Raw genomic sequence first — 144,179 nt, forward strand, 5'->3', positions numbered from 1 at the left:
TACGTTGAATCTACATCTTCATACCACAGCAGTTCTCTTAAATGAGGCCATTCGGTCTCTTTCTCTGCACATTTCATAATTTCTCCAAAATAAACTAAAAAAAGTAGTGTTCATGTTAAACATTTAAACATTTTATGTGTTATGATACTATTCTCAAGGGAGGATGTATGAATTTGTTATCTATCACTGGTATTTTATGAGTTCATCTTTTTCTATATCTCAAACATAGTTCCAGTTTTAAACATTTGCAATTTGTGACCTTTAAATATTTGTCAGAGTGTTCCATGGGAGGTCGTGTTTGTTCTCCAATCCTGGCATAAAACAACTACAAAGAATCCAGGTTCGGCACATCCCAGTGCAGGAAGGCAGAAGGGCAATGCATCAAGTATCTGAGACCTACAGAGCATATGTAGGGCTTGCGGGTAGTGGGGGCCTTGCCTTTCTAGTTTTGACTGATTACTTTATTTCTGGGTTCATGTCTCTCTCATCTTCAGAGCTGGCACTGTGACATTTTCAAATTTCTAGATATGATCCTCTGTCTTCTTCCATTTATAAGAGCCCTTGGAATTACATACTTATTATCCAAATAATCCCAGATCATCTCCTTATCCAAAGGGCAGCTGAGTTCCACTTGTGTCCTTAATTCCTCCGTGCACTGTAACCTCACGTATGTGCAAATCCTGACCACAACTTTTAAGAGTGATTGCATTGCTTGTCATTAGGTTGAGTTTCATGTTGTCCTGCTTAAAATTGAGGCTATTTTTTAAATGTTTATTCACACTTTGGATTTTGCTTATAGAACTCCACATTTTTAGTATTGAGTTTTCCTTTTCTACAAAATTTAAGTAACTCCTTTGTATTTTTAGGATTCTAATTCATTGTGGATTGCATACCTTTTGAATAAAATCCTCAAGCCAGTGAATAAGTCCTTCCTTTAGCTATCTAGAAATGAGAAGCACCATTGACAGTAATGTTGGTGTGGAAGAACCATTAAATTTACCCCCTCTTGAGTTACATTTTGGTAGCTCGTGGAATCTTCTTATCTGGAAGCTGTCATCATTACTTTCAGTTGTTATATAAGTGTAGATCATTCTTGTATGATTCAGAAAGTTCTTGTTCTCTTTCCTCAATCCCAGTAGTTCTACATACATATCCTTTGATTCCCAGGGTAGACACTTACAGTATCTTCAGATAAAGAAAGGTTTTATTTCTTTCTCCGGTTCTCGCATGTTTTTACTCTTTATTGTGTGGCCTGGAATCTCAAGTGCATCACTGACTAAAATTGTCAATAACAGCATTTTATATTGTTGCTTTGACTTGCAGTAATTATTTCTAAAACTGTATTATTGAGAATATATCTTCCTAAGCTTCTAGTAAAAGACTTTAGGAAAGCTTACAAGGTTAAATATCCTCTTCCTAATCTAATTTAGTAAGAGTTTTGCTACAAGTAAATACTGAATTTTAGTAAATGATCAATCAGATTTCTATTATAAAATTATAATCAAAGACAAATGTAGATTAATTATTCTTTTCAGTGGTCAGCATAGTTTTATTTAAGCTCACATCTATTTTATTTTTAAGCACCAAATAATAAAAATCTATAGAATCATGCAATTACTGCATAAAATATTTCACAAACCTAGACCTACACTGGGAAAAAATAAGAAGAAAATTGGTCGATTTGGAAATACCCATTTCAAGCACAAGATAATCCAGTATGCTTCCAGAGTAAGAGAACCATCACTAAGATATCTAAATGCCCCAATAAGAACTACCATTGCTCATGATGCACCTGCTTAGAGTGGGGATACACCAGACATAAAAGGTCACCTAAATAGTCTTCAAAAATAATTAGCTACATGTCTTTTCCCCCACAGATCTTCACTTAACTGTTAGGGAAGCTTTCTCGAACAGTCTGAGTTCTTGCCAGTCTACACACACACACACACACACAGTTTTTGCTGTATAACCAGCTGAAGCAGGGTTGAGGAGCCCTGGCTAGGAAACACAGTTTAGATCCTCCTGATGACCACATGTGCTCTTCCTCCTGAAGAGACTCTCATCATTCACATTCTGAAAAGAATATATTTTACAGAATCAGACCTCTAAAAATACAAGATGTTTTTGAAGATTTTCAAATTTGCTAAAAATCTATTTTGAAATTACGTTTAAAACAGAACTTGAACTTTTTTTTAAAAAAAAATGAGATGTGTATTGCTCTTGAACATCAACTGAAAGCAGAAATCAGACTCATTCAAAGTTATTCACTGCCTTCAAACTGCCTCAGTGGTTACTGCACTGTGGTACACTTGTATTTCTTGTACATTAATGTCTTGAGGTTTCAAAAACAAATTGCCTAATAAATTCTTGCATGTCTTTATATGTCTATATCATAAGAAAACGGACAAATTACATACTGGGATGATTAGAACTAGCAAGGAAAGAAAGATTGGAGGAAGGAAAGGATGAAGGGAGAGAGAGAGAGAGAGAGAGAGAGAGAGAGAGAGAGAGAGAGAGAGAAAAGAGAATGGTTCTTCTTTACAGACTCCTGATGTTTTAAATAGTAGGCAGCAAGCCCTCGATCCGAAGGCCTGGAAGAGATCTTGCTAGTCTCAAACATTTTTCATACAAAATCAGACAAGACTCAGGGTGTCTATTAAATGTGGTGTGTGAGCAGCTAGTTAGCAGTCTCAGAGGTGTCCCGCCCTACTTTTTGTAGCATCTGCTTTTGGAGCTATCACTGTTACTGACAAGAGCCTTGTACTCCCTTGCCAGGAGGCAGATGAGTCAGGGAGAAGCACTCAAAATGATTGCACATTCTTTCTCACCGGCTATGACAAGAGCTGATCAGTGCTGCCAGGGAGCTTATGCAGACCATCACTGCCCCCTTGTTTCCGAAAGAATGCTAGATGCCTTGACTTCTCAGAAGAGTGTTAAAATAAATCAACTGCATTAAATAAGAATGAGTGCATGTCTATCCATTTCATTTTAAAAGTTCAATGCATTCATATCTCTGACTATGGCTAACAGTTATTGATTAAGTGAATAAACTCCTCCCCTAGGGAAAAAATAAGGCACTATGCAAGGTTAATCAACCTAATTGTGTAAATGAAACAACTCTTATCCTATCTTAATCTAATATTTCAAGTCATTCTAATAATACCAGCTCTAGATTTTGCTTCCATTTTTACTGATTGTATACAGTTGAAGGTACATTAGCAAATGTTCGTCTTCTGTGAATTAAGGAACAACAGATACAGCAAGGCAATCCAGAAGATCACTGTAAGGCTATCTTTTCTTAATGTTAAAATGTCACCTGCTAATCACAGCATAAAGAAAAGATGTGGAGTAAGGCACTAATGATTGTACAGCCTTCTTGCCTGACACAAAGAAATAGTATTTAAATGTACACTGTGCCTGAGGAAACACTGCATTTCTAGTATTTCACTAAATGGGAAATTTAACTGAAAGTTAGCTCAAATCTCTCTTCTCTCCTGCTTTAAATATCATTTTCAGCCTTTGTAGAATAATGCTTTTGTCTGCTTAAGATGCTATAACAAAGAACCGTAGAGTGGGTAGATTAAACAAAATAAATTTCCCACAATTCCAAAGCAGTAAAGCTGAAAAATCAAAGTATCAGCAATCTGGTAAATATATTTCTTTTAGCTTGCTGACAACTACACAACACAGAATGAAGACAGAAATGCTCTCTTGTCTCTATTATTAATGACAAGGGCACTAATCCAATTCATTAGTCTTTCTCTCCCATGATCTACTTGTCCTCCCACAACCCCATGTCAAAATACTATTATATCAAGGATTAGAGTTCCAACTCGTATATTTTGCAGATACACAAAACATAAAGTCATAGTGTTGACAAATAACAGAATAATCAGCCATTGCAGTCAAACTCATTAATAGAAATTTAGTTTCTCAGTATCTATTTCATTCAGTTTGACTTACAGTCATGGAAAGGTCTGTGGAACCTTATACAAAATATATACTTATATCCAACAGTGCAAGACACACCATGTGGCTATGTGAAGTTCTGCAATTTTCTATTTTGATGTATCTTCAGGCATCAGTTTCGTTTTTCAGGGAAAAGGATGAGGTTGAAGTTCACTGATTTACCTGGAAGAAAATACATTCTGTGTCCATGAATTAGAAGAAAAGCCCTCCATTCCTGATCCACTGCCCATTATTCACACCATCCATGAGCGGAGCAAAAAGCTAATTAGACAACTTAAGAAAGAAAGGTTAATGTCAGTTTGGGAAGAAATGTTTTAAAATGCCGTGCAGTCATTTAGCTTAAGTTTAAAATGTGAATAAAATGTCTGGACTTGATCTTTTTCCCACTGCTACAACAAAGTATTTGGAAAAAAAAACAACTTGAGGATTGAAAGCCTTATTTTGATTCCTAACAGGAGGAAGCAATGCAGTGAGGGAGGGTCTAGTGGGAACCACTGGAGAGTGGTGTCCACATCAGGAACTATAGACTCTACTTGCCTTCCACTTTGTACTTAGTCCAAAAGCCCAGCACGTTACACGGTACCACCAAATTCAGGGTGAATCCTCACCATAATCAAACCTTTCTGAAAAATGGCCCTCAAAGACAGGTCCAGTGGTATTTCCCTTAGCTCATTTCAAACACCTCACATTGGCAAATCAAGATTACCCGTTGCAATAGTAAAAATTATAGATATTTGATTGCAGTACATTAATCATGCATAGCAGCGAGTACCATAAAGAAATTTCACATGGGTTTGTCATTCTTTCATCATATACATCCTATGCACACCGCTCCCACTCTAGCCTTCTTCCCACGACTCCTTTTTATTCTGTTAGTCTCATTTCTACTTCACAATAGTATATAGATGATTTCATGGATTTCTATAAAATCTAAGATTCACAGATGATGGAACCATCTCAGGCCAGTGAGATAGCCCAGATAACAATCTGAGTTACATCACTGAAAACTGTCTGTTCAAAGTGGTCTTCTGACCTAAGCTCACAGGCAAACCTCCCCACAACAATAATAAAATTGCAAGAAAGTGCCTATGTGAGGTGTGATGATTTTTGAATGAGGATGGCTCCCATAAGCTCATGTGTTTAAAGTATAGGAAGCATTAGAAGGATGTGTGGCCTAATTGGAATGGTTTTGCTTGAGGAGGTATGTTATTGGGAGTAAGCTTTTAGATTTCAAAAACCCATGCCTAATCTCTCTCCTGGCAAACAGCTTGAATATCAGTTGAAGCTTTCAGCTGCTGTCCCAGCGTCCTGTCTACTTGACTGCCACCACACTCCATGTCAGGATGATAATGGAGTAACCATATCTATAAGCAAACTATAAGCAAACGATCAATAAGTTCTTTATGATCACTAGGTCACAGTGAAACTTCACAGCAGTAAAACAGTACCTAACACAAGAAATCATGAATGTGCCATGCTTAGTTGCAAGTGACATTTCATAATGCTGTGTACAGAAGACTATCTCACTGCACATCTTGAACATTTATGTTTTGCTAATTAGAGCTCAATAAAACCAAAAGACACTAAATTTAAATGCAGAAGTTAAACAAACTTTAAGTTGACACCAATAAAATGTTAGCCATGGATTCTGCATGTCACCTATAATTTCAGTAAAAGTCGCTGCTTAAATCTGGAAGAATTTGAGAGATGTATGACTACATTGTGGTTGTGCACAATTTACAATGTCTTGAAGGTTGCCTCACAAAACATTTTATTATTATGAAAGTATATTACATAGCTTTTTAAAAAAAATTTTGTTAAATTCCCCTTTAAGATGTGGAATGAAAAAATTTTAAATTAATTTTATTTTGGAAATATGCACACCTCATTTATGTCATAACCAATAAAAACAAATATACTATTTGACTATTTGTACCAATAGCCTTTCCACTTCAACAGATCTAGAGAAATACTGAACAGTAAGCTTTACAAGAAAGTGTAGAACTTGTCTTTTGAAATGATATCTGCAATGAATTCTAAGTTAAAATACTCTACGCATAAAAGTGATGCTGAGTTCGTAATTTGTTCATGTGAAATTAAGCCCATGAGGGCGATTTAAGAAATTCAGCCACTCAATGAAATGTGCTTTCTCATTTGAATAATTCACCTTTATATCTTGCTGCAGTTATCTGCCAGATTTTCATTATCCTGTCCCCATGATGACTATTATCAGAACTTATTTACCTTTAAAACTTATATCATTAGAATGCAGAACATCTATATTGAAAAAAGAAATCCTGATCAGTCAAATTGATTCCATTCCTTTTACTTACTCTTTTAATATTTTTATTTTGTGAAATTGAAATATAGTTATACCATTTTCCCTTTCTTTTCCTCCTTTCAATCCTTCCCATGAACATAACTCGCTTTCTCTCTCTCAAATCATAGCCTTCATTTTTTTGTTGTGATATACATATACATCATATTATATACTATATATCCCAAGTTTTTAAATATAACCTTTTTGATCCATATAACATTACATGTATGCATACATTATTTCAGGGATGAACACTTGGTATTAAATAACCAATTGGGGGGGCTCTTCCCCATGGAAGATTCTTTCTCCTATTTTCCCTTTTTGGTGTTAGTATGTATGCTGAGGTCCTTGTTCAAGTCTTGTTTAGGTAGCATAGCAGTTATACTGTAGATGCATCAGTTGGGAATAAGTATCGCATGATAACCTTTTCTCTACATTTTAACTATTTTATGTTTTCTATGATAATTGTAGTCTGTTGATGAGTAGTGAGGCTTATATTTATCTTCTGGTATAAGTTCAAATATTTAGAATGTAGTTAGGGATTGTGCTGGTTTAGTAAAGTGACAGTTGTAGGTTTTCCTCCAGGACACATGACTCCATTAGCCTGTGGTATTTGGCTATATTTCCAATACCAGGTATAATTTCTCTCTTGTTGAGTAGGCCTTAAGTCCAAGTAAAATAATACTGGTTACTATCAAGGTATAAGTATTGCATCCTTAGAGATATCCTAGCACAATGATTATGATTTCAGTTCATTAGCATCACAAATGGGTAAGAAAATCACTTTTTCTCTTGTGGAAACTTGCATGTTGTCTTCTGTTGCCATGAAGTTTTTTCTCAGGGCAAGGCTTTCAGGTCAGAATCAGTTCAAAACCTCTGGATCCTGTGTTCAAAGGACATGATTCTTCAGCAATAGGCACTTAATTTTCACTTCCTGGAAGCAACTAGGGACAATAGGAGCAGCATGTGTTTTGGGAGTCTCTTGGGCAACCTTGACAAATATCTCAAGGTGTGCTTCTCATGCTTCACATTGGTGTTTTGATAGATAGTCTACAGATCTTAGGAGGAGGGTTGTCAGCCTAGAAAGGAAAGTTTCGTTTAAACCAGTGTGTGTGTGTGTGTGTGTGTGTGTGTGTGTGTGTTATCTGTAATTTTCAGCATAAATTTTTCAGACATCTTTACTGTTATTTTACCCTCCGACTTAATCTCCTCCCCTTTCTAATTATAGCTTCCCGCCCCATAGTTCCCTTTCTCCTTTCAAGTCTGTTGCACCCTCCAACCCCTCCTCTGTACTTCTCAGCACCCACCCAACATCTGCTTTAGTTTCTCATTTCTGAAGCTACTCCAGGTTATAAACTCATATCTGAAGACGTGGAACGAGGAGCCACACATGAGAAAAAAAAACCTGTTCCTTTGAAAAATAATTATAGTCCTAAATATAAAATTTAATACTTAAAATTACACATTGTTATAGAATTCACTTAAAAGTCCATACATATTAAGAGTACCTAAGATCATTTTATTCAGCAAACAAACATCTTTTTACCCAATAATCTAAAGTAAACAGTTTCTAGGCTAAAATAAAAATTCTATTTTGAAAAGTTTTGGTCCCAAACGATACCTCTGATTTTCTTCTCTGTTTTTGTCAAATTTTCCAGTTTCATATTGTTCATTTTCTTCCTAGTTTTGTTTTTGTTTTATCGTTGACTTGGGGGTAGGCATCTGTTTTGTGTTGCATTGTCTTTGTTTTGCTTTGTTTTGTTACTTCCTACTAAGTCATTCTGACCGACCTGAAATTTTCTATGGAAAATAAACTGGTCTTGAACTCACAGAGGTCTGTCTGCCTACTGAGAAGAAAGGTGTGATCAGCATATCTGTTGTATCTTCACATTTTGATACTATTATTTTTTCTCTAACAGCATTGTATACATATATAATACCTTCTGGATGATCATAATTATTTTCCTACCTTCTCTTATATTTCTCCAATCTCCAAAACTTCCTACCTCACACTAAGGCCTTATTCCACTCTTTACTTCATTTTGTTTTACTTGTATTTTGCTTTGTGTTTTATTAGGTTTAACTAGGACCACTCTAAGGGGCATGTGTATATAGTGAAGCAAGAGTAACTCATCAGTGTCTATTTCACTAAAGTCACTGGCCTTCATCTCTCCAGCGTTGCCACACTGACACTAGTTGTCATAAGGTACTGGGTATCCACAGCTAACAATCATCCTGGATTGGATTCATTAGTTCCCACAATCCACCAGCAAAAAACAAAAAAACAAAAACAGAAAACCACTCATATACATATGCATATAAAAACCTATCTTAATAAATTTTAAATAGATTCAAAATGTTCTTCAGGGTTTAATTCTTTTTTGCTTTGTATTCATTAGGAAGAGTAATTTTTAAAACACTGGTAACCTGTGACAGTTTGAATGGCAATGGCCATCATAGGCTGGTGTATTTGCATTTTAAGTCAACAGCTGATGAATTGCCAGGAAAGGGTTAGAAAGTGTGTTTTGTTAGAGAAGTTGTTCCCCTAGGGTTGGGTTTCAAGGTTTAAAAGCACATGCCAGTGTTTCTCTCTTTTTCAGTCTGCTACTGTACATCAGGGCATAGTTCTCAGACATTTCCCCAGCACCTTGACTGTCTGTGGGCCTCCTTGCACCACCACAATGATAACAAAGTACTTCTCTGAAAGTGAAAACAGGCCCCAACTAAATCACTGCTTTTATAAGAGTTGTCTTTATCATGGTGTCTCTTAACAGCACTAGAACAATGAATAAAGACATTTTCTTATAGGTTCCAAATAACTTTAGAAAAATAAAATAAAATAAATCAGTATAATATTGCCAGATCTGAAGCTATACATCTGTCTGTTATAGTTTAAATGCTAAACATTCCTCCAAAGCTTGCTCTCTAATTTAGTGTCATTTTGGAAGTAATAGAACCTTTAAGAAATGGTTCCTGGTGGCAGGAGATTATGGGACATAGTTCATTTTCTCTGTCTCTGGCTTCCCAATCATGGTGAGCTTCTTTTGCCATACTTCCCCTCCCATGATGCATTGCACTGACACAGGACAAGTAATGGAACTACTATGAGCTGAAAACTCAAAAACTATTAGTAAATTCTTTTTCTTTTACCTGATTTCCAATTGTTTCAGATATTTCATCACAGTCATGAAAAAGGGCATACTTCAGCCAGCTTATCACTCCTTCCTTACTCCTACTAAATACATTTTCTCATATTCCGTATACCAAATACTTCTCTCTGACACTTCCAAATACTGCTCCCTTTACCAGGATTATTCTTCCTCTTTTCTCAGCTTATCAAGTACTTTCTCATTGTTCACATCAGAGCCTTCTCCTAAGACAAACCTCAAGTTATTTATTTATTTTTGCTGTGATAATGTTTCCAGGGGGAAAAAAAGCTTATGGGAAGAGCATTTTAGTTTGAACTCTTAGAGGATACAGGCCAACACCGTAGGGGAAGCATGGCAGTCAGAGCCTGAAACCAACTGGCTGCATTGCATGTACGGTCATAAAGATGAAGTAACGAATAGATAGTACTATAAAACCTCATGTCCCGCCCTCAGGACCAACTTCCACAGCAAGCTTTCACCTCCTAAAAGCTCATGACCTTCCCAAACTGTGCGATCAGCTAGGGTACAGTATTCAGACATATGAGTCTACAGAGGATCATAATCAAACCATAACCCTTGCCTTTAATCTTGTCAGATGCCTGGAATCCAATTCACCACATTGCTGTGATTTTTCAACTGAGTAACCAGTTAGTTCAGGAGATTAATTTATACATACAGTAGTTCTTTGTTTAATCATTTATCTGTTGCGGATTAGACTTTCTATCCATCTTGACTATAAAATCTTTGATGGCAGCAGTCATGTTTCCCTGAATTCACAAAAGTATTTTCAATATGTAACTAATTTAACTGGTCAATGTGAGATTAATAAATGAGTAATTGGGAAAGATGTGAACAAAGGCTTGAATCCCTATAGTACTTTATAATGCATGGAGCTTAGAAAAATAACAAAGAAATGCCAACAATATCAAGATAAGGAGAGAGAGGAGTTCTGAAAAAATGATGCCATAGAGAATATACTAGGTATTTCCTCTACCTGGTGGAAACCCGAGGTATTTTTAAAAGTTAGATTTTTCGAAAGTGTTTAAAGTTGCACAGTACTCAAGTAAAGCATTCCTACGGTGCTGCACATCTATGTGTAGTTAGATATTGTTAGGGATGTTCAAGTATTTTCAAGTCAAATAATTTTATAGAGTCACTCTTGGTAATTATTTATAACTTTGATGGGTATTTGCTGATAATGAAATGCTCTATTGCCCTTTATAATTTGCATGCATTGATAATACAACTGGCAAGAGTTAGACAGTATCTCGGGATCCAGAACAGAGACTTTCCTCAGTATGAAGTTAATTAAGCCACACAGGGGCTCCAATCCCTGAACTCGCCCTCATTAACACCACGCTGTAACCAACCACGCCAAATAGCCAGAGAGTCTGAAGGCCAAATTACTCCTACTGGTGTTCTAATTCTGATTTTCAATCAGAGAAGAATCAGTTTTTGATATTTATCAAATTTTTAGTGGTAAAAACCACAGTTTAATTACATAGATATTTCAATGTCAAGGTCATAACTAAACCATATTTAGACCTTATAGATAAGGCCTGTTGATTATTCTTTGAATTATTTCATTTCCCAAAGCATTATAAGTTTTGGAATTAGTAAATCATGGCAGTGATCTTTGAGCACATGAAGTCCATAGAATAAAAAAAATTATAATATATATAAAAATTATATTTAAAAAAATATATTATAAAAAATTATATTATAAAATATATTATTAAAATATATTATAAAAATATATTTAAAAATTATATATAAAATTATAATTATATAAAATTATATAATATATAAATATTATATATTTATATATTATATAAATATATATCCATTTGCATATGAAGTTATTGTCACTTTATGGCACACAGTTCAAATATTTTCTTCATACTCTGAACATCATTTATGCTCCAAATCAACTAGTGAAAACGCTCAGATTGATTACTTTTAGTAATTTTGGGACCCTGAAATACATATTTGCCATTTTTCTGCTATAAATTTTGTATGTCGGGGAAAGGAAAAATACTAACCTGTGAATATTGCTAAGTGAAGAATAGCTCATAACATTGAAGCCGTCATTGAGAATAAAATGTTGCTAGGTGTATTACTCATCTTTCTGATACTGTAATCAAACACCAAGACTAAAAGCAACTCAGGGAAGGAAGGTTTACTTGGATTTACGGTGCCAGAGGATTTACAAAGAGATTCCAACATAGTGGGCAAGACACATTAACAAAGAAGGAACTGTGATGGCAATAGATTACTTTCATCTGCACAGGAAGCTTAGAGAGCAAGAAGCAAGAAGTGGGAAAAGAGTGAAAATCTTCAAAATCCATCCCCTGTGAAATGTTTCCTCCCAGAAGGCTCTACCTCCTAATGGCTCCATATTCTCTTTAGAGAGCAACACCAACCAGGGACCAAGTGCCAAATATATGATCTTATGGTGGATATTCCTCATTTAATCCATATATCCTGGCCCTGGGCCCCATAGGATCATGACCATTTTATAATGAAAATTAGTAAGTTCAATTTCAAAAGTGTGCACAGTATTTAACAGAATCAACACTGTTCAAAAGTCTAAGGTTTTTCTGACTATCAAAGTAATTTCTTAACTGTGATCCTTTTGAGAAATCAAAAAATAAGGAATATTTTTCTATAACACAATGGCATAACCTATAATTTTTTATACAAAATGAAGGAATGATGAAATAGTGAGGAAATGAGATGGAAGCACACTAGGAAAATATCAAATTCTGTGACTCTAGTTGGGAATGTGTTGTCTTGGTTGCAAGAAGTTTAAATCTAAGCAGAAAAGCTGGTATAAAATTTTGCAATGAATTAAGGAAAATATATAAAGAGAAAAGTAGAATATTAAAAAATAAGGAAATGACATAAGTCTTTGATATTGTAAAAGAAATAGTAAAAAGCATTGCTTACTAAGACAAAATGAGGGGCTGAACAGTAAGGAAATAGTTACATTTTGGGATGAAATCTTAGCTAATATTATATCACAATTTGGCAGGCACCAAAGAAAAATTGAAAAGTGCTAGAAATAGCATTTTATTTGGGATTGTGCTGCATTGATTGTGAATAGCTACCTCATTTCTAAAATGTATTTCCTATGTTCAAGAAAACGTATTTATGTGTGTAGTCTTAGAGTCAAACAAGGGCTTTGACTGATATGCAAATGATCTGAAAAGTTTTACTGAATAATCAAGAAATTAAATAATATATTGCTTCACCAAGCTTATGGTCTGATACTTATTTAAAGAATTGTTTTGATTTAATTTGAGGCTGTAGTCAGACAGAGCAGCTGGCATTATGGCCCTCCGAAATATTAAGTTGCACTAAGTACATGAGGTTACTTATTGATAGAGGTTTCTATCCCACCCGGTCCCACTGACATTCAGTCCCAAAGAAACACACAGAGGCCTACATTAATTATAAACTGGTTGGCCTGTTAGCTCAGGCTTTCTTATTAACTAATTCTTACATCTTACATTAATCCATAATTTCTGTCTATATTAGTCACGTGGCTTGGTACCTTTTATCAGTGAGGCATTCTCATCTAGTTTCTTCTGGGTCTGGGTGACAACTGCAGACTGAGCCTTCCCTCTTCCCAGAGTTTTCCTGTTTTGTTCACCCCAGCTATACTTCATACCTGGCTCCTGGCCAATCAGCATTTTATTAAACCAGTACAAGTGACAAATCTTTACAGTGTACAAGACTATTGTCCCACAGCAGGGACGACTTTCGATCTTCTAGCATTAGACATCATAGGATGGTGATCCTTGTAGAAATGAAAATATAGTAAGTGACTAATGGCTTTACACCACAGTGCTGAGAGACACACAAAATAATGACTCAGAAAAGGGAACCCGAAGCAGAACATAGAAATTCCAGTACAATTTGGAAGTGGAGATCACGTGGAGGAATTGCTTTGGCATCTGAATGTGTTGAGGACCTGGAGTCAAAAAGGAGAAAATTATTCAGCAAAGCAATCTCCAAAGTTACTCTAGGCATCTCTCTAATTCTTTTGTTAAATATTATCTTTCGCATAAAGAAGACAAGAGCTTAGAGGAGAGAAATTGTGAATGAGTGAACTAAATGCAAAAAAAAAATATTAAAAAGAGCCACGATATTTAAGAGCTCTAACTAGACAGCTAGAAGCAAAGTTCTCAAACACTTACAATAAATTTCAAAGCATTGAAGTTTTAATAAATATAATAAATATTATAATATAATACAGGAAGAGTGAGAGAATAGAAATTTCCAGTGTAATAAAAATATTTGAGAGGAGCACCTCTGACCAGCGAGGGGCTCTGATCCTGTGGAGGGGTAAGTGTATTATTCCTGACCGCCACACAAGGCCGGTTAGGGAACACACAATACTCCCGCCACCCTTTTCTCCCTGACTACTCCAAAGGGGCAGCTTCCCCAGCTAATCCCTCTCTCCTGCAATGCCATCCCAGCTTTCTACCTGGAACCCATACCCTCCCCTCTCCTTTTTTCGGGGCTTAAATTCCTCCATCTCAGCCGGGGTGGGCACCGCGGGACGTACAGGCGGTGAGTGCAAAGGGACTGGAGTCCCTTTGTTCCGATAGCTGGCCTGCAGCAAGCCAAGACTGCAGCCAGGGGCACCTCTGACCAGCGAGGGGCTCTGATCCTGTGGAGGGGTAAGTGTATTGTTCCTGACCGCCACACAAGGCCGGTTAGGGAACACACAATACTCCCGCCACCCTTATCTCCCTGACTACTCCAAAGGGGCAGCTTCCCCAGCTATTCCCTCTCTCCTGCAACGCCATCCCAGCTTTCTTCCTGGAACCCATACCCTCCCCTCTCCTTTTTTCGGGGCTTAAATTCCTCCATCTCAGCCGGGGTGGGCACCGCGGGCCAGGTTAGGCGGTGAGTGCAAAGGGACTGGAGTCCCTTTGTTCCAAAAGCCGGCCTGCAGCAAGCCAAGACTGCAGGCAGGGGCACCTCTGACCAGCGAGGGGCTCTGATCCTGTGGAGGGGTAAGTGTATTGTTCCTGACCGCCACACAAGGCCGGTTAGGGAACACACAATACTCCCGCCACCCTTATCTCCCGGACTACTCCGAAGGGGCAGCTTCCCCAGCTATTCCCTCTCTCCTGCAACGCCATCCCAGCTTTCTGCCTGGAACCCATACCCTCCCCTCTCCTTTTTTCGGGGCTTAAATTCCCCCATCTCAGCCGGGGTGGGCACCGCGGGCCAGGTTAGGCGGTGAGTGCAAAGGGACTGGAGTCCCTTTGTTCCAAAAGCCGGCCTGCAGCAAGCCAAGACTGCAGCCAGGGGCACCTCTGACCAGCGAGGGGCTCTGATCCTGTGGAGGGGTAAGAGTATTATTCCTGACCGCCACACAAGGCCGGTTAGGGAACACACAATACTCCCGCCACCCTTATCTCCCTGACTACTCCAAAGGGGCAGCTTCCCCAGCTAATCCCTCTCTCCTGCAATGCCATCCCAGCTTTCTGCCTGGAACCCATACCCTCCCCTCTCCTTTTTTCGGGGCTTAAATTCCTCCATCTCAGCCAGGGTGGGCACCGCGGGACGTACAGGCAGTGAGTGCAAAGGGACGGAAATCACTTTGTTCTAATTGCCTGCCTGCAGCAACCTAAGGCTGCAGGCAAAGTCATTCCTGGATAGCAAGGGGCATTAATCCAGTAGCAAAAGACCCAGCGGAGGGAAGAGCCATTGGAGAGCATCTGAAGGAAGAGATGGGCAGGCGCCAAGGCAAGAATTCCTCCAACAATCTGAAAAACAACACGAAAACACCAGATCCCAGCGATCTTATGACAGAAGGACTTGAACACCCTATACCGGAAGAAGTGGAAAACAGTGTCATTATAAAAGCAATAGAGTCTCTTAAACAGGGTATGAATAACTCACTTAAAGAAATAGAAGAGAAATATAACAAAAAGATGGAAGAAATGAGTAAAGAAATGGAAGACAAATATAACAAAAAGTTTGAAGAAATAAGTAAATTCGTAAATGATACCCTGGGAAACCAAGAAAAAACAATCAAACAGGTAATGGAATCAGTTCAAGAATTGAAAACTGAAATGGAGGCAGTGAAGAAAACACAAACCGAGGACCGGCTGGATATGGAAAATCTAGGTAAACAAACAGAGACTTCAGGAACAAGCATAACCAATAGAATACAAGAGATAGAAGAACGAATCTCAGATTATGAAGACACCATAGAGAAAATAAATGCCCTGACCAAAGAAAACAGAAAATCCAACAAATTCTCATCACAAAACATTCAGGAAATATGGGACATAATAAAAAAACCAAATCTAAGAATAATAGGAGTAGAAGAAGGAGAAGAATTGCAGACCAAAGGTCCAGAAAATATATTCAACAAAATTATAGAAGAAAACTTTCCCATCCTAAAGAGTGATATTCCTATGAAGGTGCAAGAAGCATACAGAACACCGAATAGACTGGATCAGAAAAAAACATCCCATTGCCATATAATAATCAAAACACAAAGCATTCAGATTAAAGAAAGGATATTAAGAGCTGCAAAGGAAAAAGGTCAAGTAACCTATAAAGGTAAACCTATCAGACTTACACCAGACTTCTCTATAGAAACCATGAAAGCCAGAAGGTCCTGGATAGAGGTACTGCAGAAACTAAGGGACCATGGATGCAAGCCCAGATTAATATACCCAGCCAAGCTTTCATTCACTATCAACGGAGAAAACAAAATATTCAAGGATAAAAACAAATTTAAACAATACGTAACTACTAATCCAGTCTTACAGAGAATATTAGAAGGAAAATTACATCCCAAGGAATCCAACATTGCCAACACTGCCTACAATAACTCAGACATCTAGCGACCCTTCACTAGCACAACCCAAAGAAGGAAAACACATACACTCTACTACCCAAAAAAAAAAAATGACTCGAGTCAACAACCACTGGTCATTAATATCTCTTAATATCAATGGACTCAATTCACCTATAAAGAGGCACAGACTTAGAGATTGGATACGAAAACAGGATCCAACATTCTGCTGTTTACAAGAAACACACCTCAACCACAAAGACAGACACCTACTCAGAGTAAAGGGTTGGGAAAAGGTTTTCCAAGCAAATGGACCTAAGAAACAAGCGGGTGTGGCCATTCTAATATCTAACAAAATTGACTTCAAACTAAAATCAATCAGAAGAGATGGAGATGGACATTTCATACTCATAACAGGAACAACTCATCAGGAAGAAGTCTCAATCCTGAATATCTATGCCCCTAATATAAAGGCACCCACTTATGTAAAAGAAACTCTTCTAGAACTCAAGGCAGTCATCAAACCACACACGCTAATAGTAGGAGACTTCAACACTCCTCTCTCACCAATGGACAGGTCAATCAGACAGAAACCAAACAGAGAATTAAGAGATTTATTGGAGGTATTGAATCAAATGGACTTAACAGACATCTATAGAACACTCCACCCAAATAGGAAAGAATATACCTTCTTCTCTGCAGTTCATGGAACCTTCTCGAAGATTGACCACATACTCGGTAACAAAGCAAACTTCCACAGATACAAAAAAATATTAGTAACCACCTGTGTCTTGTCAGATCACCATGGATTAAAATTAGAATTCAACAACAATGCTAACCCCAGGAAGTCAACAAACTCATGGAAGTTGAACAGTCAACTACTAAATCACCCCTGGGTTAAGGACGAAATTAAGAAAGAAATTAAAGACTTCCTTGAATTTAATGAAAACAAAGACACAACATACTCAAACCTATGGGACACTATGAAAGCAGTGCTAAGAGGAAAGTTCATAGCAATAGGCGCCCAAATAAAGAAAACGGAGAAAGCACACATTGGAGACCTAACAGCACACTTGAAAGCTCTAGAAAAAAAAGAAGCTGATTCACCCAGGAGGAGTAGAAGACTGGAAATAATCAAACTGAGGGCTGAAATCAACAAAATAGAAACAGAGAAAACAATCCAAAGAATCAATGAATCAAAAAGCTGGTTCTTGGAGAAAATCAACAAGATTGACAAACCCCTATACAAACTAATCAAACGGCAGAGAGAGAACGTGAAAATTAATAGGATCAGAAATGAAAAGGGGGACATAACCACAGACACAGAGGAAATTCAGAGAATCATTAGATCTTACTACGAAAGTTTATATGCCACAAAGTTGGAAAATGTAAAAGAAATGGACATTTTTTTAGATAAGTACCATATACCAAAGTTGAACCAAGAACAGGTGAACAATCTAAATAGACCTGTTAGTCGCGAAGAATTAGAAGCTGTTATCAAAAATCTCCCTACCAAAAAAAGCCCAGGACCAGATGGTTTCAATGCAGAATTCTACCAGAACTTCCAGGAAGAGCTAATACCTATACTCCTTAACGTATTCCACAATATAGAAACAGAAGAGTCATTGCCTAACTCCTTTTATGAAGCTACAGTTACCCTAATACCAAAACCACACAAAGACACAACCAAGAAAGAGAATTACAGGCCAATCTCACTCATGAACATTGACGCGAAAATTCTCAATAAAATACTGGCAAACCGTATCCAAGAGCACATTAGAAAAATTATCCATTATGATCAAGTCGGCTTCATTCCAGAGATGCAGGGCTGGTTCAACATTCGCAAATCTATCAATGTAATCCATCATATAAATAAACTGAAAGAAAAAAACCATATGATCATCTCACTAGATGCTGAAAAAGCATTTGACAAAATTCAACACCCATTTATGATAAAGGTGTTGGAGAGACTGGGGATACAAGGATCATACCTAAATATAATAAAAGCAATATACAGCAAGCCGACAGCTAACATCAAACTGAATGGAGAGAAACTCAAAGCCTTTCCACTAAAATCAGGAACGCGACAAGGCTGTCCACTCTCTCCATACCTCTTCAATATAGTGCTTGAAGTTCTAGCAATAGCAATAAGACAATATAAGGAGATCAAGGGGATTCGTATTGGAAAGGATGAAGTCAAACTTTCGTTATTTGCTGACGATATGATAGTTTACATAAGTGACCCCAAAAACTCTACCAAAGAACTCCTACAGCTGATAAACACCTTTAGTAACGTGGCAGGATACAAGATCAACTCCAAAAAATCAATGGCCTTCCTATACACAAAGGATAAAGAAGCAGAGAGGGAAATCAGAGAAACATCACCTTTCATGATAGCCACAAATAGCATAAAATATCTTGGGGTTACTCTAACCAAGGAAGTGAAAGACCTATTTGACAAAAACTTTAAGTCTTTGAAGAAAGAAATTGAGGAGGATACCAGAAAATGGAAAGACCTCCCCTGCTCTTGGATTGGGAGAATCAACATAGTAAAAATGGCAATTCTACCAAAAGCAATCTATAGATTCAATGCAATCCCCATCAAAATCCCATCAAACTTCTTCACAGACCTTGAGAGAACAATAATCAAGTTTATATGGCAAAACAAAAAACCCAGGATAGCCAAAACAATCTTATACAATAAAGGAACTTCAGGAGGCATTACCATCCCTGACTTCAAACTCTATTATAGAGCTACAGTATTGAAAACAGCTTGGTATTGGCATAAGAACAGAGAAATCGACCTTTGGAATCGAATAGAAGACCCGGATATTAACCCACAAACCTATGAGCACCTAATTTTTGACAAGGGAGCTAAAGGTATACAATGGAAGAAGGAAAGCATCTTTAACAAATGGTGCTGGCATAACTGGATGTCATCCTGTAAAAAAATGAAAGTAGATCCATATCTATCACCATGCACAAAAATCAAGTCCAAATGGATTAAAGACATCAACATTAATCCGTCCACTTTGAACCTGATAGAAGAGAAAGTGGGAAGTAGTCTACAAGATATAGGCACAGGAGCCCTCTTCCTAAGTAGGACCCCAGCAGCACAGACAATAAGAGAAACAATGAATAAATGGGATCTACTGAAACTGAGAAGCTTCTGTAAAGCAAAGGACACTGTCAGTAAGACAAAAAGGCTGCCTTCTGACTGGGAGAAGATCTTCACCAACCCCTCATCAGACAAAGGTCTGATCTCCAGAATATACAAAGAACTCAAGAAACTAGACACTAAAACTCTAATTAACCCAATTAAAAAATGGGGTACTGATCTGAACAGAGAATTCACAACAGATGAACTTCGAATGGCCAGAAGACACTTAAGGTCATGCTCAACCTCCTTAGCAATCAGGGAAATGCAAATCAAAACCACTTTGAGATACCATCTTACACCTGTCAGAATAGCTAAAGTTAAAAACACCAATGATAGCCTATGCTGGAGGGGATGTGGAATGAGGGGAACACTCATCCATTGTTGGTGGGAATGCAAACTTGTGCAGCCACTTTGGAAATCAGTGTGGCGGTTTCTCAGGAAACTGGGAGTCAACCTCCCTCAGGACCCAGCAATTCCTCTCTTGGGAATATACCCTAGAGATGCCCAAACATACTACAAAAGCGTTTGTTCAACTATGTTCATAGCAGCACTATTTGTAATAGCCAGAACCTGGAAACAGCCTAGGTGCCCCTCAATAGAAGAATGGTTAAAAAAGGTGTGGAACATATACACATTAGAGTTTTACTCAGCGGTAAAAAATAATGACATCTTGAATTTTGCATGCAAATGGATGGACATAGAAAACGCTTTACTGAGTGAGGCAAGCCAGACCCAAAAAGAGGAACACGGTATGTATTCACTCATAAGTGGATTCTAACCATAATTAAAGGTCTTTGAGCCTATTATTCGTGATCCTAGAGAAGCTAAATAAGAAGACGAACCTGATGAAGATTATTTACCTATCCGCCAGGAGGTAGGAAATAGTCAAGAGTCCCAGGTAATCTTGGGTGCATGGAGGGGGGGGGGTGGGAGGGTTGTTGGAAGGGGAGAGGGTTAGAGAGAAGGGAGTAGGGGAGGAATGGAGAAAGCTCGGTTGACCGGGATGGGGGGAAGGGAGGAAGGATGAATGTGGGATCAGGGAAGAATATATTTCAACTAGGGAGTCATATTAGAGTTTACAGGAAACTTGATTATATATGGGATCCCAGGTCCAAGGAGAGATCCCCAGATTGTTCTCTGGACAGAGGTGGGGGTGCCTGAACCGGCCTTGGCCCGTGACCATACTGATGAATATTTTGCTTATCACCATAGATCCCTCATCTGGCGTTGGATGACGAAACAGATGGAGGCCCGCGTTGGAGCACCGAACTGAGCCCCCCAAGATCCAAACGAGGAGCAAAAGGAGGAAGAAAATGACGAAGGACTGCGAGGGATACTATCACCCACTGATACAAGGGGTCGGATCTAATGAGAGTTTACCAAGGCCAGATGGACCGTGACTGAACGAGCATGTGATCCAACCAGATTCTCTGAATGTGGCTGGTTTTTCTGAATGTGGCTGGCCTGCAGTCTTTCCGAGAAGCCATTGACAATGACACTGGGACTGGTTTCCTCTGCATATACTGGATTTTTGGGATCCAGTCTGTTTGGATGCTCACCTTCCTGGACCTGGAGTGAGGGGGGAGGAACTTGGACTTCCCACAGGGCAGGAGACCCTGACTTCCCTTGGGGACAAAGAGGGAGGAGGAGAGGGAGTGGGGGAGTGGGAGGGCGTTGGGAGGAGGGGCGTAAATGGAAACTTTTTATAATTTAATAAAATTACTAAAAACAAAAAAAAACAAAAAAAACAAAAAAAAACAAAAAAAAACAAAAAAAAGAAAAAAAAATATTTGAAAAATCATATCCATGACAAAACAATTAGTCAAAGAAATGATCAGTCATAAGCAAAAAATTATATATATATATATATATACATATGAGTGTATATATATGTATATGATTTCTATAATAATAACATGAACTTTTAAAATCTGAAAAACTTGCCTGTAAGAAAATTCATGGTTCCCATTGTCTGCTGTAACATAGAAAAGGGAAACACTGACAAGACTGAAACATCACAGACAAGCTTTTGACTAGTCTTAGCATTCTCCTGGTACAATGCTGAGTCTTGTTCTGAAAGAGCACAAATATCTTCTTATTACAAAGTTGTGAATGTAAAGATTGTATCTCAAAGGGAATAATTGGGTAAATATTTGAAAATTAAAGGTATATGTACCATATTAGAGAATTCACAAAATAATCATATAATAGCAAATCACTTACAATTATTTAACAACAATTCATCAATTCCCGTGAGCATGGAATAGAAGATTACCTTCACAGATAGTAGTCACTCTTTTTGAAAGCTACAAATTGTACTCTGATCATTGAAGGGAAACACTTCTTTCCAGCATCAGGAAAGGAGTCAACTTCCTCTATCTCCTAGGAGTTTAAGCCTGTATTTATCTTGTTTGGCCAGATACTGCCTATATAGTACATCTGGCCTCAAATTTAAAATGATTCTTCTACCTCAGCCTCCCAAGTGTGGGTATTGCAGGATTGTTCTAAATTGCTTTATTTTATTTAACACTTTGAGAGTTATGACATTTTCTGGGTGGGATATAGTAGTATTAAAATAGAATTTTCCCAAACTGATAAATAAATTCAGTGTTTCCCATCAGATTCTATAGAAATTATCAAGCTTATTTTAAAACTTATATGACAAAGCAGAAAATTCACAGCAATAATAATTAATCTTAGAATAAAAATTTTTGGAAGTTCCAAAACTTCTGACTCTGAGGTAAAATAGCAAAGCTCTAACACAAAGGAAAGAAAACTACCTGACAACACCCTGTGCTCTTCAATATTGTCTTGACATTAGGCTGAAAGACTGCAAATAAAACAGAAGGAAGCATGGAATTGAAGGCTTTTCAATTTGAGTTTCTCATGGATCAACTGTAGAGAAAAATGATAATAATTAGCAAGGAGAATTTTGAGAAATTTATGAGATTATGTAAGATGAAATTTTAATATAATAATTTAGGACATCTGTAGTCTTGATAAAATATATACCATTATTATTATTTTACAAGATATGGTCATTGAAGAAATATACATATACACTTAAAAATACATATGAATATGGGTTAAACTAGGTACTCAGGATTATAATAATAGTTTTGGGTGCTTGCAGGAATTATGGCTAACTTTCAAGCATGCCTTTTCTGCATTTCTTTAATAAGTATATTAATTTTAATTCTTAAAATATTCATCTTCCCAATATCAAGCAAATATTAAGATGCCCTCCAGTACATTTGCCCTTGAAATATTCAAGACACCATCCTTAGTGAATTGTGTGCTGTAACCCTGTGAAAATATCTCCTCAATAATTAAAGCATTAGCCAGTTGGCTTTTTCCATAAAATCATAACAGAAATAGTTGATCACCACATTATGATGGAATCTCTATCCCATGGCTGGATATTAATAGAATGACAAATTCCACTGACATTGTTATAGTCAGCAACAGTGTTCTTTCAACACAGCCACAGAAGTGGGTACGCTGTTCTGAGCCAATCTAAGGTGATTACCACAGAAACAGCCCTCATTTTACTAACAGCAAGGCACATTATCCTTCATGCATGGTCTGGCATCGAAGTTTAATAAGATTTTGAAAGTGAAACTGGGGACATCTGGAATAAGGACCCTCAATTCTCTGGAAAATATTTTGTTGTAACTTATCTGTTTATAACCTGTCTGTCAAATTGCCACCTCTATTATATCAACAAATCAGATTGCTAAAGTCAAAGTAGATACACATCCCATAATAGAAATGAGGAAACCATGATCTATACATGAAAGTCTGAATCAAATAGTGATGGTGTTTTACCTGCTGTAGTCATTCCATGAAATTCTGGAAAACAATTTCAAATTGGGGTGCCAGAAATATCACAGCCTTCTAAATGCTTTATGAGGAAACCACAGTTATATAACAGCCTTCTAAGTCATAGCTTTTGATGATGCTAAGATATTAGTACAGATCAATACTGCCTTAACAGGAAAACACCACCAGAAGATGCCCTATCAAACCAGGACAAAGTTAAAATGGCCTTGGGAATATCTACCTCTATCATTCCTCACTCTCACTTCCACTGTATCACTGAGGTTTCAGCACCGCTATGGTAATTAGCCATCTCTTAACCCTGTACTCTTCTACATAAGATGTGTTAGAACATACTATGTGCCTTACGCAAAATGAACTGTCCTTTATCTGGTTTATTATTCACATCCAATATGATAAGCTTATTTAATGTACAAATATCGAACTTTGTTATCCCTCCTTTGAGCTGTTCATACTTTGTACATACTTAGTACATCAAAGCTGAGATTGTTGATGTGTGCATGTTTCCATAATAGACTCCATGATTTATGGAGGTGGAAAGTTGTTGTATTTTTATAAAAGATGTTTTATTAAAATATGTTAAATGTTAATGACTGATTAAATGGAATTAATTAGGATAAAGGCAAGCTTTAAAAAGCAATCATTACAGAATATACTCAAGGTAATCTACTCAATAATGAAGGGAGAAATCAAGCTCAGATCCCTCAGTGATTATGAGTTGTATTTGGTTCATGCTTTTTCCAATTTCTTTATGTACACTAAATAAAATTCTGCTTATACTCTTTCAGATTCTTTGAGTATGAATCATATTAGTGTCTCATCTGATATTAAAAAGTTTAAGAGATTGATGGATATTTTCATTGTTATCTAGAACATTCATCCAGCAACTAATGGAAGCAGATGCAGAGATTTACAGTTAAATTCTGGCCAACCTTCCAGAGAACAGTCGAAGAGAGAGGGGAGCAATAATATGAGCAAAAGGGTCAAGACCATGATAGCAATACCCACTGAAAGAACTGACCTGAGCTAGTGAGAGCTCACTGACTCTGGATTGGGAAACCTGAATAGGACCATACTAAGGCCACTGAATATGGGTGACAGTTGTGTGCCTGGGGCAGTATGTGGGACCAAGATTTATCTCCTAGAGCTTGCACTGGCTTCTTGGAGTTCATTCTCTTTGGAGGGATACCTTGCTAAGCCTAGATATAAGTGGGAGAGCTTTGGTTCTGCCTCAAAGTGATGTGCCAAACTTTGCGACTCGCCATGGGAAGCCTTACCCTCTCTGAAGAGTGGATGGGGGCTAAGAAGGGGGTGGGAGTGGGGAGAGGGGAGGGGATGGGAACTGGATTGGTATGTAAAATGAGGAAAGAGTGTTTAAGAAATATAAAAATACAGGTTATCAAGTTTTAAAAAAAAAGCTCCAGAGAATTGTAACATCCCAACAAAAGTTGATTGCCAAGCTTAAATATCACTCTTTCTCATCTAAATGGATAGAACAAATGTATGGTAGGAACAATGTCCCTGGTCCTGAGCACTTTTCTACAAACATTGCTTAGACTAGAGACTGTAAGGTATTGTGGCAGTATATGAATATCCAGTGAAAATTAGAAAATTAGGAGAAGATTATTGGTTAAATTTAGGTAAGAAACATTTCTTGTTCCTTATAAGACTGATTTTAGAATTCCTTGTTAAATGATAACTTATGTATCAATAGAGATTATGTTTAACTTTTCATTTCAAATATAAACAAAATCACAGGTATATCTAATGAATGAAATAAATATCACAAGTCTATCTATAAGATTTATATATGGAAGGCTAAATAAATTATTTAATACAACTGACACACTCTAGGCTCTTAAATCTATGTCCCCATAGATATATAAATGTGACTTCAGCAGTAAATTTTAGGTAAGGGTGGCATCTTTAAGACAGATTTCAAGTCTAAGTTGAGGTGACAAATGAAAAGCATGTTTAGAAAATAGCTAATTTTTTAATCCCAGAAAAATTATTGACCCAAGTATATTGATGGCAACTAAAGAATATTTATGTGTTGTAGGACAAGTGGCGGGCTGTGTCCTGTTGCCCGGCTAACTTAACCCCCAAAATAATCACACAGAAATTGTATTAATTTCTCTATTAATTAAGTTACTGCCTGGCCTATTATCTCTAGCCTCTTATTTGCTAAATCTCACATCTTGATCTAAACCATTTTTAATAATCTGTGTATCACCATGAGGTAATGGCTTACCAGGAAAGATTCTAACATACGTTCTTCTCAGGCTGGAGCTTCATGGCATCTGTCACATTGCCCTTCTTCCCAGAATTCTGTTCTGTCTTCCATGTCTACCTGAGATCCGGCCTATCAACTAGGCCAAGGTAGTTTATAAATAACCAATGAAAGCAACACAAATATAGAAGGACCTCCTACACCATTTCCCCTTTTCTGTTTAAATAAAAAGGAAGGCTTTAACATAGTAAAGTTACATATAACAGGTATCAAGCAAGAATTCCAGTTACAGTATATAGATCTATTTTATCTTTTATCATAACAAAGGAAAATTATAACTATCTATCTATTCAACTCCATCAGAGACTCCAGAAGGATATACTATTACCTAAGTAAACAAGAAGTAAGCAACTTCTAAAACTCTAGAATTGACAGAGACATCTGGCTGCCTGTATAGTCACCCAAAGTTCTTCTGTAACATTGGGGCATTCATTTTTGGCCTTCAAGCCCATAGTATCCAGCAGACAATTCCATGAAGCAGAAAATTTTAAAGACATTTCAGTCACTTTCTTCTATGTCCAGCAGGATGTCTCACAGACACTTTTATGAAACAGAAACCCCAAAGGATCATATCACCCTTAGGCAAGTTCAGTAGTCCTCTCTTTGCAGGTTCTTCATGTCCAGTTTATGCAACAGTTCAGGCAAGAACAGTTTTTTGCCCAAATGGCTATCAAGCTTCATAAGGAGCCTCTTCGATGCCCATCTTTCTCTTGAAGTAGTTGGTGCTACCAGGAGCATATGTGTCTCATTGTCATGAAAAACCCTAAGTTATTAAAACATCTTAAATGTCATATTCTGTAGTCTTTGAAAGATATGAAGAATGCCTATCTACTAGTCAGAAGGTAGCCTTTTCGTCTTACTGACAGTGTCCTTTGCTTTACAGAAGCTTCCCAGTTTCAGCAGGTCCCATTTATTCATTGTTTCTCCTATTGTCTGTGCTACTGGGGTTCTACTTAGGAAGTGGCCTCCTGTGCCTATATCTTGTAGACTACTTCCCACTTTCTCTTCTATTGGGTTCAAAGTGGACAGATTAATGTTGATGTCTTTAATCCATTTGGGCTTGAGTTTTGTGCATGGTGATAGATATGGATCTACTTTCATTCTTCTACAGGTTGACATCCAGTTATGCAAGCACCATTTGTTAAAGATGCTTTCCTTCTTCCACTGTATACCTTTAGCTCCCTTGTCGAAAATTAGGTGTTCATAGGTTTGTGGGTTAATATCCGGATCTTCTATTCGATTCCATAGGTCGACTTCTCTGTTCTTATGCCAATACCAAGCTGTTTTCAATACTGTAGCTCTGTAATAGAGTTTGAAGTCAGGGATGGTAATGCCTCCAGAAGTTCCTTTATTGTATAAGATTGTTTTGGCTATCCTGGGTTTTTTGTTTTGCCATATAAATTTGATTATTTTTCTCTCAAGGTCTGTGAAGAAGTTTGATGGGATTTTGATGGGGATTGAATTGACTCTATAGATTGCTTTTGGTAGAATTGCCATTTTTACTATGTTGATTCTCCCAATCCAAGAGCAGGGGAGGTCTTTCCATTTTCTGGTATCCTCCTCAATTTCTTTCTTCAAAGACTTAAAGTTCTTGTCAAATAGGTCTTTCACTTCCTTGGTTAGAGTAACCCCAAGATATTTTAAGCTATTTGTGGCTATCATGAAAGGTGATGTTTCTTTGATTTCCCTCTCTGCTTCTTTATTCTTTGTGTATAGGAGGGCAACTGATTTTTTGGAGTTGATCTTGTATCCTGCCACATTACTAAAGGTGTTTATCAGCTGTAGGAGTTCTTTGGTAGAATTTTTAGGGTCGCTTATGTACACTATCATATTGTCAGCAAAAAATGAAAGTTTAACTTCATCCTTTCCAATTCGAATCCCCTTGATCCACTTATGTTGTCTTATTGCTTTTGCTAGAACTTCAAGCACTATATTGAAGAGGTATGGAGAGAGTGGACAACCTTGTCATGTTCCTGATTTTAGTGGAAAGGCTTTGAGTTTCTCTCCATTCAATTTGATGTTAGCTGTAGGCTTGCTGTATATTGCTTCTATTATATTTAGGTATGATCCTTGTATCCCCAGTCTCTCCAACACCTTTATCATAAATGGGTCTTGAATTTTGTCAAATGCTTTTTCAGCATCCAATGAAATGATCATATGGTTTTTTTCTTTCAGTTTATTTATATGATAGATTACATTGATAGATTTGCATATGTTGAACCAGCCCTGCATCTCTGGGATGAAGCCTACTTGATCATAATGGATAATTTTTCTAATGTATTCTTGGATTCAGTTTGCCAGTATTTTATTGAGAATTTTCACGTTGATGTTCATGAGTGAGATTGGCCTGTAATTCTCTTTCTTGGTCGTGTCTTTGTGTGGTTTTGGTATCAGGGTAACTGTAGCTTCATAAAAGGAGTTTGGCAAAGACTCTTCTGTTTCTATATTGTGGAATACATTAAGGAGTATAGGTATTAGCTCTTCCTGGAAGTTGTGGTAGAATTCTGCATTGAAACCATCTGGTCCTGGGCTTTTTTTGGTAGGGAGATTTTTGATAACAGCTTCTAATTCTTCACGACTAACAGGTCTATTTAGTTTGTTCACCTGATCTTGGTTCAACTTTGGTATATGGTACTTATCTAAAAAGATGTCCATTTTTTTTACATTTTCCAACTATGTGGCATATAAACTTTCTAAGTAGAAGCCCAGTAGCACAGACAATAAGAGAATCAATGAATAAATGGGACCTCCTGAAACTGAGAAGCTTCTCTAAAGCAAAGGACACTGTCAGTAAGACAAAAAGGCTACCTTCGGACTGGGAGAAGATCCTCACCAACCCCTCATCAGACAAAGGTCTGATCTCCAAAATATACAAAGAACTCAAGAAACTAGAGACTAAATCTCTAATTAACCCAATTAAAAAATGGGGGTACTGAACTGAACAGAGAATTCACAACAGATGAACTTCGAATGGCCAGAAGACACTTAAGGACATGCTCAACCTCCTTAGCGGTAAAAAACAATGACATCTTGAATTTTGCATGCAAATGGATGGAAATAGAAAATGCTTTATGTCCCGCGCTTGGCCTCGCCAGCAAGAACGACGCGGAGCACTTAGGATCCTTCTGCAGTAAAGCTTTAATGCCCCTTGGGAGAGCGAGCATCAGCCAACATGGCGGAGACCCAGAATGAGGGGAACCCACCCCTTATAAAGGAAACAGTCCTTGCTTCTGAAGTGTCACTCTTGGATTGGTCCGCTGCCCATTATCCCAGATGATGCCTCGGGAGTAGGCAGGGATGCAGCGGTAGAGAGTTACTAAGCACATGCGCTGGGATTAAAGGCGTGTGCTACATCACCTTGAACTCACAGAGATCTGCCTGTCTCTGCTTCCCAGGCATTGGGACCAAAGGCGTGTACTACCACGCCTTGAGGTCACAGAGGTCAATCTGCCTGTCTCCCAGGCATCAGGACTAAAGGCGTGTACCGCCACACCTTGGGGTCACAGAGGTCAAACTCTACCTTTGTTCCTTGAAGCAATGGAGAATGTGATTGCGGCCCTCCACAGCTTTACTGAGTGAGGTAACCCAGACCCAAAAAGAGGAATATGGTATGTACTCACTCATAAGTGGATTCTAACCATAGTTAGAGGTCTGTGAGTCTATAATTTGTGATCCCAGAGAAGCTAAATAAGAAGGTGAACCTGAAGAAAATCATATAGTTATCCTCCTGGATATTAGAACTAGGCAAGAGTGCCAGGCAAACTCGGGTGCATGGGGGGGTGGGGAGATGGAAGTAGGGGAAGATGGTTAAGGAGAGGGGAGAGGGGAGAGGGGGAGGATTGGGGATGGCTTGGGGGAATGGGAGGGGGGAGGGAGGAAGAATGATTCTGGGAGTAGGGAAGTTTATATCTCAACTAAGGGAGCCATTTTAGGGTTTGCAAGAGACTTGATTCTGGAGGGGTTCCCAGGCCCAAGGAGAGGTCCCCAGATTGTACTCTGGGCAGCAGAGGAGAGGGTGCCTGAATTGACCTTGGCCCATAACCATACTGACGAATATTTTGCATGTCACCACAGAACCTTCATATGGCAATGGATGGAGATAGAGACAGAGACACATATTGGAACAGTGGACTTAACTCCCTAGGTCCAAATGAGAAGCAGAGGGAGGGAGATAGTGAGCAAGGAAAGCAAAATCAGAGGGGGCCTTCATCCGACGATGAATGGAGATAGAGACAGAGACCCACATTGAAGCACTGGAAGTCAGGACCGCGAAGGGTTCGTTCACCCACTGATACAAGGGGACTGATCGAATGAGAGCTCACCAAGGCCAGCTGGACTGGGACTGAACGAACATTTGATCAAACTGGATTCTCTGAATGTGGCTGACATGGGGGCTGACTGAGCCCCCGAGGTCCAAATGAAGACTGAGAAGCCATTGACAATGGCACTGGGTCTTATTGCGTCTGCATGGATTGGCTTTTTGGGATCCTGGCCTGTTTGGTTGCTCACCTTCCTGGACCCAGAGGGAGCGGGGAGGTACTTGGATTCCCCACAGGACAGGAAACCCTGACTGCTCTTGGAAATGGTGAGGGAGGAGGAGAGGGAGTGTGGGGAGCGGGAGGGTATTGGGAGGAGGGGAGGAAGTGGAAAGAGTGTTTTCGGATACTTGAATAAAAAAAAAAATTAAAAAAAATAAAAAAAGAATGCCTATCTAACTGAAATATATCTCCATATATCGAGAAAATCTTACTAAAATGACTACAAGGTTGACTATTATTAATAATTATCCATTAACAACCTATATCTTCTAATTATACCTTACATTTTAAATGCACTATACAATCACAATACCTTAATCAAGAGCAGAAATACATATAACAAGATTGACCTTAAATTAATATCACTAAAGCAAAATTCATACCAATGTGAATTATTCATATCTATATCTTATCCTCCTTTAAATGTAAAAGAACACTTATAAGCAATATTTGGGAATATGGGCACAGTTTTTTTTCTCCAAACTGCTTTCTGCTGTACAGGGGTGCTGGTAATCAGGTCAGTTGGCAGTTGAGCAAAGTTTTGATGGTGTTCACAGCAACCTTTCAGGAGGGCATGGTCTATCAAACCATGTTTGCCTGGAGGCAATGCACAGGTTCTCATATTCTATGAAAACAAAAGAAGAACCTCTTTTCTAAAGCATCATATCCTTAGACCCAAATTCCGAAGTCAAGATACCTTTATAATATACATCCTGGTTTATCTTAGCAGCTCACTCAATGAGATGTGCCATTTATGCATTCAACAGAAGCTTAACTGAAAATATTGAGTAAAATATAAAAAAGCTAGTTTAACATCATTGAGACACTGAAATTCATGTTCTAAATAAAAGCATAAACACAGTATATTATATTCATAGTCTGCCATTAACTAGCTCTGAGGCCTTAAAATTTTCCTATATTCAATTAGATAACCAGGATAATTCCACAAATGAATTATATAAAGCATCTGGAACAATGTCACTCAAAAGTATTGAAACTTTAGTCGTTTTTATAATCAATACATTTCCAAACATTAATTCAAGATTGGGATGAAACCCCAGAGCTACTTATATCAAATACCCTGATGTGAGATTCTCCTCTGACAGGGAATTCCTCTCTGTATGCTGTGAATACCATTGGCTAATAAAGAAACTGTCTTGGGCCTGTGCAGAGCAGAATAGAGAGAGAGAGAGAAGTGGAGAAAACTGAACTGAATGCTGGGAGAAAGAAGGCAGAGTCATTGAGAAGCCATGTAGCTCTGCCGGAGACAGACATGGGAACTTTACCAGGTAAGCCAAAGCCTCTGGTGATACGCAGATTAATGGAGATGAGTTAATTTAAGATATGAGTTAGCCATAAATATGCTTAAGCTATTGGGTAAACAATATTGAAAATAATATGGCTTCTGTGTGATTATTTTGGGAGTCCAGATGACCGGAAAATAAACAAGCAGCCTCCTACAACCAATTGGTGCTCCAACATGTACTAGTTATATGCATGCAAAACCTGAGAAAGCTTGGAAAGGAATTCTAGACACAGGAAAACAAAGTTTAGTCACTTTTTTTTTCAGCTGGCAGTGTGCAGCAGTTCCCTTAAGAGAGGTTTTCCTTTTGAAATGGCAGCTTCCTGATCCATGCTGCTAGCACAAACTCTAACTCTTTCAGGAGACCAAGCATTTAAATGGGGTTTCTGAGCAGAGTGCTCAACTTGCTTAATGGCAACATAGACCCACTGTGTGCTTTAAAATGGGGCTGTGAGCATGACTTGCACTAAAAAAACCTTTGCCCCATCATGTTGGACTGGACAGAGCCAAAGGCAAAGCAGTCTTAGAAGCACTAAGCATTTTAAGAGATGCTCCTTGGCAGAAAAGAATTACAGATATACAATAGGACAAATTAAGACATAGAAGAACTCTAATGAGTCACAGCATTGAATAAATATATGTAGGCTTTGGAGAGAGAAGAAAAAGAGTATAGAGAGCTATAAAAAGAGAAATAAATGTTTTTTAATTCTTTAAACAGAGTACAGATAACCATAGATTAAAGGACTAAAGATAATAAAATAAATATTAAAAAGTAATAGAGTAAAAGAAAATAAGCCACATAAAGATGGGATATACACAGAGAGTCTGAATTATGAATACTATTGTGTTTTTTTAATTTTTTGACTGTGAAGGAGCTAATTAACATATATATACTTTATATATATTTTATTATATACATATATATATATATATATATATATATATATATATACTTTAAAGGTATTTGTTGCTTTGGAATAGAGGTTCTGCTTTTGTTTCCACAGAGGATGAGAACCTGTGGAATTCTTCCAGACAAATGTGGTTTATTGAGCCAACACCCCCTGAAAGGTTGCCATTTTGCAAATAATGCAGTTTCTGTGTGATTATTTCAGGAGTCTGGGCAGCCAGGAAATAAACAAGCATCCTCCTATGACTCCCCTCTGTATGCCGTGAATATGTTTTATTACCATTGGTGAGTAAAGAAGCTGTTTCAGCCTATGGCAGGGAACAATATAGCCAGGCTGGAAGAGATATATAAAGAGAGTAGGCAGAATTAAAGGAAACAACATATAGCTGCTGAAGAAGAAGGACACTGGAAGCTTTCCAGTAAGCCAAAGTCTTGTGGTAATACATAGATTAATAGAAATGGGTTAATTTAAGATATAAAAGAATAAGAGTTAGTTAATAAGAAGCCCAAGGTAATAGGAAAAATAGTGTTGCAATTAATATAGTTTGGTATGATTATTGAGGTGGGGACAACTAGGAAATGAACAAGCAGTCTCCATTTACAATACACAAAGATTTTGACTGAATTATAGATATCTTTTTATCCAAATCAGGAAGAGGAAAATTAAGATGCACTGAGTGACGGTTGTATTCTTATTCACAGCCAAGTGTCATTTCAGATTTAATGCCAAGTCTCAGTTTTCCTTGAGAAGTGAGCCTTATCTGTTCAATCAAGGTTATGTAGTTCACAAATCCCCATATCCCTCCCAACACACACACACACACATACACACACACACACACACACACACACACACACACACACACACACAACAGTGTGCAGAAGTACTTACAGGTCACTGTGGAAGGTTTTATAAGTTAATATTGTCCCAATAACCACTGATAGGATTAGCAACTGTGCACCTGAATTCTGGGGATGGCAGATCAGTATCAATGTCAAAGTTAACTTGAGTAATTCTGAAACACAGATGTGCACAGAGGATCTCTTGCCTCAAAAACACGGTTCTCATCTTAGCCTTTAGTCATAGCTGGGAAGTGTAATTATTTCCTGCAAGGCTTGGGTTAGTCACATGCAACTACCTTGATGCTACCTTTTTCATATTCTGTTCCTATAAATATCAGCACAAAATACGAGTCAAAATGCAAAGTATAACTTTGAGTTTTAAAGGACAGTTTAAATCTGGATATCTGTTATATTTTTGTGTGTATAATATGCAACTATAGGGAAATTATTTCTCTTCTAAAATTCCTTCAATGAAAATTGTTGTAGAAAACATATCACTTATGAAGCATACACTAATTTTAAAAATCTGCCTCTAAGTTGTATTTTTTTTATTACAGTCATCCTTTCGATGGACATAAAACTTCAAAGTAATGCAAAAGGGTTGCTAAGTGGAAATATCTCAGGACTTCTTGAAGTATAAGCTTGACAGTGTCATAGCCTTGAAATCCTGAGTTTACAAGAAAATTTATTGGACTCACATGTTGCAGCAGTGAAATGCAGTGTGCAGCATTAAATCAAGAAGCAGAAAGAGGGTTCAGAAAACATCTACAGTTCTACAGTCTAGTTTAAAAAACAAACTGCCACAAGACAATTTATACATATATATGTACCAGGAGGAAAAGGAAATTAAAAAGAACCATGAAAATGTTTAAACTATAATTTTCTAGACCCTGATCTTGAGCACTTAAGAGATTGTCTCCTTCATTTTTAGGTCGTTTATGGCTTCATCAGATGGAAAAATGAAAAATTGCCAATTAATTAATTGGAACTTTGCTTTACAGCTCTGTACATCTGAGATATTGCAAGCCAGGAAGGAAGACTGAATCATATGGAAGCACAGCCCGTAGCAGTTTCAAAGATATCATGCATGATGAGCTCCCATTAGATCACTCCCACCATCTCAGCGGGTGGACGCACCGCTCACGGTCGTGACTTCCTTGCTCATGTTCTCCCTCCATCTGCTCCTCATTTGGACTTTGGGAGCTCCAAGAGTTCACCAAGGCCAGCTGGACTGGGACTGATAGAGCATGTGATCAAACCGGACTCTCTGAATACGGCTATCAAAGAGGGCTGACTGAGAAGCCAAGGACAATGGCACTGGGTTTTGATTCTACTGCATGGAATGACTTTGTGGGAGCCTGGTTTGTTTGGATGCTCACCTTCCTAGACCTGAATGGAGGGGAAGGACCTTGGACTTCCCATGGGGCAGGGAACCCTGACTGCTCTTAGGACTGGAAAGGGAGGGGGAGGGGGAGGGGGAGAGTGGGTGGGAAATGGGAGGTGGGGAGGAGGTGGAAATTTTTCATAAATAAATAAATAAAATAAATTTTAAAAAATTTTAAAAAAATAACATGCATGCCATTGGCCTGAGCGGGACAGAAGCATTATAATTTTCTGGAACACAGCATGTGAATTTATGCCAACAGAAAACCATAATTTTCAAACAAAATGACAAGTATGACAGCCACCTGTGACAATGCTACTGGCTCTACATACAATGCTCACCTACCTTTTTTGTAGGGAAGTATGAAATAATTCCAAATATACAAGAAACATCATCCAGAACCTCTTGAAAATACATATTGTTAGTTAAAGAAAATTTTACAATTTTGCAAGTACTGATGTCTTCCCAAAGACTACTTATAACCCTTTGTCTTGGCCTTCTAACTATAATTCTCAGGAGTAGCATCCTAATAACATCACACTACTCATTACACTACACTTGCTGTGTGAAATACACAGCAAGAACAAATAATTATAAACTGCTTTTAATAACATGTACTTAACCAGTATCCAAATGAGGCTTGCCAAGAAATACTGAGAAAGAGAGGAAGGAAGGAAGGAAGGAAATGGAGAAAATATACATATAAATATACAGTATATATATATATATATATATATATATATATAGTTAGCAAGTTAACCTCACTTAAGTTCTGTAGTCTTGTAAATTAGAAATATTTCAGTATGAGCTACATATTTCACCTGGTGCACTGTAAAATGTTATTAGTGATGGTAATCAAGAGAAGGAATATGCAGATTCATGCATTTTCTGCATATCATTACAAAGTCCAAGATTTAAATCAGAAATCCAAGTGATAAACGATAAATTGAATTATATGACAAGGTAATCATTCAGACTTTTATGTATTTTGATTTCAGTGTTCACCTTTCTTCTTATGTTCCCTAAATAATGCACCTGCCATGCTCTTTGGCTGCATGCATCCATGCATAAGATTCTTTGCTGGGCATGTTTATGTTTTGAAGAAAAGACTCAACAACGGGTGTTTAACCAACAATAGCAGAGCCCTAATCACAACCTCAGTGAACACATAATGAATGCAACTAAGTCTGCACTGTGCCAACTAGATTGTTATGCTGACCCTGTGGAACAATTTATCATGTTTCAAAACAACTATTAGTAGCATATGCAGACAAAAATGTATGATGGCTTCAATTTTTAATTTGGAGTTGCAGCTGGTTCTGCTTTTGACCTTCCATCTGTTAACCCTTAGTCCTTCTTATACAAACTGAAGTGTTTCAGGCCATCATACCTCCCCGAAAATCTCTCATGATTTACAAAAGACAGTCTCGCTGACTGCCAGGATTTGTCCATGAAATATCCACTGGGAAATGTGACAAAAGTAAGGAGTTGCATATGCATGATGAGCCTCCTCTATTCATCTGGATAAAGCACAAATAACAAATGTTTGTTATCAGATACTAATAGTGGAATGTGTTATGCTGCCCATTGAAACAGTCCAACAAATTCAAGATGCAAGACGTTCATGGTTCAGTCATTTTTCCTTAGCCTCATCTTCCAAATCCTTAAAATAAGAATGGTATTTTCACTGATGACAAGGCCAACACTATCCTCTGATGATAATATATCAGATTTTGTTGGTCCCGATATTTGATATTTGATGAAGTTCTTTCAGTAATAATAAATAAAAAACAAATATGAATTTTACTATTATAAAGAAATGTCCAAGGACAATTTGCTTTGAAAAATGGTCAGCATTAAAGATTTCGTAACATGTTTCTCATAATGAGACTTCATCAATAATCACGCAGTTTTGGAACAATTCTAAAGTAATCCATGAGCAATCACAATCTACAGGAACAAAATCTAGCTTGTTGTAAACAATGTGTAGACTAGAGGGACTAAAACCTAGACATCAGTGCAAATCTTGTGGAACTGACTTAACTATCAGTCTCAAAACATGCTACCTGAATACAGGTTAGGCTGGAGACTCACATCTGCATGTTCACAAAGGTAAATTTTTATGGTAAAAACATGTGTTTTACTTGGAATTTATTTTAGTATTTTGTCATCATTTAAGTTTAAATTTACTTTTTAAATTATTTGAGTTTTATGCTCTTAGATAATGAATTTGAGCTCTTTTTACACTCCATTTCTTTCTCAACCACCTGTCTTCTTAACATGTCTCCCTCCTACTATAATGTCTTGTCGTAGTATGTGTCCCACTATGCTTAGTTGGATTTCTGTACCTGAGCATCCACCAATGAAAGTGGCATCTCCTTCTCCATAAACGTCATGGGCTCTACCTCTATCCATGATGAAATATTGAATGGCCTGCTCTTGTGTGCAGATGACCAACAAACTCAGCAGCTAATTTTCCTAGAAGACAATGTTTTCTGGGACTAACAATATCCTTTACACCTTTCCTAATATATTATTTGTTTTATTTTATTTTCTTTTACTTTCACAAGAATGTAAACTCTGCAAGGCTATTGAATTTTATCTTTATACATCTCTAGTAGGTACCCAAGAAGTATATCTGAATGAGGGAATGAATGAACCTAAAATACAGAGTAATGGTCTGAACAGAAAAACCTTAGGTATAAATTTCTTAGTACCAGGCATATAACAAAGAACAAACGACAAGTAAATGCTAGTGCATTGTGATTGAATATCAGTAACCTGATCACATCACACAGCACATCAGTGGTGGGGCGTGCATGTCAGCATCTCAACGCTAAACCACAAGAACCATCCAGATTTCCTGTTACATTAGCATTAATATTAAAAGTTAATCCATTTTGAACAATAGATAATCACTTGTCATCTCTGACTTTTAGTTAAGAGTTTATAGGTGTCTTAAGGGAGGATTTGTGAGACTTGTGAATGATGGCTTAACATGACATCCCTGTCATCAAATCATTTCATCCATGACATCAAGGGAGCCCCTGAAACTAAATCATGTCAAGTGCATCACTTCAAAATAAAAAATGAAGAACTCGAGACCTGAAGTCACCACTAATGGGATAAAAATTCAGAGCTTGGGAAGCAGTGACAGAACTGCTTAGGCCATTTCAAAAGGTCCACAGATGGGCAGACAACATTTCACGATCCTATTCATCCCCGACTTCCACTGCCACACTCCTAAAGACTTTTCATCCCTCCTAGCTTCCAAATTCATGTTCTAGGTGTAAGAAAATTTCAAAGAAGGGATACTTTTGGAAAGATGCACGTATTTCAAAGACAGTGTTCAAACCCAGTTGACTGTAAGGCTAAAAATGAAAAGTAAAAATCACATCTTGCAAGAGAATAACATTAAAAATAATTCAGATATAGTAGAGCCCATTATAAAAAACAAATCAGGATTTTCTGGACTTGAAGAATTCAGTTCACATATTTTCTGATGTGTGTTGTTTGCACTGCCAAGATTAAGCTATTGCTGTCAATAGAATTGACAAGCAACTCAATTTTGTTTTCGGACAGCTGCGGTTTGTTTTGCAATTAAGACATAGAAAAAGGAATGAGGTAGATATGTCCTTTTTGTATTCTCTACAATAAAGGCCAGAAGGATTCCTTCCTGTTTTCCTCTTTTAGTATTAAGACCATTGGCAATATCTGAGCAAAGGACATCAGTAAGCATGGTCACAGCATCCCTAAATGTTTGTGTCTCTTCATCCCATGTGGCAAATCCATAGACTTGTGTGATATTATTCACAGTTTCTTAGTGAAGCAGACATTTTTCCCCATAAAGTAATAAGGAATCTCAAGTTTCTATTCTTGAAATTTTCTATAGCGCTACATTGAATCAAAGCAAAACAAATGTGATCATCAAATCTACATATTTTATACTACTGGATCTTTCTGTATATCCCATTGTATTTCACTGCTCTGTGACTTAGACTGGTAGCCTAGTTGCACTAAGCACAAAGTTTGGAGATTTGGATGGCTGAAGCCAGGAGCTGTTTCCACCTTTGTCCAGCAGCCTTGTTGAAATTCCAGGTTGCTCAGTTCTCACAATACACTTTGAATCTCCATATCATTGTAGTGATAGTTCAATCAACCCTCTGGATTAAGTGTTCCCAAATGTAAAAACAATTTAACTCACAAATGACAACAGCAATGACGTGTAAAATGAAATAGCTGTGCTGCATGCTTTAAAGCCCATGTCCCTGAAATCCCGCTGTCTGTACAAGGATGGATGATTAGCCCTGATTTGTATGCAGCCAGCAACTCGTCTGAACCCTTCAGGTTATGACCATGACACCAGGATACTTTTGATTTCCTTCTTAATTGAAAATCACATGGTAACGATGGCCAAGTTCTGTGTAGCACAATCTCATCATCTCTCAGGGGCAATCAATGACTTCCCAGCTGTCTGTGCTAATAGAAGCTCAACTGAAGAACATTCAGAATACAATCATTGTCTCCCTTCACCGACATTTTCAGCACAATTATTAAGCAATGGAGAGAAAAGTGATCTCTAGAAGAGATTTTTTATTTCATTTGCTTTGTTTTCCTTTTAACTATGTCACTTCAGACAAGTTGTTTAATGTACCTGAGTTTTGACTAACACATACTTTGTAACAGAATATAATGGTATTTGCTATGCCAGTCTTAAAGGACAGTTAGAATTAAATGACTTAAACTTCTGTTTGAAGAATCATGAAGATACAAAGGTCATATAAAGACAGATTTTTCAATCAAGATTCTGACTTTTACTTTTTGTTTTTTTTTTCTTCTCCCTCATGTCTACAATGTAGGAGAATTACAATATGGGGAAAAATAAAAATTCCAGATGTTTTCTTTCCATCATTGTTTACAAACACAGTGTTGTCGGATCATGTTTGCTTCTCTTACATTACTTTTTTTATAATTTCACATTTTGTATGTATACCTCAAAAATCAAAATATCTGCTGTAAGAAAGAAGCCATCCATGACAAATGCCACAGAAAATATGAAGTGGATTATTTCATTTATTTGCACTTATTTATAGATAAATGTATATTGTTAATATTTAGTTGTTCTTTTTTACTTGCCAAGATAATTTGTAGATTCTTCATCTGTAAAATATAACATTTAAAAGTGGAAACTCAATATCTTATTGACTAAATGTAACAATTAATTTTTTAATAAAAATAGAGGTTTTTTCAAGGTTAGACCACTATCAATAAGTATAAGATTGTCCTTATGTTTAAGTTATTTTTTATATGTAGAGCTTTTTGTTTCATTTTATTCAAGCATTGTCTTATGACTTACTTTTTATTAAATGGGGTTTCTGTGGCAAATATTTTGAATATCTTTATAGATTTTGTTGTAGATTTAATTTCTATTCCTTATAGCCTTAAGTTTCTGTAAAGTATGAGTTTAGCTGTCTTTTACCCCTCTGAAATCAAGCATCGCATGTAAGTTCCCAAGCACAATATAAAACATTGCATGTCCTCTGTGGAGAAAGAACATCTGGCAGCTTACAGTCCAACGTGAACAATACATAACTGTACATGTGACAAGGCTTCCTGGAGACTCACACTGATAAAATTCATAGGTCTGAGGCTTCGCATCTAGTGTTTTCTATTTTCTTTGGGTCTACTCCTAAACATAATTGTATAACTCACAAACAATTTAAAAATATTTTATAAATAATGTCTCAAATGTTTTTCCCAATACCATATTAATTTTCATTGCCATAAATTATGTATTTCATTCATTTATTCATTCATATATTCAGCAAGCACCCACCAACCACTTCCTCTGTGTCAGGCATTATTTTATACATTAAAGAAAAGCAAAAGAACTGAACAGAAATCATTCATGAAACTCAAGCTCTTTGTAAGGAAAAAGAAAATAAGCAAAATTAATAAGTAAAAGATGAACTATATAAAACATTTTTAACAGGTAAGTCAAAGCAGCAAGCAAAATTGCAAGGATGGAACTCCCCCAGATCTCGTAATTAAGGAAGGCCTCTAAGATGCAGCCCTAACTCTTAGTCCTACACATGGTTAGGACTTGTGTTACTTGCTCTGAATAGGCTAACCTAATTTTAGAAACTGACCAGTAAATTTAGTGGCACGATGCTTTTTCCTGGCCTTGGTCCAATTAGTCTCACTGGAGTAGCAAAAGGTGGAGCTGAAAGTAGGGCTTAAGGATCAAGGACCTCATTCCATCTTCAACTTTCAGTATTTGAGATAGTAGGAAAAGATTACATCTAAGCAGGGCATCAGAAAGTGACCTAGTGCACAGTCAAAGATCACAGCACTTTGTGCATTTGTTAGACTTTCTTCATGTGTTATATCCACATGTTAAAAATTCCACATTTTAGCATTAAAAAAGTTCGGACTTGTATTTAGGTATATACCTTATATATACATAAATATATATGATCATTTTATATAATTTGATATTTATGTAATTTGATAATTGACTATATCTTACATATACATAAATACATATATATAATTTATTTTAATAAAATAAAATCTAGAATCTTCAAGTGAAAGAAAAAGCAATATTTATCACTAATTTCTTTGATTTAATAAAGTTTTAATTTTCTAAACTTATAGTTGATTGAACATGTTCATGCATCCTCACCAACAGCTGGGCATCTCCACCTCTTATATTTCTGGTATAAATTACTTGGACTCTGTGCTTTTTTCTTTTTTTATTGATTTTATTGAGCTCTACACTTTCATCTGCTCCCCTCTCTTTCTCTCCCCTCCCCTTCTACCTTCTCACATATTCCCCATGCTCCTAATTTACTCAGGAGATCTTGTCTCTTTCTACTTCCCATGTAGATTGGATCCATGTATGTCTCTCTTAGGGTCCTCTTTATGTTCTAAGTTCTCTGGGATTGTGATTTGTAGGCTGGTTTTCTTTGCTTTATGTTTAAAAACCACTTATGAGTGAGTACATGTGATAGTTGTCGTTATGGGTCTGGGTTACCTCACTCAATATGATGCTTTCTAGCTCCATCCATTTGCGTGCAAATTTCAAGATGTCATTATTTTGAAACCAGCTTGATAAGTCCTTTGCTAAGTAGCTCCTAATGGGTTGCTCTGGCCAAGGAACCATTAACCTTCAATCTCTCAGAGGCAACAGCTGGAGTAATGAACTTATATCTGGGACTTCTTTACAGGGTACATCCTATGTAGCTTTGTCAGATATTATTAGATCATTAATCTTGTCCTGAACTTTGCCTTTGGACCACTTTTCTTTGGCCTTGTCTACAGACTTGCTCACTGGTACTTTATCTTTACTGGCCAACTTTCAAATATCTTTCTTGTAGTTCTTATTCAATATGACAAAGCCCAAAAAGCAGCCCCAAACACTGAATGAAGTCTTCCTAAGATGTTGGACCAAAAAAATATTTTCTTAGGAGAATGCTCTTCAGTCACATCTATTTTCTCTAAAAGATGTAACTCCCCTTTTTTGTAGAGATTTACTTTATGTATGAGTGTTTGTCTACACAAATGTACATGTAACATGTGTGTGTCATACTGCTGATAGCAGAAGAAAGCATCAGAACTCCTAGAAGAAAGTTACAGATGTTTTGAGTTGCCTGGTTGCTGGGAATTGAATCCGTGTCTTCCACAAGTACTCTTAGACTATAGCCCCTGATAATTTCTTTTATGTGGGTGAATAGAATTAATACTAAGTCACTGTCTTAGTTAGGTTTGCTATAACAGTGAAGAACCAACATGACCAAATAACTTGGGGGAAAAAAGTGTTTATTCAGTTTTCATTTTCACATCACAGTTCATCAAAGCAAGTCAGGAGATAAACTCAAGCAGGGTAAGACATAGAGCCAAGAGCTGATAAGAAAGTGATGGAGGAGTGCTACCTACTGGCTTGCTCAGTCCACAGGGCTGAATGTCTCAGCTGGTCTTCAGTATATGCTGGAATCCCAGAACAGTAGCCTCAAATACTGCTGAAGGAATGGACTTGCTAGCAATGTGAGGACAAGGAGAAAAAGAGCAAAGGCTTCCTTCTTCCACATTCTTATTTAGGCTTCCAACAGAATGAGAGGCCCAAGTTAAAAGTGTGTCTTCTTGCCTCAAGACCCAAATTAAAGTTGTATATCTTCCCACCTCAAAAGTCCAGATTAAAAGTGAATATACCTACTTCAAATTAGAAAAAAGATCCTTCTCTTCACACAAAGGGGTGTAGGGACTTGCTTATTTCATAACTTGTATAACAGAAACAGTGAGACAAAAAACAAATATCTCTTCTGTATTTTTTTAAAATCCTTTGACTATACATTAGCTTAATTTCTGTTTCCATGATAAAAGCAACTTAAGAGAGAAAGCTTACTCTGGCTTACACCAGAGAGGATATAGTCCATCACAGCAGGGAAGGTATCTCATCAGGAACATGAGAGCATCCCTTGCATTGCATCAGACTGCAGTAACACAGAGAGAAGAGCAAGTGGGTATAAACTATAAAACTTCAAAGCCTACACCCGCAACATACTTCATTCAGTAAGGCTCTACTCCTAAAGGCTCCGGAATCTTTTTTTAATTAATTTAATTATTTATTAAAAATTTCCACCTCCTTCCCACCTCTCTTTTCCCTCCCGCTCTCTACCTCCCCCTCCCTCTCTAGTCCTAAGAGCAGTCACGGTTCCCTGCCCCGTGAAGTCCAAGGTCCTCCCCACTCCATCCAGGTCTATAAAGGTGAGCATCCAAACAAACCAGGATGCCACAAAGTCATTCCATGCAGTAGAATCAAAATCCAGTGCCATTGTCCTTGGCTTCTCAGTCAGCCTTCATTGCCAGACACATTCAGAGTATACTGTTTGATCACATGCTCCATCACTCCCAGTCCAGCTGGCTTTGGTGAACTCCCATTAGATCAGTCCCACTGTCTCAGTGGGTGGATGCACCCCTCGTGGTCCTGACTTCCTTGATCATATTCTCACTCCTTCTGCTCCTCATTTGGACTTTGAGGGCTCAGTCCAGTGTTCTAATGTGGGTCTCTGTCTCTATCTCCATCCATCGCCAGATGAAGGTTCTACTCAATTCACCTATAAAAAGGCTCCGGAATCTTACAAATTGTGCCATGAGCTGGAATGAAGGATATTTCCTAGTCAAACCACAATACGTGATATAGATGAATTATCTGATAATTTAACTTTTGGGGAAACCATGTTGCTTTCAATAGCATCTGAACTAATTTATGTCCTCAAAAGCAGTGTAGAAGGATACTTTTGTCCCCATCCTAACAAACATTTTAAAATATTTGTTTTCCTTTGTGTGCTAGCATTTATTTATTGTGAAAACCAAAGCAATAATTTCTTCTCCAAGCCATCAAAAATATAGTGGACAGTGGATTTTTATTAGATTTTTAATCAATGGTAAGTTTGGGTTTTTTCATTATTGTTATTTCTCAATGGCCATCTTTATAACAAAAATGCTTAAACTTTTGCATTCTTGTAGTATCTGTCAAGCTATACACAATATTTGTCTTCTTCATAATAGTAATCTGACAGAAGTAAGATAGATTCCTGAAGCATCGTCTTTCCCTGGTGACTAAGGATGTTGAATATTTCCTTCATGTTTTCTTTGTCCATTACTAACTTTCTTGTTCTGAGAAATTTCTGTTTATTTCATGAACAAAAAATTGATTGTACCTGGTTTATGGATATGCAGTGTTTTGCTCTTATTCTAGATCAATCATTGCTTATAAGTATAACTAACAAAAAATGTCTTCCATTCTATTGGCTATCCTCACTAATTTTTTTTTGCTTTGTTGGGAAAAAGTTGTTGTCTTTGTTTATCTCCAAAGATTAAAAAACCCATCTTAACCATGTTAAGCATATATTAACAGGCAATATATTAAAACTACAGAAATGAATAAAGCCATCATCAGAGAGAGTAGCATGTTGTATCAGTTTGTCACTTCCATGGAACATAACACAGAGAAATTGAGTCAAAGAAAGCAGCCTAAACATTTTCTTGTTGCCCTGAGTACTCCTGTGGCATAAAATAAGAATACAGATAGATTAAGTTGATACAGAGATGTGTGACTTTGTTCATGTTGATATAAGCAAGTCAGAGAAATTTTCCAAAATATTCAGAAGTAGATATTTTATAAATAAATGATCTAGAAGTGTAGACAGAAAGCAAAGAGACCTAATTTCAAATTCTAGCACTCATGCACATAGAAAGCCTGTCATATTAATACATGTGCCTAAAACACTAAGGAGCTCTGAATCTAGTCCGGGTCCCAATGATAGAACTCTGCTTTTACCGAATCCAGTGGAACCTGGTAGAGTGCCGGACCTGACACCTGAAAGCTTCCACTGGCTTCGAACACATGCACAGGTGCACACACCTGTGCACAGCTGTATATACATTGTTCTCACATATAACACACACACACACACGTTTTCTACTGTGAACACTACCTCTTATGGTTAAACTTTCTGGCAGATAATACATTCAACTAAGTCTTTATCCTTGAAAGTTTCCAATCAACTAAAGCATGGTTTATCCAAATAATTAGCTCTGTTTAAATAACTATTAGAGAGAGAGAGAGAGAGAGACAGAGACAGAGAGAGAGAGAGAGAGAGACAGACAGAGAGAGAGAAAGAGAGAGAGAGAGAGAGAGAGAGAGAGAGAGAGAGAGAGAGAACCTAACACCATAAACTGAGAAAAATACAACCTACCATGCTGAGGTAAAGTCAATATTGCAAATGGAAAATTTAAATTTTACCCAACTTATTCAACAACTCTCCCTAAAATTGTCTTGCCTTAAAAATCATCTGTTAATTCAGGCTATAATGTCTTCATTTCACTTAATGTAACACAGGCCTTGTCACAGTACGAAGTTATCAAAAATAGTTATTATGTCTTTGGACAAAAATAGGCAAACAACATTGGCAACAAGAACATGTGAAAGCTTAGCTCCCCTACAGAGACAGAGATTATATGTCTGGCTTCCTAAATACTAGAGGCAGTATTGGATTAGAAGTGTGCCATTGAAAGACTTCCAAATGCAGCTGGGTGCAGTCCAAGGTTCATATTTCCCAAATATACCTGATTCTCAGGAGGGAGGGAAGAGGGAGGTAGAAAATGCTTTATTTTTTCCTATTCATTATTGTGGGCGCATCTTTTGTGACTAGATGACACACGGAAATGGAATGCTTTTCCCAGAGTTATGATTTTCGCAGTCTTTTCTGACCTTGGGAAAAAAAATTTCAGGCTCTTCAAAACCATCAGTAAAAATCTCTTACACTTAGCTTTGAAGGTTTGTTTAATTGGCTAAGTGCCCTGAGACACTACATTAAAAAGCACTGGACAAGTGTAATGTTTCTTCCATTATTAAGTACAAGTTTAAAGAACAGTGAAACATTCATGTAAGATCTCTATCCAGACTGTCAATTGCCAGAACTATGTAGGTAGGGCAGAGAATACAGACGAGAAAGCAATCTACAGCAAGTATGTAATTGTATTCCTTTTAAATGTATGTGGAAATGAGGTGAGGCATGTAAGGGTACACATCAAGATACTGTGATGGAACAGTCCATTCCCAAGAGAAAGAGGTAATGCTACAAATGTTTAGGTTTTAAAACAATTTTGCATTAAATTGTAATTATGGATATAAGACATTCATTTATTTTAAGTCAGCACATGAAGTAATGGGCTTCATTATGGCATTTTCATAATTTTCCCCATTTGTCTCTCTTCCCCAGGGCCCTTTCTTCTTCCTGTGCCTCACTCTGTTTCTCCTCTTCTTACTATGTGGCCGTTTGGTTTTCTGTCACATGTATTTTGTTCATCTTTCATTTCTGTCTGTCTCTCTTCCCTTAAGACCACTTCTCCTTTCATGTTCCCCTTTGTGTGCTTCATAACCCCCACACTCCCAAAATACATATACATGTATGAAGATTATCTGCATATGAGAAGAAAATATGGCTTTTGTCTTTTTGAACCTGGAGTATTATACTTAGCATGAACATTTCCAGCTTTATCCATGTTTCTGTAAATGTCACTGTTTCATTATTTATGGCCATATAATATAATATAACCTGTACTGTTTGTGCAGATACCACATTTCCTTTATGCATTTATCTGTTTTTTTTTATATCTAGGCTGGTTTCATTTCTTGGGTATTGTTAACTGAAGTTAACAGAATTGTAACAAATGTGAATGTGTAAGTATTTCTGTGATAGTATCTATAGTCCTTTGAGCATTTACCAGGAATGGTACAACTGTATCACACAGTAATTCTATTTTTTTGGTTTTGGAGAAACATCCATAATGATTTTAATAAAGATTCAAACAGCTTGAAATCACACCAACAGGGAAGAAATTTCACTCTTCTCCCACATCTATACCAGAATTTGAAGTCATTTGTTACCTTGATGATGTTCATTAGAGGTGAAATGATGTATCAAGGTAGTTTTAGTCTTTATTTCCCAAATAAGGATATTAGCAAGAGTTCTCTAAAGAAACAAAATTGATAATATATATATATATATATTATCACATGTATATGGTTTATTAGACTCTATTTACAGGACGTTGTTCAGGTAGTCCAACAATGGATGTTTCACAAAAGAAAGACCGAGATTCTGAGGGTGGCTCAGTCCACACAGTTAGATACCTTTATAGTCCCAGTCTGATGCTGGAGTCCTGGAGGATTCTGGGAGAAGCACTGATTTTCAGTCTGTGTTGAGATAGCGAAGAAGCTAGGTTTAATATATAACCAGTAAGAGGGAGAACAATCAGACTTTAAAAAGCAAAACTTCTTTTTTTCTAGACTTTTATGTGCCTTGCTAACAGAAAGTGTGGTCTGGGTTTAGGACATGTCTTGTTTTAAGTAAATTTAATCAGAAAATACCCACAGGACTTGCCATCAAATTGGTTTTTAACTGAATCCAGATGACAATCAAGATTAGCCATCACCTTTACAATTTTATAGATATTTATTTGCCATTTGCATTTTCTCTTATGAAGAGAAATCTCTATTCCATTCATTAACAAATTTATCTATTAGAAGATAGATCAATACCTTCTTCAGTTACCATCAGAGTGGCTTCCTCTGGCAGCAGATGAGAGTGGGTACAGATATTATGCAGAGAATTGAAATTGGAATTCTCCATCAGATCTCTACCTTTAGAGATCTGGGAACCTCACAGAAGAGGGAGAGGAATGATTGAAGGGGTCAGAAGGGATGGTAGACACCAGGAGAACATAGCCCACTGAACTAAGCAAGGCTCAATGGGTTCATTAAGAATAAAGACACAAACACAAGGAGGACATGGCTCTGTACCAGGTCCTCTGTGTGTATGTTGTGATTGTTAGCTTGCTGCTTTTGTAGGACACCTGACAGTGGGAGCTGGTAGATCTCTAATCCCTTTGCCTGTTGTTGTGACTCTTCCACTATTCTGTTGCCTCGTCCAGCATCAGATGAGAACTTTAGCCTTGTCTTACTATATCTTGATCTGTCTTGCTAGCAGCTGTCAAGCGTCTCTTGGAAGCTTGTGCTTTTCTGAAGAGGATAGAGAGGAGAGAGGATCTTGGAGGAGGGGAAGAAGTTGGGAGGAGTGAGGGAGGGAAAATTGGTTGGGATGTATTGTATGAGGGGAGAATCTCTTTTCAATAAAAAGAAATCACTAAAAAGAAGATTCATTTCATTAGCCTTTAATTCTCACAGATTTTTTAAAATTATGTAAAAGATCAAATAAAAAAGAATGACAAGTCTTACTGTCTCACATATGTATAAAACAACCTCAGCAGAGAGAATAGGAAAATAGCACTGTCCTAAGTAACAGTGTAAAGAGAGGAATCTAAGACTATACAAAAGAACTGCACATAAACTTTGCAGTTAGCTAATAATCTTTTCGCAGTGAGCTTATGGTTCCTATTTTTTCCTACATGTAAATTGATAAGGAACATTTCAGTTCCTACCTTTGGACTATGAACTTACAAATTGGTGAGTTAAGTTGCTAGAATAAATTACAAAAGCTGGAGATATCAGTGGAACTCATGTTTGCTTCATAAATTTTTAGGCAGAGACTATAGATGGAGGTTTGCACATCAGTGAGCATCTGAGTTACTTTCCTGTTATTATGATAAAATGCCCTCACAACATCAACTTAGGCAACAGTATTATTTCATCTCAGAGAATGAGGTTCCAGTCCATCATGGTGCAAAAGTCACAGCAACAAGAACTTAAAATGCTAAAATTGTATACCAAGTTAAGAAGCAGGTAACAATGAATGCTTGTGCCCAGCCTCCTCTATTCTTTTTAACAATTCCAGGGCCCCATCTTAGGGAATGGCAACAACTACCTTTAAAAAGCATGTTTCTCCTCCTTCAATTAGAAGGATCAACATAATTTCTCAGAACCAAGAGGCCAAATAATCAATCACATGTGTGCCAAGAGAGTTGTCTCCTAATATTTCAGAATTCATAAAGGTGAAAAGTAACACTAAATTTCACAGTTAGTATAAATATATCTGGTTTTTGCTCTGTCACCAAGAAAATCAAAAGTCAACATGGTGTAAAGACAGTGCTCTATGAGATGCTGAGAAGAAAGTATATTCTTTTCTGTTTGGGTAGAATGTTCTATAGATGTCTGTTAGGTCCATTTGGTTCATTTCATCTGTTAGTTCTCTTATTTCTCTGTTTAGTTTCTGTCTGGTTGACCTGTCCATTGGTGAGAGAGGAGTGTTGAAATCACCCACAATTAGAGTGTGGGGTTTGATATATGTTCTCAGTTCTACTAATGTTTCTTTTACATATGTTGGTGCTTTTATATTAGGGCATGGATATTCAGGATTGAGACGTCCTCCTGATGAATTGTTCCTGATATGAGTATACAGTGTCTATCTCTGTCTCTTCTGATTGATTTTAGTTTGAAATCAATTTTGTTAGATATTAGTATAGCAACACCCGCTTGTTTCTTTGATCCATTTAACTGGAAAACCTTTTCCCAACCCTTTACTCTGAGGTAGTGTTTATCTTTGTGTTTGAGGTGTATTTCTTGTAGGCAGCAGAATGTTGGATCCTGATTTCGTACCCATTCTCTTAACCTGTGGCTTATTATAGGTGAATTGAGTCCATTGATATTAAGTGATATTAATGACCAGACAGAAAACTTAACAGAGAAATAAGAGAACTAACAGATGTAATGAACCAAATGGACCTAACAGACATCTATAGAACATTTCACCCAAACAGAAAAGAATACACCTTCTTCTCAGCATCTCATGGAACCTTCACAAAAATTGATCACATAATTGGTAACAAAGCAAACATCCATAGACATAAAGAAAGTGTAGTAATCACCTGTGTACTATCAGATCACCATGGAATAAAGTTAGAATTCAACAACAATTCTAACCCCAGAAAGCCTACAAACTCATGGAAACTGAACAGTCACCTACTGAACCATCCCTGGGTCAAGGAAGAAATAAAAAGAGAAATTAAAGTCTTCCTTGAATTCAATGAAAAAAAAAGACACAACATACCCAAATCTATGGGACACTATGAAAGCAGTGCTAAGAGGAAAGTTCATAGTACTAAGGGCCCACATAAAGAAAACGGAGAAAGCACACATTAGAGACTTAACTGCACACCTGAAAGCTCTGGAAAAAAAAGAAGCAGACTCACCAAGGAGGAGTAGAAGACTGGAAATAATCAAATTGATGGCTGAAATCAACAAAATTGAAACAGAAAATAATACAAAGAATCAATGAAACAAAAAGCTGGTTCCTGGAGAAAATCAACAAGATTGATAAACACCTATCCAAACTAATCAAACAGAAGAGAGAGAGCATGCATATTAACAAGATCAAAAATGAAAAGGGGGACATAATCACAGACACAGAAGAAATTCAGAGAATCATTAGACCTCACTACAAAAGCCTGTATGCCACAAAATTGGAAAATGTGGAAGAAATGGACACTTTTTTAGATAAATACCATATACCAAAATTAAGTCAAGACCAGATGAGCAGTTTAAATAGACCTGTAAGTCGCGAGAAAATAGAAGCTGTCATCAGAAACCTCCCGACCAAAAAAAGCCCTGGCCCAGATGGTTTCAATGCTGAATTCTATCAGATCTTCCAAGTGAAGTTAATACCTTTACTCCTTAATGTGTTTCACAAAATAGAAACAGAAGAGACATTCCCTAACTCCTTTTATGAAGCTACAGACATGCTGATACCCAAAACACACAAAGACTTAACCAAGAAAGAGAATTACAGACCAATCTCACTCATGAACATTGATGCAAAAATTCTCAATAAAATACTCACAAACAGAATCCAAGAACACATCAAAAAATTATACATTACGATCAAGTAGGCTTCATCCCAGAAACGAAGGGCTGGCTCAACATACAAAAATCAATCAATGTAATCCATCATATAAATAACCTGAAGGAAAAAAAACCATATGATCATTTCATTAGATGCTGAAAAAGCATTTGACAAAATTCAATACCCCTTTATGATAAAGGTCTTGGAAAGATTAGGGATACAAGGTTCATTCGTAAATATAATAAAAGCAATACACAGCAAGCCAAAAGCTAACATTAAATTAAATGGAGAGAAACTCAAAGCCATCCCACTAAAATCAGAAACAAGACAAGGCTGCCCACTCTCTCAATACCTCTTCAATATAGTGCTTGAAGTTCTAGCAATAGCAATAAGACAGCATAAAGAGTTCAAGGGGATTCGAACTGGAAAGGAAGAAATCAAACTTTCATTATTTGCAGATGATATGATAGTGTACATAAACGACCAGAAAAACTCTACCAGAGAACTCCTACAACTGATCAACACCTTTAGTACTGTGACAGGATACAAGATCAATTCCATAAAATTAGTTGCCCTCCTATACACAAAGAACAAGATACAGAGAGGGAAATCAGAGAAACATCACCTTTCAGGACAGTCACAAATAGCATAAAGTATCTTGGGGCAACTCTAACCAAGGAAGTGAAAGATCTAATTGACAAGAACCTTAAGGTTTTAAAGAAAGAAATTGAAGAAGATACCAGAAAATGGAAAAATCTCCCATGCTCTTGGATTGGGAGGATCAACATAGTAAAAATGGCAATTCTACCAAAAGCAATCTATAGACTCAATGCAATCCCCATCAAAATCCCAAAAAAATTCTTCACAAATCTTGAGAGAACAATAATCAACTTTATACGGAAAACCAAAAAACCCAGGATAGCCAAAACAATTTTATACAATAAAAGTACTGCCAGAGGCATTACCATCCCTGACTTCAAACTCTATCACAGAGCTACAGTAATGAAAACTGCTTGGTATTGGCAAAAAAAACAGAGATGTTGACCAATGGAATCAAATAGAAAACCCAGATATTAATCCTCAAACCTATGAACAACTGATTTTCAACTTAAGGAGCTAAAACTATACAATAGAAGAAAGAAAGCATCTTTAACAAATGGTGCTGGCATAACTGGATGTCAACCTGTAGAAGAATAAAAATAGATTCATATCTATCACCATGCACAAAACTCAAGTCCAAATGGATTAAAGACCTCAATATTAATCTGACCACATTGAACCTGATAGAAGAGAAAGTGGGAAGTAGTCTATAAGACATGGGCACAGGAGACAACTTCCTAAATAGAACCCCAGTAGCACAGACAGTAGAGAATCGATGAATAAATGGGACCTCCTTAAATTGAGAAGTTTCTGTAAAGCAAAGGACACTGTCAGTAAGACAAAAAGGCTCCCTTCTGACTGGGAGAAGATATTCATCAATCCTTCATCAGACAAAGGTCTGTCTCCAAAATATACAAAGAACACAAGAAACTAGACACTAAAACTCTAATTAACCCAATTAAAAAATGGGGTACTGATCTGAACAGACAATTCACAACAGATGAACTTCGAATGGCCAAAAGGCACTTAAGGTCATGCTCAACCTCCTTAGCGATCAGGGAAACCAAATCAAAACTTCTATGAGATACCATCTTACACCTGTAAGTAGAGCTAAACTCAAAAACACCAATGATAGCCTATGCTGGAGAGGATGTGCAGAGGGGGGAACACTCATCCATTGTTGGTGGGAAGACAAACTTGTGCAGCCACTGTGGAAATCAGTGTCGGTTTCTCAAGAAACTGGGAGTCAACCTACCTCAGGAACCAGCAATTCCACTCTTGAGAATACCCCCAAGAGATGTCCTATCATACTACAAAAGCATTTGTTCAACTATGTTCATAGCTGCACTATTTGTAATAGCCAGAACCAGGAAACTACCTAGGTGCCCCTCAATAGAAGAATGGTTAAAGAAGGTGTGGAATATATACACTTTAGAGTTTTACTCAGTGGTAAAAATCAATGACATCTTGAATTTTGCATGCAAATGGATGGAAATAGAAAATGCTTTATTGAGTGAGGTAACCCAGACCCTGAAAGAGGAATATGGTATGTAGTCACTCATAAGTGGATTCTAGCCATAATTAAAGGACATTGAGCCTATAATTCGTGATCCTATAGAAGCTAAATAAGAAGGTGACCCCAAAGAAAATCATATACTTATCCTCCTGGATGTTGGAAGTAGACAAAATTGCCAGGCAAAACTTGCGTGCATGGGGGATGGGGGTAGATGTAAGGGGAGATGGGTAGAGATAAGGGAGAAGGGGAGGATTCAGGAGAGCTTGGGGTAATGGGATGGGTGGGATGGAGGAAGGGTGGATATGGGTGGTGGGAAGTAAATATCTTAATTAAGGTAGCCATTTTAGGGTTCGCAAGAGACTTGACTCTAGAGGGGTTCCCAGGTCCAAGGAGAGGTCCCCACATTGTTCCTTGGACAGCTGAGATGAGAGTGACTGAACTGGCCTTGTCCCATACACACACTGATGAATATCTTGCATATCACCATAGAACCTTCATCTGACGATGGATGGAGATAGAGGCAGAGACCAACATTGGAACACTGGACTGAGCTCCCAAGGTCCAAATGAGGTGCAGAAGGAGGGAGAACATAAGCAAGGAAGTCAGGATCATGAGGGGTGTGCCCACCCACTGAGACAGTGAGACTGATCTAATGGGAGCTCACCAAGGCCAGCTGGATTGGGAGTGATGAAGCATGTGATCAAAATGAACACTCTATGTGGCTGGCAATGAAGGCTGACTGAGAAGCCAAGGACAATGGCACTGAGTTTTGATTCTACTGCATGGACTGGCTTTGTGGGACCCTGGTTTGTTTGGATGCTTACCTGTATATACCTGGATGGAGGGGGGACGACCTTGGACTTCCCATGGGGCAGGGAACCCTGACTGCTCTTGGGACTAGAGAGGAAGGAGGAGGTGGGGAGGGGGAGGGAAAAAGGAGGCGGGGAGGATGTGGAAATTTTTAATAAATAAATAGATTAAAATGAATAAATAAATAAATAAAATAACCAAAACTGGATAAAACCTAGATGTATGTGAAAGATAGAATAGATTAAAAAATGTGCTACTTTCACATAGTAAATTATTACTTAGTTGTTAAAAATGACATCATAAATATACAGACAAATGGATGGAGCTAAAAAAAAAGTCAACCTGAGTGAGCAACCCTCATATGAAAAGATAAATATAATATATATTGGCTTATATTTAGCTATTATTTGTTTAAAAATGAAAACCAGCTATAGTCCATATTCTCACAAAGGTTGGGTATAAAGGAAGGGATTAGGAAAATACATGGATCTTCTTGGAAGGGGGAAATAGAACTTCATTTTTTCCTAATAACAGCTTTGGATGCATTTCCATTCATTGCTTGTGTATTTATCTCATGTAAATATTCCATCTACTGGGCACAAATATAGCTGTGGATGATCAGGAATATGATTTCTGCCTAAATGTATAATTTTGATGAAAAGAGGTAATTCTAGCTTATTTTACATTTCTTAGATTGGCATAGAATTCTGAGTTACAAAGACAGCCTTTTACCCATACAGCTACTTTAGACTCAGAACAAATTCAAAGCCGGCTGGTTGCCTGTGGGGACAAATACAGGAGGTCATTTTTTCAGGTGTCGTTTGTTGTTGATATGAGGTCAGAGCTTGAAGCAAATTTAGTCTGCATGTACTCTCTACCACTCAAGTTCCAGTTAATAATTGTTATTGTTAAGTCTTGAATTCCAGCTTCATTTTCTTCCTGTGAACCCTAAGCATCTGAGCTATGTGCAAGGCTAAGCATTATTCACTGGCTGGTCAACACAAGCTCCTTAGTCTAATAGAAACTGCATGACATATCTTGTGATTTGAGAAGGATCAGGTCTTGAGAATGTAACTTATAATTGTTTAGAGTTTGACTGTAAAAGGAAGAGTAGATGAAGGGTGTAGAGAAAGATGTAGAAAGATGCAGAGCTACTCAGAGAACCTGTTGAGTAGAGCAAGGAGAAAGGATGTAGAGCTATTAGGAAGCTGTGAAGAAAGATTTTTCAGAGAGGATTTTTTTCAAGATAAAGTACAGAAAAAGTTACCATCCGAGTATATCTATGTTTTCATATTTTTTCCTCACATAGAAGACAGAAGACATCTAACCTTTATATAGCTAAGAGCTATTCCTAAGTAGTCATCGCATTCATGAATTATTTTACATACAATAGTGCTGACTGGGGTTTGCCCCCATTAAGTCAGTCATACCTAATAAAGTCTATAGAGAGATGGAGTTCCAGCTGACCATCCCTTGTCACCAAACCATGCTTCCAGTACTAGGGACTAGGCAACATCCTATTGAGTTGTTGGCTAAAACAGTTCCATGGAAATCACCAAACGACCCAGGGTGCCTTTCTGATAAAATAGTAGGTTTCTTTCTGCACACTGGTAGCTAAACTCCATTGCTGAAGACAACAACCACAGAACTCATTGACCATGAAGAGGTCAAACTGGTGCCTACATAGAACCTTCACTCCACTCTTCTAGTGTCTATGACATTGAAAGGTACTCTGCAGGCTACCAAAAGAGAAAAGGAAAAACCCAACCACAAAACTCTTGATTTATAATCTTTCCTGGCTTCAAAATATGTTAGGGAAATAGTGGCACAGACCTTGTGGAAGCAACCAACTGATATCTGACTTGACTTAAAGTCTACCCCATAATATGGAATCCATACCTGGCACTGCTTGGCTGACCAAGAACCAGAGTCTAGATAAGCCAGAGTCCTAGGGTAAATCCAAATACTACTGTTCTAAACAAAAATAGTAGCAATAAAATGACTCCTAATGGTATTCTGTTACACTCATAAATCAGTGCCTTATTCAGCCATAATTAGAGAGTCTTTCTCCTGCAGCAGATGGGAACAGAGAGACCCACAGACAGACCTTATGCCGAAATAGAGATAGATAGATCGATAGGTAGATAGATGGATAGATAGACAGACAGACAGATAGATAGATACCTTAGAATATACAGCTCTAAATGAGATGTCACCATCAAAGCCTCCCCTCAGAGATCAGGGAATCCAGTGTAAGAGGAAGCAGAATGAATAGGGAGAAAGAAGAGATAGAAGACACCAAGAGAGCATGACTGCCTAAAAAATTGAGCAGCTCATATGAACTCCAAGAGAATGAAATAGCAAGGATAAGACCAACAAGGACTTCAGGTCCTCTGCATATATATTATAGTTTTAAGATTAGTCTTTTGACAGGACTCCAGAATGAGTGACTGAGTGGGTCTCTGATTCTTGTGTCTTCTCCTGGGGCTCCTTTCCTTGTGTTGATTTGCCTTGTCTGACTTCAACGTGATGGCTTTTGTTGTATCTGATTGTAGTTTTATTACATTATTTTTTATTACATACTGTATTTCATTATTATTACATTTTATATTATAATAATATTATCTTTTGGATGTCTGTTCTGTTCTAATGAGAAACAGAAAGGGAGTAGATCCACATTGGAGGAGAAGTAGGGAAGAACTGGGAGGAATAGAGAGAAGGGAAATTGTAAACAGGATATATTGTATGAGCATTGAATCTATTTTAAATAAGTGGGAAAATGTAATCATAAAAATAAAAAATTCTTGATGAGTTCTTTTTTAAATAAAAATAAATGGAAGTTGTTAGTGGGGGTTGAAAATGCCTGGGTGAGTGTATTCTAGGTTCTCTGCATACATGGTACAGTTGCTCAACTTTGGGTTTGTGTGGGGACTCCTAACAGTGGGAGGAGTAGAGTATGTCTGACTCATTCGCCTACAGGTGGGAACCTTTTCCTCATAATATATTGCCTCATCCAACCTTGATATGAGGGTTTGTGTCTAGTTTTATTGCATCTTAATATGACATGTTGGGCTGGTATCACTGGATGGCCTGTTCTTTTCTGGAGGCAAAGAGAGAGAAAGAAATGGATCTTGGGGAGAGGGGATGTAGTGGCAAATGGGGAGAAGGGAAAAAAGTCTCCAGTCTGAAGGTGCTATATAAGAAAAAATGTAAAGAAAAAGAAAGAATATAATTACAGTGACCAAAATGTCTGAGAACTGAAATGGAAATTTAAAGAGAAAGAATATGTAGAAAGTGATGTCTGCATTTTGCCTTGAAAAACTTGCTCCTGTCTTGACTTTACTTGGAAGTCTTTTATTATCACTATTGCTGAAGTGTGACATCACAATCAGCATCCCAGTTTCATGTTCTTCTCCATGATATACAGCAATAGAACTCATCAAGATATATACTTCATTCTTCAATTCTTAATTTTCTCCTCAGCAAATCTGAGGTGGCTCTTGGGTCTCCTTAACGTCATGCTGTTTGGCAACTCATGTTCTGTCCTTCCAACATATTTATAGAGTATGAAAAATAATAAGTGTTCCAGGGTTTCAGTTGTTGTAATGTATGACCATTTTAAATAGAAAATTGTTTGAAAATGGTTCATGACATAAGCCAACTATCTTTATAGTGTTTGGTTTTTTAGAGATGATGTGTGGCCTTCCAGTTTCCACCAGCTGTCATCGGATCCAAAACAGGAAAGTGTTCTGAAACTTCCTTCACAGAGAGTGATGTGGCCTTAGTCAAAATCTGCTAAGGAACAGTAGCAGATGGAAATGGTTTCTGACTATTTGTGATCTATTTGTAGGAGAGTTTGCCAAGAACTCTGCACATCCAACCTAAAATCTCTTCTCTGACCTTATGTCTCATTATCTGATAATTCCAAATATCCTTTGCTTTGGCTTTCCCATTTTAATTACTCACATGTAAACTGTACTCTTATCATGGTCAATTTTCAAGCAGTCACTCTGATTTTCTTCCTACCTTGCAACCCATATGCTCAAAACATATTGCACTACTAACAATTCACATTAATATGATATTCATGTTCATTCAAGTAATAATATTCATATATCGGCTATTTCAGGGATTTATAAGACACCAAAAATAAATTTAAAGGGCCATAACTACCTTGAAAGTAAATTTATCATTTATAGGGAGAATCAGATAATATGACAAGAAATGTGTGTTGTTTAGAATCATCAGTGCTGGAAGAGAGATGATAAAAATGATATTCACTCATTTCTATAGTCATCCAAAAGTGAACAAAGCATCATGATGGTCTACTGGAATACAACAATAAGCAAAACAATACTAATTGGTCCATACCTTATTGCTCTTACACCAGGAAAGGAGGATGAAGAGTGGAGTTACAAAACATAGATATAATCATCCACACATGTACATCTGTTCTTTCATAATTTAAAAAGTTTGACAAGTGCAAAAATAAATTGGATAATTCTGAGAAAATGATATTTGGACTAAAATGTGAAATTCTAACAGGAAGTGATTATATATAAAATAAGAAAGCAAATGTATAAATTATCAGAAGCAAAAAAGTTACAAGTCATTTAGAGAACTGAAAAGGCAGATACATAATTGAATTACAGTGTATTTTTTTCTATTAAACTTATTTAAGTTGAGTTCTCCCATGACTCAATCTTTTTCCTGCGTTCATATCTACCATCTCAATATTTACTAAATATTGGTGTATGAGAAACTAGCACTGTGTAAATGCTTTAGAAATTGCTCTTCATACAATACAAAGATATGCCTCTGATTTAAAGCATAGTTTAGTTTTCCTGATGTGTGTATGTTCTTATAAGTTACTTACAACTGTATTTATCTATATCTATTTTTACATATTCCCAGTCTGTGGAAGTGAAAGTGTTAACTCTTCAGGAATTAGAACTAAACTAGACAAAGCAGTAAAGACAATTATATTTTTAGCTCTTTTCAAGAAGAAAATTTTGCTTTGGATTGTCTGTCTGAGATGATGATTTGGTGATGTTCACCAGATATGAAGTAGCTGCAACACATTGCCTGAAGTGTTAGCCTTCTCCTTCACCCTTTCTTCCTGTGCTCTCTGATCAGCTTGCTAGTGCCCATTAGAAGCCAAGCCAATTATACCATTTCCCTGTATACTGGCTTGAGAATTTTCTCTGTAGTTAACCAAATGAAATTCTATATTTATTTAACATGATTAATTTTACATTTATAAATACTATGCTTAAGTTTTATGTATATGAACAATATGATAGTGTTTGTTAAACAGAAGAATGAGTCTTTTCCAATTTTTAAATCAAAGAAGTATTTTTCCAATCTTTAAGTTCCCACTTAAATTTAGAGACATGCTACCTTAAAACTCATCCTCCCTTCAACTTTCCTAGTATTGGGTTTACAGTTGTCTAACACCTCAATTAACTAAAAATACTGTGAATTTTTTCAAATTATTATTTTTAGGTTAGAATTGACCAATTATTGATAATAGACTATTTTAAACAGAATAGGAAACAGTAGGAGTATCAGAAGTTTATTGGATTCTTAAATTGAATTTTATGTTTTATGTGTGTGTCAATAAATAAATGATACATGGCTTAAAGTCAGAGGAATAAGAGAAGGCAGATGTAAATATTTCAATGTGCTAAACTCAGTGCTAGTTACTGAACATACAATTTTGAGCAAAGCAAAGCTTCCTTATCTTTCTGCAGTTTATAGTTCAGTGGAGAGCAGAAATAAATTAAATTTAAAAGCAATATAAAACTTTTAATTGAGCTCAAGGAACAGTGTGTGAACCAGTGTGACTCTGTAAAAGTCCCTTTGTATTGATTACTAACAGAGGAAAGGAAAAGAATCAAAAGGGTGATTTGAGCTCAAATCTGAGTAACAGAAGAAACCTTGGTTAAGGGAAGAGAAAGATTTAGATAATGTGGCAGCCAGCAATGAGGTTAGAAAGACTGTGGAAGATTTAATATTTGAAGACACTCAGAGGAGAAAAGAAGAAGAGGATTGAGGAAAGGCATGGGCTCATTCAGAACTTTATAGGCAATATAAATGTTTGGGATTCTGTTCTAAAAGTAGATTTGAAACATCCATGAAATTAAGAAGTAAAAAGGCAAAAATTGAAGTGATAAGTTATTGTACCTAATTTAAATCCTAAACTACAGATTTTTCTTAAATTTCTACGTTCTAAAGGAGGCAGCTCTTTTAGAAATAGCTGTATAAAATCCACATTTTAATCTAAGTATACATTTATTTAAAAACTACATAAATCTCTATTCTAAAATTCTAAACAAGTGTCCTTGTTTGCTTTCCATTGCCGTGATAAACATTGTAATCAAAAGCAACTTGGGGAGGAAAAATTTTGTTTCATTTCATATCTACCTCTTCACTGAGGAATCTCAAGGCAGCAGCTTGAAGCAGAAACCATGAAGGAAAGCGGCTAACAGGCTTGTTTTCTCTGTCTTCTTCTCAGTTACATTTCCTAAATAACTCAGGCTTACCTTCTCAGGGACAGCATAGCACACAATGGGTCCAGGTCTTCACACAACAATCAATTATCAAGGAAATTCCCCAGAGACATGTTCAATCTGATGGAAACAATTCCAAAATTGAGATCCCTCTCTCCATGTATGTCTAGGTTTATTTCAAGCTGACAAAAATACCTGTACGGTGCACGGGGGTGGGGGGTGTGGATGTAAGGGGAGATGGGTAGAGAAAGGGGAGAAGGGGAGGATTGGGGGAAAGCTTGGGGGAATAGGATGGGTGGGATGGAGGAAGGGTAGATATGGGAGCAGGGAAGTAAATATCTTAATTAAGGGAGCCATTTTAGGGTTCGCAAGAGACTTGATTCTAGAGGGGATCCCAGGTCCAAGTAGAGGTCCCCAGGTTGTTCCTTGGGCAACAGAGGAGAGGGTGCCTGAACTGGCCTTGTCCCATAGACACACTGATGAATATTTTGTATATCACCATAGAATCTTCATCTGGCAATGGATGGAGATAAAGACAGAGACCCACACTGGAGCACTGGATTTAGCTCCCAAAGTCCAAATGAGGAGCAGAAGGAGGGAAAACATGAGCAAGGAGGTCAGGACCACGAGGGGTGCGTCCACCCACTGAGACGGTGGGACTGATCTAGTGGGAGCTCACCAAGGCCAGCTGGACTGGGACTGATGGAGCATGTGATCAAACTGGACACTCTGAATGTGTCTGGCAATGAAGGCTGACTGAGAAGCCAAGAACAATGGCACTGGGTTTTGATTCTACTGCATGGACTGACTTTGTGGGAACCTGGTCTGTTTAGATGCTTACCTTTATAGACCTGGATGGCGGGGTGGGGGGTGGGGGGGTGGAGGAGACCTTGAACTTCCCACAGAGCATGGACACCTGACTGCTCTTAGGACTAGAGAGGGAGAGGAGGGGAGGTGAGGAGGGGGAGGGAAAAGGGAGGCGGGGAGGAGACAGAAAATTTTTAATAAATAAATAAATAAAAGTTTAAGTATAATAGACTACAGAGTATTTATAAATATCTTTTAATAGGCAGTTATTTCTTATTCACTCTGTTTCAAACATAGCCTAAAATAAAGATATGAGTTTGAACATGGAAAGTCATCATTATCTCAAACAAGTCACAAAATTAGATGGGTGTTGTGGCCATGCTTTATTTTTAGGATGAAGCATCCTAGACTTTATTCGCATCATATAAATATGAAAGAAGAGTTTATAAGCTTGCATATTTTGCTAACTGAAGAAGCGAAGGTCACAAGGAGCTGTGACTTAGTCCTGTAAAGAACATAGATATAAATGCATTTACTCAATAGATATTTACTAAGACCTTACTAGTATCTAGGCACTGGCTTATGGAAGAAAAGCAGTGTCCTTGCCTCTGTGGAGCTTATGTTCAAAAGCAATACTTTTAGCCAATGCTGGGATGTCTCAATAATATAATGTGGGCCTCACCCTAAACCCGCAACATTTGAGGCTCTGAGAAAATGGTCCTGAAGGCACTTGGAACAATCTTTAGTTGACATGTTATATCTGGATTTATTTGTAGATGTTCCTGGAATATAAAAACATTTTATTTTTGAGAATAATTTGTATTTTATTTAATCAAGATTGTTACTCAATAAGCCAGAAATTTTGTAATTTTTCACAGGAGATTCAAAGATGTGAGATTACATCAATAGGAAAACCATGTAGGAAGTAATACAAGGTTGCTTTTCAGTAAAGAAGAACTTAAGAGATATCCTTGAGTTCATTGGCATAGGTCAAGAAATATCTAAATTTATAGGTATGAGGGAATGTAAAAAATATGATAGCTGTTTAGGCAATAAATTAATATAATTAATGATGGCTGTATAGTACTTTGGGATGCATTTCATTCTTTTTATTTATATTAGAAACAACTTGGTTGTCTAACCTGATCTCTCTGTACGTGGAAGAATGTTAAAGACTATAGGGTTAGTTCAGGGTCAAAAAACCAGATGTGTACATTATTATCAACTAGATAATTTCTGAAAGAGAGGTAGGATATAAACACAAAACCAAAATTAAGTATGAGAAATCTAAAACAAAGCAACAAGAGGGATTTGGACAGGAATCTGGTGGTCAAATACACACATCTCTGCTCAGAACACAGCTTCCAATGGTCAGAAACAAGCACACTAAAATAACAACATTTAATGGACTTCTCTATTTTTTATGACTTAAATATATAGAGAAGAAACTCAGTTAGCAAATATTGTCTGGGTAGATACATTTTATACTATAGGATGATGTTTAAAAGTCTTTGGATCTAGAAGTCTTAGATATAGACACACTAAATTGAGTTGTTTTGTACACCATTTATGAAAGCCATTCATGTTAACCATGTCATATATGTAACTCAACAATTCCTTTATTTTACCAAATGCTAGGATGTAACTCAGTAATTCCACTATTTTACCAAATGCCAGGATAAGCTTTAAATACACTAGCAGACATGTTCTTTGTTCCTTATTTAAATTTGTCTACAGGAAAGGACCCGCAGAGCCAAAACCAGAGAAAAAGAAAGCTAATTCACTACATTTTGAGCCTCTAAGTAGGCTTTTAAAATTCATAGAAAAAAATAACAGTTTAGAAAGCCAAGAGCTTTTCTATTAAAACCTGTATTCAGAGAAAAGAATGAGGCTTGTGTTCCAAAACTTTCATTTGGCATGTCAAAGTAAATATCTAAATTTAAAAAGATATAAAGCTTAGTGTACACATGGAAGGTTTAGAGACTAGCTAAAAGAATATTCTAACCCACATCCAGAGTTTGATCCAGTCTAGAGGAGAAGGAAGTTCTGAAAGAACAAAATTGCTGACTCTGCTCTCTAATATTAATTGTGTGTTTATGGGTGAGAGGCAGAATTCATTGAAAGGCATATCTGATATAAACTATTGCAGATTTTCTTATTAATATAAAATTGAAGAAGATTCTAAAATTCTCTATAACACATGGACAATAAGAAAGATATCTATGGACTAACTAGCAAAGGACAGTGGAGGTCCTTATTAAAGAGGCTTTATCTGGATACACTAAAGCACCAAGCCCAAGCCTGTTTCCATTCTTCAATATTTTATACTTACGTTGTTTAGAATTTAAAATAGTAGGTAAGAGTGTGAATTTAGAAGGGAAGAGGGGAGGTGTTTATAAGCCTGAATGTTGTTTTTTTTTTCAATAAATACCTTTGAAGCTACAAAAAAAATATAAGAAAGATATCTAGTATTCCCTAGCATTTAAGTTGCCTAGAAGAGAATGAAGTCTTTAGCATTAGCTTCCTCCTATCAAAGTGGTGAAATTTTTCAGACTCAGAAAAATCCCATAGATAATGTGGTATCATTTTAGAAAAGACATAATGATTGTATTATGCAAGTTTGTCTAACAGAGATACCCAACTTTTAAAATTGTGATTGTCACCTATAAATTCACATTCAGTATACCAAAATGACAAAGAAATATCACTGTATTTTATGGAGGTTTATGGTTTTCATATCAGGCTATATTCATGACTGACCTCCGGCATATTCAACCCACAATCAGACATTCTTTCAGAAATGTATTTGATATAATAAATACATAGATATATAGATATGTATTCATACTGTATACATATTTTTGGCAGTTCACCAATAGGTTCTGGGTAATTCAATAATAATCATGTGAACACTCATGAGGGGATAATTCAGCCTCTATTCAGTTTCCAAAGTTCGATGCTCTTGTGGTCTTCACTCTTATTCTCTGAGTCTAAGGTCTAGAAGATTCCTCGTGTATCCATGCACCAAAGTTGACGAAGCTGAAATGTGATATCAGTGAACAATAACAGCAGAGGTAGCAGCAGCAACAGAGACAGATGCACTCGGTGGCTTAAAGTGAAGGCAATAAGGCAACAGTCATGATTTCTCCTCAGGCCCCTTAAATCTGGGCAGCCTGCCAGAAGGTGACAGTCACGCTGAGGGTATGTTCTGCCCTCAGTTAACCCTTTCAGGAAATGCTTGCACACACAAGCTCAGAAGACTGTCTTCAAAGTTGATTCCAGATCCCTTCAAACTGACAATCAGACTTAAACATCACAATGCTTTTAAAGGACAATGAGCAGAAAAATGAAAATTGTCTTCAGAAGTCAGTTGTGACAATTTATTGACACATCCTCAGTCTTAATATTCTCAGCATAGTCTATATGCTGTAGCTTGGCTATGTGATAATCAATCAATACTCGGGAAATATTCACAACATATACAACATACTCTTATTTCTAAGCGTCATCATGACCTACAACTGCTGTCATTTAGAATTCTGTGACCATCCTGAGTACCACAGGGAAACTGGCCCTGCCATCTTGATGACAGAAAAAGACTCACATCTGTACTCTGGACCCCAACTGTTGTGTGATGCATTGGGGGTGTACATTTTCACTTATTTACACTTGCTTATGCCATTCCTTCCCTTCCTCTTTCTCCAGTATAATGTCTTTGATGCAGTGTCTCTTTGTCACACAATCTTTACCACACAAACTTATCTAAAAGGTACACACAATATCACATACTTACAAAAAGAACTCATTTTCACCATTCTTCGTTATTTTCTCTGCATTTATAGTACCATTATTGGATGACATGATGTATATTTCTTTGCTTATTAACTGTCTCTTTTCATTATAATTTCTCCTAAAGGGAGAAATGTTGCCCAATGTACACAAAATATTCCTAATTACTATAACAATAGCTGACACATGAGCTGTCAATATATTTCACTAAATGAAAGAATAACATTTTTAAGAGAAAATCAACACTTTGCTGTTTGAAATTTGTTTACATTATTTCTTGAAACAATTCTCTTTTTAGCCTGAGCATTCTAATATTTTTTCATTATACACATTTTTATTAATAATGCTTTTGTTTAAATCAAATGTGACTTGTAAGATATAGCTTTTTTAAATTATTTTTCAGAATACCTGGAAATAGACCATTTTCCTGTTTCTCACATACTTTCATGATTTTCCACATATAGCTTTTCTCATCAAATTTCGGTTGTGTAACTATCATTACATTTTTTAAGTAGCCTAAGTTTGATCTGTGAATATATCTAACTTCATTAGGGTTCAATGGGGAAAATTAGTCATAAAAATGTAATTCTTTTTCACCAACTGAAATCTTTATTTACCAAATGGAAATATCAACACCTCCAATGTAACTTACCTTAAAACAGAAAAGAATTGTTTCTGACCTTTTTACATGTGTTTATTTATTTTATGTGGCTGTATCTGTCAGACATTCTCATGCTGCAGCACATGTGTGAAAGTCAGGTGCAGAACTGAGGTCCTTAGGTTAGGCAGCAATTGCCTTTACCAGTCAAACCATCGTACTATCCCTTTGTTTGGTAGCTCTATGTACATCAGAGCAGTCTATAACTCTGTATAAATCTTTTCTTCATCCTCTTGCTTTATTTAGCTAATTAGCTTCACTGCAGAATATCTGTACACCTAGAAACAGAGTGATCTCTTTCTCAATATGCTTTGAAATACTAGACCATACATTGGTGTGACGATGTTGAGTCCCTCCAAGGTTGGCTGTTTAGTAAGGATATCCTTGGTAAAGTCAGATGGGACACACTTTTTAACAGCAATGTTAACACATGTCAAAAATTCTGGAGATGATTTCGCAGTCTGTTGTACAGGACTGCACTGTCCTGGGGCATACAAAGTTTGAGGGTCTGAAGGTTAGGTCAGACACTTTTTGGAAATTGGCATTTAGGCCAGTCTTGGATTGTGAAACAGGATCAGTGTATTGTCTGTAGCTAGTAAGCCTGTCTTGGGTAATATTAACTCCAAATTGTAAATTTGTTTGGGTTTTGGTCTCTGCTACATCATCATTAACAGAGCGCCATTGGAGGAAACCTGAGGGGTCAAGGCCTTCCTTCAACATTTAGTACCAATTGTAATGGGTTTGAAGATGAATGGCCCATTGTCTGAGAACTTGTTCAAAATAAGGAGACACATATTGGAACACTGGACTTAACTCCCTAGGTCCAAATGAGAAGCAGAGGGAGGGAGATCGTGAGCAAGGAAAGCAAAATCAGAGGGGGCCTTCATCCGACGATGGATGGAGATAGAGACGGAGACCCACATTGGAGCACTGGAAGTCAGGACCGTGAAGGGTGCATTCACCCACTGATATGAGGGGACTGATCAAATGAGAGCTCACCAAGGCCAGCTGGACTGGGACTGAACGAGCATGAGATCAAACCGGATTCTCTGAATGTGGCTGACATGGGGGCTGACTGAGCCCCCGAGGTCCAAATGAAGACTGAGAAGCCATTGACAATGGCACTGGGTCTTGTTTCGTCTGCATGGACTGGCTTTTTGGGATCCTGGCCTGTTTGGATGCTCACCTTCCTGGACTCGGAGGGAGGGGGGAGGAACTTGGATTCCCCGCAGGACAGGAAACCCTGACTGCTCTTGGGAATGGTGAGGGAGGAGAAGAGGGAGTGTGGGGAGCGGGAGGGTATTGGGAGGAGGGGAGGAAGTGGAAAGAGGGTTTTCGGATACTTGAATAAACAAAAAAAAAATCAAAATAAGGAGAATAGGGGTAGGATCAGTCACCCTCACATACCCTTGCATGGCTCCCAGCCTGCTTCCAGCTCTGCTGCCTCTGGGAGGGCACATAGCTGACAGAGACAACATCACTGGAGCCGTGTCCTCACACAGTGTCTCTGGACAAAAAGGACCAGTTGGAGGGTCCTTTATTGGTTCTTCCTTCTGGGTGGTCAGCCGTTATGTGGAGGGACCAGGACAAACCATGCCAGGATGGAGAGTTCCTAACTGGGAAGACAAACAGGGAGAATAAAATTAAATGTAGGGGTAGGAAAGAAGGTCTCAACTCACTGAGGACTTAGAAAACCAAAATAGGAGTCAACTCACTGAAATCAGCTGAAGGGGGCAAAATCAAGATGTCAGCAGAAAGTCAGAATGGGGACAGCAATGGAGGAGGTAAACAAGGAAGAAAAATGCCCAAAAAAGGAAAAGGAGGACCCCAAAAGCAAGCAAAAGGAATAGGCTTTCCACATTGGGTGCCAGATGTTTGGGGCTCATTGCTGCTACCTGTTCTGCTATCCCCATTTCTGGGAGGGGGCAGGAGGTAAGAAAATACAGGAGCAAGGACACAGATTCTGAAAGATTTCCAGTGTAAAAGCTATTTATTTTAAAAGGATCAGGGTTTTTATAGGGTTAGGAAAATTAAGCTGTCTTGGAAATGCTATTAGTTGGTCCATTTGAAACTGGAAGTTGCTGCTGGCATGTTGAGATTGGCTAGGAATGTACACCATTAGTTACTGTGCTTTTGATCTGCTGACATGTTATTTTGGCCAATTTTGTTTATTCGTTGTGAGTTTGCTTGTGTTTGCTTGTGCTTGCGCTATTGCCCTGCCTCAATACATTTCACTAAGACAGTCTATCTCTTGAGCTAGTGCCCCCATGTAATAGACACTGTATTTTCAAGCCCTCCATGAGGAACAGATGGTAGTAGGCATGACTTCTCAGAAATAAGAATGTGCACAAGCTTATTAGCAAGTTCTTATATGATAGAGAGCTTTTAGCAACAAGTTTGTCTTGCATCTGAGAAATAATAAACTATTTCTCTTATTAACTCTTTGACAATTTTATGTAATGTATTTTATTCATATCCTTCCACTAGCTTCTTCCAGAACTCCTCTTTCTTATACAATCAAACATATATTCTTTTAAAATTTAAAAAAAAACTCATCAGGAGGTCCTATTTGTGCTGTCCATATATTCTTATACATGTTGCCTTCGACTGCAGTGTGGTTGACTTACAAGGGTCTCCTGTGAAAGAAAACTGACTCTCCTGAATGCTATTAATTATCAGTGGCTCCTTGGCTGTTGTACTCATCTCAAAAGGCTGGGATCTGGTCTGGTTTGAGGCTTCACAGTCCCTGTGTATGCTGTCATAAGTGCTGTTAGAGCATATGTGCTGCTACCCTGATGTGTCCAGAAGACACATCATCTTTTAGTCACCTACTACCTCTTGCTTTCATTGTCTTTCTGTCACTCTTCTGTAATGGTCCATAGATTTATGAAGGAGGAGGAGATATAAATTGAAAAATCAATTTAGGGCTAAGCATTTTATGACTTCTTGTTCTCTATATTTTGGCTAACCGTGAGTCTTTGTGTTATCACAATCTACTGCAAGTAAGTGTCTTATTGATGAGGGTTGTAAGATGAATTAATCTATGTCCATAACAATAAGTCATTAGGATTGTTTACTCCTCTGTCCCTTCTGCAAAATAAGTGTAGTAGATTATCCCCTGGGTTATGATGAGCTAGCCATGGGTTTTTGGTCCGAGAATGGTGCCAGGTATGGGGCTAATCTTACAAAGGAGGCCTTAAATTCAGTGATAAAGTAGATGGCTGCTCCCATGATATTGAGAAAACTGTTGCACCAATGAACAAGTCCTATCAGGTTAGTCTTTATTGAAGCTATACTTCACAGCTAAATAAGATTTATGATCACTTTTCTCCTGAAGTGGCATGCACTTTGCAGCATTTTGAAAGCAGAAAATAAGGATGAAGTTTTCAAATGAGTAGTAGTTAGATTTCACCATGATTTATGATCCAAGTATGTAGTCACTTTGAAATCAGTGTTGGGATTCCTCAAAAAGCTAGAAACAGATCTATCCCATGATGGCTCTACCACCTAGGCATATAAACAAAGTCTTCTGTATCATGATATTAAGATAACTACCCATCCATGGTTATTGCTGTCCTATTCACAGTGCCAAGAAAAAAAGGCAATATAGATGTCTAACAACTAGTGAGAGGATAATTAAGAGTGATTTGTTTTCACAATAGAATATTATTCAACTGTTAAAAAAATGACATATGAAATCGGCAGATTGCTGGATGGTTTTATGTCAACTCAACACAAGTTAGAGTCATCTGAGAGAAAAGAATCTCATTTAAGAAAATGTTTCCAGCATTGAAAGAGATATCTTGATAGATGGGGTCATTGTGGAATTATGGAGAAACCTGATGTCAGGGAAACTCCCAGGAATACACAAAGATGATTCTATTAAAAATGCTAGCAATCACGAAGAGGGTGCCTGAACTGGCCTTCCCTTGTAATAAGATTGTAATCAGATTGGTGCCTAACCCAATTATTATCATAGAAATACCATCCAGTAGTTGACAGAAGCAGATGCAGAAATCAACAGCCAAGCACTGAGGAGAGTTCCAGGAGTTCAGTTAAGGATGGGTAGGAAAGATTATATGAGCAAGGAGAGTCAAGATCATGACACAGAAATCCAGAGACTCTTGACCAATAGCCAGGGACTCTGCATATGACTGACTTAGACTCTCTGCATGTGGGTGACAATTCTGTAACTTGGTCTGTTTGTGGGAGGTCTAGCAATAGAACCAGGGCCTATCCCCAGCACATGAGCTGACTTTTTGAAACTTATTCACCGTGGATACCTCACTCTGTCTTGATGTAGAGGGAGGAGCTTGATCCTGCCTCAACTTGAAATGCCATGCTTTGTTGACTCCCATGGAAGGCCTTATGTTTCCTGAATGGAGATGGAAGAGTAGATGTGGTGGTGTAGAAAGGAGGTGGAGGGAGGGAATGGGAATAGGGGGAATGGTGGTTGACATGTAAAATAATTTTTAAAGATGTAATACAAATTTAGACAAAAATAGAAAATGTCTCAGTAATACCGGGCTTTAGAAAAGCCTGTAGTGAATTTCTTAAATTAGTAATTGATAGGTAGTGCCATCCCTAGGCTACTGGTCCTGGAATCTAAAAGAAAACAGGTTGAACAAGTCACAGAAAGCAACCAATCAGCAGTACTCCTCCATAAGCTTCTCAAGTACCTACCTCACTGTATTTGATGGTGAACTCTTATGAGGAATTGTGAGTAAAATAAACCCTTTCCTTTCCATGTTGCTATTAGTCGTGGTATTTTATCACAGTAATAGTCAAGCTAACTAAGATAAATTGGTACTAGGATAGTACCAGGCATTGCTGTGACAGATCTGAACATATTGTGGGGCTGACTGGGGAAGGACCTTGGAACTTTGGACTAGAAAAACCGTCAAGTTGTCAAAGCTCGGTGAGCATTTCTGCTGTAGCATCAAGATAAGAATGCTGAGAACAAGGCAGCAGGCAGAGAAGGTCAGGCTTGGGAAGTTCCAGAGGAAAATTTGAGAGTCACTAAAAGACTATCAGAGCCATTTGCAATTTTGAGTTGAAAAATCTGTGTTTCTGGTTATCTGGGGTGGAAGAATTAACTATGATTAACAAAAGGACTAAAACCACTGAAGTAAAACCTTTGCTTAACTGGGAAAATTGAAGTTGATCAGCTAAAGCTAAGAAATTAGCAGTGATTAAGATGGGACCAACATCACTGACAGGAAATCTTTTTAGAAGAAATTGCTCAGAGTCAGCACACAGAAACTATGCTTCAGAGGTAGCTAAGATTGTGCTTCTTGATGCATCCATACTTGGTCATGTTTAAGAGTTACCCAGGTAGTACTCGTTTTGAAGGTACGAGTCACGGAAAGCAGCCAAGGCTTGGCACCTCTGCGTGCAATGTTGTCCCTGAGAAGGTAAGCCTGAGTTATTTAGGAAATTCCCAGGTATTGGACATTGAATGATTTATACTATTGAAGTTTGGTTTTGCTTTGATCTGATTATGACTGTGCCTTAATTCTTACCTCTTGAAATAAAAAAGCATTAACTTATTTTTGATTTTACAGGACTCCCCAGTTTAGAGACTTTCAATTTCAAACGAAACTTGAGAGCATTTTTTATTTGAATCTATGAGTATGTGACTTTTTAGGTGTGTAAAATGTTTTATCTTATAATGTTTGTAATACTGTGTGGGCATGGTGATGAACAATAAAGGAAAGGTAGTGACTTTACAGTGATGTGTTTATCTGTCAAGTTGATGAGGGGTCCACTTTGCTGAGTAGTTTTATGTCAATTGACAGAGCTAAGTTCATCTGAAAGAAGGCAACTATAATTAAGAAATGCCTTTCCATAAAACTGGGTTATAGTTAAGTCCACGGAACATTTTCTTAATTATTAATTTATGGGGAAGAGTACAGTCCACTGTTGCCATCCCTGGGCTTGGTTGTCTACATTCTATAAGAATCAGGGTGAGCAAGGCATGGGCAGCAAGCAGTAAGTAAGCATCACTCCCTCACGGCCTCTCCATCAGTCCCCACTTCCAGGTTCCTACCCTGCTTGAGTCCCTACCATCAGTGTATTTGATGATAAACTGTTATATTGTTATACAGAATTGTGAATAAAATAAACACTTTCCTCTCCAAGATGTTTTTGGTCATGGTACTTCATCCCAGCAATAGTAACCCCAAGGAAGATAGCAGGTAAGTGAATGTGGCTAGAACCAGTCATTCTAAGCAAGGTAACACTGACTCAAATGTATAAATATTACATATTTTCCTTTTCTTTTTCCTTTTGATATTAGCGTGGTGATCATAAAATATGTGTGTTTCATTTGGAGTACCCATAGGGATTGGGAAATTTCAAAGGAGCCTTGAGGGGAGAGGGGAATTTTAAAAAGAAAAGTTGATATATCACATTGCTCTAAAAGTGAAAAGAGAATAATCTAACAAAAGAGATAAATTGAAGCAGTAAATGAGAGGGTTGGAGAGATGTGGGCATAAGGAGAAAGATAAATAGCTTTAAAGACCTGTCAAAGAAAGTCACTGGAAACTTGGCTAACAAAACAAAAGTTCAGTGTCAGGAATAGATTATGTCTCTTGAAGTTGTAGGCCAACACACATTACAAGTTCTTGCCTGCCAATGGTATAGGTGACCCTCCAAAATTTGATAAGACTCAATTACTGAAGATACCACAAATAATGAAATATTTATAAATTTGGACCCAATATATTATGGTTCTCACTATATGCCCACTATATATTTGAGTATGGTGGAGAGATAATACTTTTAAATATATTACCTGGTTTATGGAAGTTGATAGAGGCTTTAATTTTTCCCCAAAACTCCAAGAATGAAAATTATCTGACAAATTAATTTAAGCTGTGAATACTGATACTGTAAGAAACATTAATCATAAGGAAAGTTTGTCAAAGGCAATAGCTATGACAAACCCCTTGAATATACATTGAGTCTTGGTTCAGTGACCACAAAGAACACTGAATTACAAGCATCTATCTTAAGCCCCTGACTTGCCAAAAAAAAAGCTATAATAATTAAAATCTGGTGATTTGTGTTGTCTGCTTGATTTAATTTTATCTTGAGTTTTGAGATACCTTATTAATACACAGTCCAGAATGGCCCTTAACTCAAAATTCTTCTACCTCTGATAGTTAGGAATGCAGATGTGAGAAATATGCCTACCTAATACACGTCTACTAGAATCAATGTAAGTGTTCTCAAATGAATATTCCTAATTTCAATATTCTTTCATAATTATATCAAACACAAATGAAGTCATAATAAAATTATTTCAGTAAAGCATGAAAATACATAAAATATAAAAAATATGAAATTTAGAGAATTTAGGGAATTCTAAGGAGAATTTACGTAGAGAATCCAAGTAATTAAGTTATAAACATTAAAGAAACAGAAGATGAAATCAAAAAATAAATAAGTAACGGGGTTCATTCAATAGTAATACTATTGAAATAAAATAAAATAAAATAATTTTTGAATTAAATGACTGGCAAAACAGAAAACAGATTTACCAAACATATCACTAAGGATAATTGGTTTAAAATACTAGTTAACATTATACATTCTGAGGTTTTCATTGACACATTTCAAAAGTATAAAGAGTACAAAAGATAAATGGAAGTTATAACTCTTAAAATATTTCATTTAATATTCATACACACAAATAATCTGCTTGGATATAATCCATCCCTCTTTCTGTATCCTCCAATCTCTTCCCTAACCCTTCCCCACTTTACCCTCCCACCTTATTGTACTCATTAAATCTCTGGTTTTTTAAATAATTACTTAGTCAAATTAGTGCTTCCAATATGTGAACAGGTTGCTTTTAAACATTTAAAAATAAGGTAAATTTAGGAAAATAACAGAGACAAAGAATGTTCAATTTCTTAATTCAAAAGCAATAAAGGGAAAATAGTAAAAGAGTAAAAATGTGTAACTCTGAGCATAAATTATATGTTAAATACTTAGAATGGATTTAGGGTATATATTCAAATGTCAAACACTATTATTTATTCAACAATAGGCATTTAACCTCATAGATATCAAGAGGCAGTTAACATATATAATATAATGTTTGAAAACAAGGATGAACTTAAAAAGCATATGTAATACCATGAAGAATTGGCAAGATGTAGAAATAACTAACACATTTAATCAAGGAATACTGTTGATATAATATCAGAGGAAATATGGGTTTTAGGTCTGAAAGCATTACTGGAATTAGAAGAAACACATCTTTGCCCTAAAACTTTCAGTAAGCCAAGAAAATATATTCTTAATAAATAATCATTTTGTACCTAGTAAAATGTCTCTATTGCTGAAGACACTACATTATTTACAAGGCAAAGACAAATTAACTTTGTATTAGAGAACCTCATTCCACCTAAACAGCTTTCATTATACCGAAGTGTTAGGTAGGCTGTTGGGGAAAATGTCAACATCACTGTGATTTAACTGTGAACACTGAGAACTACAGTAATGACCAACATGGCAAGATATGCTCATGGATACAACAGTGAAATGAATGTTTTGTGGTAACCAACATTTTCTGATTGGACTAAACACCTGCTCCACCTGATACTGTACATATGGCCAAGAACCCATGGTAAAAGTTCCACAGACCCTAGTGTGAACTTCTTACATTATTTTGCTAAATGGACATAATACTAAGTGGCCCTCTAAGTTCATCTTTGTACCCATGGATTCACAAACCTCATCAGAGAAGTGTCTTTGTACAGTGGCAGCCATTATTAAAGCAACTCATAACTGATCAAATAATGGAGAATAAGTGTCAGTGGATCTCTGAGCCATAAACCATCTCAGGTTAATAAACCATTGTTGATGAGATAGCAAAAGATTGTAAAGGTCAGGGAGGACCAGATAAAGTAGTACCTGCTGGACAGGACCATTGAACTCATGCACTCACGAGCTGGTTAACGTTCTAATAAAGAGGGTAGGGACTGTGGATGCCACCCTCGCTGAAAGACAGGTTTGCACCAGATCAAACTGGTTAATATTCTAATATGCAGTGTGGGAGGTGTTGTGAGAGCCACCCTAACCAAAGTACTACTGATACTTGATAGTTGTTGAGAGAAAAAGAGATAGAGTTTGGTTTGGTATTTTTTTACTGTGTGGCTTCTGATGTGTCAACCACACTCCAAGGATATTCCCACATTAGGTGTATATGAACTTGGGAGTTATTAAAAACAACAAAGAAGAGGATATAAAACTGTGAATGGCTAGGGAAATGGGAGTAGATCTTATAGGGGCTTCAGGGAGAAGCAGGTAAATATGTTTAAAATATGTTCTCTGAAATTCTCAAATAATTAAACATATTTTATAATCCAATCATGTAACATTTTGTTAAAAATATGTAATTATTTCAAAAATTGACTGCAAATGGTTTGACTGCATGATTCCTGTGTCAGATTGCCTTGTGTTTAAAGGGGTCATGACTACTTTGAACAATGGAATAAAATGGTACTAATATCATGTGACTTTCAATGTAATATGAATAACATTGAATGACTCTTGGAACCATAACTTCTAAGATGAAAATAATTTTCCTCTTCATAGGATAGCTGGATGAAGATTCTAATTTTCTGAAGTCAGCCATTGCACTTAGTCAGATCTAATTTACCCTGTTTTTAGTGTTGGAAACTTCAGTAAAATTATCTAAAACTTCACGAGCAATGTAACTATTGCAGTCACATAGAATCAAGGATTTCTTAAGATAAACTTTATCTTAAACTCAAATTTACTAAAAACATGAGATATTAAAAATAAAACCTGAAAACTTGTTCAAGAAGCAAAGCAAAAATTCTGAGCAAGTATTTCAGATGATCTCTTTGCAATTCAAGTGTAAAGTCAGTACCAGAATGATAAATAGATATAAAAGAATAATGGAAGGGATAAATATATTCAAAATGTATTACACTCATATATGAAAATTGCCATTAACGCCTTATACAGTACAATTAATAAACTAATAAATTTAAGGATCTTTAATGTTAAAAATCATGAAATTAATAACATGAAAAAGAAACATCAAGCTGGAAATAATTCGAATTAAATTTAAAATCAATGACTAGTCTGAAGAGATTATATTTAGGAAGAAAAGCTGAAAAGGTTAAAAATTTAAATATGGATTTTAAATTATCATAAAACTTTGTATTTTATAAATTCATAGATTTATTCATCCAAACAAAAAATTGAAAGGAAAGAAGGAAGAAAAAATCTTGAAACGGGTTCAAAAGCATCTTATAGTTAGCTCTAAAGATCAGAAGAAGGTAGATTTGATACTTCCTTCTCATACTTTTGTTGTGCTATACATTCCTTGATTAATTTTTAGCTTTCAATTACTAAAAAGTACTAACTGGATCAGGCAAAAAATACAGTCAATGCAAAGAGCTAACTTAGAACACTAGGATCACAAGGCAAATCATTCTCAAGATGGTGTTAGCATTAGATTTTACAGTAATATCTTTTCTCTCTCAGTTTTCTTCTCTGTACAGGTACTTCCAAGAATCTGGAGCTGCCCTTGAAGAGTGCCGATACTTAACTAATCCATTCTGACTTGTATATAATATAAAATCATAACGGACTGTGTTACTTTCTTGATATGTCCCCGAAATGTGAATGAAGCAGCACCACTACAATGGGGTATTTTTTATCATAGTATCTTTTTGTCTTCTTTGCTCTCTGATGGAAGGTTTTAAAGGACTGCATTCCTGTTGCCATTCCCCCAGGTCTACAGCAACTCATTCCTAACAATCAGCTCAGCATATCTTGTCCCTTCAGTATTGTCTAAGAGTCGTGCTGTGCCTTCTTAAATCCCTCTGCAATCTTCCCAGTGGCCAAATTTATTTCCTTCTATTATATAATAATCTGGAGATAAGATCTCCATCTTGTAGCAAGCCTTGCTTTAATAAATAGTGGCTGGTAGTAAGAAAATGGATCAGTGGTATAGATGAATCATTGTCAAGAGCTTCCTTTGGTAGATGGCATGTTAAAATATAATTTATTATTCTTGTTGCTTGCAAGTCAAAAGATCTAAAAGATAATTTAAGATTAAATTTCCTGTGTTATTGACAAGCTAGTGATGAAATCAGGACACTGTTCAATGATTATGCTAATTTTATCCCACGATGTAACTATTTTCTCCTCAAGAGGAGGCAAGGTATGACTTCTTCCTTCATTTACACTTTTCTTATTTGATAATGTTGAGTGTGGGTCATCACTGAATTGAGGGAATGCTTGAACATTTTTACACACACTTATTCTTGATCTGTTATCATCATAAGATAAGTGCCATTTTGAATCTCAATTTGATGGCTAAACTCAGGCACAGAAATTTGTTTACATCACCTGTATAATGCTATGGTTATTAAGTAATGGAGCACAGGTTAAAATAAATTTGTTGTCCTCTCACCTTCCTTTGGTTGAATAGAAATAAAAACAAAGTGTCTCTGAATTATGAGTCAAATTGTATTGAATGGTGACACAACCATGAAAAGGAACTAATTTGGGATCTCTCTCTCTCTCTCTCTCTCTCTCTCTCTCTCTCTCTCTCTCTCTCTCTCTCCTCTTCCCAATGTCTTGTTTACTCTTAAAATCTGAAATGCAGTCTGCAGTATTAAGAAAGTCTGAATTGTATAAGACATCATACAACCAATGGTCATGAATTTGAACATTCTGCTTATGATTAAGTCATCAGCTTGGTGATGGTAAAGACTGACCAGAACATCCAGAGAAATAAGCAATACACAAAAGGCAATAGTGGCTACTTGACAAATGGTATAAAACTTGCCAAACAGTATAAAATAGTAGCTGAAATTATATATGGAAAGAAGAAGTGAAAATGAGAATTTTTTTTCTCAATGTGGGAATGGTTATTCATCATTATGTTGTCAACAAATCACTACCACAGAAGACAAAATGACATTAATTTAGTTCCATAATAAAATAGTTATATATAATTGGTGATTTCCTGGGAAATAGGGCTCAGAATAAGGGTTTAAATTTGTGGCAGGGAAGAGATTAGACAATTCAATCTGAAGTTCATCATGTCTTTCTCTACCATCATGAGGTTCTGCACTCCTACTAGCCAGGCTGCAGTGTATCTCACCCACACCGTGCACAATGAATTTCACAAAGTGTGAAACTACAGTTTTGTTCTTGAAAGCCATTTTCTTCTGTGTCATCCTGCCTAGTAGTTCATCTGTTACACATTTTTCATGGGGTCAAAATCTGCTTGGGTTTTTTTTTTGGAATGACAATCATTACAATCAGATCTTGCCCCCAGATGCATAAAATCTGAAGTCGTCTTTCCTTGAAAAGCAGAAAATCACAGGTGTCATTCACCCTCAGCTCCTACTCTCCACATACTCTTGAAAATTGAATTATTTCATTTTGGAGTTTCTCTGAAAGAAACTAATATTCAAAGATTCTAAGAACCTTAAATTCCAATACTGGAAACCCAGAGCTGGAGAAGTCAGAGGGAAAACAAAGGAAAGTATGACAAAGAGGAAGAATTTGTAATGGAAAGAGGCAGAAAGCAGGACAAGAGATGGCTTACATCCAAAGTTTAAAGCAAAACCTTCTTTCCAATTTTTAAAAACTTTATAGAAAATGTACTTTTTGAAAAAATTCTTGGTGGCTTAAAGGAGCCATAGCAAGTGCAGTGCTTCTTCAAAGTTAAAAGTAAGGTGTGTGTTGAACACTGACAGAATAAATGGTGTCGGTAACTGCTATTCTATCTAGGCTTTGTTTTGAGGAGAGAGAGGCAACCGTTGGCTATACAAATAAAAAAATTCTGTGCAGTAGAAGAATATGTCTGCTTTGCAGCAACAACTGCTCTTGTGTTCTCATCTTCTCTTTCTGGCCAGTTTTTGTCTGGTTCTAACATCTCAAGATTGCTGTGCAACGGTCTCTAATGAGGAGATGGATCACACAAATACTGAACAAATCAATGGCTTATTTTTGAGAAACATAGCTCTACACTTTCCTTCATTCCCCTTTTCCTTAACCTTTCCTTGTCTAAAGAAGCTACAGAGATTCTCATCCATCTGCTGTAGTTTGATGAGGAAAATGCTGTCTTTGTCATGGATTTTTAAACAGAGTCAAGGAATCAGGGCTGGGAATGTAGCCTGAAAGTAGAATATTTACATAACTTATGTAAGACAGTAGATTTGGTCCCAGCAGCATGAAAGGTTAAAAGGGCATCTAAAATGTTTTCTTACAGTAGAAGAATGACCCAAGCATAACTTCCAAGAGCCTGTGTTTCAGCATATAATTACTACCTCCCGCATTTCTGTGTGATCTGTCTTCTGAACAAAGGACTTCAGAAGCAAACCAGAGATCATGGTTGAGTATTACCCAATAAACACGAGTGATCACCAGTTATTTGACTCTGGAACTGACACTAGAACATCACTCCTCATCCAGGGGCTGTCCCCACTGCATATTTTATCACTGGATGCGATATATGACTCTAATATTGTTGGGCATAATTTCAGAGTCCTACCATTCTGAAATAGAGAAAAATTCAAAGGCTCTGACAACACAGTGACAATTAACAGACAAGTGAGCATTGTACTGAACTATATGGCTATGATTCAAAAATGTCTTAGTGTTGTGTGTATCAGTTATCATATATTATTTAAAAACTTGAGTCATCACACATATCACATATCCCACAAATATACACTCTATATACATATTTCAGTTAAACATAGATTTAAGAATCTAAACAGGGAAGTAGAAAAGTCAACAGGCATGATGTGATCACTGCACATTAAAGTTGTGTTTTAAATTACACTCTGTACCTAACAAATATACACAACTAAAATAATGATAATTAAAATATTAACTTAAAATATTCTTCTATACATAATCTACAAAAATGATAAAAAATGGTTAGTATCAACTTAAACACAGTTTTAAATATTATTTACATGTTTAAAGAAATTAAAAGTGTTAATTATAATTGATTTTCAAAGACTAAAGCATTAAATTAAAAAAAAGTCAATAGAAAAATTTCCCTTTAATTATATACTATCTATGAATAAGAACTATGAATTTCAGTAATGAGGCAATGAATCAATGGATACAGGGCCTGCTGCACAAACATGAGGACTTGAATTTAGATTCCCCAACACCTAGATATTGTATGAATTGTGTGAGACAGGGATAGAGATTGGAGTATAACTTAGGTCTTGCTGATCAGTGAGTCTAGAAGATTCCCTGATCTCCAAGTTTAGTGATAGACTCTGTGGGATAATGTTCTTGTACACTGTAAATATTTGTCACTTGCATTAGTTTAAAAAAAAACTGATTGGCCAGTAGCCAGGCAGAAAATACAGGCAGGATTACCAGGCTAAGAGAATCTATCACCAGCCAGACACAGAGGAAGCAAGATGAGAATACCTCAGTGATAAAAGATATCATGTGGCTAAACACAGACAAGAATTATGGGTTAATTTAAGTTGTAAGAGCTAGTTAAAAATAAGCCTGAGCTAATAGGCAAAAAAAAATGTTAATAACTTACATAAGCATCTGTGTGTTTCTTTGAGACTGAGTGGCTGTGGAACCAATTGGGACAGAAACTTCTTTCTACAACACTATCTCAAAAAATATGATACAGAGTGATGAAGGAAGACACCCAATGAAGATCACTGACAGCCAAATACACACACGTGCCCAGGTGACACTAACATAGGGCTACAAATTTCCAGGTTGAGATCCTTATTCAGCCTGCATGGCCACATTAAATTTTCTTCTATTTTTTTAATTTATTAGATTTTTTTAAAAAGAAATACCAATCCAATTTTCCACTCCCTCCCCTTCTCTTATTCCCTCCACATACCTTCCCATGCCACCCTACCCCATCCAATCCATCCATCCACAAGGTTAAAGCACATTGCCTTGTGAAAGGTCCAAGAACCTCCTTATTATATCTAGGCTGAGCAAAGTAAACATCCAAAGAGAAGAGGATCCCATAAAACCAGTACACGCAGTAGGGATAAATCCTGGTGCCACTGCCAGTGGCCCCTCGGCCTGTTCCATCCATGTAACTGTCATCCACATTCAGAGGGACTAGTTTGGTCCTATGTTTGTTCCTTCCCAGTCCAGCTGGAGTCGGTGAGCCCTCATTAGCTCAGGCAAACTGTTTCAATGGGTGAACCCATCCATCATGGTGAACCTCCTTGTTCATGTTCTCATTCCTTCCACTCTTCAACTGGACTTTGGGAGCTCAGTCCAGTGCTTCCAATGTGGGTCTCTGCCTCTACCTCCAACATTGGTTGGATGAAGGCTAAATTTTTCCTGAATAATTGGGAGAAAATACAAGCATAATGCTTAGTTTCTCTTGGTAAATTTTCAAAACTTAACAAGATAAATAATAGCTAAATAGAATCTGATATGCTATTGTTGTTAATCACTTCCACCTTCACTATAGAATCACTATATCCATGTACACATATAATTATATACTGTCCAAAAATACACACATGACATAAAAATTGGCTTTGTTGTTCACATATGCTAAAGTTGCAGTAATACAGAGATGATTAGCATGGCCTCTAAGCAAGGATACTATGCAAATTTGTAAAGTATTCCATAAAAACATAGCTTTGTTAGATGAGTTCTCTGACAACAGGAAAAAAATCAATACAAATATATTTTACATATGTCATGTTCAAACAGAAACTTAACATGTGAATTTGTAGTTTGAGTTGGTTTGACTTACCAAGTAGCTAAAACTAATATAATAGGATTCTTCATTATTAGTTTTTACTTTCCATTTTTATCCTCTTGGTTTCTTTTTCTAATTTTATACGAAAGATTTAAGAGTGAAATGATGTGCACAGTAGTGTGTGTGTGTCTGCATGTGTGTACGCACGTGTGCATGTAAAGAGAGAGAACCATATCCAGAATTCATTTTCTAAAGTAGTTCAATTCAGTTCAGAGACAGATTTAGTGAATTACAATTAAATAGTTTTCAAACAATTGCTGTTCTGTTCTGTTTTGTTTTCCATAAAAAACAATTCTTCAAGTAAAACAGTTGCCTTTAGCATACTCCAATATCAATGTATTATTCAGCTTTATTGCTGTCTTCATGTCGAAGAAGTGTCAAATGATTTAGCAAGAGTATTGACATCACTTAAGGCTCATCAGCTCTTACCTATTGATGTTAAGCAGCTCTTAGATTGGAATGCTAATATCATAGTATCTTTGCTATAAGAAACTGACTCATTATTTACTATTAAGTTGAGAATGCTTCTAAATCACCTCCACATAGATGCAAAGCATTGAAATGATAATCAATATGTATATATTAAAATATATAAAAAGGGGAAGTAAGCCATGGACCATTTTAAAACACTGTGACTTAATATTGTGTAAAACTAAATTAAGATAATATTTTTTCTTACATTGTCTTAGCTTTGTGTAAATTATGATCTACTGTAACAACTATCTGCCTTGCATCAAAAGTTGAAGGAACAAATGTGATAAGTGTTCCATATCTCATGGGGCTCTTTAGCAAATGCTTATATAAAGGATAATTTCAAAATTTGTCAGCCTCATGTTTTAGACTGAACTATTTTTGTTTCAATGTGTTTTTCATGGAGAGGGGAAAAATGCTTAAAGTTCAGTAAGTTACTATCAGACTGAGAACAGGTGAGGGCAAGAAAAATTACTAAACTGTGTTTCAACATTTTTAGTGGTCTCTGAATACTCACTGTAGGAAGTCTTCCCTCGGTGGCATTTATCTATTGATGACTGCACCTCACCATCACACTGCTTATTTCTAAACATATTAATTTCAGCATGGCATTTGCTTTATGAGCATTTGATTCTCCGAGTTAAGAAAACAGCTTAACTTGGAGAACTGATTTGTGAAATTAAAGGTTATTTATATAATCATGAACACAGTGAGGTTTGAGATTCTTATAAGCACTGTGGAATTTTAAGGTTATATGGTGCCATATACTTTGAAAAATTAATTCAAAGTAGTTTAGAAATTAGCACTTTTAGATCCAGTGAAAATTTCATTAACAATATAAATGTGGGATTATGCTCAAAGACATGGCAGAACGCTTAAAACGATATCTATGGAGGATAAAATTGGGTTCTTCATTTCAACATCTTCATTAGATCTAAAACTAATAATGAAAAGATTATTCAAATGTACAAGTATTACGAAGGAATAGTAATAAAGTCATTAAACAGAGCATAAGTGCTTAAAAATCAAATATCAAAATTAGATTAATTTTAAATGGCAAGTACCTTGAAAATAGATTTAGAAATTAGAAATGAGAAAGGATAAAGAATATTAAAGGTCACATTGTAAATACATATATCTAATGTACTATGTGAACATCTCAATATTATATGAAAGTACACTCTGTTACAGCAATAAAGTTGACAGTGTTGAAACATTCTGTGTCTACAATGACCTCACCTCTCTCCAGTACTAAAAATTTCCTTAATGGGGCATCCAATAATGTTCAATAATTGCAGCATATTTGGAAAATAACATTTAAAAAGCATCTTTTCCTTTTAATGCTGTAGTATCATAACTATTGCACATGATTTTTGAAGTCTGGTTAAAAAAATTCTCAATTTTTCGTATACTTCTGAGGGAAATTATCTAAATTTTCCTTTCCATATGTTATCTCAACTCTCTCAATCTACAAAAAAATCTATAATTTAAAAAATCTACTTTGAACTTATTGACAGGGTTCCTCTGGAAGGCAAGTCTATAAAACTGTTTTGTCCCCACCTCCCAGGTAACTGTGTCTATGTCAGAAATGACATACTCTTCATAGTCCCTCAAATGAGATACACAAGTATTAGTTTCCCTAGTTATCCAACACTACTGTTGTCAGTTTGAAGACATCCAGACACTATCGATATTTCAGCTCTGAATATTCCCCAGAAAAGTACCAAGGCCTCGACTGTCACTGTTCAGGAAAACGTTCTGAGTACATTACTTCAATGTGTAGCTCACCAGCTAACCATAGTGTTGAGGGGGTTAAACTCCATTATCAATAAAGCCTTTCAGTTTGGTATGACTTAAAAGTCTTGTGGAGGGATTTGAATAAGTAAACTGAACCAATCATTATTTGAAATTCAGGACTGAAGGATGAAGTTAAAATATTTTAATGAATGGCTATTTGATTAAAAAGTGATATATCCAGGAGTAGGAGTTGATGAGGTCATTGGCAATTGATGGTTTCTTGGGGAAGAAGTGTAGGAAGAGTCATTGTTTCCTTAGGTAGCAGGGCCACTGATGATGCCTTCATCCATACTCAGGCAAGCCACCCTAATGAAATTCAGTGAATCACAGTGAGTCACAGAGTACACCCTTTAGTCCTTACATCCCTACTTGCAAGTGTTCATTGCAATGAGTCAGCTTCCATGAGTAGATTTTTGTTTTTGTTTTAGTCTTTCTGTTTTATTTGGGTAAAAGTCACAAGGGCAGAGGGCAGATGAGATGGGGAGATGAGTGGGATTGGGATGAATGCTGTGAAATTTACAAAAAATTAATAAAAAGTTCAAAAGCAAAAACCACATGAACAAAAAATTCAGTGGATCACACACAAACAAAAGACATGAAAACAGGAGGGAAGGGTGGGCTTTCGAGAGAGAAGAGGTTCGGCAGTAGTGGGATGAGAGAAAGCAATGGAGAAAAGAAATAAACAAAATGTATCACATACATGTATAAGATTATCAATGAATAATCTATTTTGTTACTTTAAAAAAAGAAGTAATGCATCCTACTGAGTGGACCAAAAATCTTTAAAGATTTTAAATATTTACTCTTTAATATCCTATCTTTAAAGTCTGTACTGGGGTGAGAAAAAGCAAAGAGCCTAGTCTCAAGCTAAGACAACCATCTGAAAGTTGACCTGACCACATCTCCACCATTAATACAGATAAGAGTTAAGGGTGATAAGGGCAAGAGGGTAAAACTACAATTCTGCCTAGATGAAACCTTCCCAGCTTTTCCAAATATCAGGGGCAGACAATCTAAAAGGTTAATGCTAATGATACTGACCACTGAAAAATGAGTTCAGGTGCCCCCTCTGCCCACACTCCAGTTTTTATGATAATAATAATAAATGGGTGCACTCTGTAGTTAAACAATTGGGAAATAACAAAAATAATTTACAATTTATGATACAATAATACAAGGGAAAAAGGAAGTGTCCTTTTAAAGGCATAGTGCATGGGGAATATTGAGGATTTCAATCAGAAAGATTCTTGGGCACAACCAACTAGAATTACAAAGACAGTTTAAAATATGTGTATTCAAGTATCATCTGGACATACTATTTCAGAATGTCTTTGTTTTCATTTATATGTCTTGAATTAATATCTGAATACTTCTAATACGCTAAAGCTAAATCAGATGTAAGGTTTTTAGTCCTCATAAAACATAGCATCAAATGGGAAGTATTAATTATTCATATTTAAAGACCCACACAGGAGTCAGGATAATAAAAATCATTTTATATTTTCAGAAAACTGTCAAGAATTTTCAGAGGATTTTCTGGAACTAGCTACTGTTTTTTTTCAGTTTTATATTTTACTCTTTTCTACAAGACCAGTTATTTCTGAAGAAAAATCTCATCACATCTAATATGATTTATTCTAACACCTCAACATTACCTAAACCTGCATTCTTAATCAGAAACAGTGGAGAAACTGGACATCCAGGGTGCAGTCTTCTCTTCCTTTCAAGGAACTTCACTTTCACATCACTACACTGCTCTTTCTTCTGCCATTGAATTCTTTCTTCATATGTTGGTGTGTCTCTAACTCCCCCAAATCCTCTCTTGACATCACATATCATTTGGCACTTTGCCTTGTATTTCTACTGCTTGTCACATCAGAACATCTCTAAAAAACTTATTACAAGTTACTGTTATCACTTACCACTTCCCATTTATTGCCATCTCTTCAGATAGGCCTCCTCTACCGTTACAAAGATTGTCTTCATGAGTCATTGACAGAGCCATTTTATAATCCAATGGATGCTTTTCTGTCATGGTTCCTACACAAGCCAGTCCTCCATTCTTTTTGTTACTTTTCTTTACTCTTCAGAATTTCACAAGTGGATAAAATGAAACACGATCATATCATTCTTCGTTTCCTCCTTACAGCTGCCCCTTTGTCCTCCCTTCAATCTACTCTCAACCTCATGCCTTTTTTCATAACCTACCAAGACCAATTAAATTAGTGTTTGCCATATTTGAAATGATGTGGGATTATGCACAGATGATGAGATGATGAGAAAACTACCAACGGCCACATTCTCAAAAAAAATAATAAAAAATAAAAAGATTGTTTCTCACCCAACTTCCAACCCTCTGGCAGCTACCCCACACATGCAGTTCCTCAGGAAGGTATGGCACCTAAAATGCACCTCCACCGTCTATGCTAGAATTCCTTCATTGTAGGAAGGTCTTGTGCAAGTAATTACAGCTCTTATGAACTCAGGAATAAAATAGCCATGTCATGTCTACAGTGGTTCACAGTCCTCCATCCATCTTCTGCCTTTGACATTCTGCTTCTTTTTTTATTAGATGTTCTCTGAACCTCATTGGGGGTAGTGAATGCATTAAACTCAGTCTCAAACACTTTGACCAATTACACATCCACTCTAACTACAGCTCATTGCAGAAAGGAGCATTTTTGACTGAGATGGAAAGTAGCTCTGGTTGATGGGAGCCTTAACTCAAATTTCCCACTCAGAATTTAAGCATTCACCTTTCTTGTCCTCCTCATCCTCCTACAGGGAGTGGACAAAGTCCTGAAATACTGATGCTGACATGAACACTGCCATGTTAAGGACCCCAATGCCTCAGACCTATGGTAATGCCAAAGCCTACAGCAGGCAAGGCTCAAGAGAACAGCAAAGCCTTCCTCTGACCCAATTACAAAGCTTCAGAAATGACTGATCATTGTGTGCAAACTCTAGCAAAGCAACTTCATTTTCCCAGATGACTGCAACCTAAGACTCTTCTCCTATAGAGACCTCCCACCAAGACTAGCTAATCCCTTATCCTCATACTGCACAAAATAAAAGTGCTGAGTTTTTGGGTGAAATGATAGGTGCCTTCCATTTATGTGAGCACTGCCCACCAGATCCCAGCTTTGCTGTAAGGGTGTCTGTTGTTTCTTTGCTTTGTCATTTTTCAACCCGTCCTTTGTCCTAGTCAGGTTTCCATGATCAAGTTGTGCTTGATCAGCAACTTCCTCCCCTCCCCCTAAGAATCTTCCTCGTCTTCATTTTAGTGTTCATTATCTAAATAGTCTCATCCATTTTCAAAGCTTAAGTTACTATTTACAAACTGAGAGCTTTCAGATTTATATCTCTGACTCTAACTCCTCACATTTGGCTTCTCTACTCTTCACCATTCCACTATTTAAATACTTTTTAAGGCAAAAACGGAAGTCTTTAAATCTTACTTCTCATTTTACCCAAAATAACTACATAAAATTTCTAAGCACATGGTCTATTCCCTCTTCAAAATAACTCCAACCCTACCTACTTTGTTGATCATTGTCACTGAAGACTTCAACCTTGAAAGAATCACTTCTACAGTGGCTGTCTAAATTCTGTGTTCTTCTTATTCCCGCTTTTATTCTTTTCACACCCAAGTAATTTATCAACTGACTAGGTCTATACAAAACATATTGTTTCCCTCCTTAAAGCCCGGAAAGCTTGAAAAACAGCCGGAAAAAATTCAAACTTGTTACTATGAATTCTAAGACCCTCTCACGATCTTGCCATGTGTTTGTCTCTGGGATCCTATCTTTCACTGTTTAACCCTTCTCTTTTTGAAAACAGTGATGTCTTCCCAGGTAAAGAGCATTTAAACTTGTCACACTGAGAGTTCTTCCTTGGATGTCTGCAGAATTATGTCCTTCTCCCTTGGGAAGGTCATGTCTGAACAGCAACTCCTCTGAGCAACTTCCCAGGAGTGCCATCACTAAATCAGTTCCCTACAGCTGAAGCAGCAAGTTCCTGCTACGTAACACTGCTTAAATCTGCCAAGGTATCTATCACAATCTCTAATGATCTTATCTGCTTGGCACTTTGTGCTTAATAAAATATGTATAAAAGGCATCATATTCAAATTATTCATTATTCTAAAAGCCTAGAATATGTCTGGCATACAAAGAATATCTTATCAATGCATGAAAAAGATGAGTGAGTAGATACATGAGAAGTGCAGAGACATAGAGACATTTGCCTTCCACCTACGTGTCTTCTGCTGGGCAGAGAGCATTAGAGTTCCCTCACTCACTCAGAGAAACTAAGTTCACCCAGGGCATGAGGGTAGGGTGAGGAGGCCTGGTGTGCTGGCTAGTTTTATGTCAACTCAACACAAGCTAGCATTATCTGAAAGGAGGGGACCTCAATTAAGAAAAGGCTTTGATATGATCAGATCAAAAAATTTAATTGTAACACCCATAGACATCAGAAAACCATTAAGGAGTGCTGCTCAGAGTGGATTTCAAGGGAAGGAGTTAAAATTCAGGTGATCTGAAGTGAAAAAGAAGACAATGAAACAGGAAAGGTTAAATAGGGCAATTTATTGGAGATTAGCAAAATAGAGGGGGTGTGGGAAAAATATAACCAACAGGAAAGACCTTTGAAAATGTTATACGCATGTAAACCAAGTGTTGTAAAAGCTTCTTAGAATATATACATATATGAAAGAAGTTTAAATAAAATTACTCTATAACAATACCACAATGGTTCTCCTCAATACCAACATTGTTATTTAATTTGTGATATAAAACACCCAGTGCAATGCTTGGGTTTTCTCTTCTGGACTTGTTAATAAATGGAGTATAACTGATAACCAAAACATTACAGGTTATAATGATTGGTCTTGGTTACTCTCCAGAACTTGATGGTAGACTTCATTGTTGAAGACACCACCTGCTTAAGTCATAGGCTATGAAGAAACCTACCTGGTCTCGACCAAACTTTGTTCTTACTGCCTGGAATTCTTGGTGCTGAAAAGTTCTCTTTACACTAGTGGGGCAGTTTCACCTAGCTGTGAACCTTGTGAGCCACCTAATAAATGACCTGGCAAGTTATGACAGGAATGTTATGAAAGTAACCAACCACTCTATGATTTGATTTCAAATTCTCTCCCTAGGACAGAACTTATGCTTGATACCATTAGCTGGATCAAAACTCATATCTGGCTAGATTGTAGGATAAGGGAGAATCTAATTCTGCTTTTATACTAAACAGACTTACTCTAAAACTGCTCCTTAAATTCTTATCATTATATTCATTGATTAACACATCAACCCTCATCAAAAAAGTTTACTTTTATAATAGATAGTTAATTAGAAGACTCAGACCTGGTCAACATGTAGAAAACAAAAGATTTTGGTATGCTCAGCCCTACATGGGACATGTATATCACAATTTCTCTCCCAGGGTTACAGGGATCACTGGAGAAGAGGGAGCAGATAGACTTTAAGGGACAGAGGGTGTGGTTGTCTGCAGTCAAACGACATCTGTTGTATTCGCTGGTCATGAGTGGCATTGGCATTTTATATGTAAACAAACATGCTCTGACTGCATTTAAAGATCTGCACAAGATCAATCGACCAAAATTTCAAAATGAATAGAATGGAGCTCATGAGCCCTGTATTTAGCTAAAACGTATAGGCAATTGATAACTTCTGATGGAAGTAGAGTTAGTTTGCTTCAGGCATGTGGCTCCCCAGAGGCTAAGTATTCTCCAATGGGTAGTCCGACAACCATGCATGTACAGGCAGCATTCAGGGAATAGAAACAACATGGAACACATGATGATGGTAGGGAAAAGTTGAGGGGATAGTGGAAGAATTGAGGGATATATTAGGAGAAAGCTTATTATAGGACTATATAAAATTCTCAAACAATACCATTTTAAAACTTAATGTTTTGCATAGCTGCAGTGTTACTAATTGACTAAAAATGTTTAATAGTGTTTGGTAAGATCTGTTCTATTTCAAAAGTAAGTCTCCTTCCCTAAATGTGGCCTTGTTTTTTTTTAATATCAGAACAAAATGACAGATCATGCATTAACCTTATCACATATTAGAGACTGTTTGCGGAATGAAAACAAGCTGGTCTGGTTTGCTGAGCATGCTATCAAGATGAATGGAGATTTTTAATTCCTTCCTTCGCCCCATAGATCTTCCGCATTTTACTGTCAGTATTTCACAGATGATCCTCATTTGTTTTACTGGCTTAAAGAAGATATTCTGATAAATGTGAAAATGTGAAGGGCACACCCTAAAACATAAATCTAAGCATTATGCCATGTTTATTTCAATCATTGGGAAATTTAGAAAGAAACTGCAGTAGAAAAATGTAGTAAAGAAAAAAAATAAGTTGCAAGGAAATTTCCATAGCTGAAAGGGCATTTCCACTCTGACACTGGGGAGTTATGGAGGGTGAGGATGAATCTAACCACTCTCTTCCAGCACGGGGAGAAATTGTAAAGCAACAGTGACTGAAAATCTCTGAAGAACACTGGAAGAAGGGAAAGGCATTAAAGGCTAGCCTCTAATTGGTTAAGAAAAATAAACAGAGTATAAAATTAGGAGAAAATTCTGGGTAACATAGTGGTAAAGACTGGCTCAACTGTGTCTCAGCTGTCTTCAATGCAATGCGTGAACAAGAGGAAATTCTCTCTAAAAGTAGGTCAGTGTGCTCCCTTATTCTGAACCAACATAAAAAGAGAAAAGCACTTTATCATGGAGAATGTAGAAGTGAAGAAAGCGGCTTAATTGTGCTTTAACACGGCTCTCACTGACTACTATACCAGGAATGAGAACACTAGGACCTTTGGCCTTGATGTTAGATCAGGGTGGTACAGATCACAGAAGAAATTTGATTGACTGCAAATCAATTTCCCCAAAGAAGAGAACAAATGAAGATTCAGACTAAACTCAGATCATCAGTGAACTTATTCTACTCTTGGGAGAAATAAAGGAATAGGTAGAAGAGTTGAAATCCTCAGGAAGAAAAATTTACCTTTGCAACACTTAGCAAACGTGTATAATGTTAGCTATTCTTTTTTTCCAGTTTCTTAGACAATTACTGGGTCTCAAGCTGGTACTGCCATACCATAATCTCTGAATACTGAACATTTGTCTACCCAAACAAATGATGCTAGTTCATATAGACATGTATCTTTGATCTTGAATGAAGTAAAAATTATGACAGATTATGCTAAGTCAGGTTAATACCAATTACCTAACTCAGTGCATATGTCTAGTTTCAGAGAAGAGTTCAGCTACTAAGGAAGAATTTACTAACTCAAAAAAATCTGGCTTCACAATGCATGCCTCATTATGTTCTAGGTCTTACTGTATTTGATTTTCTTTGAGAAAGAAAAGAAAGAGCCCTGGCATCTGTAAGCCAGTGCATCCCAAAACAGGAAGTATAAACAGCCAATATGGCATGAATGTCTTCAGTGGGGTAAAAGAAAGGGATCATGAGCAAGGTGAGGGTACTGTGAGTGTTTGCAGAATCTAATCATGTAAGGCCTTGTCTTGTAGAATTTAGCATTCTCTGTGTGAGTTGAAAGCAGTTCATGATGACGTAAATTAAATTTAATTTTAAAAAGACATATCGAGCTTTTGGATTCAGCAATAACTTGCAAAGATCCAAGAAATCTCCTTGCCTACATTGAAAAAAATAATGAACAAAATAAAAATTCACAACTTTTCATGGAATCATCAGGGAGCAAACCAAACTGCCGTTCTGAATCTGAGTAAAAAGGTAAATTCAGAGTAACAGTTAGTTAAGGCTTTTCCTTAGTATAAGTCCCAGGAACCAGAAACTAAAAGGAAGAATTCCTTTAGTGGGATCATTGTAGAGTACTGTAGAGTAAGTAAACCTGAAGAGAGAATAAATTAACTTAAAGATAATGCCATCAGATATTTCCCAAAGTGAAATGCTAAGAAGAGGAGGAGGAGGAGAAAGGAAAAGAAGAAGAAGGAGGAGGAGGAGAAAGAAAAAGAATAAGAAGGAGGAGGAGAAGGAGGAGGAGGAGGAGGAAGAAGAAGAAGAAGAAGAAGAAGAAGAAGAAGAAGAAGAAGAAGAAGAAGAAGAAGAAGAAGAAGAAGAAGAAGAAGAAGAAGAAGAAGAAGAAGAAGAAGAAACTACTAACTACTTCCGGAATGTTGATATTGTTTTAAAGGGAGTAACACTTTTAAAAACTCACTTTTAAATACTTACCTTCACTACCATGCAAGAAATAATGAGTATAAATGGGTAAAGAAAAGTTAGGAAACCATTTAGGACACAGCTGCAATGGAGCATAAGTCAATATGATTATCCTCATAAGAATGGTGACAGAGTGGGTGAGGATTGGCCTGGAGATGTTTTAAGGTACTTTGACACCTTCCAGATAACTACAGGAAAGGATAGATTCCATGTTATGAGATTACAAGCTAAATTATTTTGCATGTAGACCAACAAGGCTAATGATAGAAATTGCTTCCTGCAAATTTACTAAGATTGAAAATGTTAAGTATGCTAACCATATTAGATGATAGTTCTGTTGTGTGCATCATTTGTAACATTATAATGCATGTCATTGTCACAATAGAAGAATGTAAAGCAATATGCAATCACCTATTACAATAACAGCATTGACTCTTCTTTCCATAACTCTTCTTGTTCATACCTCCTCCATAGATTTACAAGCATTAACTAAGACTTTTATTGCCTGTGTGGGCATCTTGATAAGAGGCTAGAGATTAAGTCATTTTATTAAAAAAGAAAAAGCCATGCTGGTGTCAAATGTTATGGCAACCTCACTTCAGGCTGTACTTTCACCAATCTAAGGGACACTGATTCTGCTATAATTTATTCCACAGTGCTCTAACACTTTAATATTTATGTAGGGATATCAAGCCATGGTTTTGTATTCATCTACTGCAAAAGTTTTAAAATTAAAGTGCACATATTTTGCATCTTTACATTTTCAAAACTGAAAGATGCAACAGGTTGTCTTAAGTGGGATCAATTAGTCTAGTCCTTCAATGTTGTACAAGGAGGGAGGGCCTGCTTGTTTGCCCGGGCCACCCAGCTTGCTTAGCCCCAAAATAACCACACAGAAACTGTATTAATTAAATTAATGCTTTGCCCATTAGCTCTAGCCTTTTATTGGCTAACTCTCAAATCTTCATTTAATCCATTTCTGTTAATCTGTGTATCACCAGCAAAGGTCCAGTATGTCTATCTCCAGAGGCAGATCCATGTTGTCTCCTGACTCTGCTTTCTTTCTCTCAGAATTCACTTCTGTCTTCTCCACCTACCTAAGTTCTGCCCTATCAAAAGGCCAAAGCAGTTTCTTTATTCATTAACCAATGAAAGCAACACATAAAAAGAAGAATCTCCTACACCACTTCAAGACCATTTTGAGAAGGCAGCAAGACTTTCAGAATGTTGTTCACCCACAGGATTACAGGAGTTTCTGTTGCTGTTATCTGATCACACTGAAGAAGCTCCTGATTTTCTCATAAACAATTTATTGTTCTTTCATTAAGCAAAAAATTCTCTGAGTTGTTCTCTCATATTTTCTTAATATTTTCATTTATTCCAAAGTTTTAGCATTTGATCTAAATTATTTTGATTGTCATGAACATTAGATGATTATTCATCTTTACTGAGTACATTTCTGCACTTGTAAAAGGGATGTGGTGTGGGAGAATTGTCTGTATTCTGTCAATCATATTTTAAATAAATGCTGATTGGCCAGGCAGGAAGTATAGGCGGGAAAACCAGACAGGAAGTAGAGGTGGAGCAAAGAGAATGGGAGTATTCTGGGAAGCAGGAAGCTTCCTCCACCACTCCTGCCGAGATCACCGAAGAAGCAACATGTGAGCTGACAGCAACATGTGGTACTGAGCCACATGGCTAACACAGACAAGAATTATGGATTACTGTAAGATGTAAGAATTAGTTAATAAAAAGACTGGGTTAATGGGTCAATCAGTTTATAATCTTATGGAGTCCTGTGTGTGGTTTTCTTTGGGGCTTGCCAGCTGTGGGGTACTGGGTGGGACAGATACCACAACAAGCAGGCCCTCATGTTACAGGGATGTATATGTAAATAACAAAATACACTGACCTCAGGAGTTTTGGTCATCTAGCCTAAACTTTCAAGAAGTTCTCTAAAGGTAAAATAAAAAAAACAATGTAACAACAGAGGCATTCAAATTGTCTCATAACTATGCCTTCCTCACATGGAAAAGTGTTAAATGGACTAGGTCTTTCCATGAATTAAGGTCATGAATAGAAGAGAAGTTATGAATAGAGCTCATGATTCACAGTGGAGATGAAGTAAATGGTAATCTATACCAAAAAAAATTGTTACCAAAAACAATTATGAGCTAATTCATTAATTCGAGGACACTCTAGAAATTAAAAAATGCTCATAATATTTATATTTTTTGATACTGATATATTGATATTTTCAGTAAAAGATTACTATTAAAATAGTAATTCAATAAATGTAGGCTATGTGTTTCTACATAATATTTTCATATTACTAGTTTTTCAAGACTATGTGAGGCAAAGAAAAGAAACTTTTATTACTGTAAAGTAGTCTGATATATGTAGACATATGTTTCTCTAAAATTTTAAGAACTATTGGGTAATTCCTAAATAGTTGCAAAAGAAATAAAAGCCATCCATCTTCCAATATGAGTCTATTTTAATATAATTTTTATCATTGTATTTATGAGTATGCCCTTTTAGAAACAGATTAACCTGTTTACTAGAGGGTTTTTGGAGGGTTGGCTACTTTCACATTGCTGTAATCAAAAATAATATTCCTTAGTGGAAGAAGGATTTATTTGGGATCCTTGTTTTTGAAAGTCTAGCCAACTGTTGTTTGGCTCCAGGACCTAAAGGAGACAGGATAGCAGAGAGACGACAGGCAGAGCATTTTCTTAATCTTGTTGATGGAAAGAGAACAAAGAAAGGGAATACAATACAGGGAGAGACCACAGCATCACAGACAGCATATTGTACTGTTTCCTCCAGCAAGGCCTCACATCCTGTCATCCACTACTTCCAATAATGCTGTCATTTTGTAAATCTATAAAGAATTTCTCCATTCATCATGTCTGATGCACCACACTCACATCCAGAGGTATGTGTCTGTGCCTCACTATACCCCTTAGAAATTTCTCTTTTTAAAAATTTTACATTCTGCAGGACACAGAAAAAGTAACTGAAAACTGCCAAAATAGGCAGAACTGTCTTTGAAATTTCCTGCTTCATGGTAAAGTCTGCTGGATGCTATGAGCCTGCAGGCTGAAGATGGATACCCAATGGTACAGAAGAACTTTGGGTGACTGTCCAGGCAGTGAGATGTCTCTGTCAATTTTAGAGTTTTGGAAGTTTCTTATAATGCACTTCCTATTTACTTAGGTAATATTATATCCTTCTGGAGTCTTTGAAGGAGTTGAAGAATTTAGAGTTATAGTTATAGTTTTCCTTGGTTATGATAAAAGACAAAAGTAAATATAAATATTGTAACTGTAATTCTTGCTAGATACCAGTTATATGTAATTTTACTATGGTAAAGTCTTCCTTTTTGTTTAAACAGGAAAGGGGAAATGTTGTGGGAGGTCCATCTGTCTGTGTGTTGCTTTTCTTGGTTAATGAATAAAAGAAACTGCCTTGGCCTATTGATAGTGCAGAACTTACGTAGGCAGAGAGACGGAACTAAATGCTGGGAAGAAGAAGGATGGAGTCAGAGAGATGCCATAGCTCTGCAACCAGAGATAGACGAGCTTGGCCAGTAAGTCATTGCCACATGGTGATACACAGATTAATAGAAATGGGTTAAATTAAGATGTAATACTTAGCCAATAAGAAGCTAGAGTTTATGGGCCAAGCAGTGATTTAATTAATACAGTTTCTGTGTGGTTATTTTGGGGCTAAGATAGCTGGGCAGCATGGATGAACAAGCGGGCCCTCCTCCTACAGAGCTATATATTTTGTGCTGAGCTCAATTTACTCAGGAGATCTGTCTTTATCTATGTCTCATGTATTTTAGATCCATGTATGTCTCTCTTAGGGTCTTCATTGCTGTCTAGGCTTCCTAGGATTGTGAATTATAGGCTGATTTTACTTTACTTTATGTCTAAAAGTCACTTATTAGAGAGTACATATGATATATGTCTTTCTGGGTCTGGGTTGCCTCACTCAATATGTTGTTTTCTAGATCCATCTATTTGCCCACAAATTTTAAGAAGTTATAGTTTTTTTCTGCTGTGTAGTACTCCATTGTGTAAATGTACCACATTTTCCTTATACATTCTTCAGTCAAGGGGCATTCGGGTTGTTTCCAGGTTAGAGCTATGACAAACAATGCTGTTATAGATATAGTTTAGCACATATCCTTGTGGTATGATTGGAGCATCCTTTGGGTATAAACCCAAAAGTGAGATTGCTGGTTCTTGAGATAGATTTTTTCTAATTTTCTGCGAAATTGCCATAGTGATTTCCAAAGGGACTGTACCAGTTTGCACTCCCATCAGCAATGAAGAAGTGTTCCCTTTACCCCACATCCTCTCTGGCATAAGTTGTCATCAGTGTTTTTGGTCTGGGCCATTCTTACACGTGTAATATGGAATCTCAGGATATAAGATTAACTCAAAAAACATCAATAGCCATCCTTTATACTGTGATAAATTATGTGAGAAAGAAATCAGAGAAACATCACCCTTCACAATAGCCACTAACAGCATAAAATATTTTGGACTAACTCTAATCTAAAACGTAGAAGACCTCTATGACAAGAGCTATAGATCTTTGAAGAATTTTAATGAGGAAGACACTAGAAAATGGAAAGATCTCCCATGCTCTTGAGTAGGTAGAATTAACATAGTAAAAATATAAATCTTACCAAAAGCAATCTACAGATTCAATTCAATGCCCATCAAAATCCCAGCAAAATTTTTCACAGACCTCAAAGAATAATAATCAATATCATATGGAAAAGCAAAATACCCAGGATAGCCAAAACAACCCTGTACAATAAAGGAACTTCTTGAGGCATCACAATCCCTGACTTCAAACTCTACTACAGAGCTACAGTACTGAAAACAGCCTGGTACTGGCATAAAAACAGACAGATTGACCAATGGAACTGAATCAAAGACCCAGATATTAACCCACGACCTAAAAACACATGATTTTTTACAGAGAAGCAAAAAATATAAACTGGAAGAAAGAAAGCATATTCAACAAATGGTGCTGGCATAACTGGATATTCACATGTAGAAGAATGAAAATAGACCCATATTTAATCACCAAGCACTAAACTCAAGTCCAAATGGATCGAAGATCTTGACATAAAGCCAACCACACTAAACCTCCTGGAAAAGAAAGTGGGAAGTACACTTGTATGTATTGGCACAGGAGACCACTTCCTAAATATAACCCCGGTTACACAGACACTGGATAGCAACAATAAATAAATGGGACCTCCTGAAACTGAAAAGCTTCTGTAAAGCAAAGGACAAGGACAACAAAAAAAAAGCGGAATGGGAAAAGATCTCACCAACCCCACACTGGACAGAGGGTTAATCTCCAAAATATACAAAAACTCAAGAAATTGGTCATCAAAAGAACAAATAATCCAATAAAAAAATGTGGAATACAGACCTAAATAGAGAACTCTCAACAGAGGAATCTAAAGTGGCTGAAAGACACTTAAGGAAGTGCTCAACATCCTTAGTTATCAAAAAATGCAAATCAAAATAGTCCTAGGCATTTTTTATCCCAATCACATTCACAAGTAAGAGCAACCGTCACATCATTTAAATTACTTAATATTCTTTGTTATATTTGGACTCCAAATTTTTTAAAACAAATAATTGCAAAACATGTTAGAAAAGATTTGTAACAAGCTGGTTTGAAAATAATGGCCCCCAAAGGGAGTGACACTATTAAGCTATGTGGCCTTGTTGGAGTAGGTGTGGTCTTGTAAGAGGAAGTTCGTCACTATGGAGGCAGGCTTTGAGGTCTTCTATGTGCTCAAGCCATGCACAATAAAACAGTCCACTTCCTGTTGCCTTCTAATGAAGATGTAGCCAGCAACATCTCTGCCTAAACACCTCCATGTACTGCCATGATGCTAATGGACTAAACCTCTGAAAATGTAAGCCAGCCCAATTAAATGTTTTTTTTTTCCTTTATAAGAGTTGCAGTGGTCATGGTGTTTCTTCATAGCATTAGAAACCCTAAGTCATGTACCATTTGTTTTATAATAAATTTGTTTATAATATAATTTATAATACATATATATGTTTATAAGTAAATTTATAAGTTTACTCTTCCATTACATTATTGAAATGTTTTGAAAGTCACAAAACCTATATTTTAATGTATTTAAATGTTTATTGATTGTTCATATAAAAAGAGCCTCTTATTTCATGTGAAAAATTAATACATTAAATAATACTAATGTCTAGTTATCTACTTAGGCACAAATAAAAACAGAATTACAAATCATCGATGAACTTAATAAGGGAGAGGGAAACACTGCTAGAGTGAATGTTTCTTAAGCAGATATTGACTGTGGTTCATGTTTAAGACAGCAGCTTATGGCAGGACATATTTTACATTTAACTGAATCTTCAAAACATTTTGATATTATGAGTAGAATAAGGAAATAAAGATCTCTACCAGAGTTGACTCTGAAACCATCTAAGGATACCAAGATTAATTGTTATATTTGGACCACATACAAGGTTGAAATCTGCACTTCTGATTTCAGATGCGTGTAAGAAAATTTGAATTAGTAAAGAAGTAAGCCTGATTCAGAAGGTGAACTCAGCACACACAGTAGTCAAGCAAAAGCAGTGATATATGGCTACTGCTTCCCTCACTATGTCCTCAAGTATGCTACAAAAAATAAATGCCAACCTTGATGTAGATTTGGATGCTTCGGGTGTCTATATTTTCTGTGACTTCACTAAGGATATATTCTTGAGTCATATTTTGTTTGTAAAGTCGTTGTTTTAAAAGTTGGGACTACTGCCTTTCAGCTCGGCCGTTCCCCTGCACGGGAGGCAGCCATGGCGCCCAGCCGGAATGGCATGATCTTGAAGCCCCACTTCCACAAGGACTGGCAGCAGCGAGTGGACACTTGGTTCAACCAGCCGGCGCGCAAAATCCGCAGACGCAAGGCCCGGCAAGCGAAAGCGCGCCGCATTGCCCCGCGCCCCGCGTCCGGGCCCATCAGGCCTATCGTGAGGTGTCCCACAGTGCGCTACCACACCAAGGTCCGAGCTGGCCGGGGCTTCAGCTTGGAAGAACTCAGGGTGGCTGGAATCCATAAGAAAGTGGCTCGCACCATAGGCATCTCTGTGGACCCAAGGAGGCGAAACAAGTCCACCGAGTCCCTGCAGGCCAACGTGCAGCGCCTGAAGGAGTACCGCTCCAAGCTCATCCTTTTCCCCAGGAAGCCTTCTGCTCCAAAGAAGGGAGATAGTTCGGCTGAAGAACTTAAATTGGCCACTCAGCTAACAGGACCTGTGATGCCCATCCGGAATGTTTATAAAAAAGAGAAAGCCAGAGTCATCACGGAAGAAGAGAAGAACTTCAAGGCTTTTGCCAGTCTTCGCATGGCCCGGGCCAATGCCTGGCTCTTTGGCATCCGAGCAAAGAGGGCAAAGGAAGCTGCAGAACAAGATATTGAAAAGAAAAAGTAATGTGCTTTTGGAATATTATAATAAATTTTCCATAAAGCAAAAAAAAAAAAAAGTTGGGACTACTTTTTGCAAAACACAAAATATATGACAGAACAATGGAATAAATGCTTTTAGAGTCACACCTTAGGGCATGGTTAAATTATCTTTGTGATGGCATTAGTAGAATTAAGGTCGGGATCAAATGAACAAGGCACACTCTCAGTACTGAGTTCAATAGGAAACCTAAAATAGCAGTTGATAATAATAGCAATAAATAATATTTAAATCCAAATGTTTTTTTGGATTAAAAAAATGTGTTTTTGCAAAAATTCATGATGAAAAATAAAAAGAATTTTATTTATTTTTGTAAATTCATTTACATTCCAACCACAGTTCTCTCTCCCACCCCTTGCCTCCCCCCAGTCCTCCCCCAATTCACTCTTCCCAATGAGTAAGAAAGACAAATTAGTGTTTGTCTTAAGACTTTCAGCATCATGCAAGGTAAACAATTGTTTACAGTCCTCCCATGATTTCTCTGCCTCATTCTCATGGATATAGATAGTCTTAATGGATGAGTTAACAAAGGCTGAAAGATGCCAGCAAACCAATTGAGCAACAACGAGCTTTGAATGTAGTCCTTATTGGAAAAAAATTACAGTGCTTATTCTTACGTCGCAGGCAAAAATAACACATCTTCATGGCATGGTTCCTAGGGAATGTAAAAAAGAACAATTATAGATGTTGAAATCGTTCTATTTAGTAATAAAATGAAGAGCTATTTTCAGTGAACATTTCTTATAGTAAAATTATACTTGTGAAGTATGGCTCTCAAAACTGCCACTTAATTATACTGAAATGTAATCAGGTCACTTATTTAAGGAAAAAGACTATAGGTTCCATTAAATATGAAGCACAAAAAAAAACAATTGAATTCTGTAGCTTATTTATTCTCCTACTTGTGAAGATATTACCCAGAAATATTACTTCAATTAGAGTTCTTTGTATTAGATTTTCCCATCCTTTCAGTGTTAAAATAATATTTTGATATCAGAATAACTTTAAAAATTCTTTCCTAAGGCTAGATAACTGGCATTTTTAGGTGGTTTATTTTTCTTTCTTGAGCGAAAAACTTTGTTGGTGCCAGTGTGAGTAAAATGCCAAGTAGATGAAGTTAGCAGAAAGCCATCATGTTCCACACATTGCAAATATTAGATATGCATTGACTCAGGAAAGGGGCAGCAGGTACTCAGTCTTCTCATACTGTCTCTCTACCTCCATCCCAAGGAAAGAACTTTTCAAAATAACCTTAAATAAACACTGTGTCTGGAAGTAATAGGCAAAAGTTCCCTTTAAGGAAACCAATGAAGCCGCTTCTTAATTGTGATTTCTCCTCTGAGCATGATTAGATCATGTAGAAAGAATATGTCAAGCTTGTTTAAAACAGTACCCTTTAAATCTTATCCCATCAGTTTTGTGCAGCTTGATCAATATTTGATAGCATCAAAAATCTATTTCCTGTCTCAGACAAGGGAAGCAGGTCTGTAAGATTATCTTCACTGGAGGCAGATGTAAACTATTGTATCTCAAATGATCAACTATCCTTTTTTTTAAAACTTCCAATATATGTTGGACCTATGACCAAAGCCAGGCAATTTTAATTAGATAAGCCTTAAATTTTAATTATGATTGGAAGATAGTGGAAAAGTAAACCATCACATCATGTCAAAGTCACTGAAATGGTGAGATTGTTTTCATTTGCATTAACCATTCATAGTGGTAGCCTTTTAAGATTGCTTTCATTCAAGGTCTGTAAAGAATTATAGAGGAATTTTGATAAGAATTTCACTGAATCTATACATTGCTTGTTGTAGGATTGCCATTTTCATTATGCTGATTCTACCTATCCAAGAGCGTGGGAGATCTTTCCATTTTCTGGTAACTTTTTCAATTTATTTCTGCAAAGACTTAAAGTTTTTGTCAAATAGCTCTTTCACTTCTTTGATTAGTGTTACCCCAAGATATTTTATGTTATTTGTGGCTATTGTGAAGGATGATGTTTCACTGATGTCTTTCTTAGCTTCTTTATCATTTGTATATAAGAAGGCTACTGATTTCTTTTTAGTTGGTCTTGTATCCTGTCACATTACCGAAAATATTTTTCAGCTGGTAGAGTTTTGGCGATCACTTATGTCTACTATCATATCATCTGCAAATAGCAAAAGTTTGACTTCTTCCTTTCTAATTTGTATCCACTTGATCTCCTTTTGTTATCTTATTGCTCTAGCCAGAACTTCAAGAACTGTGTTGAATAAATATGGAGAGAGTAGACAGACTTGTATTGTTCCTGATTTTAGTGGAATTCCTTTGAGTTTTTCTCCAGTTAATTTGATCGTGGCTGTCAGCTTCCTGTATATTGGTTTTATTATATTTAGAAATGTTCCCTGTATCTCTGATCTCTCCAAGACGTTTATCATGAAGGGGTGTTAGATTTTGTTGAAAACTTTTTCAGCATCTAATGAGATGTTTTCTTTTTTCTTTCAGTTTATTTGTAGTGTGGATTACATTGATAGGTTTTCATATGCTGAACCATCCCTGAATCACTGGAATGATGCTGTCTTGATCATGGTGAGTGATTTTTTTTGATGTGTTCTTGGATTTAGTTTGTCAGTAATTTATTGAGTATTTCTGTATCTATGTTCATGAGTGAGACTGGTCTGTAATCCTCTTTCTTGGCTGAGACTTTGTGTGGTTTCCATGTCTGGGCAACTATAGCCTCATAAAAAGATTGGCAATGTTCCTTCTGTTTCCATTATGTGGAACACTATAAGGAGTATAGGTATCAACCGTTCTTTGACAGCCAAAACAACCCCGTTCAATAGAGCTTCCGGAGGCATCACCATCCCAGACATCAAGCTGTATTATTGAGCTACAGTAATGAACACAGCATGATATTTGCATGAAACCAGACAGATTGACCAATGGAACCATATCAAAGACTTGGGTATTGATCCACATAGTTATGAATAACTGACTTTTGACAAAGAAGCTAAAATTATTCAATGGAAAAAAGAAGACATCTTCAACAAATGGCACTGGCATAACTGGATATCAACATGTAGAAGAATGAAAATAGATCCACATCTATCACCATGCACAAAACTGGAAGTCATCATGGAAGAGTTCTGAGCAAGGGTAGATGGGAGGGGCTATTAGGAGGAAAGAGAGGGTAAAGTGAAGTCCCACCTCTTTAGCGTTCCAACAACCCTCCCAAGCACAGCCACCAGCTGGTGACATAGGTTCAAACATGTGAGCTTATGAGGAATATATTGCACATTCAAACTACAACAGAACACTATCCTGAGTCATCTGTACAGACTGTACGTATATCACAAGCACCAGAGAAAGGAAGTGGGAAATTAGAAATAAGGAGAAGCAGTGGGAAGAAGCAAGGGACCAGAAAATTCAAACACAAGATAAGGGATATATGCAGTCATGAGAAATGAGAAGTAAAAAAGAAGCCTTCTTGAGATTCCAGAGGAGGCGTGGTACTGATGACACTTGCTTTCCAGGGTCATAGTTCCGGAACTACAAGAAAAAAATGCTGTTACTTACCACAACCTAGTCTGAATAACATTGGTGAAACAGACCCAGTAATGTGCCTCTGTTTCTTCCTTGACAATTCTTATGACATTAAAATAAGAATTTGCAGTGTTTTTAACTGTACCTACTGTTGTTTGGATTAGCATGCAACCCCAAAGACCATGTGTTGAAGGGAAATGGTGGGACTTTTAAGAAATGTGGCCTCGTGGAATGACTTTAGATAATATGTGACTATCCTTGGAAATGGTATTAAGATCTCATCCTACATTTCTCACTCTCACTGTTCCACAGACTTCATGAAGTCCAAAGTTGGTTCCCAAAAGGTAGTATGACCAACAGTGTTCTAAATTGCAGTCTGGGATCAGACCAAGTTGGACTCTGACTGGGTAAACAGAAGGATTGTTATCAGGTAACCATAGCCTAAACTCAGCAATCCTCAGAAATCTTATGAAACAGGTTTCTGTTTGTCAGGAAAAGCCAATACTTCCTTTCCCCACTCCTACCTCTAACAAAAGAGCAAGAACTTCCTGCTTTACCCAAACAGTTCATCCCAGTACAAAGGTCCCACTTTAGCCCCCAGGCTGTCCTGGACAATATTCTACCTTCTCTAACTTCCAGATTGCTCTGCCTCATATATTCTTTCTCCCACACTGCTGCCTGTCCCCATAACATTGAAAAGACTTCAATACCTGCTCTTCTCTGCCCGCAAGAAACAGCCTGGCAGTTTGATCCCTAATAAAGCTTTCTTTCTACCCAGTGCTTATATTAAAGGTGTTCACCCCATACCTGGCACTAAGTTTTTCTTCACTTCCTTGCACAAGATGAAAACTTAGCTGGGTAGGATCTTGACCTGAGGTTAACACTCCTTTTTTTCCATTTTTTAATCTACTTGTCTCCCTGAACACATTTCTCCATTCCACTTTTTGGTATTCCTTTTCTTCTTAAATTTTGCATTTTGCAATTTGCCCTGCTCAGCTTGTTCCTTTTCATTATAAAATTTCTTTACAGTTACCACTAATAACCACACAACAAAATTTATGCTAGGCTGCTTTGAGATTTCTTCTGCCAATGGATTTAATCCAAAACTCTTCACCAAAGCCTCAGGAAAACTTTTTGGACAAGGGCAATAAGCAGTCACTTTCTTCACCAAAATATCACAAGAATGATTTCTTAGCAACATACTAAAATTTTCTCCTCTGAAACCTCTTGAATGAGTGCCCCACAGTTTAAATAACTCAACACCACTGTCTTACATGCTCCTATTAGCATGTTCTATTAAGCATCTCTAAAAATGTTCAACTGCTTTTCTAATCCATTGTACCAAAATGGACAAATATTTAGACTGCACTTAGATACTATGCTGGTTCAGTAAAGCAATGGTTTTACGCTCTCATTCAAGATCTATAACCTCTTTAGGCCTGGGTAGTAAGTTCGATTTCCAGTAACAGGCATGATTTCCATCTTGCTGAGTGGGTCTTAAGTTCACTTAGAAAGCTCTTGATTACTACCAAGTGTGTCACAACTGCACCCTTAGAGTTATGATGCCATGTTAGTTGTTACTGTGGTTCAAAGGTGTCATAACTGAGTAGGTCTGTTGGTTGCATCCCTCCTTTGGAAATTTGCATGATGCCCTCTTGTTGGTGACTACTCATTCATTCTTGGCCACCCAGACCAAAAATAATCACCCAAAACTATATTATTTGCAATATTATTTAGCCAATAGCCCAAGCATATTTCTAGCTTGTTTTTACATCTTAAATTAACCCATTTCTATTATTTTACCATGAGGTTAATGGTTTACTAGCAAGTTTCCAGCTCATCTGTCTCCTGTGGTGGCTACATGGTGTCTCTTTGCCTGGCCTACTCTCTCCTCCTCTATCTGCTTGGAATTTCTGCCTTGCCCTATTATGCACTGCAATAGGCCCAAAGAAGCTACTTTATTAACCAATGGTATTCACAACATATAGAGAGGAATCCCACATCACCTTCTGGTATCTGAAACACAGTTCTCAAGGAAAAGGCATTTAGATCAGGGACATCTGCACCTTGTATCTGAAGTGCATGGTGTCTTCAGCAATAAGGAATTACTTTTGACCTCTGGGGTCAACAAAAGGCAATAGTAACTGTTTGCACATTTTGGAAGTCTTTTGGATAACACAGATAATGAATTCACAAATCATAAAAGCCTACTACTTTTATAGTTTCTGTAGATTTGGATCGAAGAGCTTCCAATGAGAGAGACCACACACCATTTGTCTTTCTAGGTCCAGGTTACCTCACTCAGTATGATCTTTTCTAGTTCCACTGATTTACCTGCAAGGTTTATGAATTCATTTTTTCTTTAGAGTTCAAAAGTATCCCACTGTGTATATGCATTATATTTATATTATCTGGTCTTCAGGTAAAGTACATTTAGATTGTTTCTCTTTCCAAGCTATTGTGACTAAAGCAGCAGTGAACACGGTTGAGAAATACCTGTGGAGTCCTTTGGGAATATGTTAAGGAGTGGTATTTGAAACCAAAGCTCTCAGTACCCAAAAGGCCTTACACTGTTTCTCATTTCAATTTTTGAAAAAGATAGTACTTAGATATGTATATGCCTAACATTTTATCTCAATATTACTTTACCTGAATAAAAATCTGAAAAAAAATATTTTAATTAGGATAAAGGTCATCTAATGATACACACTGAGAGACTATTAATAAAATATTGAAAGATATGAATATCTTTGCTACTTGGTATATTCACTGATGATATTGGATGCACGCAGTTGCAGCCTAAGCTTTGCAACCTTATTTAGTGCCCCATGTCTTTTTCCATCCATTTTTGACTAGGTGACTTTTCTAAGGTTTCTCAGATTATCTCTAATTAACATTTTTTTTCTACTTTCATAATACTCATACATCATTTCTGAGGATGGATATTATTATCTACATCAGAAAATCAAAAGACCAGTTCTGCTGATTATTGATTCAAGTATGAATGCTTTAGTCATACAGTCCTGGGAAAGCAGCTTGCCCTGTCACTACATTCATTTACTTAGTGGGGTGAGCATTTTTGCCCCTGTGCTCCCTGCAGACTATTTATCCCCATGTAAACTCGGCGCTGTTTCAGGCAAGAAAGGCAGGTATTTTTTTTTGCATAGCAAACAATTATTTGCTGGGAAAAGTAAGACCTCCCTCACATCCAAATTTATTTTGTTCCTACAGCCAAATCTGAGTCACCTCTAATGCATAATCCAATTTATTAGCACAGTAAACATGGGGGTTCTCTAGATCCAAATTCTATGAAACACAAAAACACACCGTTTCCTTTGAGAAAAAAATAAAATGTTTAGAAAACCATGGAAATTAGCTTTAATCTAAGATCTTGCTGAAAGAGCTGAGCTATGCATATTAGATTGGAAAATAATTTTGAGATCCTTGTTTGTAAATAATAGTGTTTCCATAGAACACCTCCTGTGATGTTTGTCACTTTTCACAGAGACTTATTTCATTGCTTCTTAATATGAGCAAATTATATTAAAGTGTTATTTTGAGCAAAAATAACTCCAAGTTCCATACAACTTCCAAACTATTACTCAGAAATAAAAATAGATTGGAGCTGTGTCTTTCTAACTTGCAAATTTTACCCTGCTTGATTTGTCTGGGCTGCTGGAAAAGCCGATGGACATTGAATAAACAGATGTAAAGATTGTCTTCACTGTGGGCTTATAATTGATCCATTAATAATAACTAAGCGCCAGCCTGTACTTTTCCTGAGAAAATATGATAAGGGTCGTACAGAAAAGTTGGCATCTTCACAGTTCCATTATCAGCTCCAGAAAAATCTTCTCTGAATTGAAGCAGAAAAGCAATTTACCAGATCACCAGTTGAAACAGGATGTTCCAGCTCATCCAAAGTCTACTTACTGTATATTTGACTCTCTCCTCTGAGAGGCTTAGAAATCACTCACAGTCAGAAACCTCGTTATCCAAAGATAGACCAGCAGGTACAATGCAGGCAAGGTAGATGCTTGTACTGATTTTGATCCAGCCTACCATGGTCGAACTCTTCAACATCTGAGAGAGTGAAAGATAAGAGACGAGATATATGGACCAGAAACTTAGTTTATATTTAAAGGGAGATTATCCAATGGATCGAAAGTCCTCATTTCAATCCCAACTCTCTCAAGATTTCTTTTCCCTTAAGCATAAATAAATATCATTATCTTACAATGTGTTATGCATGGGTATCTGTGGTATATACTCCTGAATATTGCTCTTTGTAATCATCTCTCTAGGATTTGATGAATTTCTAAACATAGCACATCTCTGCTACACAACACGTTTTATCCAAGTACAACCAAATGTTAGAGTTAAGTGCTGAAACAAAAGGAATAGAATCAAAACACTCGGTCTTTATTTAAAAGGCTCTCTGAAGAAGTTGATCAATGGAAAGATATTCAAGTATGGAAATCAATCCAGCTGTCAGGAGAACCTCACCCTTGTCCTTTAGAAAAGGTTAATAAGAATCTATTATTAATGGGCTGAACTTATGGTTTCAATGACATGTGAGTAATAGTTGGAACCCAGGTACATCATCTGAGGACGAAAGTAATGTCATGAGGCTGTATCTGGGGCAGAGTTTGACTACTGTAGCATCCTAAGGCAACACAGAAGTAGGAAACACTTTCTGTGTCAGATGCAGGATGTCAAGCCAGAGTTTCCAAGAGATCGCCTCCAAGCATGCAGCCTTTCCACTTTTCAGTAAGTACACACCTGGAGACAAAGTCAACATTTAAGACCCTTTTATGAGGTCATGTGACCACCTGCTGATTCCAGTGCGACAATCTGGTCTTGTTCCCAATAACTCACTGTGTTTTCCTGAATGCTCTTTATTAATATTAATAGGCATTTAGAGAATAAAAGGAATGTATCTGTTGGGACCTAATTTTCCAGTTCTTCATTCCTGTTTAAAGCATACATGTTTAAAACCACCTTATCCTGTTTTAATACATAAGATTCCATGTTCTGTAAATTGCGTTACTGTTATATCTGCCACCTTATTCTCCATAACCTTTTGCGGAAATTAATATATGGTGATATGAAACAAAATATTTGTTGATGAATATGAATTCTCCTTTCTTTCTTTCCTGTCTGTACTTTTGTGAAGTTAGTCATCACCTTTGAAGGACAGTCTGCGATATTATGGAGAGGAACAGTCACTGAAGTTTACAGATCAAGCAGTGAATGCTTACATACTGTTAAGTAGTCTCATGCAAAAGGTAATATCTAGTAATATTAAGTCATACCCTCCCAAACTGTACTTCCTCTTACAAGGGACAAGTCAGCTTAGAAAACAGCTTTTCTTAATTTAAAATTAAACTTTGTTTAGGACTGAGAGTTAAGGGGAACAGAAATGATGTGAAGAAATCATCCTAGCAAGCACAGACCCTTCCAACATAGAAAGCAGCAAGGTCTGAAAACATTCGATTTAAATGTTTCATCATATGCTGAATTACAAGGGAAAGGTTTTGACTGGTTAATAACTCGTGATAATGTAAATAAGTCATTCCTCATGTCTCTATGAGGTCTGTGGTACTATTTTCATTGACAAAACGGTTTCACAATGTACCCTTGACTAACCTGAAACTCACTTTGCAGACCAAGCTGGATTTGAACTCACAGAAATCCTCCTACTTCTGTCTCCAGAGTATTAGTTTAAAAGGGATGCACTACACTTGACTTAATGGTGTTTCTGAAATGGTTATATTCTAGAACCTCTAAAAGAATATAAATAACTTTCTATCATCTCCACGCAAAGATACACATGACCATAAACAGCCTTCACAGGCTCTCTGATGCCCTGCTCAGCACTAGATCACCTAAGGGAACGAACCATCTCTGCCCAATGAAATTTGACAAGCAAAACAAATGTGTTTTAGCATGTTAACAGTATTTAGTACGTGTGGGGTATGTGTGTTAGGAAATTAGTAAATAGAACATTCACTGAATTATCCAACCTTTCACAAATGTTTTGCAGTGGGAACATTAGCTAATGTCAAGAAATTTATTATCAACTCTAGTCAGGCATTTCCATCTCAGAGTTGATTCATCCAGACTAAAATGTGTACACTTTGCCCAACAGCTCTCCAGTACTCTCCTACCCCTGTAACCAGCATGACCTTCTCCTTTTGTGATTCTGACATTTTGAATTCTGTGTAAGATATTTTACACTGTCTCTCTGTGCCAGACTTGCTTATTATGCCACATTAGTTCATCCATATTGCCACAAATGGAAATTTTTCTTTGTTTTTAAGACTTTAATAAAATCAGACCTGTGTGTTCATACTCATATGTAAAATATTGTAGAGTTACTTTAAGTGCTAAGTATATATGTACATATATTGTGCATTCATAAGATCACACACAGGTCATCAGTATATACACTGATAGATTGTTATGCTGAGGCTGTATTTTGGCTTTTATAATCAATGTTCTAATAAAGACAGGGATGCAGATGCACCTTCAACATACTGATTTTATTTACTGTATATAATTTCTATGGATGGACCACATGATAATACTTCTCTTGTTTTAGTTATTTGTCTTGTTTCTCTGGCCTGACACAGGCAGCTTAAGGAAGGAAGGGTTTATTTTGTTTCAAAGTTTAAAGGCACAGCGCATCATGCTGAGGAGATGGTGGGTGATGGACATATGAGATTGCTAATCTCTTGTATCTGTATTTAAGAAGGGAGAGGAGAGAGAGAGAGAGAGAGAGAGAGAGAGAGAGAGAGAGAGAGAGAGAGAGAGAGAGAGTTGCATGCTGTTGCCCTGCTTTCTCTCTGCTTTTTATTAACTCTGGGACCATAACCCATGCAGTGGTCTGCACACATTCAGGTTTGCTCCGCTTACCTCAGGTGAACATCTCTAAGCATCTTCACAGATAAACCTAAAGGCTGTTGCTAAATCCAGTCAAGCAAAAAATGAAGATTAACTACTCTTCTCACCAACCATGTACAAGACTTCATATCTAGAAGAGAAAATCTAAGTAAAAGAGTGAAATTGGACTGACTACACATCTTTCTCAAGACTATCAAAGCTTGTATCTCATCAGGGCATATGTCCTTGTTTCAGCCCAGAGTCCTAATTGATAAGCAGATCTGTGTACTCTCTAAATTGATCCAATTTCAGTCCTCCCTTATCGTTCCAACTCTCCAACTAGGTGACATCATATTTTTATACACTTGTCTAAACTTCCCTTGACCTTCATAACTGAAACCTGGTCAGTTCTGAAAATATATTTGCACTCTAGATTCAGAATTATAACAATTTTTCATTCGGCCATCAATGCTCCAGATCCTAAAGTCATCTTTCTGAAAGACCTCATTGTCTTGATTTTATCTAGTAATTGACATTTCACTTTTTAAAAGCTCCAGCTTTTTAAAAATAGCATTGTAACAATACCCTGTTCACATATGTGCACATGCTGCATGAACTAAACACACAGAGAGATGCTTCATGAACAAAGACTATGATTATTATAAAAATATAGTAAGTATATAATATCTGGAAAGGGTTAATATGGCTTCCAAAGCAGTCAACATGGAGAAGGGGCATAGACTCTCTCTGTCAATTTATTTTTAGGCAACAACTTTCACCTTATCACACACAAAAAAAAGATTCTAGTTTCAAAAATGTCCCCTTTGCTTAAAATTTAATTAATTGTGCATTATCATTATTTTATATTGAACTCTGTCCTTTGAATGTAGGGAAAGATATATAGCTAACTTTCCATGGTGGCCTAGATCTGATATCTGAAATCGGCACTTCGTAAACCAATCACTTCTAGACTTTTCAGGCCATCAGCAATCATTTCCTCATATAGAAAAGCAAACAAACCTTACCAAAGCCTTTCATAAGTAAAGGTTGAAATTATTCTGAACAGATGAGGTTCAGCTGGAACAACACCAGCATAAACAGGGAAACCAGGAAAGGGGGTGTGGAGGATGGGCTGGGAGAATGCGTGATTATGCCACCCTATTGTTTATTAGAAACATTATAAAATATTGAAAATAAACTATGTAATGGACATTATCATCCTGTTTTCCATACATGCTGAGTGACAATAAAAACTGAACATTTTGTACCTCCAAAGATGATTTCCTAAACATTATTTCAATGAAAAGAAACAAGAACAAAAGAAAAAACCCAAAGCTATTGCAATCAAAGAGAAAAAAATAGAACACTCAACTAACATTCTTTTCCTTTAATCTTTATATAAAATTATCTGATAATGATTTCCATGTATTGAAACTATCTGTTAGTATTTTTACACCTTTTAATACTAGAAAATCAAGGATGGCATCTGCATTCTTTGTACCTGTTGTCAAATGAATTGGAATGGTGCCATCATAACCTCATTCGTATGGTAATTGTCCTACAGGCCTCACATACATCACGGGGAAGCTCAAAATTCTCTAAGTGAAAAATAATATAATTATTCACAGAAAATACAGCTTAAGGTACATCATTTATTCCAAGAGAGATTTGATCTTGAATTTTAAAGTTTTGAGTCAATAACTTTTAAAAAGATTAACTTTAGATAAAATTCCCTCTGTCACAGACATTTGAAGTGAGGTGGTTTTATGTCATGTCAACCTTGCTAAACTAAATATTTTCTGTGAAGATTGGAAAAAAGTTATTAAAAATATGAATCACTCGAGAGAGGCACAACAATTTCCTGGCTAATGTTATTGTTTATTGGCTGAGTTGTCTTGCTGTTAAGAGAAAACATGTTTGTAGATTTTAGTTTTTTCTTGATTGCATTTACCTTATTTCCACTGTCCCTCAACTGCTTAATGTCTGGATTTTAAGCATCACATTTAGAAGGAAGAAAAACGACTTAAAGGAAATCATTGCCTTTCTTTGTACCAATAATCAATTTAGCTTTTTTATTTTTTCATACTAATGTTTATTAGATACATGATGGAATTTTCTATTGTTTTATCATTTTATCTCTCTTGCTTTTCAATATCATTTTCTTCCTCATTCTACTGTTGCTACTTAGTTAATATTTTTTAGTGTTTTTGCTTATACTGTGGACAATTTCATTGTGTTTTTAAAGTTTTCATATAATCTGGGATTGTTTTGCCATTTCATGGTGAAGTAATTTTTTTACAATTTGGTGAAACAGTACCTTAAAAGGCTTCTCAATGTCAATGTTTTAATCAGTTCTTTCCAAGAAGTGTTGGATTATTTTCCTATCACTTAGCTTGAGTCAAGCCTTCATATAATTTTAGCCACAGGAAAGTATATTTTGGCTTAAAGGACAGTTCTCTAGAAAACTTGGGTATGTATGTTAAATGTAAATAGCATAAAAGATCCTAGAGCAGCACTGTGGCATAGTCGTGGCTGCTTCTCAACTACAGTCCAGTAAGTTCTGCCTTCACTAAGATGTAGAAAATTCTTGGTTGCCTAGACTGCTCATTCATTTCCAGACTGCTCACACCCAAATAGTTGTACAGAAACTATATTAATTACAACACTTTTCAGCCAATGACTCAGGTATATTTCTAGCTAGCTCTTACATCTTAAATTAGCCCACTTCAATTAATCTGTGTATTGTCACAACACTGTGGCTTACTGGGTGAGGATCTGGCGTTAGTCAGGCTGTCTCCTTCTGCAGCTACTTGACATCTTCCTGACTTTGCCTACTCTCTATCTATATCTCTGTTTAGATTTCCTGCCTGGCTGCACTTCCATAGGCCGAAGCACCTTTCTTCATCAACCAATAAAGTAACACATATACAGAAGGACATCCCACGTCAATTCCCACTTTGGTAACTCTGAACAGACCTTTCTACTTAAGTCTCAACTGTGGATCTTAAGGTAGTACAGAAACCCAGTGTATTCTGCTCTTAGTCATGACTAATTAGGGGTCCAATAATGACTATCTTTGTCCTTTGGCACAGGTCAAACGACAGTGCCCTATCACCATCAAGTGCAATATGTCTTCAGTCTATGAGCTAACCATGTGCTGTACAGTATTCCAGAGATTCAATTCTAGTTTCACTCTGCATATCTGGAGTACTTAAAAGGCAAAACAACAGATACCAGGGAATTGGCAGGGAGAGTGCCTATCTGGTACCATGCTATTATAGGTTTTCTTACTTTCTTTTTTTTCCCTGAGACCTGGTTTCTTTGTAGCTTTGGAGCCTGTCCTGGAACTAGCTCTTGTAGATCAGGCTGGCCTGATCTCACAGAGATCTGCCTGTCTCTGCCTCACAAGATCTGGGATTAAAGACATGTGTCACCACCACCGAGCTAGGTTTTATTTATTACTTCAAGAAAAACTGAGGCCTGACTCCAATTCCAGTTCATTTTTCGTCTGGAAATCCACGAAGAACTACCTTCAACTATATTCCCTGACAACCTGGGAGTCAACTGTCAATCCAGCCACCACTATATGATCTAGATCTAAATCCAATCAAGTGTAATGAGAAAGACAAACTCAGAAGATCATTGTTTCTTCAAATGCATGGACAGCAACTGAGCAAATGGACATGTAACTGTCAATTAATCATTGACAATGACATACACAGACAAAAACATTGTCTCATGAGGACTGAATTGTCTCTTCAATAAATGATTTTGCAAAATTATGTATTCACATCATAAAGGATAATATTGAACCAGTAACTTAAATCATAAACAATATAAAACCAAAATAGATTTAAATGTGGCAACAGAAATCATAAAGCACCTCAAGGAAAAGATAAAAAAAAAGGTCAATGGCGTTAGTCCGCCGAAAACAAGGAAAGAAAATCTAAACTGTATAAAACTAAGAAATTCTGCCCAGTTTCCATCCAGAGGGCCATCGGAGGGGTGAGTTTGCTTCGGGCCCGCAGCAGGGACCCAGCAAGGAGGAGCTAGGACTTTCCCCGACCCCATAGACTCCCAGGTCAGCCTGCTCTGCTGGCTCCACCCTGCTAGCGCCCCCGCCAGCCATCCCAGCTGCCATCCAAGGAGCCAGCGGAGGGGTGAGTTTGCTTCGGGCCTGCAGCAGGGGCTCGGCGAGGAGGAGCTAGGACTTTCTTTCCCTGACCCCATAGACTCCCAGGTCATCCTGCTCTGCTGGCTCCACCCTGCTAAGCTCTCCTGCCTGCCATCCCAGCTTCCATCCAGGTACAAATTTCAATATTTCTCACCTCCCACTGGGGCCATAAAATTTCCCCAGCTCAGCTGCCTTGCACACTGGGCCTGCTCTGTAGGCGCATCCCGGAAAGAGGGAGTGCCTGTGCTTCAATAGCCTGCCTGAGGAAAGGTAAGCATTCTATCAGTGAACTTCATGCCCAACAAGGGAAGCTGACCCGCTACCAGAAGTTTCAATAGAGAGCATTTGAACGAAGAGATGGGCAGACGCCAAAGCAAGACTTCCTCCAACAATCTGAAAAACAACATGAAAACACCAGATCACAACGACCCTACAACAAAAGGACTTGAACACTCTAACCCAGATGAAGTGGAAAAAAAGTGCCATTATGAAAGCAATAGAGTCCCTTAAACAGGATATGAATAACTCCCTTAAAGAATTGGTCGAGAAGTATAACAAAAAGTTTGAAGAAATGAGTATAGAAATGGATGAGAAATATAACAAAAAGTTTGAAGAAATAAGTAAATCCGTGAATGATACCCTGAGAAACCAAGAAAATACAATCAAACAAGTAAAGGAAACAGTCCAAGAATTGAAAACTGAAATGGAGGCAATGAAGAAAACACAAAACGAGAACCAGCTGGATATGGAAAACCTAGGTAAACGAATGGAGACTACAGAATCAAGCATAACCAATAGAATACAAGAGATAGAAGAACGAATCTCAGAGTCTGAAGATACCATAGAGAAAATAAATGCTCTGGTCAAAGAAAACTGCAAATCCAACAAATTCTCTTCACAAAACATTCAGGAAATCTGGGACACAATAAAAAAAACCAAATCTAAGAATAATAGGGATTGAAGAAGGAGAAGAACTGCAGATCAAAGGCCCAGAAAATATATTTAACAAAATTATAGAAAAAAACTTTCCCAATCTAAAGAACGATATTCCTATGAAGGTTCAAGAAGCATACAGAACGCCGAATAGACTGGATCAAAAAAAAAGTCCCCTCGCCATATAATAATCAAAACACAAAACATCCAGATTAAAGAAAGAATATTAAGAGCTGCAAAGGAAAAAGGTCAAGTGACTTATAAAGGTAAACCTATCAGGCTTACACCAGACTTCTCTATGGAAACCATGAAAGCCAGAAGATCCTGGATAGAGGTATTGCAGAAACTAAGAGACCATGGATGCAAACCCAGACTACTATACCCAGCCAAGCTATCGTTCACTATCAACGGAGGAAACAAAATATTCCAGAATAAAAATAAATTTAAACAATTCGTAGCCACAAATCCAGCCCTACACAAAGTAATAGAAGGAAAATCGCAACCCAAGGAATCCAACATTGCCATCACTATCTACAATAACTCAGACATCTAGCGACCCTTCACAAACACAACTCAAAGAAGAGAAACACACAAACTCTACTACACACAAACACACACACACACACACACACACACAAATAATAAACGGAATCAACAACCACTGGTCATTAATATCACTTAATATTAATGGACTCAACTCACCTATAAAAAGGCACAGACTTAGAGATTGGATAAGAAAACAGGATCCAACATTCTGCTGTTTACAAGAAACACACCTCAACCACAGAGATAGACATCTACTCAGAGTAAAGGGTTGGGAAAAGGTTTTTCAAGCAAACGGACCTAAGAAACAAGCTGGTGTGGTGATTCTAATATCTAATAAAATTGACTTCAAACTAAAATCAATCAGAAGAGATGGAGATCGACATTTCATACTCATAACAGGAACAATTAATCAGGAGAAAGTCTCAATCCTGAATATCTACTCCCCTAATATAAAAGCACCCACTTATGTAAAAGAAAAACTTTTAGAACTCAAGGCAGTCATCAAACCACACACACTAATAGTAGGAGACTTCAACACACCTGTCTCACCAATGGACAGATCAATCAAACAGAAACTTAACAGAGAAATAAGAGAATTGCTAGAGGTAATGAATCAAATGGACTTAACAGATATCTATAGAACATTCTACCCAAAAAAGAAAGAATATACCTTCTTCTCTGCAGCTCATGGAACCTTCTCGAAGATTGACCACATACTCGGTAACACATCAAACATACACAGATACAAAAAAATATTAGTAATAACCTGTGTCTTGTCGGATCACCACGGAATAAAGTTAGAATTCAATAACAATTCGAATTCCAGAAAGCCTACAAATGCGTGGAAGTTGAACAGTCAACTACTGAATCATCCTTGGGTCAAGGAAGAAATAAAGAAAGAAATTAAAGTCTTCCTTGAATTTAATGAAAATAAAGACACAACATACTCAAACCTATGGGACACAATGAAAGCAGTTCTAAGAGGAAAGTTCATAGCGCTAAGTGCTCAATTAAAGAAAACGGAGAAAGCATATATTGGAGACTTAACAGCACACCTAAAAGCTCTGGAAAAAAAAGAAGCAGACTCTCCCAGGAGGAGTAGAAGATTGGAAATAATCAAACTGAGGGCTGAAAGCAACAAAATAGAAACACAGAAAACAATCCAAAAAATCAACGAAACAAAAAGTTGGTTCTTGGAAAAAATCAACAAGATTAACAAACCCCTAGCCAAACTAATCAAACGGCAGAGAGAGAACACTCAAATTAATAAGATCAGAAATGAAAAGGGGGACATAACAACAGACACAGTGGAAATTCAGAGAATCATTAGATCTTACTATGAGAGTTTATATGCCACAAATTTGGAAAATGTACAAGAAATGGATTGCTTTTTAGATAAATACCATTTACCAAAGTTAAATCAAGAGCAAGTGAACAATCTAAATAGACCTGTTAGTCGCGAAGAATTAGAAGCTGTTATCAAAAACCTCCCCACCAAAAAAAGCCCAGGACCAGATGGTTTCAATGCAGAATTCTACCAGAAATTCCAGGAAGAGCTAATACCTATACTCCTTAATGTATTCCACAATATGGAAAAAGAAGAATCATTGCCAAACTCTTTTTATGAAGCTACAGTTACCCTGATACCAAAACCACACAAAGACACAACCAAGAAAGAGAATTACAGACCAATCTCACTCATGAACATTGACGCCAAAATACTCAATAAAATCCTGTCAAACCGAATCCAAGAATACATTTGAAAAATTATCCATTATGATCAAGTGGGCTTCATCCCAGAGATGCAGGGCTGGTTCAACATATGGAAATCTATCAATGTAATCCATCATATAAATAAACTGAAAGAAAAAAACCATATGATCATTTCATTGGATGCTGAAAAAGCATTTGACAAAATTCAACACCCCTTTATGATAAAGGTGTTGGAGAGATTGGGCATACGAGGATTATACCTAAATATAATAAAAGCAATATATAGTAAGCCGACAGCTAACATCAAATTGAATGGAAAGAAACTCAAAGCCATTCCACTAAAATCAGGAACACGACAAGGCTCTCCACTCTCTCCATACCTCTTCAATATAGTGCTCGAAGTTCTAGCAATAGCAATAAGACAACATAAGGGGATGAAGGGGATTCGAATTGGAAAGGATGAAGTTAAACTTTCGTCATTTGCAGACGATATGATAGTGTACATAAGTGACACCAAAAACTCTACCAAAGAACTTCTAAAATTGAAAAATACCTTTAGTAATGTGGCAGGATACAAGATCAACTCCAAAAAATCGGTTGACCTCCTATACACAAAGGATAAAAAAGCAGAGAGGGAAATCAGAGAAACATCACCTTTCATGATAGCCACAAATAGCATAAAATATCTTGGGGTAACTATAACCAAGGAAGTGAAAGACCTTTTGACAAGAACTTTAAGTCCTTGAAGAAAGAAATTGAGGAGGATACCAGAAAATGGAAAGACCTCCCCTGTTCTTGGATTGGGAGAACCAACATAGTAAAAATGGCAATTCTACCAAAAGCAATCTATAGATTCAACGCAATTCCCATCAAAATTCCATCAAACTTCTTCACAGACCTTGAGAGAACAATAATCAAGTTTATATGGAAAAACAAAAAACCCAGGATAGCCAAAACAATCTTATACAATAAAGGAACTTCTGGAGGCATTACCATCCCTGACTTCAAACTCTATTACAGAGCAACAGTATTGAAAACAGCTTGGTATTGGCATAACAACAGAGAAGTCGACCTATGGAATCGAATAGAAGACCCGGGTATTAACCCACAAACGTATGAACACCTGATATTTGACAAGGGAGCTAAAGGCATACAATGGAAGAAGGAAAGCATCTTTAACAAATGGTGCTGGCATAACTAGATGTCAACCTGTAGAAGAATGAAAATAGATCCATATCTATCATCATGCACAAAACTCAGGTCCAAATGGATTAAAGACATCAACATTAATACGACCACTTTGAACCTGATAGAAGAGAAAGTGGGAAATAGTCTACAAGATATAGGCACAGGAGACCAGTTCCTAAGCAAAACCCCAGGAGCTCAGACAATAAGAGAAGCAATGAATAAATGGGACCTCCTGAAACTGAGAAGCTTCTGTAAAGCAAAGGACACTGTCAGTAAGACCAAAAGGATACCTTCCGACTGGGAGAAGATCTTCACAAATCCCTCATCAGACAAAGGTCTGATCTCCAAAATATACAAAGAACTCAAGAAACTAGACACTAAAACTCTAATTAACCCAATTAAAAAATGGGGTACTGAACTGAACAGAGAATTCACAACAGATGAACTCCGAATGGCCAAAAGGCACTTAAAGTCATGCTCAACCTCCTTAGCGATCAGGGAAATGCAAATCAAAACAACTTTGAGATATCATCTTACACCTGTCAGAATAGCCAAACTCAAAAACACCAATGATAGCCTATGCTGGAGAGGATGTGAAATGAGGGGAACACTCATCCATTGTTGGTGGGAATGCAAACTTGTGCAGCCACTGTGGAAATCAGTGTGGCGGTTTCTCAGGAAACTGGGAGTCAACCTCCCTCAGGACCCAGCAATTCCACTCTTGGGAATATACCCAAGAGATGCCCTATCATACCACAAAAGCATTTGTTCAACCATGTTCATAGCAGCACTCTTTGTAATAGCCAGAACCTGGAAACAACCTAGGTGCCCCTATATAGAAGAATGGTTAATAAAGGTGTGGAACATATACACATTAGAGTTCTACTCAGCGGTAAAAAACAATGACATCTTGAATTTTGCATGCAAATGGATGGAAATAGAAAACGCTTTACTGAGTGAGGTAAGCCAGACCCAAAAAGAGGAATATGGTATGTATTCACTCATAAGTGGATTCTAACCATAATTAAAGGTCTTTGAGCCTATTATTCGTGATCCTAGAGAAGCTAAATAAGAAGGTGAACCTGATGAAAATCATGTAGCTATCTGCCTGGAGATTGGAAATAGACAAGAGTCCCAGGTAACCTCGGGTGCATGGGTGGGTGGAATTGTTGTTGGAAGGGGAGAGAGGGTTAGAGAGAAGGGAGTAGGGGAGGAATGGGGAAAGCTAGGTGGACTGGGATGGGGGAGGGAGGAAGGATGAATATGGGATCAGGGAAGAATATATTTCAACTAAGGGAGTCATCTTAGGGTTTACAGGAGACTTGATTATAAATGGGATCACAGGTCCAAGGAGATCCCCAGATTGTTCTCTGGACAGAAGAGAGGGTGCTTGAAACGGCCTAGGCCCATAACCATACTGATGAATATTTTGCTTATCACCATAGAACCTTCATCTGGCGATGGATGGAGATAGAGATAGAGACCCACATCGTAACACTGAACTTAACTCCCTAGGTCCAAATGAGAAGCAGAAGGAAAGAGAACGTGAGCAAAGACGGCAAGATCAGAGAGAACCACCATCATGGATGGCGATACAGACAGAGACCCACATTGGAGCACCGGACTGAGCCCCTCAAGGTCCAAGTGAGGAGCAGAAGGACGAAGAAAATGAAAAAGGAAATAAGGACTGCGAGGGATGTGATCACCCACTGATACAAGGGGACGGATCTAATGAGAGTTTACCAAGGCCAGTTGGACTGGGACTGAACGAGGACGCAATCCAACCAGATTCTCTGAATGTGGCCGGATTCTCTGAATGTGGCTGCCCGGAGTCTTTCTGAAAAGCCATTGACAATGGCACTGGGACTTGTTTCCTCTGCATATACTGGATTTTGCGGATCCAGTCCGTCTGGACACTCGCCTTCCTGGATCTGGAGGGAAGGGGGAGGAACTTGAACTTCCCACTGGGCAGGAAACCCTGACTGCTCTTAGGGATGGAGAGGGAGGAGGAGAGGTAGTGGGGGGAGTGGGAGAGTGGTGGGAGGAGGGGCGGAAATGGAAACTTTTATAATTTAATAAAATTACAAAAAAAAACTAAGAAATTCTGCTACCTAGAAAAGGAACAGTCATCACAGTGAAAAGGCAATGAGTGGACTATGAGAACTATTTCCCTAACATCTGACAAGGGGTTAACACCAAACCCTACAAAGAACTCGTAGGAATATAAATATAGCAAAAACATAAACAATCTGTTAAGTGGGCTATGCATCTGAATGAATTATTTTAAAGGAGACATATAAATGGTAGACAGGCATATGGGAATGACTTCAGGAAAGTAAAATAAGAACACTTGTATTACAAACGTGATGGCCTGGGTTTAATACCCAGATACACAGTGGAAGAAGAAAACCAGTTTCCAAGCATTGTTCTTGGACCTCCACATGCACTTCATGAAACACACATACCAAACTCACACACCATACATACACGGGTGGGGGTGATATAAATAAAATAAAGTTTAAGAAAATTCAGCATCATTGACAATCAATGTAAAGTAACGTGAAACAACAAAACACCTACTTTCAATCCTGTTAAAATAAGTAGTATTTTTAAAAGTCTAGAAGGAAGAAATATGGTCAAGATACAAAAAAGTCAGGAACATAAAACAATTGATAAAATGGCAGTTATAACATTCATTATGGAAGCCAGTGTGACGGATTCTAAAAAGTAAAAATTAGAAGTGCCACATGACCCAACAAACTTGCTTCTGGGTACCTATCTATCGGAAATAAAATCAAATGCTAAAAAGATGCTTATACTTCCCTACTTATTGCAGCTTTAGCATAATAGACAAGAAAGAACTTGCATTTGCTGTTAATCGGATGGGTGAAAAATAGAAAGAGGGTGAAATTCGATCAAACACACTTGTGCATACATACATGTGAGCATACACTAATGCAGAAACAGACAGACAGACTGACATACAGACAAATAGAATATGTGACAGAAGCATCTAAATGCAGTTTTCCTCTTCAGAAGTGTGATTAGAAGGGGTGATTAGCAAAATATGCCAGAGTTTTATTAATGCACATTTGTCATGCAAAAGCAGGCAAATTGTTCTCGAGATTATGCTATTTATTTCTCACCAAAATGTTCTTTCTATTTCTTTATTGTATTTAAGTGATGAACAGTATATTTTACAACTTTAATTCTCAGGTACTTTCAATTCAAAGGTCACTATTCTTTAACCAGGATTTTTACTATGTAAATGACAGACTGAGAAGTTTTCTTTCACCTCCTCCATTCCTTGTCAAGTTGTAATGTGTGTCATGGTGCAGGAAATGAAGCATAAAGACACACATTTCTCTGTAGCTCTCCGGAGATGTAAAACTTGAAAGCATCAAACACCTGATAATCTAAAAAGATCACTGTATCCCTTCAATTTTGTAGTCATCCCTCATTTAAAAATGTTGCTCAATCTCATTCATTGATGATATATTCATAATATCCAGAAACTGAACACAACCTGTATTTCTGTCAACAGAAGAATGGGTAAAGGAAATGTGGTGACTTTTCACAATGGATTATTACTCACTCATTAGAAAAAATGACATGTTGGGTAGTGGTGGCATGTGCCTTTAATCCCAACACTCGGCAGGTAGAGGCAGGTGGATCTCTGTTATCACAGTTCAAGGTCAGCCTGGTCTACAAAGCCAGGTCCAAGACAGCAATGACTGCTACACACAAAAACTCTGTCTCAAAAAAAAAATGATATCATGAAATTTGCTAGTAAATGAATGGAACTAGAAAAAAATCATCCTAAATAAGGTAACCAAGATCCAGAAACTTAAATATGGTATATATTAATTTATATGTGAATATTTGTTACTACATAATTGATAACCAATCATTAGCCCATTGACCAGTGAAGTAAGGTATAGAGGAAGAGACTATAGAGAAAACAAATCTCTCTGGGAGGAGAAAATAGAATAGATATTATGAATTGTAAGAGTATGGGGGACGGGAAGGGAAGGATCAAGTGGGATAAGGGAAGGGAGATAGGGAGGAAATTCAGAAAGAGACAGCTGGAACTGAGGGGTATTTGAGGAATGGTATAGAAACCTAATACAACGGAAACTTCCAAAAATATATGCGGGTGGCCATAGTGAGGTCTCCTAATAATGGAGGATAAAGAGTCCCAATTGGTGATTTCTTGTCAAACAAAGTTTCTAGTCCAGGTACTAGGTTGCAGTCAATTGAGTTATTGGCCAAAGTAGTCCCATGAAAATCAAACTGTTGACAAGACAATGGATTGCTCTCTACAAACTATAATTTGGGTCCAATTGCTGAGAAAATCACTCACACAGCTTTGAATATGGAGAAGTTGAGTCTAGAGCCTTAACTCTTACATTCTAGTGTTGTTGTTGTGGAAAGATATCTTCAGGCTACCAAAAGGGGAACATAATTACTAACCCAGTCACAAAACTTGTGACCTATAACCTGTCCTGTCTAAAAGATATACTAAGGCAATTGTGGCACAGAACTTGAGGGAGTGAAGTAGCCAAGAAAACAAATTGATTTGACTTAAGGCCCACTCCATGAGATGGAATCCATACCTGACACTAACTGACTGACCAAGAACTAAAGACTAGATAGCCCAGAGTCCTATAACAAAACCAAATACTACTGTTCTAAAAAAATGAAAGGATCAATAACATGACTCCTAATGGTTTTCTGTTATACTCATAGATGAATGTCTTATTCAATCATTATCAGGGAAGGATTCCTCTTTCAACACATGAGAACCAATGCAGAGACCCACAGCCAGACATTGCACCATGAGCAAGTTCTTGGAACACTTATTTCTAAATGGAATGTCTCTGTCAAATCCCTCCATTCAGAGTTCAGAAACCCTAACAGAAGAGAACGCAGAAGGAGTATAAGATCCAGAGGGAATAGAGGACACAAGGAGAACAAGGCCCGCTGAATCAGCTAAGTAAGGATTATATGAATTCAAAGAGACTGAATCAGCAAACATGAATCCTACAAGGGTCGGGCATCAGGTCTTCTGTGTATATACTATAGCTTTCATCCGAGTGTTTTATGGGATTTGTAAGTGTGAAAATGAGTGAGCCCTTGATTCTTGTGCCTGCTCTTGGGGCTCCTCTCCTTTTTTGGTTGGCTGACACAGCCTTGATGTGATGGCTTTTGTTTTATTTTATTATGGGGTTTTTTTGTCAAAAAGAACTAAAGAGGAAGTAGAAGTGTGTTCTGAGTGAGAATATCCCCTATAGGCTAAGGTATTGGAACATCAGGTCTCCATTTGGTTGTGCTGTTTGTGAAGGTACAGGTGGTGCATTCTTGCTGGAGGATGGGTTTTGAGAATTTATAGTCCCCTTCCACCTCCAGGTTTACTCTCTCTGTTTTCTGTTTATAGGTTGAGAAATGTGCTCTCTCAGCTCCTGGTCCAGCCAAATGCTGCCATGCCTTCTTCACGGTTATGGATTCTCCCTCTGGAACCATAAGCCAAAACAACCTCTTTCTTGCATTATAAAAAATATATATTACCGCACACAGATTTTCCTGTGTTATTCCATACATGGTGACTGAAAACACTTAAAACAAGAGCTGACTGACAGAAATCACCAAGTCCACCCAGGAGGTGGGTGAGCTGGTCTTAGAGCCCTGCTCAAAGAATAGGGAATGCCTCAACCTGTCCCTTCCTTGTCCCTTTTGTTTGTTTTTTTGTTTGTTTTTGTTTTTGTTCACCAAGCTGGAGCCAATCATTGAGAATAAATCCTCTCTGAGGCCTCATACTTTCTGCCTTCCCTTTATCCACCTGGTTCAAAGGCCACCCACTAAGAAATGCTCATATCCTGAGTTCCTGTTTGTTTTCTGAAAGCATAGCTACTAGGTACACTGACTTTAAAATAGGGGGTTATATTTGCAGTTAATTTCGTCATTAAGAATTTAGCTACTGATCTTCTTCTCCCTATCTTGTGCGGAATTCATTTAGTCTGCACTTTTGATGTCAAACAGGTATGAACTAGGAGATTAAAACAAGGATGGAGGAATGCAGCTGGGCACCCAAAGACAGAAATCCAAATTCCTGTGAAACTTAATAAAGCATCAAGATACTTTGCAATAGAACCACAAATAGATATCAAAAGCACACTTTTTAAATATCTTTGGTAATTCTTTTTTTACATGAAATTCTGTAAAATTTTGTGATGAAGGAATACATTCGGAAGAATTTAAAGGGAAATGTCATAAGAAGGACTTGAAATAATATTTAAATTATCTGTGAAGCTTTTGTGTTAGGTGTGGCTGACTGTAGACTCGGCGGCTAGCATGCACATAACTCCTGAGCTGCAGATACCCTCCACAGGAAAGACAGCAGGATGAAAGAGTGGTGTTAGACTGGGGTGTTTACTCCCCAGTCCATGCATTTGATCTGAAAATTAACATTGATTCTCACCATGGCAATAGAAATCATCCTGTATCTCCACTATAGTCATTACAAAAATAATATGAAAGTGTCATGAACTAATTATGTATCATTTTTCAATATACTGCTGAACTGAAAAGTGGTTTTAGGAAACAAAGGTTCCCACATTCGGGCTCCATAGCCTTCTAATCTCACAGTGGGCACTTAACTTTAGACCTGCGCTTGGCAGAACATCACGCAGGATCTCTTCCTCTTCTGGTTTAAGAGTAGTGAAAACTACAAAAACTAAAAGTGAAGAGCAAGACTCTTACGTACTTGGGTTATAAATACCTTTTATTAATATTCAAAATTTTTCAAACAACATATTTTGATCATATTCTTTCCATTTTCCTAACTCCTTCAAGATCCTAATTCACCTAACCTCTTTTTTTTCTCTCAAAAAAATTCAAAACAAACAACAAAAATTACCAAACCAGACCAAAACAGAAAGCACACAAAAATATGGAGTCTGTTTTAGCCAACTATCCCTGGGCATGGAGCCTGGCCTGGAGTGCAGTTGATATACTCAGGGTCACTCCATGTAGGAAACCAATTTTCCCTTTCCCACCGGCTATCAACTGCCTGAGGGGTGGGACTTTTTATCCACATTCCCTTCTCAGAGTTGGGATTGTTTTTTCTAATTTGGACTTCTGCTGATCTTGTGCTTGCTATAAGAGTCATTGCAAGTTTTATATTTATCAATCCTGTTGTCTCTGGAAGGCTGTTTTCTTGGAGTCATCTACCTTTTGTGACTGCTATGCTACAATCCCTCCACCTCCTCTTCTACATAGAACTCTGGGCACTGAGAAGTTGGAGGTTGATAAACATATCTCCTTCAAGGCTAAGCACTGAAAAAGTCTCTCTTTCTGTAGATATTTTACTTGTCAGTTTCTGTGTTAATTACAACCTATCTATTGCCCTCTACCAAAAGAAATTTCTCTGATAAAGGACTAGTGATACTCTGATCTGTGGATATAGCAATATATCATTAGGAATCATTTTATTGCTATGTTCATCTAACAAAGTAATAGACATCTTGCCCCTGTAACTTGGCAACTGAATATCAATATTTTGAATGTCGTGCAAGTGATTGTGAAGTTCCATGAAAGCAAGGCCACGGTTCTAGGATAAAATATACCTGCATGTAAGTCCTACTGCTTCATTTGTCAACCAAACCCGGAAAACTCAGGCCTGAAGAAACTCTTCAGGTTTTTCTTTAATAATGGTGAACTATTTTGTATTATTCTAAGAAATAATACCTGCATTAACTGAAGCCAGTTTGCATTTCTTGTACCCAAAGAACTTTAGTTGTTATGGTATTGAAGATCTGATCCAAAGAGGAACACATCTTATCAGTAACACTTCCATTTTTCTAAAACAACTCTCTTTAACCCTTTCATGACTGTCATTAATTGATAAGTAGACTACGGCCAGCCCAGGGCCCTTACCAAAAGGAACTGAGAACTACGAATCAATCTATACTGCTCTTGCCAAGCCATGTTCTCTGGCACAGGACTGCTCTGCTCAGAGGAAGAGATGCTTTTGTAAAATATTCATACAAAAGCACCATCTGCTTGGAGAGTCATAAACCCACCGACTAATCAGCCACGAGGGGTGCCTTTTCTAATCGGCACAAAGAAGACATATGGGTATTGGCCCACACTCTTTACTAGCTTTCCAAAATGATCATTTTTCTCCTTCAAACCTCAAAATTCAGAACTCTTAAACTTAATTACTCTTATCTTTTCCAGAGTCCAAGATTTACCTCTGAATCACTTTTCTTTATGTAATTCTGAATAAGTTTCATTTGCTCACATATTTATTTCAAAACTGTCATTATAAAATATTTTTATATATGTTGCCAATGTCTACAAAGGATCTGGAATCACAGGAGGATGGTAAATGTCTCTCCTGATCACAGTGCCAACAACTATCAAATTAGAAAGCAGACAAATTAGAAACATAGTATCTATTTTCAGACTTAAAGTGATTTGGAGATGCTGAGTGCTGCTTTTGTTTTAACATTAAGTGAGAGTAGATTGATAAAAATGAGGTAACTTATTTGACTAAATTTTAATCTTTTATCTGAGTTGACATAATTAAAGGACTTACAGTAAAAATTCTGCTTTAAGAAGATTTGGCATGCAGAAATATGAACCACAACATGAATTTTCAAAAGAGCTTGGTATGATTGGATGCTTCCAACATATTTACCAACTGGCAGCTCTGAACTTGAATAATGTTCCCTACTGACATGGTTCTTCATTGCAAATTCTCAAGTACCCTCAAAATGAAAAGTGACAGAGGAATCCTAACCTTAATGCCTACCTACTTCCACCCAGCCAGGATCCAGCAGGGCCAGCTAGAGGATCTGAGCCTAATGAGTATCAATGTCAGCTTGCATTAGATGTGTGCCATTGGTACCTAGGATGCTGCGTAGCATTTCTATGGTATTATGTGTCACTTTTACATGGGAGCAAGGTTTCTTCTGTAGCATGACAGGCCAATTAAGGTGGTTTTCCTTTAGTTCTACTTACTTAATTTGAATCTCTTCATATAAAAGGTTAACAGATTATACTGGTTGTAAAAGATAATTGTATATTACTTAACAATGTTCTCTACACAAAAGCACCCAAACAAAAATGGCTCTAATTTGAGTACATCATCATGAAATGAAAAGTACAATCCTTTCAGGTTAACTCCAAGTCTCCTACAGAGTTCTTAGGCATCTAAGAGGGTAGGAGTTTAAAGATGGGGAGATACAGGAGGGTTTTTAAAAACCACTGAACTCATAGGCTTTAGTCGATTATTATCCCTTCAGTTTTATACAATCCCTGTGGAGTAGTTATTAAAATATTATGTTGAATAAGAAAAACATTGTCTCCACAGCTATCAGACATATGGCCCTGATTCAAATTCACAAATTTCCATGAAGTGTTTAAATACTGAAGTTTAATTCCTATCAGAGATAAATTGTGGAAATTTCTAGATTTATGATCAGTAAGAAATAACCAGAAAGTATCTCACAGAATAAACAATCTCTCTCTCATATTCTAAAATCATCTGATTTTATAAAACACACATTAGATAGATTACCTGTTATGAAACTTGATGAATAGTAAATCTATAATGCTTATAGTTTCTTTCTTCTAATTCCTTAAAACCAATAATATTTTATTGAAGAAAATTAATTAAACTATGTTAGTTTATTATAAAGGTAATGTTTGTATTCATGTTGATTAACTTTGTATTTTTTAATAATCTTTCTGTTAATTGATTAGACAACCTCCTGTTTGTTCAGTTTGTACAGAAATCCTCAATAAACACTTTACTAGGAAAATTTGAAAAAAAAATGATATAAGGTCTTTCTTGTAATTGTGATTAACTAATTTTATCTCTTGGAATAATTGACCTTGTGCCTATCTTTTTACTTAGGCTCCATTGTTAAACACAGTATTCTTGTATTCCTGAGGCTCGGTTATGTGTTTGTATGTGTATGTGTGTGTGTGTGTGTGTGCGTGTGTGTGTGTGAGAGAGAGAGAGAGAGAGAGAGAGAGAGAGAGAGAGAGGGTGTGTGTGTTTGTATAAATGTGACATTATCAAGGATTCAACTCTTTCCTCTAGGAATATAATTCACACTTATAAATATATTCAGTATAATTAATGCATCATCATTTAAATGTACTGGTTTACTGGTCACTGATTATTATACAACCCACCATGTGAATACCAGGATAAAATTAGGGTCAACAGCTTGGCAGCAACTGCCTTTACTCACTGAGTAAGTGAGTAAACTCTCTCCAGCTCAAACACCCAGTCAAATAAACAGTGTCAAAGTTATCCATTTAACAGGCTTTTGTAGATATTTTGTCTACAATATAGACCTCTATTTTTTCTGCTTAACCATCACCTTTCCCATATGTTTCTTTCTTCCATTCTAGTAGAACTCTACATTTGTTTAATCTTGCTACAAATAGATAGCAGACTCAGAATATTTTTTAAAAGACTTCATCATTTTTATGAAACACATTTCAGAAATGTAGAGAGAAATGGTTCAGCAGACATGGACTGTGAACCCCACACTTCAGTTTTTTAAGACACCACAACTGTAGTCTCTTCTTTTAGACTGGTGCATTCCAAAGCATCTATTACAGGGGAAGGGTTCTTTTGGAACTCAGGTAGCAAAAATACATTCACAGCATCAACAACAGATTTGAAGAAAGAAAAAAGAACCTTTAAGATTTCTAAAAAGTGACCTTCAGAACAGTTTCCTGAAAGAATACAAATGAAAGAATTTGAAAGTTATAATATGCATTCATCAAAGCACATAGAAATGGAGATTTGTCCAAAAGTAAAACGTGGAAGATCCACAAAGAGTTCCAGTGTTCAGCATAGAAACTCCAAATCAAAGGTGTCTTCATTAAGCTCCAGGAAGCTGAGCCTAGCAGAGTTGTAAATCCCCACAACTCAAGAGGCTGAGACAGATAGTAAAGTCATACCTGGACTACAGAGTAAGATCACTGCCAAGTGCAAGTAACTCAGTGAGACCTTGACTCAAAGTTAGAAGTAAAAGGAGAGCTGGATACAGTTTAAGTAGGGAACTTGGTTAGTAAATATGAAGTCCTATATTAATTTCCACTCAACAAACATTCTTCATTCCTTGATATCTTTACTCAGATTTTCAAGAGTGAGATAGGATACCCAGTGGTTCAGATAGACTATACATATGTTCCTACACAAACATGAGAGAACTAAATCCCACCCTGTGCATACAGTGTATACGTAGTGATTCATTTGGGGGAAAGTTTAAATAGTATCCTGCCTGTTAAACAGACATCTAACAAAGTAATAGTGGATTCTACCCCGGCACCTATGACCTCCATCTTTATGGACTTTTATTAGGATTACATTCCTAGGCTTGAAATTCCCTACTGTGGATCAGGCTTCAAATCCAGTCAGACTGCAGCTAGATACCCATAATAGTCACACTGTTTCTTCACTGGTAGGCACAGCTTGGTTGGCAGGTCAGTACTGTAGCATGTGAAACTAAGCACTGGGTATGACAATTGATCACACACACACACACACACACACACACACACCACCACCACCACCACCACCACCACCAGCAGCAGCAGCAGCCCACATAGCACTTTGCAATCCTATGAAAGTTAGACAGCAAAGATGAAGCTTCTTGGTTCTTTTGGGAGTGATTTCTCTAAGTCCTGAAGACAAAATGTGTTTTAGTCAAGAGTCTCAATGTGCAGCTTTGATGGGGGAGTAATGCAGTGGCAATGGCTTGGACTGTGTTGTTTTGAAAACCTCTCTCACTTCCCTGATCACTAGCTATATTATGCCTCGTTCTGTGATCTTTAATTTAATAATCCATGTCTTCTTGAATTGATGGATCATTTAACTAGCTCGTAAGTAAATTTCAAAATATAACTCTAAAGATTAAATTATCCCTACTACTTGCACTGACTTGTTGGGAACCTACTCTCTTTGGATGGATACCTTGCTCAGCCTAGACATAGTAGGGAGGGCATTGGACCTTCCTCAAAGCAATATGCCTTACCCTCTCTATGGGGTGCATGGGGGTGGGGTGGAGATTAGGTGGAAGGAATGGGAGGAGGAGAGGGAGTGCGAACTTGGATTGGTATGTATAATGAATAAAAATAGTTTGTTTTCTTTTTAAAAGTATAAAAATAAAATAAATTTTAAAAAAGATTAAATAGAATGATCTAGCATCGGTTGAAAATGTAGCTCCCAAAGGTGACTTCTTGAAAGATTTCTTAACCATCTTTGTAAGAATTAGATGAAAGTGAACTATCACAGGATTACTTTCGAGGTATATAATTTGAAAGTATGCAATTCCTTCAGAATGTGGTTTATAACCTGAAGTGAAGAAATGAACAGTTGTCATTAGTAGTCCTCAGTGGCTTATTCTCAGTATTTATAAATGTCCGGATACAATCCTTGCCCTCTTATCTACATATGCTAATTAATTGAAAGGGTAAACATGAATATCTTCAACTCTCAAAACCTTCCTAAGGTTTACATGAAACTAAACAATGGAATAAACTCTAGTAGAGTGTACTACTATACAGTGAAACTCAGCCATAATGTCCTGTTTTTGAACTAAATGCATGCTCCATTATGACAGATTCTCTGTCTGTTGTGTTCAGTACTACATTATAGACTGTAGGCTTCCCAGGACATTGTTTTGAAGCCATGGAATGAAGCCATAACTAACTAAAACTAGTATGCATAGGGATTTTACAATTTATATAGCATATATTTTCTCACAATATCTTCTGACATAAATAATATAACTATGATTCCCTTCTAATATAACAGGAAAATTGAAAAGTAAACCACATAAATTTCCAAAAGTTGCAGAGATAGTGAATAAGACTGAAATTGATATTTTAAAGTGAAACCTTTAACTTGTATTTAACAATGTACGACCTTATCTGGATGATGGGTAAAGTTTACAAATTCCCAGAGCTCTTCTAGCATACCACCTTCTGACGTGCGCTTGTTGTTTGCCTAACCTTCACACCAACACCCATGGTATTATCTCCCCACTTTCGTTTGGTGACTAATGTGTCTTCCAATTTCTACATACATTTTTTTAGCCATTTGTCTTGCACAATCTTTGTTTGCTAATATTTCTGATCCATCCCAGTGGAAAATTTTGATAGTAATGATATTATGTTAGCAAAGCTTCTTTTCAACCAAAGCATCTACAATGATCAGATATCTCAGGCGTCACAGTGTTAACATTGGTTGTGGGAAGTCTTGTAAGAGATGGGGTCAAAGGCATGGTCCCATGTTAACTTATCATAGCAATGATAAATATTTAATATATGGAAATATCTAATAATGGGAACCAATATTGTTACAAAGAAGGGCATATTCATATGTAATACATAACCATAATTAGGGTACATTTGCATATGTACCTTGGGGAACTTTTCTCAAGGAATTAAATTTGCATTTTGACCCAGAATATACATGCAGAGAGATACAGAAAGTAAAAAAGGAAAGATCTTTTCATGTTCACTTATGTAAGCACTCAGAAACTCTCTAGCAATCAGTTTTCCCTTGCATTAAGGGACTTGAAAGGCTTGCCAGGGAATGGTGTTCTCTCTTTTGTCATCTGTGAGGTTAGAGAGTATCCCAGACCCAAAGCTCAGAAAAAGTTACCATGATGCTGTTATTTTAGAGATGAAGTCTGACTTGTCTGAAACAAAGCTTCCAACCACTGAACATCTATGCGAAATTATCTTTGGTCTAACAGTCTGTTTCTGGGGATCACCAGAGACAGGTATGGCTATAAAAATAAAAACAACCCAGATAGGTGGTGAGGGAATAAAGACATCCAGTCAGTGAAGCACCAATCAGGAGTGCTGGCAAGAATCCTGGCTTCCAGAATCATTATTAAAAATCAGGATTCGGAGAATCCGGCCACATTCAGAAAATCTGGTTGGATCACGTGCTCGTTCAGTCCCAGTCCAACTGGCCTTGGTGAACTCTCATTAGATCAGTCCCCTTGTATCAGTGGGTGATCGCACAGCTCGCGGTCCTGATTTCCTTTTTCATGTTCTTCCTCCTTCTGCTCCTCATTTGGACCATGGGGGGCTCAGTCCGGTGCTCCAATGTGGGTCTCCGTCTGTATCGCCATCCATCGTCGGATGAAGGATCTATGGTGATAAGCAAAATCTTCATCAGTTTTTCTGAATGTGGCCAGATTCTCTGAATGTGGCTGGCCCGGAGCCTTTCTGAAAAGCCATTGACAATGACACTGGGACTTGTTTCCTCTGCATATACTGGATTTTTGGGATCCAGTCTGTTTGGATACTCACCTTCCTGGACCTGGAGGGAGGGGGGAGGAACTTGAACTTCCCACAGGACTGGAAGCCCTGACTGCTCTTAGGGATGGAGAGGGAGAAGGAGGGGGAGGGGGAAGGGGAGGGTGTTGGGAGGAGGGGCGGAAATGGAAACTTTCATAATTTAATAAACTTTGAAAAAAAATAAAATAAAATAAAAAAATCAGGATTCAGGATCTAAGTGGAAGGCCTTCTTCTCAGCACTGGACTGGCTTCTCCCCACTGTGTGATGATGAGGACACTGTGAGAAAGTTAAAAGTAATTAGGGATTGGGTAATTCCACTGTGCAACAACAGAAAATATTATAATGAAGGCATAGAGAAGCAGTTTAGGCAGTAAAGGATTTGCCACACAAACATGAGGACCAAAGTTCGATCCCTTTGATCTATGTTAAACAACATCAACAATAAAACAGAGGCCAGTGGTTCCTGCCTGTAATCCCAGTGTTGAAGAGGGAGAGAGACAGCAGATCCCTGGAGTTTACTGATCAGGATGTCTGGCTGAATCTGTGAGATTCTGGATCAGTGAAAGATTCTATCTCAAAAAATAAGATGGAGTGCTATTAAAGAAGATACCCAATGTATACGTCTACCTTCCACATATACCTGCACCCACATACGATGAACCCTCCCACACACAAAAATATACATACACAAATATGCATACATATAACACAACAAAGAGAGGGGAGAGGAGATCTAAAATGATAAACGTATAAGCTAATCACAGAACCAGAAACTAGAATAAGATACCATCTGTCTGCAAGGACAGGAAACAGCAATAAATAAAAAAGTCAGAGAGGATGAGCTCAGGTTCTGAGAATTGGCCCAAACACAATTTCAAATAATTTTGGGGCTTACAAATTACTATCTTGTATTCTTTCACTGTCCGTTTTATTGAACTATGCTGTTTCAAAAAGAGTGAAGCAGCAAGCAGCCTGTGGGGACAGAGGAATGGGTGACTAGGTTCTGTTACCAAGTGTTTGTAGGGAAAGTGGGTAACATGCAGGACAAACCAACCCCACTACTCAAAATACAAGTCACAGATGAAGGCCAGGAAGGCCTTGTAAAGTTATTGCTTATTGCGCTCCTCCCTACTAAATTCAGTCCCTAAAAGCTACACCCCAACTTTGAAAACCACTTCTAGCAAGAGCAGTAGCCAAGGCAGCTAATGGAGGAATAGCTGCTGCTAGCTTGGTGCTGGGAACTGTTACTGAGAACACAGCAAGAGCCCTTGTCAGAGGACACTGCTGTGGGAATCAGGAAGTTTCTAGTCCAGAAATTACTAGCTCACTTTGCTTTTTTTTTTTTGTATCGCCTTGTGGGAAAGGGGAGTTACTTCCCCATCTAACAGTAGGCAGAACATTACTGTCTCCACTTTCTTAATTAATACACAACAAACAATAAGTGCTTGTATCAGAGAAAATACTAAACACAGCCTAATCTAATGGCCCAGTGCTAAGGAAGAAAAACAGAGGAAGAATGTTCTGTACATGATCGTGTGTGGGCAGCAAGGCTGGAAAAAGCATACTTCCACACACTTTCTAGTTGTTTGTTAAACAACTCTCTTTCTCTAAGCTACAAAATAGTAGCTGGTTGTATTTCACTCTGGAAAGCACAACCCTGAATTGGATCTTTTATACAATTAGCTGATCATATGACAGTTGTCATTATGGCTGTTCCTACAGGTTAATTATTAGGGCTAGAGGGATGCGTCAGAGGTACAGTGGGAGCCTTGTTTTACATGCCCTGGATTAGTTCTAGAAATTATTAACATTTTTTCTTTATTCAGATGGTGATAAGTTTTTGCTTTCTGGTTTCATCCAGCCTTGATCTTCTTGATGTACCTTAGATAAACAGGAGAAAATTTTATGTCTATGCTCTTGTGCTTCAAAGCCTGAATTTTTTAGAGAGATATGAACTTTAACTCAGTTATTCCCAAAAGAGTAAGGAAATCTGAAGCCATATTTGCTCATAAATGACCAATGCTTGTTTCTTTCTTTGTTTTTGATGTTAAAAATGGAAGCCATGAACTCACACATGCTATGCAGGAACTTGCCTTCTGAATAGCATCAACAGCACAGTAACAGATATTTTATAAAGCAAGAAGTATGAACAAACAACTTCCTTAAAAATGTATTTTATGTGTAAGGTTGAAAGTCAAGATTTTCTCCACATGAAAGCTATCAGCATAATGTTAAGAAATTATTTTAATACGATTTTCAAATGTGAAAATCAATGACACCTCTTTGAAGAAAACATTATGGAGAGACTTTTAAAGTAAGATGAGAGCTATTTGATTAAAACATATTCTTTCTCAGCTCAGCACGGTGACTGATTCAAGTCAAAGAGTCATATGGTATTCTGGATATATCCCTGGATTTTCTTTTGAAAGAAAGTTATTCCTCACCTCATTCCTCCCTGTAGGAGTTAATAAAACTTTTGAAAGATGCAATCGAGATCAGCCTCTCCTTGCATGGCCAGGAAAATCATGCATTTCTTGACATTTCTTAGTGATCACTGATTAGAGGTATTATGCATAGGCCCTGCTATAGATCACTCTAGGTAGTCATTCTCTATGCTAATGCAGCCAATAAAAGTGAGACTGGCTATGCACCATTGTTGTATTTAAATGTCCCTTTCATATCTTTAGATATTTGAGATAAAAATATATGAAGTGACATGGAATGTGGACTCTCAGTGCAGCACTGTTATACTTGAATTATAAGATATTTGTAATAGACCCAAACAGCAATGTTATACATAAAATAACTGACATGATCAATCACATGATGCACATTTAAGTTGACAAATGGACAGCAAAGAATATTAAATATGTATTCACAATGCAAAATTATAGATTTTTTAAACTTGTTTATTATTCAAACTTAAAACTGTGAATATGCAACATTGTATAATAAAAACATATTTATTTTAAAATATATAAATGAAAATTGTCATTTCATGGAATAAGATCAATAACCATTAAAAATGTATATTTTTATTAAAATATTACATCATTTCACCCTTCTCCCTTCCCTCCAACCCGTGTTCTCTGTTCCTCAAATTCATCACCCGTTTATCTTAAAAATATAATGTGTAATATATACTATGAATTAAAATATACCTACAACTTGGTGAGTCCATTTAGTGTTACTGGCACACACATATATATATATACATATATGTATATATGTGTGTGTATGTATATATATATGCATACATATGTGCAAGAACAGATGTACTTGATGTGGAATCTCAGCCAATTACATTCTGCTTTAGGTGTGGCCACCTTAGGCCACACAAAACAAATAAAAGATCGAAGTGCATTGCCACCTCTCTCTCTTTGGTTCCCTACTCATTTGATGTTTGTAGGATTTCTGGTCTTGTAAGTTTTTCCCCTTTTATTAAAAGCTAAATCTTTTGTATTGAATTGGTCTGGTTAATTATCGATCAGCCACGCCCGTTACATGTACTTATACATATACAATATATTTAGTATATATGTATACAATATATGTTGAATATACATATAATTTTTTAAAGATTGGCCACTGGTATCAGATACTAGTTGGGGGCTTATTCATAATTTTCCCTCTCTCAGCAGTTGTTGGTTGCTTGTAACTCCCCATTTAGAGATAAGGTCCCATGAAATTTTGCTCATCCATGTTGTTCAGTCAAACGGTGTTGTTATTTATTCAGGTCTTATTGAGGCAACCACACTGTTGAAATTTCATGGGTGTAGCTCCATGTTATATCTAGAAAATACAATCTTGCAGCAGACTTCCTAGTAATCTGACTCCTACACTCTTTCTGCTCCATTTTTGAAGACATTCCTGAGCCTTATGTGCAGGGGCTGTATTGTAGATTACCTGCTGATACTGAGCGCCCCAAAGTCAATTCAGTTCTCCGGATTTTGACCAGTTGTGACTTCCTATAATGGTCTATAATGGCTGCATAAGAAGCCTCTTTGAAGAAGAGTGAGAGCTACAATTAATCTCAGGGTATAAAGGTGAGCATCTATAATGCAGTTAGGAATTACTCTAGATTAGTAAACTGATAGCAGTAAGTTTTCCGCTAAGAATCATGACCATACTAGTCACAGATCATTGGCTTGATTTCCAACACTAGCCGTGATTTCTCTCCTGTTGAGTACACCTTAGGTCCAGTTAAGTAGCTGTTGCTTTTAACAAAGATATGGTTATTATTATTGCATCCTTAGAGGCATCATGCCACGCTGATCATTATTGTGGTTCATCATGAGCAAGCTGAGTAGGGCTATTGATTCATTGGCTCCCTTACCAGACCATATTTTTACATCTGATACTACGATAGCTGGTCCTCAGAGAGGAGGCTTTGAGGTTAGATCCAGCTCAAATCTGAAGTTCATGATGACCTCACAAGTAGAAAACTGGCATTGCATTCAACTCCTGGGAGGCTACCTAGGGCATATATTGCTGTTGACTGAGTTTTCTGTCCTGCCTGGTTCCCGCAATCTTTAAGTCCCAAAGAAATCACACAGAGGTCTACCTTAGTTATAATCTGATTGGCTTAGTAGCTCAGACTTCTTATTAACTCTTATAACTTTATTAGCCCATTATTCTTGTCTATGTTAGCCACATGGCTCAGTACCTTATTCAGCAGGGCAGTCACATCTTGCTTCTTCTGTGGCTGGGACAGGACTCCAGAATGGACTTTCTTCTTCCCAGAATTCTCCTATTCTCATTGACGTGCCTCTACTTCTTGCTCGGTTGCCCTGCCTATATTTCCTGCATGGCAACTGGCCAATCAGCTTTTATTTAAAATATAATTGACAGGATACAGACCATTGTCCCACACCACATTGCTTTCAGAATCTCTGAGACTATCATGAACGACAACTCAAAAAAGGGCTTTCTGTGTCTGTTACCGGGGTTTAGTTATATTGCCTATAGTCCTTGACGAAAATGTTACCACCCCAAATAACATAGCTTCATTTAATGTATATGCATACTATATTTATGTATGTATTATATACAATGTTAGGCAAAATATAGTTCATATAATTTCTCAACAGTTTAGAGGCATTTACAGCAAGCCCACAGCTAACAGACAACATCGACCTAAACAGAAAGAAACTCAAGGCATTTTCATTAATAGTTTGAACAAGACAAGGATGTCCACTCTCTTCGTACTTATTCAATTCAGTACATAAAGTTTTAGCTAGAACACAAGACAATTGAAGGATATCAAGGAGACACAAGAGAGGAAGAAGTCAAATTATTTTTATTTGCAGGTGATATGATCTTATATATAAGAGACCTTAAAGACTTCACCAGAAAGCATCTACAGTTGAGAAGCACTATCAGCAAAGTAGCAAAACAAAAAATTAGCATAAAAAGATAAGTAACCTTCCTATATACAAATGAAAAGCATAATAAAAAAGATCAGGGTAACAGCAAATTTCATAATAGCTCTAATCAAGCAAGTGAAAGACTTGTATAAGAAAAATTTTAAGACATTGAAGAAGATACCAGAAAATGGAAAAATCTCCCATGTTCATGGATCAGTGGATTAATGGTGTAAAAATGATCAATCTACTGAAATGGAATCTACAGATTTAATGTCATCATTTTATGACTTTTTCAAGTACCCTTATCTTATTTATCCTTCCTCCCTCCTTCTGCCTCTGTATTTTCCTTCCTCCTCACCCCCCAGTGAATTTCCTACCAACACTGCTGCTATTTCCTCCTTCATATCACCTGTATTTCATTATTCAACCATATAGAACATTTCCTCATTTAACTCTCCTGCTATAAAGCGAGTGTCAGAGACACATATTTATTGATTTGCCACCCATACTGGAATGAGCTTTTGTACAATGCAGCTGTTCTTGTTCCTGTTAATAGCTCCTTACCTATACCCCAGGAAAAGTGCTAGATCACTAGGCTAAAAGTGGGTGAGTAGAATAATTTCTTATCTCTTTCATCTGTTCCACATCTGGGATAACTTGACATTTGTCTGTATCTCTCCAAGTAAAAGTCATGGAACAGCCTGCTGTTCCATGTTTCTTCACAGTGTGAGGACAGAACTGTGTTTGGCCCAATTCCAGACCTTCCTAGGAATTACGCTTTGAAATAAGGACCCCAGAGTTAAGCCACACCCTGGTATTGAGAATCATATATGTTTCTTGAATAGCTGCCTTAATCAAGTCAAATACATCAGAGATCATCTTAATCTCACCACCATTGATTCTTCCAAACTCTTCCCTTAAACGGGGTGTCCTTCCTTCACCCATATTTTAATAACCAGTTATTTGTCAATTAATGTCTTCAAACTGGGCATCCTGTTTAGCCTCGGTAGTGGAAGTGAACCTACCACATTAGTTTTCCAACTGTTCTACAAATTATCAAACTAGAGCCAGTATTAAAACTCAGTAGTTCTAAATAAGATCAGTACTTGTGGTTAGGAAACTCCTGACTTTCTCACTCACTTCTGATAGGATGCCAAAACATAAAGCCCCCTGCCCCAAGAATCTTTGTACACATCCAAAACCTCAGGAAGAATAAAAGGGTATTGTTCTTGCTGATATATCTCAAGGATTGTACTAGCTGTCAACTGGAAAACATCTATATGCTGAGTGGAATAGACTCAAATTTGAAGGCTTTGGTGATGGATTTTGCATTATTGATTTTCTCTTTCATTTGCTTCATAAAGTTGGAAATGGATTTATTTCAAACAAAGACAATGTTGGTGTGATAATTTTCCCACAAGAAGAAATAATCAAGGAAAGAAAATGTGCTCTGAATTATATCAGATGTTTTCTGTAATTTGATAAGACTCTTTGTCAGGTCCACTAACAGTTTCTCATGGTACTGGAAAGGGACCAGAACTTCTAGAAAGGGGGCCAGTATTAGAAAAGAGGAAAGAAAGAAAGGCCCTACTTGACCTCAAAGAAGAGAGTGGAGAGCTATCAGAAGGAGTGGGCAGGGAAGGAAGGCAAACAGAAAATAGTCACTAAAAGGGGGGAAAAGTGTGTCTTCTTTTTTCTTCTGATTCTTAAAGAGGGAAGAATTTTTTACAAGAGAAATGTACGTCTGAACAGTTTACCTGCTACAAAGAACTCATCAAGAGGAAAAAACAGCTGCTGCCTGAACAAAGCAGAGAACTGATCCATTATGTAACGTGGGAGCAGCATCCTGTTGAGACTTAAAGATGAGAGGCTATCCTTTACTGAACATGTGTTCTATGCCAGGCACAGAACGGAACACCTTAAATATACTAACTCACTTAATCCTCTTCCCAACTAGAGGAGGAACTGAAGCCAAAGAAAAATCTGCAAATGAATGTGTGATCAAAGACAGAAAACCTCCCCCAGCTCTCCAAGGATTACAACTGATGTGGTAGCAATTGCTGAACTCTGTAAGCATGGAAAGTGTGTGGTGACTGAACATCTTCCAGCCACACGAGCTGTGTTCTAAACTAAAATACATCATACTGATGGGAGTCAACAGGACAGGATCAGAGATCTGGATGTGTCCTATGTCCTGGCAAAAGTCAAAAGCGATGAATAGCGAGACTGAAAAGACTTTCATTGATGTTGACACTCTAGCTGCTTTCTTCATCTTTATGTTCAAGAAAATAAAGTTTATCTAACCAAAATGATTTACATATGCATGTATGAATGTACATATATATATAATTATACATGTACATTTAAAACTATGAAGGTAGGATCACATCTTCAAAGATATCTATTAATCTTTCTATTGGAGTTTATTTAATAAAGTAAATTTAATGGACGTTTTAAGATTAAAAATTAAATGAGGTTTAAAATAAAAAGACATTAAAAAACAAAATAAAGGAATATGTATCACTATTTCTTAGTGATTTTGGAGTTTCCACTGAAACTCAAATACACAAAAAATACACAAAGAAAATGTTTTAAACACCAAGTTTCTTAGGAAGAAAAAAAAAAGTCTACCCACTTCATAAAAGGTGCCTGTTCTCTTTATTTCCAATTTGTGAAAAACTTCTCTATGCTCTCTCAGCAGTATTCTTGGCCCCTTTTAAATTTCTGAACTGCATTCTGAGGCTGTTTTATGATTGTTTTCAAAGACTTATGGTGGTATAATATTGGAGGGTCTGTTCCTGCGTGCACACAGAGACACACACGCACGTGCGCATGCACACACACACACACACACACAAACACACACACAAACACACACACAAGTGCTTTCATGTGTGTTTTTAACAGTAAAAATAAGAAACTACCTTTCCGTCTGAGTTAGAATGGAGATGAAATGAGGAATGGCCGCCACCAAGCAGAAAATGCACTCACTTTATGTGTGCCAGTTAATTACGACACTTCAGAGGCGCTTTCGAAAGGATAAGGCAAGCTGCATAAATTTAGCTGTAATCCAGGCAGGCAAAACTAATTTGCAGGGGATGGCCTTATCTAGCCGCTGCAGCTTTCTCCGAAAATTAACCTTGGATATTTGGGCCCAATTCAGAAAGTGTTTGATTTTTTTTTTCCTTTCCCTGCTCAGCATAAGAGAATTTTTGAATTCAATACAATACCTGACTTTTAAGAGGCACGGTGAATGCTGTAGGCAGTTCAGAGTTATTACTGACAAGCAAAAATCTATTTTATATATACATATAGATGATTGTCCTTCATGCCCATTATCCGGCCTTCTTACATGTGCATCAGAGGATTTATCAGTGTAGGTATAGGGGCTTCTTGGATTAAGAGAAGGATGCAACTCATTTTTAATGTACTTAGAAAAATTCATCAAAGTTCATTGCAGAATAAGTCATGCGTACTGACTCGTTCATTCCAGTGGAAATGAAGAACTTCCCCATAAAAATAGAAGTGTAATGAAGTGTTGGAGCCAAGTCTTCCCTGTCACTGTAATTATCACTGATTCAGACCCTTGATGGACTACTACTAATTAAGCACACACAGCACAATTAAAAGTTTACTTTATTTTTTTATCATGTAGCTACTTATTGTGTCAACATTTATTGGAATCTGGGTACTTTTCATATTTTGTCTCACTTAGTCTTCATACTAGCTATCTTTGTATTTTAATAATTTTCCCTGGGTAGGACACAAGAGTTCATACGTCACAGTTTACAATGCATCTTAAGATTTCTGCAAACAGTGACAGGACATAGGCATGGACTTAGTTCTGCTGGATGAATATTAAGACTTTGGATTTCTTTTCTAAACTATTTTTAATTTTCTTTTACTGATGTGTGTAGAATACGAAAATAACTTTTGTCCATTATCTTGAATTTATACTACAAGATGAACTTTTATCAGTCACATTCAGAGCAAACCCACAATAAGCCCCAGAGGAACACTGGTACTAGTGTGACTGAGATTTCAAGGAAAGAGTTTTGTAATATCCTATCTCCAACATAATTACCGTTTCACTCATTTGAAATCACAGGAGTTACTTATTTTAAAGTGCCGTGAACTCAATTGGCAATAATTGTTCTTTGGGTGTCACAATTAGGCAGGAAGGAATATATTTATAATAATAAAAGAGGCATTTTAAAATAGAGATTGCATACAAAATCATGAAATGTGAAGCGATGGCTCCCATTTGGTTCTCCATTTTCTTCTAGCTTGCTCAATATCCAGGGCTAAATGTTATAAGTAGTTATACTTACACCCTAGGGTGAAAGAGGGGTGAGTTACTTATCATAAAGAGTCATGCATAACACATAATGAATTAAACTATATTTTTATGAGAACTGAACAGTCTAAGAATCTCCATCAGGCTGAAATGAGAAATAACTTAGCAAACAAAACCTCACACACAGCCCCTTAGTGAATAGTTAACAGACAAAAGCACACACACTCTCAAACCACTACATTGTTGTTCATATGTCTGCTGACATGAAATATATTTTCATGAATAATATGAATAAATAACACAGAGACTAAGCTCAAAGGTCACTGTCACTATTAGGGTTTCTATTGCTGTGAAAAGACACTATGAACACTGCACTTTTATAAAGGAAACATTTATTTGGGTTGGCTCGCTTACAGTTGTAGAGGTTCAGTCCATAATCATCTTAAGTGGGAGCATGGTAGTGTGGCAAAAGTGGTGCTGGAGTAAAAGTTGAGATTCCTACATCTTGCAGGCAACAGAAAATCAACTGAGACACTGAGTGGCATCCTGAGCCTAGGAAACCTCCAGCCCACCCTACACTGACACACTTCCTCCCACAAGGCCACTCCAAGAAAACCACACCTCCTAATAATGCCCTGCCCTATGAGATTATAGGGGCCATTACATTCAAACTACCACAGTCACCAGGGGCAAAGGTATCACTGTAGATGCTAGAGCGTTACATACTGATGATCTGTCGATAAAATTTACAAACTAAATGGATAAAACCTGTAATTCGGGCACGTGGGAAGCTGAGGCAGGAAATCTCCAATCTCAAAGTCACTTGTGACTATATACTGAGTTCCAGGGAAGCATATCATGCACAGTAACACCCTGCCTCAGAAGGAAGAAAAGGAAGGGAACGGAGGAAAATTTAAAGAGCAAAGAACGAAGGGGAGGGGAAGAGGGAAGGTTAAGGAGAGAAAGGAAGGATGGGGAAAGACAGATGGCTGCATCATCAAAGTGTTTGTCTTGCAATCATGAGAACTTGAGTTCCAGAACAAGAGCCCACTTTCTAAAATATGTCAGCAGTGCTTGACACACACTTGTAATTCCAGAACTAAGGAGGCATACACTGGAGATTCAGGCATACACAGGCAGATTCTGGAGTCTCACTGACCCATCAGCCTATCCTGATCAGCAATATACAGGCTGGGGTAGAGAAAAACTTAGGAACAGCTGCTGCAGACATTCTTTGGCCTCAACATACCCACTTACATATTTTCCACATATACCTGTGCACATAAACATTCCCACAAATGCACAACATTCTCACATATGCACATATATGTTAGACATACACAGAGAGGGAAGGGGTGAGGGAGGGGGAAAAGAAAAACATTCTTACCTATTTATATACCATTTTGTACTTGACAAGCTCCAGAAAGTTTTCTGAGATTATAATGAGACCATATTCATAATACATAACATAGATTCCTTAATCAGTCCCTCCTTGTATCAATCACCCTTAATATTGTGAGTCCTTCGAGTTCAGGGACTCTATATAATATTTTAATTTCCCTGGTGTCTAATGCATGTCTATAACATAAAAGACACACAATAAATTCTGGACAGATGAATTATAACTAGATAAAGTATGAATGCTGTATGGACAGATGAGTAAGTGTACATATTAATGAAAACAATTATATAGTTTGATTTATAAAAAGAGTTTATGTCATCTCAATACTCCCAGATACACTGGGGATTTCTTGCTAGTGACTGGAATAGAAGAAAA

At 37.1% G+C, this 144,179-nt stretch overlaps 1 non-coding gene and 2 pseudogenes across 1 annotated transcript; 2 read left to right on the plus strand and 1 right to left on the minus strand.

Moving 5' to 3' along the window:
- Positions 1-41,203: 41,203 nt before the first annotated feature.
- Positions 41,204-85,678, minus strand: LOC148117827 (small ribosomal subunit protein eS25 pseudogene; annotated as a pseudogene).
- Positions 81,143-81,247, plus strand: LOC125409839 (U6 spliceosomal RNA). The gene has a single exon (XR_007234897.3). It is a non-coding gene; the product is annotated as a U6 spliceosomal RNA (small nuclear RNA).
- A 13,050-nt stretch (positions 85,679-98,728) lies between the features above and the next one.
- Positions 98,729-99,450, plus strand: LOC148117828 (large ribosomal subunit protein eL13 pseudogene; annotated as a pseudogene).
- Positions 99,451-144,179: the final 44,729 nt, after the last annotated feature.

This window comes from Myodes glareolus, chromosome 25 (genome assembly GCF_982192425.1).
Source record: "Myodes glareolus chromosome 25, mMyoGla1.1, whole genome shotgun sequence".
Classification (NCBI taxonomy): Eukaryota; Metazoa; Chordata; class Mammalia; order Rodentia; family Cricetidae; genus Myodes; species Myodes glareolus.